Raw genomic sequence first — 124,682 nt, forward strand, 5'->3', positions numbered from 1 at the left:
CCCTAAACCCTAAACCCTAAAACCCTAAACCCTAAACCCTAAACCCTAAACCCTAAACCCTAAAACCCTAAACCCTAAACCCTAAACCCTAAACCCTAAAACCCTAAACCCTAAACCCTAAACCCTAAACCCTAAACCCTAAACCCTAAACCCTAAAACCCTAAACCCTAAACCCTAAACCCTAAACCCTAAACCCTAAACCCTAAACCCTAAACCCTAAACCCTAAACCCTAAACCCTAAACCCTAAACCCTAAACCCTAAACCCTAAACCCTAAAAAAAAACCCTAAACCCTAAAAAAAAAAACCCTAAACCCTAAACCCTAAACCCTAAAACCCTAAACCCTAAACCCTAAACCCTAAACCCTAAACCCTAAAACCCTAAACCCTAAACCCTAAACCCTAAACCCTAAAACCCTAAACCCTAAACCCTAAACCCTAAAACCCTAAACCCTAAACCCTAAACCTAAACCCTAAACCCTAAACCACCGGCCACTGACGGAGCATAATTTATGACGGTCGAAAAGTGTGAATCCGAGCAATTCAGTAGACTCAATCGCCTTCAGGCATCATCTTCGTGTCGTCCAGAGAGAGCTAGGATAGGAGAGTTCGCCACAACTTGCCAGAAAGATTTGCTTGGGTCTCGTAGTGCTTACTCGCAGCATCTTGCCTGTAACCGCACCTTATATATGTGTCTCACATTAATGCTGAGCATGTGCCCTACACTCTAGTCCGTAATGTCTAAACACGTTTGTGATGAATGGAGGTTGGAGAAAAAACCTAGCTGCACTTTCATCAGTGATGATGACGAATGCCGGACACCCTAAACTGAGAGTGTGATTCGCGAGCGGAACACTGCTTGTTTGCCTCCACAACACGCATCGCGATCGGTTCCCTCCTTCTCCCGGCATGTAAGATTTGCGGAGTTGGTGCTTAGGCTGGTGCGCCGGAGTAGTGTCATTTTGGAGCCGAGGAAAAATGGAGTGCCTGATAGTTGTCATGCTTCGTTAAAACAACAAGGCTCACTCATGCTTGCTAGGGGAAAAAAAGGGGTCTGACTTGTGTCACGAGCCCAAAAACACCCTCCATCCTCCATGCTCACGGGTTAGGGCGTTGCGCTCTTCGAGCAACATGGAAGGAGGCCGGCGACAGACCCGTGCAAGATGAAGTCCGTTGTCCCCTCCTGACGTGGTGCAGAATGAGCATTGGTGTTGAGCTTTCCGAAAGATACCGAACTGAGGATGGCGAGTAAGGAAGCCATAAAGTCCTGAGTTGAGGCTGTTTTAGTTCGGGTTGTCTTGCGCTCGAAGTTCCTGGTCGGAGCTTCCCGCATCCATGGTCTATTTCGTCTCCTCTGCCTTAAGTTGTTCCGACACCCGGTTGCAGTATGAAAGTCTGGCACCCTTTATCAGAAAGCCGAGAGGGGGGACTCTGTCGCGTGGGCGCCTCTGGTTGTTGTCCGGAGGGTACGCTGCCCCGGACCAGCGCATGCCCGAAAGGTTGAGGGAGGGCCTCAACGCGCTTGTAGCAGGGCCCTCCGTGACTTGTTGAAGATGCATCCATACTGCTCTGACGTAAACCTGTTTGTCCATTGTCGCCCTTGCCATTGTACTCACGTTGGACACCACCAGCTTAAGGCCGCAGGCCCGATGAAGCACATGACAAGGAGTCCGTTCCCATATGTGGAAGGCTTGCCTTACTGTGTTCTGGTGCGCCCCTAGTAGAGTTCCTGGATTTGGGAGGTACAGACAGGTAGAGGCTCTTTGTCTATCCGAAAAATATTGGAAGAATAGGGCCCGCTTCACCGTGGTGCTATCTTGCAGCTGAAGGAGGTCATCGCATGTGATCCGTAGAAATTCCCACGCTTTTCTCGTGGAGGAGAATTTTTACTGGGCTTGTCCTGCCGGCCCCGCGGCTTCGGTGCGAAGCTGTCAGCTTGAATCGTTTCACCTTGGATTCAGAGAGGGCGTTTTGGTTGTCCGCGGAAGCTACCAGGAGGCACAGGTTTGGATGAGTTGACGGCTTCATCCCGGCGGTGCGCTGTCCCAGTGCCTTCAGTCTTTTCTCCGTTCGCTGAAAGCTTCTGTTGGCTATTCTAAATTCTCGATGGAGCATCAAGGGCTCTTTTCGTATGCGCTGACTAATCCCGCCTTCCCATATTGGGTAAGTGTTGCGCCTAAGCTTTTCAAGTGTCTCAGCGAGAAACGGTCCCAATGCCGGTAGTCAGAACGCCGCCAGAGCTCGACACAGAAGGCCTTAGGGACGCAGACGACTTTCAAACATGGAAGGCAATCAACAAGGGACTGGCAGCAAGCATCTCAACGTGCAATCCAGGAGGGCGTGTTCGATGGAGATTCAATTGTAGATGGCGATGAAGGAATGAACTGTCGAAACCAATCAGAGGGAAACCGTGGGTGAGGAACCCCAGTGGTAGTCACAGACATCTCTGGCGTATCCTCACTTTGTAAAGCATCGATTCTACGAGGATAGCCTGTGGGGCGCGAGCCTCAGCGTCAAGCCTCATAGTAAGTATGGGAGGAACGCTGATGTTTTCCCATCATGCGGTGTTGACGCTTTCCCCGGGTGGTTCGGTTTCTGTGTTGCTTGGAAAGGTTTGTGCATGCACACGGAGTCATTGACTACTTCAGATGAGTTCACCAATCGGTGAATAGGTTATTTTGATACAAATGATAGAGCAAGAATATTTAGTCCAGCTACCTCGTGCCTGCGGGATTTGATGATGTAGTTAACGGATGCGAGCGACTTCGCCCGCGCCCGGTGAGGAACAACCCCGCTGCCGGATGTGTGCGCGGGGCTGTTCCTCCCCTACATTTGCGCAACAGCGTGAAGACAGAGAGGTCCCAATTCCTTCCATTTTCAGACGGTTGCTGGTGGCTTACTCCTACCGGACCCCTAGTATTTGATCTTTTTAACATTCTTTCTCAAGGCTTAGAATTAGGGCAACCGTTCCGTCATTCATTTCCGTCAAAGTCGTTGCGACAATGGCGCGGTCTCACCTGTTCGTCCTCGCACCTCTTTTCGTAGTTTTGGGGTGCCCGTATGCTCGCCAGTCGTACATGGTGGAAAACGTGGCAGAGGGAACCATGATTTTAGCTGTTCACGGTGCTGTGGTGCCGAATCCAGTTGCGATGCTATCCTTGCAAAAGAAGGAAGTTCCAAAGGATGCAGAGCAGCCGCAGACTGCAGGATCAATCTCAAGCAAGACGCGGAGGTACGCGATACATTTGCAAGATTGACGCAGCAGTAGTTTCCTACTAGTACCCCTTGGGATTGGTCGGTTATATTCGCAAACCGATTCACATTTTGCCCTGGGTCTTTGTGGTATAGATAGGCTAGGATCGAGCAGGGACCACAGCACCCTCTTGTGCAGCGTTCGTTAGCTGCGACTGTCGTCGCGGAATAACACGGTTTCTCTTGGAAATGGCGCAGCTCGTGCAAATGCAAACGATCCGTGGGAGTCGTGTTGCTTCCTCCTATCGCTGGTGCCCGCAGCAGCAAGCTTGTCGTAAACTCTTCGTTGAGAGATCGCTTCCTGTCGAAGTCCAAGCTGGGTTTGGGGACACGCGTGGCAGCAGGTCTTGCCGCATTGTTTCTTGTTGGCCTCAAGCTTTGGCAGTGTCGGTCAGCTTGGTTCGAGAAAAGCGATTCTGGCCTCACTACCGCGGGTCAGACAAGTCGAAGACTCGCCGGAAGACCCAATCTCTGCGTATGCAACGCACTTAGTATCCCTCAAAGCGTTTTTCAAGAATCTCCGGTAGCATCATCCTTGCTGTAGTTTGGGCGAAATGCCCCCGACTGCAGTGCCCTGGATAATCACAGGCAACGCATTTCAAGTTTGGACCGATAATCTACCAGACGAAATTCGCTGTTGGATTGCAAGTGGCGCGTGGGGGCACTGAGTGTACTACTATCGGCCTCACGAAAGATAGTCATTACCTGTCAGCTGTACCGGAGCCACTGCGCTACACCTGTCATCATAGTTGTTCCAGGCGTCACGCGTCTACGACTACACCTCCTCCTGGCTACCTGAAGAGAGATGGCCGCATCCAGCTGACATTGGTGAAGAAAAAAAAGGAGCCGAGCAGTATATGCATTATTTGATTTCTCCACGGTATGTCGCTTCATCGCTGCGCCACCCGTCGATGCTTACCGTTTCAGTACATAGTAAGTGGTGTGGCGTGCATCCACCTGCAAGGAGAGTCCGTTGAATGAATCGCTGGTTTCTGCTGCCAATGGAAGCTGTGACTGGAGTTCACCATTGAGAGGACGCACGGTGTCGGCTTGCAGGGCGTTTGTCAGCGAACAACCGCGGTGTATGAACTATGTGGAGGAGAGCAACATACAAACAGAGCAGTGTGGAACACTGTGACGCAGTGTTCCGGAGTTGTGCCGGCCGTTTTCGCGTTGTTGCCGCGCACTCTACCTTCGTATAGGGGCAGCGTCACTATCGTCGTCAATCGTGAGTGACCGGGCGACGGAAACGTTGATGTTTGTTGATGGATTGCATGTCAGCGGATACGCGGGGATGAGTGGCGGGCAGGGGGGGCGGAGGTGCAGAGAGCTCCATGTTTCTGCAGGATTGAGAGAGCCACAAGGACTGGCGGAGTATGAATCATTGCCAGGATTGTCGCAGTTGTCTCAGTGGATGATTTCACTTCCTCCTGGCTGCCTGCAGGCAGGGAGGCGCATCCAGCTGACACTGTTGAAGTCAAACGGAGCCGAGCATTATATGCCTAATTTGATGTCCTCACGGCATGTCTCTTCATCGCTGCGCAACACGACGTTTCCTGCCGTTTCAGGTGACAGAAGTAAGTCTCGATGCACCTGTAATGCGGATCCGTTGAATGAATCGCTTGTTTTTACTGCCAACGAAAGCTGTGGCTGGAGTTCGCCATTGAACGGACGGACAGTATCGGCTTGCAGGGCGTTTGGCAGCGAAGTGGCGCGGTGTAGGGGCTATGTGGAGGAGAGCAACATACACACAGAGCAGTGCGGAACACTGTGACGCAGTGTTCCGGAGTTGTGCCGGCCGTTTTCTCGTTGTTGCCACGCACTTTACCTTCGTATAGGGGCAGCGTCACTATCGTCGTCAATCGTGAGTGATCGGGCGACGGAAACGTTGATGTTTGTTGATGGATTGCATGTCAGCGGATACGCGGGGAGGAGTGGCGGGCAGGGGGGCGGAGGTGCAGAGAGCTCCAAGTTTCTGCAGGATTGAGAGAGCCACAAGGACTGGCGGAGTATGAATCATTGCTAGGATTGTCGCGGTTGTCTCAGTGGTATGATTTCACTTCCTCCTGGCTACCTGCAGGCAGGGAGTCGCATGCAGCTGACACTGTTGAAGTCAAAAGGAGCCGAGCATTATATGCATATTTTGATGTCCTCACGGTATGTCGCTTCATCGCTGCGGGGCACGTCGTTGCCTACCGTTTCATCTCAGCGCACGCAAGTAAGTCGTCGATGCACCTGCTATGCGAGTGCCTTGAATGAATCGCTGGTTTCTGCTGCCAATGGAAGCTGTGACTGGAGTTCACCATTGAAAGGACGCACAGTTTCGGCTTGCAGGGCGTTTGTCAGCGAACAACCGCGGTGTATGAACTATGTGGAGGAGAGCAACATACAAACAGAGCAGTGCGGAACACTGTGGCGCAGTGTTCCGGAGTTGTGCCGGCCGTTTTCGCGTTGTTGCCGCGCACTCTACCTTCGTATAGGGGCAGCGTCACTATCGTCGTCAATCATGAGTGACCGGGCGACGGAAACGTTGATGTTTGTTGATGGATTGCATGTCAGCGGATACGCGGGGATGAGTGGCGGGCAGGGGGGCGGAGGTGCAGAGAGCTCCATGTTTCTGCAGGATTGAGAGAGCCACAAGGACTGGCGGAGTATGAATCATTGCTAGGATTGTCGCAGTTGTCTCAGTGGTATGATTTCACTTCCTCCTGGCTACCTGCAGGCAGGGAGTCGCATGCAGCTGACACTGTTGAAGTCAAAAGGAGCCGAGCATTATATGCCTAATTTGATGTCCTCACGGCATGTCTCTTCATCGCTGCGCAACACGACGTTTCCTGCCGTTTCAGGTGACAGAAGTAAGTCTCGATGCACCTGCAATGCGGATCCGTTGAATGAATCGCTTGTTTTTACTGCCAACGAAAGCTGTGGCTGGAGTTCGCCATTGAACGGACGGACAGTATCGGCTTGCAGGGCGTTTGGCAGCGAAGTGGCGCGGTGTAGGGGCTATGTGGAGGAGAGCAACATACACACAGAGCAGTGCGGAACACTGTGACGCAGTGTTCCGGAGTTGTGCCGGCCGTTTTCTCGTTGTTGCCGCGCACTCTACCTTCGTATAGGGGCAGCGTCACTATCGTCGTCAATCGTGAGTGATCGGGCGACGGAAACGTTGATGTTTGTTGATGGATTGCATGTCAGCGGATACGCGGGGATGAGTGGCGGGCAGGGGGGCGGAGGTGCAGAGAGCTCCAAGTTTCTGCAGGATTGAGAGAGCCACAAGGACTGGCGGAGTATGAATCATTGCTAGGATTGTCGCAGTTGTCTCAGTGGTATGATTTCACTTCCTCCTGGCTGCCTGCAGGCAGGGAGGCGCATGCAGCTGATATTGCTGAAGAAAAAAAAGGAGCCGAGCAGTATATGCCATATTTGATTTCTCCACGGTATGTCGCTTCATCGCTGCGCGACCCGTCGATGCTTACCGTTTCAGTACATAGTAAGTGATGTGGCGTGCATCCACCTGCAAGGAGAGTCCGTTGAATGAATCGCTGGTTTCTGCTGCCAATGGAAGCTGTGACTGGAGTTCACCATTGAAAGGACGCACAGTGTGGGCTTGCAGGGCGTTTGTCAGCGAACAACCGCGGTGTAGGAACTATGTGGAGGAGAGCAACATACAAACAGAGCAGTGTGGAACACTGTGGCGCAGTGTTCCGGAGTTGTGCTGGCCGTTTTCTCATTGTTGCCGCGCACTCTACCTTCGTATAGGGGCAGTCTCACTATCGCCGTCAATCGTGAGTTATCGGCCACGGTGGTCGGCCACGGTGACGTAGGGATTTCGCGAACGGCAGTCGTTGGTTGGTTGGGGAGTCGCTGTGGAGTGGGTCGTTCGCAGACTGCGTTTCTATGCCAGCAGGCCATCCAATGATGATTCGCATTAGAGCAGAACACTGGTGTCGAAGGACCTACTGCTCTACCGCGTTATGGATTGCACGGCTAGCTACCTAACCTCGTGGGGGTCAGAATCCATGCCTCATTCACATTAGAAAAACTGGAGATGCAGCGAGGGGACTTCCCCTGTGGGCCGCCATGCTCTTACAGATCACTGTAAGCAACCTGCATCGGTGCAGTCCCCGGTCCACACATCCGCGGGCATCCATCGCATTTGCTGCCACCGTCTGGTGAGTTGGCAGCCGGCTGGTGGAGTTGGCAGCCGGCCGCTCTCGTGCCAAATGCTTCGCGGACTGTGAGCACAGATTTTTGTTGCGCACGAGGATTTATAGGGGATGAGAGATGCGCTTGTTGCATGACAGAAGTCATGCTGAATGCGGCAGTCACATAGACCGACCCGTGATGCAGCGAGAGGCCTTTCCCTGTGGGAGGACATGATCTTACAGACCACTGTAAGCAACCGGCATCGGTGCAGTCCCCGGTCCACACATCCGCGGGCATCCATCGCATTTGCTGCCACCGTCTGGTGAGTTGGCAGCCGGCCGCTCTCGTGCCAAATGCTTCGCGGACTGTGAGCACAGATTTTTGTTACGCACGAGGATTTATAGGGGATGAGAGATGCGCTTGTTGCATGACAGAAGTCATGCTGAATGCGGCAGTCACATAGACCGACCCGCGATGCAGCGAGAGGCCTTTCCCTGTGGGAGGACATGATCTGACAGGTCACGGTAAGCAACCTGCATCGGTGCAGTTCCCGGCCCACACATCCGCGGGCATCCATCGCATTTGCTGCCACCGTCTGGTGAGTTGGCAGCCGGCTGGTGGAGTTGGCAGCCGGCCGCTCTCGTGCCAAATGCTTCGCGGACTGTGAGCACAGATTTTTGTTGCGCACGAGGATTTATAGGGGATGAGAGATGCGCTTGTTGCATGACAGAAGTCATGCTGAATGCGGCAGTCACATAGACCGACCCGTGATGCAGCGAGAGGCCTTTCCCTGTGGGAGGACATGATCTTACAGACCACTGTAAGCAACCGGCATCGGTGCAGTCCCCGGTCCACACATCCGCGGGCATCCATCGCATTTGCTGCCACCGTCTGGTGAGTTGGCAGCCGGCCGCTCTCGTGCCAAATGCTTCGCGGACTGTGAGCACAGATTTTTGTTGCGCACGAGGATTTATAGGGGATGAGAGATGCGCTTGTTGCATGGCAGAGGGGATGCTGAATGCGACCGCCGTAGTGAACGTCGCCTTTCAGCACTAGGAAGGTGACGGGGGTGTCCGATCACTAGGAGCGTCGTGTGCGCTGTATCGCACAATTGGCGTCGACTTGCAGGACATGTACCAGCCTCACAAACTATCACCGTTACAGCTTTGCTGCAAGCCAGAAGTCACGCACACTAAAGTTCCGCGCTAGCTGTCGATGTCAGCCCAGTTCACCCTCCCTCGTAACAGTGCGAGTGAACTGAATACCGTCATGCGCTCAGAGGACGCGGCCAGCCGGGCGTGTAGCATAAGCACGGATATAGTGGGTGCAGACTATGGAGATTTGTCTTGTTTGTTGCAAGGTCGTGGAGACTGCCAAGTGCCCGCGGCTGCGATGCAGTGCCGCTCAAGCGGACACGTCGTCAGTCGAGGGGTGGAGTGCTGGTCCCCCGGCGAGGCATCTGTTGTTTCAAGCACATCTGGGGTAGAGAGCGCGGCGCTGAAGTTGCTCAGTCTCTAATCTGGATCGCCGCGTTGCCCAAATTCGTTGGCGAGCAGCTGATCTGCTAAACAGTCACGAAGGAAAGCGCGAGGCGTATTACGAGCGTTGGGGGCCCTTCTGCAGGATTTGGCAACAGTGATTCAGCAGTCGGAGTGGTGTTCAGTGTTGCCTAGCGATCCTACGAGGGACCACGAGGAGCCCAAGGCCATCGTGGTGAATCGGGGCGGACTATAGGTGTCGTGTAACTTGCAGACACCTCCCCGGTGCTGGTTGACACTGAGACGGTTGCCCAACCTCGAAAGGAGTGGAGTGAGCTACAGGGTAGAATAGCATATATTTGGACCCACAAACTGACAGAGATGGACTACGCAAACGAGATGCATCGCGGTCTTCCGCCGCTCCTTCGGTCTTTGCCTATTAGGATATATATGTCCGGAGATAGCATCCGCTGCTCGAGAGTGCCGTCAACGATACTCCCTATCGAATGACTGGCACAGCTGATGCTAGCGTAGTGAATTGCGTCTGGCGCTGCTGGAACGTTGGCAAGCTGCATAGTCCTGTCACGTGAAAGATGTGCATGCATGCTGCGTTTCGGTCTCACGTGTCCTGCACCACCAGTCTCTACTGGCCCGCGCCGCGTAGGTGCATATCAAGATGGGCTTGTAATGTGTGGGTAGGACACGATGGCATTATAAAATACCCTGATGCATCATGCTCCTGCAAATACTTCCAGAGCGGTGGCGTAAGCAGAGTTGGGCAATGCACTCGATGGGAAGCCGGCAGGACTATTCAGTACCTGAAATTGGCATCCGGTACGCTGGCTTTCTAGGGGTGTGTACGGAGCCATGTAACCGCGACGGCGGGAGGGGCGTTGGGGTCAGCAGAAGGGCTCTCAAGTGTGATGCTGCGTGAGGTGTGCTTGAGCCCTCACCAGCGAGATGTGATCATGAGTCGTACGGGTGGATCGTCACCTTTCACGTGGGTTGTTAAGTAGATGCGCTGAGCCATAAGCCATACACACGGAACAAGTGCCAACTGCAGCAGCGCGGAGCAAGCCCAGGATGGAAGGCTTTGCCACCCCACGCATTGGAAGCCGGCCTTAGCCGTTGGGGGCGGCCAGTTGCACAACACGTGAAGTGGAGATTTGAATAGACCTGCAAGACTTGCCAAGGTCACCCACTGATGAAGGTCGCTCAGAGCAGCATTAAGCTTCAAAGACGGCCTCTCAGGAGGGTTCATACAGCGTATATTTGCTCAGGTGAACGTGTGCACCCAGGGGGGGTCGCCGGCCTTGCCTTGCGAACTGCTGCCGAGACGCGCTGACTGATGATACTTTTTGTGACAATACCACCAACGATCATGAGCCTGTCTGCGTACATTGTGAACCTAGCACGTGCGCCGCAAAATAATTCCAGAGGACGACAGTACGTGTCGGGTACAGTGCTTCATCCGCGGGCAATGAACCGAATCCAGGGATGTGCTGCAGCTACCATGAAGTTCGCATGCGGGGAGGCGACGATGGCAGCCACATCAGATATCGGCAAGGCGGTAGTGGGATTCCGAATGGTTTCTTCTAGCCGTTAGGTGCACTCCAATCAGACTAAGCAGGAGTTATTTCTCCACACATTCGAAGATGTGTGCTTTGTCTCGACTCATAAGGCCGATTACTGTACCGGATGTTTCCACCGGGTGGAACAAAGCGGTGCACCGTTGGAAAAAGGGAGTGTCGGATGGACGTGCTAATGCGATATTCACACCATTGAGGTAGCTGCCGTTATGTTGCGTACCCTGGAGTTTTGGGCGAATGGATGCGTCTTGAATTTCGGCTAGCCGACGTTGAATGTCATCACGCTCGTGCCGTGAGCGCAGTCAGGAGAAGGTAGCTCAGCAGGGACGCATGCGTCAAGGCATCTGATGCCTTGCATGCTGAGCTACTACGTACACTCTCAGCTTTTGTGTTGATGCATACAGTGTACGAATAGCGTCGTGAAAGACAAACGTGATGCAGTTGAGTTCTACACGGGCTCAGCCCCTGAGCTGTCAAATGAATACAGGCGCAAAGAGTAAGTATTCATCATGGCGGGCATGACAAGTGGAGCCACTGGAATGTCGTGGACCGAGAAAGGTGATGTATGTTAGACCGGCATGGGAAATGGGTGTTGGTGGCTGTCATTGCAAGGCCAGAGCATGCCAGGGACGCCGAGTTCCTCGGCCGTTTTGTAGGCAATCTAGAGTGCGTGAGGAAGCACACGTGAAGCTGCTGACGCGTAGTTGCATTCTGGTGCATGATGGGAGATTTCTGTGTCCAAGGGGGGTGGCCTTCTGTGACTGAGTCAATGCCCAAAGCAGCGGAAGTGAAATGACCATGACTGACGAACGGACGCGCTTGCTCAGTATGGGTGCATTTTCCGACACACGCCTTACATAGACATTTTCATCGAAAGATTCTGGCCCAATGTCGTCCAGGATGTTTCGGGCGAAGGGTATTTATTTAGCGCCTTCAGGGGTTGGACGTTACCCAGGCCAGCGCCACGACGTCGGCGGAGTGCGGGTGGCGCATCATTGCGAAGCCTATCAGTTAGCCACGGGAACAGCAAGAATGACGATTGCCCCCATGCCTCGTGTTTTCTTCTTGTTGCATTCGATGATGGCATATCGGGATTTTTCCCTGTTATTGTCATGTTAGTGATATGATGAGAGATTATGACCAGCCATTGGTTCAGCTGCTGGCGTCGGCACGTGTTTTGAATGACGCCAGACTACGCAAGTAGGTACCTGTTGCTGACTGCAAGCAGGCGAAAGCGAGGATGCCCGCACGAAGCCGTGCGATCCTCGCGACACACGCCAGAGCAGGGGGATACGCAGTGGGCATCCCCCATATGGATGCTGGGTGGCTACCATTGAACATGGATGCGAGGCCACTTTCACGCCTACACGGTTGCAGTATTGTGCCGTGAACAGTTCTTGGGATCCTTCGGTATGCGGGTGGACCATGATGCACACACGCGGGGCCACGCGGCGCAATGACGACACCTCTCTCGAGGGCACAAGGCTCGTTCGACGCACCCCTTGCTTCAGTGCCTTTCTGTGTGCGCCAGCACTACGAGGTGTGGATCGGGGATATGAAAAAGACCTCCTCGTCCTAACGCATAATTTTTCTTCCGAGGCAAACACTATAAAACTAGTCGATTTCTTATGTCACACGTACTCACCAGGAGAATGATACACATACTCAGGATGGGGCTCCACCCTACACCCCGAGGAAGCACCTTGCCTTCGAGTGCCACATGCGCTCCGTCCGCGAGCACGAATGACGAGTGGGTCCTGGGAGGAATGGAAGCCAGGGCAGAATGGTGACAGTGTTGTGGTGCTAAAATGCAACGCCTTTCCCCTTCACACGTCATTATTGCCTGTCCTGGAAACTGCGTTCAGACGTCCAGCGTAAGCATCATGAACATCAGGCGCACAGGTACAAACGTGTGGGAGAGCGGGTGAAGGCGCATCGGTTGCCACGAGGTTTGCTAGAGGGCCTTGGACGAGGATGATGGAAAATGTGCGGCGGGACACGTGAATGGACCCGGGTTTCGTGAATATTGCCCGTGAGAACTATGGCCTCCAGGAATGGTAGCACTGGCTGACGATGTGTCCTGCAGCCCCTCAACGTGTTAGGCTGGCATTGGTCGTTGGGTGGGGGAAGGCGTCGGCTGTTGGAACTGCTGGTTGATTGAGCTGCGATGCGTGTAGCTGTGCGGAAAAGGGGACGTCGGGAGTCAGTGAAGCTCTCGCTGCAAAGGGAGGGATCTTGCTGATGCGCGTCGGCAGCGCTCCGATTTGTCGACATTTCGGCTTTAGCATTGGCATTAGTGGGGGGAGCTGGTGAGACGAAACGTTTGAATGGACGACGGCGGTGTTTGCATTCGGAGGTAGGCCATGCGTCAAGGCAGATTTGCCAGCGCCGTCTGTCAGTGTTGCCTGCCCGCCAAACAATGCGTCTGCTCATGAGATGAATGATGAGTGAGCCTCCCGCGACTTGGTGTTGCTGTTAGAAACGGTGGGCACGCCGACGCGGGACGCATGCCTTGCCGGAATACTGAGGGTGCTATGACAAGGGGATGCGGATTGCTGTAAGCGGGTGTGGTATTGAAAAAGGCATGTCGGCGGGAGCGAGGTGTGCGATAGTGATACCCGCCCTGAATGGGGGAGCGTACTGGCGCACGCATCTTCATGGTGCCCTCTTAGATGAGTCCGGCAAAACTGGGTTACCGCGTGGGGCCGGACGTGTCGGTCTGCGGACGCACTACTGATCTGCGCTAGCGACGCTTGCGTTCCACACACGTCAGCCTGCTGAGCCGTGTTCGAAGCCTGGTGGGGGCGGGCAAAATCGATCTGCGCCAGTCAATGAACGGGGAGCTAGTGGCGAGCGGTTGTGCGGTTGTGGCGACGCAGTGCGTCAGCAACTGGTGACACGACTCACACCCGCGGTGCACGGTAGTGAACGAGGTATACCGACGTAACTTCAATATAACCGTCGTGTATGCATTTCCGACCGACTCCAGGGAGGAGGAGTAAGCGTGAGCGCCTCCACACACATGAGGCGGATCTCCAAGGCTGGTCTGGAAACCAGGCCTCGTTGTGTAGGGCGGTGCTGTAGACAATGATGGCGGCCACTATGTGCCTGACACCGGGTCTAGGCCTTAGGGGAGAGGCGGCATCCTACGCATGCAGGGACACATTGCGGTGCACATCGGATCTCAGGCACTTTCTGCTGGGCGCCGTGGTTGTTGGAGTGCGGACGACACGAAGCCGTCTCGGTGCACCCGCTACTCAGTGCCGGCATACGAGGGTCGTGCCGCGGTTCTTGGCCACTAGGATGCCACTACTTGGCCTGCACGCGAGACGGGGGCGCCACACAAATACGAGATGCGGCTGTCCATATCGTCGACACTAGAATTCGAGAGAAAGGCGAATGCGCCAAAACTCCAGCACCATTGAGGCATTTGTGCCGAGTGTGTGTATCAAGTGGTGTTAAGGCGTGCGTCTCGCGATGCCTCCAGGGAGAAGGAGTAAGACTGGATAACGAGTGGCCGCATAGAGAAGCGGCGACGCTGGTGCGCGACCCTGACATCGGTTTGCGCTGAGTGGGTGTCCGGTATGGGTGAATGGTGCGGCCGCCCTTAGTTATCATCTCAGGGAGGGGCGCGGGGCTTCGTAAGTGTTTGCTTTCTACAAAGTTTTCGGCGAGGGCGATCCTCGCCTCGAGTGCATTTGAACCCTGTAACGCAGGGCGTTTTTGTGCATATCTGTTGTGCGTTCTCTGGCACTTGGCTCCAGCATGGAAGCGTAAGATGAGGGGAGCAAGAATGGAAGGCCAAGTCGTTTGGTTGTTCGGGATGCGTGAATACCTAGTACCGTACACTGGTGTGTGCATTGGGAGGTATGGGGAAACTGAATGCTCTGCGGCAGTAGGCATGATAGACTTTTCGTTCCTCGATGCGTTGCATGTGATGGTATGGTCGTCGATCGAGATATGCCACATCCACGCGGACGTGCACGGCGGTCCGTAGGGCTGATCGTTCCGCCTGCGAAATCGATGGTGGCGGATTGAGCGAAAGCCATCGTGGGTCTTCCGGCACCCAGAAGGACTGGTACAAGGTCTCGCGATTCCATCTGGAGCGCTCCATCCCCCCCACCGGACTCCGCCCCTCCACTGCGACGTTTGTCCTTCGGCGATGCCTGGCTGTTGTGTGCAAGCTGCGGTGCTGCACGTGCCAGGTGTTGTGGAAATATTTCGGAACCCGCGATGTCGGTGTTGGAGCGTGCAGTATCCGCAGTCGCACATACGAGAGCGGAGCTGTCGGTTCACGCCGCTTGACCAGCGGCTGGCAGCTCACACGCTGGACCGGCGAGCGGACAGTCAGTAGTTCGATGCGCGGATGGACGGCCGCGGGGCTGCGAACCAAGATGGGCAGGCCGACAACGTGGGTGGTCGTGTACATGGAAAAGTGGCAACGCTAGAGGAAAGACATGGCGACTGTGCGCGCTTCATGTGGTATTCTCCCGCTCCATCGCGACTGCTTCCAGGAAGCCACAGTAAGGCGCAAGCATAGGTGGACGCGGGGGAACGCTGAGCAGATGATGTTGAACTCTGGAATCGACGTGCACCACAATGACGCGCAATGAAACTGGCAATGAGGATTGCCGGCGGTCAGACAGGGCCAGCGGAGAGAACCTGAGTGCGTGCGTGGCTTTTTGCCAGTGATTGGGCAAGGCTGAGTCAGGATGGAGCCTGGCCGCGGAGGGTGGTCGACAGAACGCTGTCTCGTGGCTGTAGGGTTGATTGCTCATCTTGGACGGGAGTGTCGAGTGAATGAAGGACGGCGGGCGCGAGCAGTGACCGGAGAAGGTGTGAGCGGGCAAGCGCGGCACCTGGCGACGAAGCACGACTTTGTCTCCGAATGATTCCCGGTATTCGTAGTATCGTCGTTACTGCCGGCCGCCGTTGTGGCAGAGATCAAGCAGTGGAAGCCGTAGGGGGGGGGGGCGGGCTACTGGAAGTGCTGTGTGGAGAGTAGCCAGCTCCATGTCTGCGTTTGTACGGAGCAGGCTTGGAAATGGCAGGGGAGCATGTATGTCCGGGATGACGACGATGAGCGCGTAAGTTGAGTCCCGGCGTTGTGTCCTTTCAGTGCCTGTGGCCGTGACGTCGCGCAAAGGGGTGTAGATGGAGATGCTATATGATTGGATACCTCAACACGGAGTGGAGGGACATGCCGGCGCGTCATGTAGTGCTCGCGCGTGCCCCTGCAATGGATTCCAGAGCTCGTCGGTAAGGCATGTGTAGACAGCACAGGCGGGATGGAGCCAATCGTTTCAGAGGGAGGGGGCGTTGAGAGTGGCTGTCAATTCCGGGGCGACGGCAGTGGATGCGGGCAGCGGTGGCTGCCTCTCCATATTTTTCACAGGACAATGAGATGTTCGATGACGTCTTGCTAGGGGCGAGCGGGGTTGGGTTCGACGGCATTCGATGGGGGCCCACTCGGTCATGGGTGGAGAGCCTCCAATCCGTGTCATGGGTTGTAGGGTTGAGGGTTCGGCAACCTTAAGGGTGTTATCGTGGGTGAGCATGGCCATCTGGGCCAGTGGCGAAACAATATGTGAGTGAGCAAGAGCAGCCCGTGCACCTGCGGATGAGGGCGGGACGCATGCCTTGCCGGGATATATCTGCCGTATGAAGCAGGCGAGAGTGGCCGGGAACCGTAGCGCAGTGCTGTGCCATGCCCAGCTGAACTGGCGGACGGCGCAGAGTTGCCACACAGAATTCGTTCTAGGGTGTGTGACAGAGTACGCTATGCACGTGGGCTGTTTGGCGACAGCTCGTAAGTCGGGTGTTCAGGTTCACAGGCACTGGCGCCGCTCACAGGTCCGTGATTTGCTGGGCGATCGAGCTGTACAACGCCTGAGGTATAGTCCAGAGAGTGGGTAGCTGTGGAACGGGTGCCCGTCTGCCACAAAAAGGCGCGCTCCTCATCCGCGGAGTTAGCCATCGCGGAGCGTGCTCCCCACCCCGATCCGGCACTTCTAAGGAACACAGTTCTCGCCCGCTCTTTTTTCTTTTTTCGGCCCAGAGAGTGCCTGACGCCAAACTCATCGCAGCAGGTGGCTCGGAGTTGTGGAGTCAATAAATGCACAAACTCCGAATGGGAGCTATGCACGGGCCACTGGGTGAGAGGGTATCCTCCACGGGAACTCCACGCGTCTGCGCTCACGCCGTCGAGTGGCGTGTGTGATACTTCAGTGGCGCTGGGTGCCAGAGAGTCTCTTGAGGGTCGGTGCAGAGATAGGGAACCGGCTCGACGCGCCGAGGACATAGTGGTTACGAGATCAGCCAGACAGACGGAAGCATTGGTCATTACAGGGAAAATTATTGGTCTGCATTTCAGAGCACAGCCGTGGATTCGTTTTCATGAGACTAGGAGTTCGACCACGTAAGGATGCTCAAGTGGCAGCAACTAGTCGGTGTAATGACGCGAACTCGAGAATCCTGATGGGCACAGGAGAGCCAGGTACGGCGAGGTGCAGAAGGCATTGATCAGTCAGAGTGTGAACATATCACTTTGAACGGCACAGCGCGTATCTAAGGGGGCTACTCAGGATGCGCTAGCTGCCATGGTGACGTACCCCGCGTGCCCCCACGACTTGTGCATGTGCTTCTTCGCAAGTACAGCACGGGATCGGGAAAGAATGTGACGTCAAACGAGCCGCTCGTGGGACTCTCTGGAGGTGACACCACACGCCTGAGTCTATTCAGTATAGGAACGTACGGACGCTCGTTGCTTGGCCACTTGAGGATGTCTGGAAGATGGTTGGGAGCGCCGGATTCGATTCTAACTGGGGCATACCTCCGCCGTATGAAGCAGGAGAGAGTGGCCGGGAACCGTAGCGCAGTGCTGTGCCATGCCCAGCTGAACTGGCGGACGGCGCAGAGTTGCCACACAGAATTCGTTCTAGGGTGTGTGACAGAGTACGCTATGCACGTGGGCTGTTTGGCGACAGCTCGTAAGTCGGGTGTTCAGGTTCACTGGCATTGCCGCCGCTCACAGGTCCGTGATTTGCTGGGCGATCGAGCTGTACAACGCCTGAGGTATAGTCCAGAGAGTGGGTAGCTGTGGAACGGGTGCCCGTCTGCCACGAAAAGGCGCGCTCCTCATCCGCGGAGTTAGCCATCGCGGAGCGTGCTCCCCACCCCGATCCGACACTTCTAAGGAACACAGTTCTCGCCCGCTCTTTTTTCTTTTTTCGGCCCAGAGAGTGCCTGACGCCAAACTCGTCGCAGCAGGTGGCTCGGAGGTGTGGAGTCAATAAATGCACAAACTCCGAATGGGAGTTATGCACGGGCCACCGGATGAGAGGGTATCCTCCACGGGGGCTCTACGCGTTTGCGCTCACGTCGTCGAGTGGCGTGTGTGATACTTCAGTGGCGCTGGGTGCCAGAGAGTCTCTTGAGGGTCGGTGCAGAGATAGGGAACCGGCTCGACGCACCGAGGACATAGTGGTGGCGAGATCAGCCAGACAGACGGAAGCATTGGTCATTACAGGGAAAATTATTGGTCTGCATTTCAGAGCACAGCCGTGGATTCGTTTTCATGAGACTAGGAGTTCGACCACGTGTGGATGCTCAAGTGGCAGCAACTAGTCGGTGTAATGACGCGATCTCGAGAATCCTGATGGGCACAGGAGAGCCAGGTACGGCGAGGTGCAGAAGGCATTGATCAGTCAGAGTGTGAACATAGCACTTTGAACGGCACAGCGCGTATCTAAGGGGGCTACTCAAAATACGCTAGCGGCCATGGTGACGTACCCCGCGTGGCCCCGCGTCTTGTGCATGTGCTTCCTCGTGAGCAAAGTACGCAGTCGAGAACGAAGGAGACGTCAGACCATGCGCGCGCGGGACTGTCGGGAGGTGACACCACACACCTGAGTCTATACAGTATAAGAGTGTACGCCTGCTGAGTGCTTCGCCACTTGAGGATGCCCCAATGATGGTTAGGGGTGCACGAGTCGCTCTGAGTACCATACGCGCTGAGCGGCAGCCAAGCTCCCGGAGCTCATAGCTGCCAGTCGACCAAGTGTTTATGCCACTGTATCGGTACGAGATCCGCCGAAGCCCGAGCAGGACCGACGTGGTCGCAAGGTGTTCCTGGACAGCGGTCATCCTACGCATAGTATATCCGCGTGGGTCATTAGTAGCCGTGTCGATGCATCGATGTAGTAACTTCAACATCGAGCTGTGTTTGTCTCGCCGGCGGAGGCGCCGCATACTCTGACGAACAACAGTGATGCTAGATACATATGACCCCAGAAAAAAGGGTAGATTGCTGACACGTAAGAAGCAGCACCACTCGCGTCGTCCGCACCCGTGTGGGCTCGCTCACATCCCACCTCGGAGTGTCTGAATGACGGCTGTCCCGCAAAGGCTGGTTTCCGTATGGTGCATTACCCCCGGAGCTCATACAGCCACTACGCTTCGGTTGTATTTTCCTTTGTCACAGCTTGTCACAATATCGAGAGGTGGTCCACTGGGGTGGCCGTGCTGCGCAGACCTCGTGGTCTCCGCGTCGCGGTACGTGCGAAGCCGTATGCAGTCATGCAGAAATGGCAGGTGGTGTCGTCGTCGGCGCCCGGTTGTCATTGGCGCGCTGTGCTGTTTGGAATGGAGGCGGCCGCAGGCTTCTGTGCATTTGTTCATCACTGTCATTCATGTGAAGGGTACAGAAACGGTGTACTTGGATGGATGCTATAGATGGTACGCGCGGCATCGTGGCTCGGAAAACTCCCGACCGACCTGTCACACCGTCTGCATGAAGCTGTGCATTGGAGTGGGGATGTTTGGTGGTGAATGCATGATTGCGGAACCCGGCGTTGGATTCATTGGGAGCTGCGTTTGGATGACGAGGCATCATTGGTGACCTCTCTTCTTTGGACGATGAGTGCGTAATACCGTTTGTTCCATGTCGTGTAGATCGCCTTGGGTGGGAGCGAGTCGGTAGTACACGCCTGCATGCAGATGGGACTGTTGTTTACTGACAGACGTGGCTTGGATTACGAGAGGTGGTGTCTACATCTTTGCGTCCGTGGCGGAGCACGAAGTAGCAAAACAGCATCGGCGGGACCGCTGGCGACGAGCGGCGCAGAAGGCGACCAAAAATACCATGCACCCTGCTTGTGACGAATACGTGTTTTCACGTAACGGGCTCACTCTGTTTGTAACTGACGAAAGTTGGCTCCAGCGTGTTGATGAGTCGAATAACGTCGGGGGCAGACGAGTTGCATTGCATGGAAGCACGGCTATGCTGCGCTGATGACTGCTGGTTGATAATTCTCAGTTTTTGGAGGCGGTTCCCCGGGGGGAGCACTCGTAAGGCGGGGTCCTTGTCCAGCGTCGCCGCCTCTTATCGGTCGCGGGTCGTCTGGCAAGCGAAGCGATACTGGCAGTGCTTCCACGCGCTGACGACCAAGTTTTCTCTCTGACATGGCGGTGATTGGCTAGTCCCGGACACGGGTTGTGTGTTTGTGCGTGTTTGTGGGTCCGTTGATTCACATAGGGAACTGGATTGGACACTGAGTGTGCGGCAAGTGATACTGCTGGGCGCTCCCCTAGCCCATGTCAGCGCTCGCCGCTTGGCCCTGTCTGTTCACACCGTTCGAGAGGTTGCAGCGCCTTGACCACGCAGCGCGGGACCGGCGAGACTTGTGTGGCTCTGTTTGCACTCCCACGGCATGGTGCGGTGGTGGACGCAATCCCTCAGCGTGACAGAGTAAGCGGCGGGGCCACGTAGAACATGGTGGGGAAAAATCCGGCGGCGTCGGGGAGGGTGGGGGGCAGGGCGTTGGCGTGCACAGTATACGGGGGGGCCCTGTAGGCAGATGTTACATCTCCGCATCCTCAGACTCTGATGGCGGCTTCAGCATGACGCGGCCCGCCTTTCCAGTGTCTCACCATGGATTTCACGCATCCTGTGTGTGTTTTCAAATAGTGTCGCCAGCGAGGGGTGCCGCGGCGGACCAGTCGCCGTGCCATTCCGTATACCTCCAGGCACCAATGTGTTGCAATTTCGGTCATGCATAGTGGCTTTGGGGTGCGTTGCTCAAGACGTCTGCCTACGCCGTGCACCCGGCACAGTGAGGCCATGAAGCGGATTCTTCCTGTGGGGAGTACAGGAGTGTCATCGGTTCCCTTCCCGCTGATCCGCATCAGGCTTTTTTGCCTTTGTCCGTGCCCAATCTCGATGTGTCCCGCGACCGCTCACGAAGGTGTGCTGTTGGAGACTGCACGCAAAGGATGGAGGCTTGACACGTTTCGGCAGTGAGACGGCAGCGTCTGGGGCTACGGCTCACAGAAGGTAGCAGATGATCTGCGTGTGCGAAGGAGTTCCAAGCATGTCGAAGGCGGTCGCCACAAGGTGGACCTGGTGAAGCGGAAATGAGATCAGTCCACGCGGCGTAGCTGCGTGGCATTTATGTGGCACAACGGAATCCCGACCATGTCTGACAGCACGTAAGCCAAATGTGGAAAGAGGCAGAAAAAGGTGTAGCGCCGGATGGGCAGGCGGTGGTCTGTTGAATGGTGCATCGCAGGCCGTGGAGCATCACGAGTGTGTGTGTGTGTCAGACGGAGCCGCGGTGCAAGATGATCACCGATGGGTGGTTGACATTGCGTTATTTTGGAGGAGCGGTGCCGCACGGCTCAGGAAGTTGGCAGCAGCCGGCACCCCGTTCGGGTCCGCCGTGCTACCTGATGAGGTATTTGCAAGGATCATTTTGACTGTGTGGCAAGGGCAAATGTGTATCGGGGAGACTGCGGTGACTATTGCACCCTAGCAGCAACCCCAGCGGCACCATGCACAAATTTGAAAATATCTGTAGCCGACCGTATGTGTTTCTGTTGTCTTGTGCTAGGGGCTGTTTGCTCCCGGCTTCACGTCGTGCTCCTTTCTGGTGGGGCCGAGGCTAGCGGGATGTTCAACAGACGCGGCATAGATGGCTGCGCTTAACCACGGTGTCCATCCGGTAATGTCCGCAACTGGGAGTACCGTCTACGTGACTGTGCTTAGAATGGGTCTTTGAAATGGTGTCCTGAGCAGGAACGCTATTCTGAGATAGAATGCACAAGGGTGTGGTGCCGGCTGTCAATACATGCACGTCATCACGCGGTGGTTTGTGTCGATCGAGCGGTGCACCGTCTGAGTCCATGCGTTGTGGTGAAAACGCTGGCGGCCTTTGAGAATGAGGTGTCACAAGGAGATGTAATGTCGATGTGGTTGGTGCTCAGAAGAGAGAGGTAAGAAAGGGGGAAGTCGCAGAATGAAACTGAAGGACGGCGATCGCGATCGCTAGGGGCATGGATCGGGCTGGAACTGGTGCCGAGGCATGATAGAACAGAGGCGACCCCGTTGCCAGGTAGCGCTTGTCGAATGGGCGCGCCATGCTGCGGTGCCGATTAGGCTTGCAGACGTATGGGGGCCTGGACTTCCAGCCACACTTCGTACGACCGAAGGTCGCTTCCGCAGCTTGCACATGCCAGTGCGCCCTGTGCGGAGGAGCAGGCAGACATATTTGCGTGGTAATGGCCAGAGAGAAGAGGTACGTCGAAGCCACGGCATCGCCGCCACTTCGTCGCGGCTAGGCGGCCCCCGGAAAGTGAACGCACTCCGCCAAAATGCTCGGGAAGATCCTGTGTGCGGCGTGCACCTTGCCACTTGTGCTGTGTGCTCCATTCATCTTCCACTTTTGTGCCAGTCGCGAGAGAGAGAAAGCACGCTTCTCGGCGTACTCCGTCTGTGGAAACCTGTGCTAGTCACGAGAAGTGGTTGGGGCACACGTCTGTCGCATGGGGCAGGAGGGAGTGACTGGGGACCGTAGCGCAGTGCTGTGCCATGCCCAGCTGAACTGGCGGACGGCGCAGAGTTGCCACATAGAATTCGTTCTAGGGTGTGTGACAGAGTACGCTATGCACGTGGGCTGTTTGGCGACAGCTCGTAAGTCGGGTGTTCAGGTTCACAGGCATTGCCGCCGTTTAGAGGTCCGTGATTTGCTGGGCGGTCGAGCTGTACAAGGCCCGAGGTATAGTCCAGAGAGTGGGTAGCTGCGGAACGGGTGCCAGTGTGCCACAAAAAGGCGCGCTCCTCATCTGCGGAGTTAGCCGGGCATCGCGGAGCGTGCTCCCCACCCCGATCCGGCACTTCTGAGGATAACAGTTCTCGCCCGCTCTTTTTTCTTCCTTCGGGCCAGAGAGTGCCTGACGCCAAACTCGTCGCAGCAGGTGGCTCGGAGGTGTGGAGTCAATAAATGCACAAACTCCGAATGGGAGCTATGCACTGGCCACTGGGTGAGAGGGTATCCTCCACGGGCACTCCACGCGTTTGCGCTCACGTCGTCGAGTGGCGTGTGTGATACTTCAGTGGCGCTGGGTGCCAGAGAGCCTCTTGAGGATCGGTGCAGAGATAGGGAACCGGCTCGACGCGCCGAGGACATAATGTTGGCGAGGGCAACTAGACAGACGGAAGCATTGGTCACTACAGGGAAAATTATTGGTCTGCATTTCAGAGCACAGCCGTGGATTCGGTTTCATGAGACTAGGAGTTCGACCACGTATGGATGCTCAAGTGGCAGCAACTAGTCGGTGTAATGACGCGATCTCGAGAATCCTGATGGGCACAGGAGAGCCAGGTACGGCGAGGTGCAGAAGGCATTGATCAGTCAGAGTGTGAACATAGCACTTTGAACGGCACAGCGCGTATCTAAGGGGGCTACTCAAAATACGCTAGCGGCCATGGTGACGTACCCCGCGTGGCCCCGCGTCTTGTGCATGTGCTTCCTCGTGAGCAAAGTACGCAGTCGAGAACGAAGGAGACGTCAGACCATGCGCGCGCGGGACTGTCGGGAGGTGACACCACACACCTGAGTCTATACAGTATAAGAGTGTACGCCTGCTGAGTGCTTCGCCACTTGAGGATGCCTCAATGATGGTTAGGGGTGCACGAGTCGCTCTGAGTACCATACGCGCTGAGCGGCAGCCAAGCTCCCGGAGCTCATAGCTGCCAGTCGACCAAGTGTTTATGCCACTGTATCGGTACGAGATCCGCCGAAGCCCGAGCAGGACCGACGTGGTCGCAAGGTGTTCCTGGACAGCGGTCATCCTACGCATAGGATATCCGCGTGGGTCATTAGGAGCCGTGTCGAAGCATTGATGGAGTAACTTCAACATCGTGCTGTGTTTGTCTCGCCGGCTGAGGCGCCGCGTACTCTGACGAACAACAGTGATGGACGTCACATATGACCCCAGAAAAAAGGGTAGATTGCTGACACGTAAGAAGCAGCACCACTCGCGTCGTCCGCCCCCGTGTGGGCTCGCTCACTTCCCACCTCGGAGTGTCTGAATGACGGCTGTCCCGCAAAGGCTGGTTTCCGTATGGTGCATTACCCCCGGAGCTCATACAGCCACTACGCTTCGGTTGTATTTTCCTTTGTCACAGCTTGTCACAATATCGAGAGGTGGTCCCTTGGGGTGGCCGTGCTGCGCAGACCTCGTGGTCTCCGCGTCGCGGTACGTGCGAAGCCGTGTGCAGTCATGCCGAAGTGGCCGGTGGTGTCGTCGTCGGCGCCCCGTTCTCGTTCAGTTGATTCATCACCGCGGAGCGGCCAACGAGGTGAAGTGTTTTGAAGCGCTTTCTGTAGGGTGTTTTCCCAGTGGGGCGGTGTTGGCCGCCGATTGATCGTCTTCTGGCTGGGCCAGCTTGCAGTGGGTTCAGAATAGGAGGGTGTTGATGGAAGGTGCTGCCGCCGGTTCCACCGATGTGTGATCCGTCCAGCACCACAGAAATGCTTGGCGTTTGATCGCCGTATCAGCATGATCAGGTTGCCCCGTCTGCGGGCTCGCTTTTACGCAAGAGGCCATCGCGCGTCGCGTTCCGGATTGCACCGGGTGAGACTAAAGCTGTGACCGAGTCCCTTAGTGTAAGTGGGGCTTGGATGACGCTGCTGAATTTGGGTCATGGCGTGCTGCCCTGACTGTTAACTGCTGTTATAGCGCGAGTTGCCTTGAACGGTTGCGCTGGGCTGCGCCTCGGTGCGGGGAAGCTGGCTAAGCAGTGGCGACATTGTCCCTGCTGGAAGGCTTTTTCCGAGACCTGCCCTTGCCACTGGGGTCTCCTGATGTCTTGATGCATGGAAACAGCTGTCACAGAAAGTAAGACCGAGTAGGATTTAAATGGCCAGCGCCGGTCGTTGTGTCTAACAGTGGGACACAATTCCTGCTATCTGGCATACCCCGGTGTCTTCCCTCACGACTCCTAAAATGCCCGATGCGCTGTCGTGGGCGAACTCACTGTAGGTGTTGGTGATTACCGGCCCAAGGCCTGCAAGCAGTGTCGACAAACCCTTTGCTTTCGTTGCTAACGAGGGGGGCATTTGAATTCCCCGGGCGCGGCGAGTCCCACTGTTGCAATATGGTTTGTAGTGTTGCCGGTTGACTGCATTGGTGGGATTGGGCGCAGCTACGCAGAACCCAAGAACACCCATAGGACCACAACCGTTAGGTTAAGGGTGGAAGGTTTTCCGACGCATGACTAACAATGAAGTAGAACTCATCGCTCTCTACAGATACTGTACTATGTGGCAGAGATGCTCGGGCAACCCGGAATTCCGAACCCAGGATTGGTGAAGCTCTACTGCTGCCCGACACGAACACTGGAAATGGCAACGGATGATGGCGGCCACTATGTGCCTGACACCGGGTCTAGGCCTTAGGGGAGAGGCGGCATCCTACGCATGCAGGGACACATTGCGGTGCACATCGGATCTCAGGCACTTTCTGCTGGGCGCCGTGGTTGTTGGAGTGCGGACGACACGTAGCCGTCTCGGTGCACCCGCTACTCAGTGCCGGCATACGAGGGTCGTGCCGCGGTTCTTGGCCACTAGGATGCCACTACTTGGCCTGCACGCGAGACGGGGGCGCTACACAAATACGAGATGCGGCTGTCCATATCGTCGACATTAGAATTCGAGAGAAAGGCGAATGCGCCAGAACTCCAGCACCATTGAGGCATTTGTGCCGAGTGTGTGTATCAAGTGGTGTTAAGGCGTGCGTCTCGCAATGCCTCCAGGGAGAAGGAGTAAGACTGGATAACGAGTGGCCGCATAGAGAAGCGGCGACGCTGGTGCGCGACCCTGACATCGGTTTGCGCTGAGTGGGTGTCCGGTATGGGTGAATGGTGCGGCCGCCCTTAGTTATCATCTCAGGGAGGGGCGCGGGGCTTCGTAAGTGTTTGCTTTCTACAAAGTTTTCGGCGAGGGCGATCCTCGCCTCGAGTGCATTTGAACCCTGTAACGCAGGGCGTTTTTGTGCATATCTGTTGTGCGTTCTCTGGCACTTGGCTCCAGCATGGAAGCGTAAGATGAGGGGAGCAAGAATGGAAGGCCAAGTCGTTTGGTTGTTCGGGATGCGTGAATACCTAGTACCGTACACTGGTGTGTGCATTGGGAGGTATGGGGAAATTGAATGCTCTGCGGCAGTAGGCATGATAGACTTTTCGTTCCTCGATGCGTTGCATGTGATGGTATGGTCGTCGATCGAGATATGCCACATCCACGCGGACGTGCACGGCGGTCCGTAGGGCTGATCGTTCCGCCTGCGAGATCGATGGTGGCGGATTGAGCGAAAGCCATCGTGGGTCTTCCGGCACCCAGAAGGACTAGTACAAGGTCTCGCGATTCCATCTGGAGCGCTCCATCCCGCCCACCGGGCTCCGCCCCTCCACTGCGACGTTTGTCCTCCGGCGATGCCTGGCTGTTGTGTGCAAGCTGCGGTGCTGCACGTGCCAGGTGTTGTGGAAATATTTCGGAACCCGCGATGTCGGTGTTGGAGCGTGCAGTATCGGCGGTCACACATATGAGAGCGGAGCTGTCGGTTTAGGCCGCTTGACCAGCGGCTGGCAGCTCACACGCTGGACCGGCGAGCGGACAGTCAGTAGTTCGATGCGCGGATGGACGGTCGCGGGGCCGCGAACCAAGATGGGCAGGCCGACAACGTGGGTGGACGTGTACATGGAAAAGTGGCAACGCTAGAGGAAAGACATGGCGACTGTGCGCGCTTCATGTGGTATTCTCCCGCTCCATCGCGACTGCTTCCAGGAAGCCACAGTAAGGCGCAAGCATAGGTGGACGCGGGGGAACGCTGAGCAGATGATGTTGAACTCTGGAATCGACGTGCACCACAATGACGCGCAATGAAACTGGCAATGAGGATCGCCGGCGGTCAGACAGGGCCAGCGGAGAGAACCTGAGGGCGTGCGTGGCTTTTTGCCAGTGATTGGGCAAGGCTGAGTCAGGATAGAGCCTGGCCGCGGAGGGTGGTCGACGGAACGCTGTCTCGTGGCTGTAGGGTTGATTGCTCATCTTGGACTGGAGTGTCGAGTGAATGAAGGACAGCGGGATCGAACAGCGACCGGAGAAGGTGTGAGCGGGCAAGCGCGGCACCTGGCGACGAAGCACGACTTTGTCTCCGAATGATTCCCGGTATTCGTAGTATCATGGCTTCCGATGCGAGATGCATGCAGCAGGCCGGAGTACACTGTGTACTAGACGTGGGGAAAAAGTATGCGAGGAAAAATGGGGACGTAGAAAGCACTGCTGTTGCACTCTTGGTGAAGTCGAGTTCCACGTTTCTTGCATCGATTGCGGGATCAGGGAGAGAGCGTAAGGATCCATTGGCAAAACGGCTTCGTTACGTATGTTTCATCATACACGCACTTGTGGCTCGCAGACAAGACATGATTGTTAGTGGGTGCAGTTGCTCTGTCTGGGCTGTTTCACGGGTGGCAAGCCGATGCCTGTGTCGCCGTACAGCGGTAAGGACGAAAGCATTTCCAACTAGCCAGTCGAGCAAGACACTCAACGGCCATTGCAAACAAACGAGCGGAGACCACAGCGCGCTGTATAATTCATCCATTCGCATTTGCAGCGTTTTTCAATAGGCATGCCAGCATATCGGACCCAGCACAAGCGTGATCCGTGAGACAGGTGGCGGGTGCTGAGATCAGAGCGCACGTTCACGTGTCTCTACAGCGTTAAAAGGAAGTGCGTTACGCATTATTGCATAGGTTATTCACGTCTTGTTCGAATACCAACAGGTCGACATGTTTCAGCCGACATAGTATCTTTGTTCTCACAGGCGACGCGAACCTAATTTTGCAAGTACCATGGTCATGCATGCTAACGGTCCCCACGTCTAGGACAATGTCTGGATCTGATGTGAGAGACTGCACATGGTATGCAGGCCCCAAGTTTGGCACCTGTCCCGCCCTGCGTTGGAATGCCTTGATTAGGGGTTCCAACGGGGGCTGAAGAACAAGAATAGCTGACAAAGACGCGCGGTATCATCCACGGTCATTTTGTTGTGTTTCGCACAACATGGACTGCCTGTTCTACACGACTTCTGGATGGGGCATCTGAAACGGCTATTACAGAAGGCCAAGCATCCGCAAGGTATCCATAACACATCAAAAAGCTTCCACTACCGTACAAACTTTCGCGGACATGCGGTGCCTCCGTGCGGTAGGCACGCGGTACACGTGTATCACCGCAATGGCCAAACGGGCCTCGTGAAATTGCGGGCATGTACCTTCTCTATATGAGCACCGTGAACACGGCGAGCGACAAAGGGCAGTTCTCCAACTCGAGCCGTGCTTTCGGGGCATTTTAGTATCATCGTTGCTTCCATTTTGGAATGCCACATTCCTGAGGCGGACGGGACCTCTTGGAACAAGCATGGGGACCACGTCGCAACAGTCCGTGCTTATACGCATATTGAACATGCTGTTCCCGAATGCGCCAACAGAGGCATCAAATTGAAGATATGTGGTGCTCTTCGTTACGTCGCTGGTACTCAAAGTATGCGTGGATGTCATTTTTCTAAAGTATTTTTTGTTTTACGAGAGTAGATGTATGATGTCTGCCAAAGCAAATCTGCTTTATTTTTACAGAAGTCCGTGCAAATGGGCCATCAACTAATAGGAGATGTGGCCGTTGCCAATGAAGGCACCGTCCGGGGACGCCGGCCGAGGCACGGTCCACACCAAAGTGAGTGTGGTGACAGTAACAGAGCGGAGTCTAAACTGGAATCTCTCAGGAAGATGTATGTCTGTCCCTGTTGATGACCCCAATATTTGTAATCTCTCGGTGTCGTCCGGCTGCATTTCGTCTCATCCCGGTATCATCTGGTGGAATGCACGCGTTTCTTTCGTGAAGGCGGAAGGTAGTGGCGTGAGCTTTGTCAGTCTTTGATTGTCTTGTGCTGCGACGCGTCTGTTCTGCCGCGTGTAACCGCAACACGGCGGAACAGCTATAGCGTTGTGTGGTGGAGAGAGAGCTGGCTGGTACAGATGACACCAAAGAGGTGAAGGGTGGGCGAGTCGCCGTAGAACCTTGCCTTGGCAATCTGATGGAGCCAAATACTGACGTGTTTTTCTTGCTGTCGCTATGCGTACTCCTCTCAGGTGCAAGTAGGCATTTTTTGCTTCGCCACTCACTACTCTCCAAACGCCTGGAATGATTTGTCCGGTGGGGTAACGCATCGCTGCTGTGATATGAGTTCAACACAAATTGAACTCATGCTGTTGATTGCCTATTGCCTAGGGGATGATGTCAGCGCAACTGATTGAGGCAGGGTATACAACCGGAAGAGTTCCTTTCATAGAGGCACCGAAGGCGAAGCCACGGGTTTGTAAGGTTCGTCAGGGTACAGGCCCCGTATTCCACTTTTTTGGTGTGACAGCCCGCGCTCCAAACGCGCTTTGAGACGTTTTGTCGGCTTCAGTCGTCAGACTGAGTACCAGACTCAGTTCTGCTTGCCAACACATGTGCCCGCTTCAAAGGCTGGATGGACCAGTTCTTGTCCAGTGGATGTGTGTGCGCTCCAGTGGCTGCTGTCCGACTAACGCTCCGCGATGGAATGTCATGTTGAAGATTTGCCTTCGACAACAACTGTTGAACCGCAGCAGGGATATCTGCAGTGGCGAGCTTTCTGGAGCAAACGTATGAGCGAGGAATTTGTATGTAGCGTGGGGAAAACCGGATACTTCAGTCAAGCCCGCCCGGGGCGGATTAAACAGGCCCGAAATCGAGAGTGCGGGACCGTTACCCCTTCCTTTGCTTTTCCCAAGTAGGGAAGATCTGCCATGCAGCCTTCTGAGTGTGTAAAACGAGCTCTGTAGCGGCACAAACTCACCTTCCGTGTTATGTATCCCTTAGGTCAATCGTGTATCCTTCGTGGCGGAACCAAGCATGTGTTCACCGCCCTTCAGGGACGAATTACACTGCTACCAGCATCAACCAGTGGCCTGTGCCGATGTACCTGGTGCCTGTGATGTCAGCACGTTTCAGGTACACACGATGAGACGAAGCCCAGTGTAAGGAATCTCAGCGAGGGGTATGACGATTTAACTGAGATCATTGACCATGGCAGTCAAATGCAATAATCGTAGTGAAGAAACATCAAGGGCAGTTGCCACGGCCTCAATGTCTTCAAACCTTACTGATGATCATCAAGGGCGTCCTGTTGCGCAGCGGAGGGAAAAACCTGAATTCATCAAAGTACTATCCCCCCAATATTCGCATGTTTCTAACAAGGCTTGAGGTGTGTTACTCTCGGTCGCTAGAGTCCGACATAAAACAGCGCGGCGGCAGCACTTCGTCCACCGTGCTTTGAGCAGGCCATCACCTGCTAGCAGTCCAGCCAACAACCACAAAAGGGAACAACTTTAAATCAGCAATCACAGCAGAAAACATCACGAGGGACGTACGAGAGTGTCGATGTTTCCGAAGCACGTTGACATATCATGCGGCACCGTCGCATGGGGTGCAAGATGGCGGGATCTGGGACAACACCTCTCTCGCCAGACAGATTGTTCGACCTGCATGTGGAGACAAACATTCTCAGATGTATTGTGAAGTAGCACATTAGCATTTCTCCATCCCGGAGGGCAGCCGGAGGACCGCATGGCAGCTGATGACACAAAACAGGGACGGACGTTATGAAACAGTATGGACATAGAGTGGAGCTACGCAGGCACCTCCAACCCTACGACCCCGAGTTCGCTGTCTTGTTGCCGTGTGACGCAGAATCGTGCTGCCACATTTTTTATCCCTCCTGGATTCAGAAAATACCACGAGGGGCGTGTCAGGTGTAACTCAGCGTGGGTTCTACGACGGCCTCCTGACAATGGCCGCAGTAGCGCCCGTGGGTCAGTGGGGTAAAGCATCCTTGTAGTTCCGGCAGCGAACAATGTCGATAGACGCTCAGTGTTCTCTTCTAATATCTTTTCGCCTCCGGAGAGGTTTTTGAAAACCTGCGAATCGGTCAGGCTACAAGGCGGACGAAGGCGTTTTGTTTCTACGCCCGAAAAGTCTCCGGCGTGCTGCTTAGGTGTCTCATTAAACCCCCTATGTCGTTTTTCGCGGATCAGACTGCATATCTGAGGGTGTGCGTTGTCCAGAACAAGCGTGACCAAGTGTTGAGAAAAGCGAACACTTGCCCACGCTTGTTCTGGCAAATTGTGTTAGCCCTCTTCAACAAAAGAGTGCGGGCCATGCGTGAGCAGATTATCGGTCTCATGGTGCGCCCTTGTTTCCGCTAGTATGGTGATAAGTAATGCTTCAGCACTATCGACGGGATAATTGTGCAGCTCGTTCGGTCAGGTCGTGACCGCCGCTCAATATACAGTGCCAGGCCGTTCCGCGACCTTGCCTTCGGGCTGTCTGCAGACCGCCACTGCCTGTACACACTTTGCATGCCACAACATGGTGGAAGCAAAAGGATTATTGATATCAGAAATTGAATTGAACGGCAGGACGACTGAAAGAAGAGAGTGGGAGTGGGGGCTAGGGTGACAAAGGCGGGTGCAGAAGTCGGACTGAGCGAGAGCCATCTCCGATACCCCAGTGACATGCGCGCCAGGGCGCAACATTGCTGAAGGCAAAAAGAAGAGTCAAAAAAAAATGCACCCTAGTGTGTAATCGAGAAGAATGAAGACGGGCTGAAAAAGATGCATCCACAGGCCGGAATGCGGGCGCAAGCCAATGGCAATTATAATACGTACGACGCGCAATCCTTCGTAGTGTGCCGAGTGTTTAAGGGCGGGCTGGGCGGGGTGGAGGGTTGCTTCCCACGTGGTCTCTCAGTTTGCCGGAAAGGTAAAGAGAGGAGCCACGCCTTTTTAACCTCGACTCCCCGTTTCCCTTAGCCACAGACCACCTGTGGACTCGGACATTCGAAGCAGAGGAACTCTGGATAACCAGAAGCAGGGACTGGCACGTTCAGCTTCGAGTGGAAGGCCGACTCCAATAAAAAACAGAGCTGGCCCTTGTCACGAGGCCCGCCGTGATAACTTAGGAAGCCCAAGAACTTTAGGCATCTTGAATTGAGAAGAGGGGGGAACGCCCGGTACCCCAGTTGCGATTGCGGGGGAGATCTGCATGGCCAGACGCGTGACGACTACGCTGCGCACGCCAGGCGCATCTAGGGCACATAAGAAGCCGCATTGTATAGGAAATACGGGGGCGACTAAACGACCCTGCTTCGCTGCAAATGTATGAAAAGCACAACTATGCGCTACATCTAGGATGCTACACGTGCTTCTTCCAGCTCTGCAACACCTTCTCTCACGTGATAGGACCTATATGCACCCTGGGATGCGACCGAAACAAGATTATTGGGCGGTGCCTGTCTCTCAGTCACACACACTTCATGGGATGGGGTGCTCTCCCCAGTCGTCAAAAAGGAGCTGCAGAGGACAATGGAAACGTGGTTGGTGCCACGGCGCGCGGTCTAGTCCGTAAATACTTACATGTGGCGTCCCCACAACCGCTGTTTCATTCTACAGCATCTGTCTCCACAATGCACCGGACACAGCTGAAGAGTAGCCGTATTGCTGGCACGAGACAAGAAACGACACGTCTGCTGCCAGCAGCGGTGACACTGACGAGCGTGGCAGTAAGTGGCCCATCTCAAGTCGTGCCACGCTGGCACCAGTGCTACAGTCGGCATCAAGCTGTGCTTATTGTGACCAAGAGAACTTGATCTGGTTAAGAGCAGAATCAGTATTCTCACAGATTGGCCAGGCCTTCACGAGAGACAGCCACACAGTTCAAGAGAAATGTGGTGTGGTCAGCTGTTCTATTCCCCCTGTGATATGTCGCCGAACCAAACACTCAGAATGTCTTCCGCATGCCGGAGAATCCGATGTGGAGTCAGAGCTGCCCATCAGAAAACAAGTATCCATGCGGTCCGAGGTTGAGCGCACTGCGTGCATAGCGGGGTGGCGGCTGACGTCAGGCCGAGCAGTGCGAGTACGCACCGACTCCTTGCGCGAAAAAAGCCACAGTTAGCGCAAGAACGCCGCCGGATAAAGAGAAAAATTTTCTACCACTCTCCATGAGCTCCGGAGGGAGACGTCGGCACAAAGACATACACGACGCCTGTTGCACGACCATCCCACCCCGCCCCCCGCGCAGGGTGTTGAGTGAAGAAGATACGACAGCCTCGACGAAGAGGACTCCGATGAAAATACTGTGTTTACATTAGTGTCAGGGCTAGTGTAGGCCCTTGCTCATTGTAGTTTTTCAATGACTGGTACTGTGACAATTTCCTCGTCTCACTGCGTTCAGCAGCCATTTCACAAAAACCGCCGCCTGCAATTTTCCCCCAATTCCAACCTTAGATGCCTACGTCTGGCCGCAGAAGAAGGTTCGTATACATATTCTGTGATACACGCTTTCCCTTGATGGAGAACGTGTGCCCGGTCGGCCGGGTCATTTTGCCGCCCCGCAGTGCTGCGAGTCGGATCAGGTGTTGTACGCCGGCATGAGCGGAACACTGTCGAAAACACCCGTATGACAATGAAACCATCCCGTGTTCGTTTCTTCCGCGGCCCGATATCGTGTATGGTGTTTTGGAGATGAAGGTGTTGCCGAGATTCTTTGAAGTACCGCGTGAACATGGCCGTCCACATGTGTAGGAGGGTTCTTCATCGACGTAGGATACCCCACATGAGCCCCCTGAGAACTGTGTGGAGGGGCGAATGTGGCGTTTCTTCTTAAACATTTTCCTGTTATGGTCCTCGTCGGACATCGTTGCTGGCGTCGGTGTACGAAAGAAGAAGGCTAGGATTCTGATAACCTGAACCCTAACACTAAACCCTAAACAGGCCCTCAAGTTTGTCCTACAGCTTGTAGGCCTGCTTTCGTGTGGAACTTGGCATGGCTGCGCGGCGTCCTGGACCAATTTATCGAAGAGTTTCAATGATGACGTCAATTCAGTTGGGTGGTTATGCAGTACGCTGGGGGCAGCAGATGCCCTGCGGGGTTCACTGAGGCGATGAAAGGGGTGAGTGGTTTTGAGAAATAATACTCTTTGTTGGTGCCGCTGTGGGAGCGGAAGTGCCTAAGGGAGAGGTCGGGATCAATAATAAAATGGACGTTTATCAACGGTGATTTACGTATATTCCGTCATCGTCGCTTCAACCTTTTACGCATGTTTTTCGGATAGACTGCACGCATGACTTCCAACGTTCTTGTGGTCGCTTGCTGTCCCAGGGACTGTTGTAATGGCATGCCAGAATTCTGGATGATGGCTTTCGCAGCATGTTCCGTAGACATCGGATGAAAGTACAGGGGGCATCCCGGGCTCTTCGCTAAGGGTTGTGTGACACTGTGTAAGGTGACAGAGCGCGTCCCTGGCGTACACTGCTATCAAGAGTTGTTGCCCCTGTTCATCCAATGTGCGTAGCCTCGAACTCCCACACAGAACTCAGGAGTCTGGAACGTATCGAATATCGGGCAGTGCAGCTCCTTCGTTTCTGTCAGTCCGCAGCAGGTATGCGCGGACGATAGTTTTCACGTTTGTGAAAGGAGAGCACTCGGTATCGGCAAGCGGATGCGCGCCGAACTGCGTCTACCATTACAGACAGAAGGTTGTGCGCCGTTGCGTGTCTCATGACATCTGCTTATGGTCACAGCATGGCTCTGCAATGGCGGGAGAGGGGAAGCTTATATGGGCGGAGAAGGTACGCCGTTGTCTTGCCGTCGGAAAAAACCGCTGCTCCCAGGCACTGTGCCTGGGAGCAGCAAGAGGAATGCGGAGAGCATGTCAAGGAATTTATGTCGTTCGTCGTGGAGCATCCCGGCTGTTGCCATGAACGGGCGTCCCACCGCACAGTTAAGGGCCGCCGTCGGCCATCATGCCCGTCATTTGTTTCTGGAGCATACCTCGTTTCAAACATCGTTTTCGTCCGTGGCCCATCATACCTCATTGTCGTTTTCCGCGCGTCTTACGATGTACACTAACATGAGACGGTGTCTGTTGCACAGTGGTGCTGCTTTTGGAGATTATTTCAAGGGTGTGACTCAGAAGAGGCATGAGCGCGTACCAGAATGCTTCGGGCTCCACTGGGTGTGCCTTGTAGGTTCCCGCGGGCCACTGTACGACGGTGCTCGTGCTGCACTGGAGGCACTACGTCGCTGTGATGTGGTACGTTGCAACTCAAAAAGCGATTTCATCACCCGTCCTGACCAAGTCACGTTGCACTTTCACGCTCGCATGTGGGCATCTAGATGGCCTGATTGTTCAGTCGAAGCGCGTACGCAGTGTCGTGGCGCGGCTATAGAGCAGCGTGTGGGACTGCGACTCTGCATGGGAGTCACATTGGCGCGCGGTGGTAACGTTGCTGTGTAAACGTTGCCGCCTGTTTTTTCCGGTGTTGGCGGATCAAGGGCATGTGTTGGAAAAGGGGATCGGGGCTTTCCGGTTGGGCAGTGATCGTGAGGCGCAATCGTGCAGTTGGTCTGGTGATGAGTCCTGTGGTCACAGTCAGGGAAGAAAGGTACGCCACATAATTTGGAGCGGTGAATGGGAGTGCAATGATGATGTGGCACCCTACCGTCTCCACTTGTGATGTGGGCGCGGGACCAGATGCGTGCAGCCACTCGTCAGAAACTACAGTGCATAGTAGCAGAAGGAGCTTTGTTGTTGCCTGACCTGTTCGTACCGGGTGCCGGTGCAGCTGCTCCGGTGGTCGTCCAGGAAACGATGTATGCGGTTGCAGCTTCGCATTGTTTCAAGGGTGGGAAGTGTTTGGTTGGCATGCTCTACCGCCGATGCGAGTGGTGCGTCTTGGGGTCCTCGAGAGCGATGCTAACTACCGGCCTGCTTACCCGCCCCACGGAAGAAGACCAACACAGGCAAGGTAGTATTCTCGCACTGGAAAAGACATTTCAAAGGCAGGGCTCTTCAGGGTCCTCTAGCGGTCGGCCCTTCTTAAAAACGGGCCTTTTCGAGAAGCGGTTCGGCGTAATGGAACAAGGCTTTTTCTCGACACTAGGTCTCAGGAATAACCCGTCCGGTTCCGCCGATCTGGATAAACTGTGGGCAGTCATCGCGAAACACTACCTCGTGAAGTTGGAGGCCACAAAGCGGCTGAAGGGGGGGGGGGCGCGGGGGTGTTCAGGCACCAGATCGACAGCTCCACCAACGATGTTCAGAGTGGAGCACCCCGATGTGCGGTAGCTGCCGGCTGTGGGCAGCTCGTGCGGGAATACAACTAAGAGATTCCTGCTGAAGTATACGTCAGGAAGTCGCATACTCTAGATAAGCGTTCAGTATAAAGGCCGGGAAAGCGCTTGACTGAAAGATGCAGCTATGAAGGCACACCATATAGTTCGGCTTTTTCAACTTCCACTTCGCCACGCACAATGCAAACTGTCCCATACGTGTTGCCCTTCTGTGCGAGTGTACCACGCTGTGTGCCGCTTGCAACGAGCACTGCTTGCTAGTTGTACGAATAGCAGAGAAAGTGAGTGTGGCCCTTCGCCGCTTTCAGGCCGGCCAGACAGGGGTGCAAGCGCAAGTCCGGGAGAAGACGCGAAAGCTAGTGCACCGCACATCCGGGAGAGAGTTTTGACCCAGCACACCCACAAGGTGAAACGAGTTGGATGACTGATCGCATAGGGAGCATGTGGGATCCGTTAGGGGGGCTTTCACGTACACTCGAGATAATACACTAATACATCACATCAATGTATAGAAGAGCTGCAACTGCACTTCCACCTGCACAATACCGTGTGTGGCGTGACCGAAAATAGGACTCGATGGGGCGTGGTAAATGCCGCGCCGTACGACTGACCGCTACGTTAAGGTTATGGAATGATAGTGGCCCCAGGTGCTGTCCCGACTGCGTGACAGCCACATCACCCACCCGCAAGTAACGGTCACGCAGCAGGTCTCTGTGTCTCAACGGTTGCAGCCACTGCGGTCTACGACCACCGAGACATACTCTCCGGAACTACCGAGAGTTCCTCGTAGCTGCCGGTGAGACAGGCAAGCTGGCAATCTCTCATCGTCACAAAAGAGCTTACCATCTGGCGCCTCGATGAACTGCACAATCAACTGGTCTCTGGCGTCTGCTGTGGCTAAGACGATGTGATACACGCCAAGGACGGACCAGGGCAAGTTGTGTCTAAACGGTGGTATGATGGAACCGTTTGTTTTAAGCGATACGGCAGAGAAAACTCTGTCTCACCTTGCATATCTGTGGTGCTCTATATCATACAGTTTGTCTGCGGTTACGGCAAGGGAACAGTATTGCTCGCTGATGGTGCCCCAGAGAGTGTGTTTTTAGATCACCGTTGCTACTGCGGCAGCGGGGCTACGGGTTCAGAAGGCGCTCGTCACAAGCACTTCATTCCAAAACCCTATTGGATGTTGATCTAGAATGAAGTTATTATGCTCATTCACCGAACGAAGGCCAGTCGAACATGTTTGGAGTAGCCCGCTGGGACCCGCAATGCGAGTCGCTGCTGCGCCGGTCGCGCTGTGACCCCCCGACCAGACAGGCCAAAAACTACAGCACGGAAGGTGTCGCAGATGCGCGCGCCGCCAAGCGGAACGCGCGCGACGCCGTTGCGCGACTAGCATCGAGCATCCTCGCCCCGCCACGTTTCCTTCAGCATCCGGTGTGCTCGCGCAAGTAAGGCGGACTACCCGTGTCATTTCTTTTTTGTCTATGTCGTCGCTGGTCTGGACTTCACGGCGTCATCGGCACCGAAGTACGCACTGGTTTGAGCACCCAGGACACCCGCCTGACTTCCTGTTTCTGTTAGTTCGAGATGGCTAGCGAGCAGCCCCACGCGGAACAAAGCAAAGGCCTCATGGAGAGAGCCAAAGAGACTGTTGTGGCGGCTGGAGAGTCTGCGAAAGAAGCGGCAGTGGATGCGTACAACGCTGCCAGCGAAGGTGTTGCAAACTTGACTAAGCAACTCAGTGGAGAGACTCACGCCGACACTGCAAAGGACCAGGCACACGAGGCGAAAGAATCGTGCAAAGATGCCTGCTCTACTGCAGGAGAGGGCATTCGCAGCGCAGCGCGCGATGCTTCACAATCTATTTCCAAGGACCCGAAAGTTCAAGAGAAACTCCACTAAGTGTGTCTGTCAAGCATGCGTGAGAACAGGGAAGGTGGCCTATCATGACGCTCCTGTGTATCGCACCGCACATTTCTCGTGCTTTTTGCAGTATCGTCTGTGTCGTGACTGTTACCTCTCTTGTCAACTGGGTCGTGAGAACTAGTGCATTTTTAGTCTTATTCTACTGAATTGCTGGAGGTGACTAAAAACACTATTTGCCGAATAATATTGATCCACAGGTGCCGCCTTCCAGACGCTTCAATTCTGCTTTTTCATGCGAGAAACTTAGACGTGTACTATACTCGAATCTGCGTCGCTGGTCCAGCCGCGAGGGAATAAATCTGTGTGAACAAATATGCCGCTGCTTCGTATATAGATTGCTGCGCTGCATGTTTGTTACAGTAGTCAGCGACTACGCACACTGTTTAATTGCAGTGTTTCTAGAGACAGAGTATGTAAATACTTGGCCCCAGGCACCACCCATTACGCATCCAGACTGGCTGGCACGACGTTTGACACGATCTCAACTACGTTAGGCAATCAAACATGCACACGCCTATAAATGTTGGGCAACTATGGACCTTGACTGACTCACAGACTATGATGCGTTCATTGTTTGAAATAGACGTTATGAAATGCGTAGACGCCCCCCTATTCAGCTTTTAGGATGCTTGAACTACAAAGTGAGGCGTTCACAGACATACCTAACTTGCAGATTAGTTCCCACTGTGGGCATCTTGGGAATTGCTTTAAAAAAAAGGTATACAGTAGAGCCGCATATATATGTTTTTATTCCTCTTGCTTCTGTCGGCGGATGCGTTATCCTCCGCTAGCTGTACGCTAGTATGCCGATGCAGTGGTGCATCGTGAACGAGCCGAAATAGTGTATCTGATTGGCATATCTGACTGGTGCCCTGTGCCAGTCGTGCTCTCTGTCCTCTCCTCGCATTTTTGTGGGCTGTATCGTTTTGGCCACATCCAAGAACGCAGCTGTTGTAGAGTAAAACGCTTCCCTCTGCGGCACGCAGATCCCAAGGAAGACATCGAAGAGAATCTGGCGACCTCTGTATCTTGCGAAAACGTTTACACAAACGCAGCCACGTTCCGCATGTCAGCTTTTGAATTACAAGTCTGGCACTGCTTCTACGGCAGAGTACCTATATCGATGCCGATGCAAGAGAGTCGCACAGTAGTCCTCACTAGCGTGCTGATATTTTCCTACACCTCTGCTGAAATCTGCACACGAGCCGCGTACCTGCCTGCTCCTCATATCGCGTGTACGTAAGCCTTGTGCGTAGTGGTTGCTGACGGGATTATGAGTGATTTGCGGCGACCTCCCGAGCGTGTTATTGGACCTCACCTAAGCCAGAATATGGCACTCTAGGTAGATTGCAGCCAATCAAGCCCCTCAGCAGAAACGCCTATCATCAGCTCTTTGCTCAGTACCGCACACGATACTCGCCAGCGCATCAGTAGAAAACGTTTTCATAAGCTGATGTACATGGTATGATATCGCGCGTCCATGTTCACTTGCATCTAAAATGCAGATCACATTCAGCCGACTCCTTTCACGCAATAAACGCACTGACGTCCAAGCACCCCTGACACAGGTAGAACTCGAAAGCATGGCCCTACTCTTAAGAGCCCTCATCAGATTAGTTGTATATGCACACACACAAGTGATGAGAGGTTGGAGATGGCGAACCTTGCAGAGAAACTCGTCAGTGCTGCCAGAGTGTTATTGTTCGGCTGGACGCCTTTATTCACTAGTGCTCCTCTCTCTTCTTCTGATCGTGCCGTTTCTTTTCATCAATAGTTTGCTGCTCCAGATTAGAAGAAAGCTGCAATGAGTCGCCCTCTCTCTCATTCGGCGTTTTCGAGAGATTCTGTCCGTGGTCGTCGGTGGCACCCTTCGTGCTGCCAGTAAGTTTGCTCCACCAGGAAGCGTTGCCTTCTGCTGCTTTGGCCTCTGCTTCTTTTCTGGCATCCTTTGTTTCTGAAGTCTTCACATTTGCACTCTCCCACCACGACTTCGCTTTGTCTTTTGCCTTTGGTAGCGTGTCTTCGTCAAATGGTGCTCTATTCCCCCCGAGGTGCCACCAGGTGGACGCTGAGCCTCGTGCATTCTCTCCAACCTCGTCGGCTTTCTCTGCTGCTGTTTTCCACCATGATGATGCCTGTCGCGTGGCGTCTTTCGCATTCTTGTGCGCGGCGTCTTTTGCGTCGGTGGCTGCATGCCACCAGGACGCCCCTGTATCCTGCATTCGTTCTTGTGCGTCCTTTACCTTCTCTCCGGTGCTTCCCCACCACGATGACGCAGACTTCTTGGCCGTTTCTGCTGCATCTTCTAAACTCTCCTTTGTCTCGTCCACCTTATCCTTCCCACGACTCCACCACGACGAAGCAGTCTCTCTTGCGTTCTCCTTTGTATCTGCAGCGCGCCTCGCCGCCTCATCCGCTGTTCCCTTAAGATCTTTTCCAGCATCTTCAACCGAGCTCCACAGCGACGAAGTTTTGTCCTTTGCACGTTTTACCGCTTCCGCGGCCCCATCTTTCATATCCTCTGTCTTCTTCTTAGTTCCACTCCAGAAAGACCAGGCTCCATCCCTGACGTTGTCTGCCGACGCACTTGCAGCAGCACTCAAATCCTCAGAAGAGCCTTTTGCCTTGCGCCACCAGGAGGACGCTGTATCCTTAGCTTGGTCAGCCTTGTTTTCAGCATTCTCCCAGACTGATGAGGCAGTACGTGCGGCCCGATCTTTTGCCTCTTCAGCTGCGTCGCCGACGCCAGAGGAAATACTGTGCCACCATGACGATCCCTTCTCCTTCACGTGCTCTCCTGCGTTGGCCGCCTTCGTCTTCAGGTCTTCTGCGTGCTCTTTGGCGCCTTCAGAAGCTGTGTCCCACCAAGAAGAGGCTGTGCCCTTTGCCTTTTCTACGCCCTCAGCGGCGTAACTGCTTGCTTCATCAAGCTTGTCTTTCACAGCTGTGCTTCCTTTGCCCCACCAGGATGATGCTGCATCCTTGGCGCTATCCCCAGTGTCCTGTAGCTTCCTTTTGAATTCTTCTGCTTTCCCTGCAGCTCCTGCCTTAGTATCTTCCACCCAGTCCTTGGCTTTCTCGTGAGCTGCACCAGCCTTCTTTGCTGCTTCGTCCCTTACAGCTCCAAAGGAATCCGTTGCACGGTCTGCGGCATCCTTCGCCAGCCTCTTCAACGACTCAACAGACTCAGTGGCTGCATTCCTTGCGGCTTGCGTTCTAGCTTTCGCAGCCTCGACGGGGTCATCTCTCAAGTCCTTTCCCAATTTAGAGGCGGTATCACCAACGTACTTGATTCCCTCCCCTGTCACCTGCCCAACACCGACAATACCTTCCCATATTTTCTCTCCGGGAGTTTCGCGTGCAGAAGCAGCTACCACGAAGAAGAGCGACAGGCACACAAAAGACGGTGCTGTCTTCTTGTGTAAAAACGCCATTTTCTCTGGCTTGAAAAAACTGTTCTTAAGTCGTGCGCTTCGGGATACGGACAGCTATCTCGTCGAGCACAATCTTGAATGCGAGGACCGCTTGAGCCTGCATCACGGAAAAAAAAGCTAGAGCACTAAAGGGCAAAAACTGAACATTCTCTGTGCGTCAGAAAACCCCCAGATCGAGAATGTCAATTAACCGATCAGCCCCAACCTACTTGTATGCAACGCATCCGCGATCTCACAGCGAGAAGCTTGCTTACCAAGCTTGTCAGATTAGTCGGACGAGGTCTCAGAGGTCGTCGCGGTCGCGTGGCGCGCGCGAAACGCTTCCGTGGCACAGCGCGGCGTAGCCACTGGCCGCAGCACACTTTTGGCAGCACACGGCTGAGACGGATTACAGTGCCCCCTTGAAAGGTCGTGTACGGCCAGAAGGCAGCCGAACATTTTACAGGGCTCCACAATTGCCTGCAGTCTTCATCTCGTTCGTGTCATGTGACAACTTTCGACGTGTCATTTTCTGTCGACGGGTCTCGAATCTCATAAGCTTGAAGTGACCGTTGTCAACGTCACAATGAGGGCGTTCAACAGATTTTTCTCAGCAGGAGGGGATGGTGGCGGTCTGTTTAGCAAAGCAAAAGCAGCAGCGCTGGGTGCGAAGCACGCAGCGAAACACGGGCTGGCTTCAGTGACTGAAGAGGCAACGAACATTGGGAAACAGATGGCAAACCCTGTCGCGACTGTGAAAGATAAAGCAAAAGGAATTGGTGTTCTTGTGAGTGACTCTGCAGAAGCACTAGGTGACAAAGCCAAGCAGGTCCTAGAAGACGTTGGTATGAAGCAAAAAGAGGCTCCTCTTGAAGATGATAGCGCTAGCACCAGAGACACTGTGAACCGTGCTGGAAAGACGCTGAAAGACACTACTAAGGCTGGCGAGGGTGCGAGCAATGCTGAATCATCTGTGGGCAATGCACGGCGAAAAGACGATGAATTCAAGGCTGTCGGTGAAGAGGCGATCATGTATGGTCGGGAGCTCACAGGCCAGTCTCCTAAAGAAGCCGGGGAAGACGCCGCAAGGGTGGCTAGAACGCAAGGAGTGGACAAAGCAGTTGAAATGGGGAAGAGGAAGAATGATTGACTGCGCCAAAAAAAGAGGGTCGAAGCAAGAGAGTCACCCTACCGCCATCATAGCGTAATACCTGTCTTTCTGTTGCGGTAACAATTGTGCCTGCACTCCCGTCAATGCAGAATGTGACATGCTATGTAGTTCGACTCTTCATGAAGCTGCTCATACTTGGGCAGGCGCGTCCGGTAGTGAAGGCATCTCTGTTCGGCGTGACTGGCTGTCATTTTGCAGTGGCGACTTTTTTCCGGTACTATGGTGCACAGCGAGTGAGGGTTGAGCTATCTGAAGATAGTTTTGGAAAATCTACTGTCATACAGACGAACTACGAAACAAAAGAACTCTGGCGTGGAGAATCATGTTAATATGACGGCGTTGAATTTTGACGCAGGCAACCATACAGCTGCGATTCTACAATATATTGGCATTCATCTGCTGCATACACATACCTGCTGCTGTTCCACGGTCGCGTGGCTGAGACGCAACCAACACCGGCTAGAGTGAAACGGCTAAAGCGTGTAAAGTTTGCTTTACATACCAGTATCAGAACTCTTAAGCTCTAGCTGCGCCTTGCAATGTTTGTAAGTCTGTTCCAGTGCCGCATACTACCCCCGTACGCACGTGCGCCCCTCCCGTAAACTGTGAAATTCTACAAACTGTGTGTGACTCTGATTCACGTAGTAGGCGTGTGTTTCTCTTGATTGCTCTCAGTAGCTTACACTGCATAGGGATCTAAAATAAATTCCCTGTTACCTGTTGAACAGGAAGCACGAACTATAGCCAGCCCTCAGAACTGCATCATTCGCCTACGGTACAGGCGGCTGGATAGCCCCAGGCCTGCTGACTTTCGAAACGTCGGGAGCGTCCTTTGCCGACATCGCACTCAGAAATCAAGCATGCACATGTATGTGTATGTGGCAATCAATATTGGCGTGAAAGACACGCGTCACTGCTGGCACTTCGCGGTGATCGGATATCACCGTTGAACCCTCTTAACTACTCTACGGACGAGGGCAAAGGACGTGGCTAGTGTGTACCGTTGGTGTCGGCGAAACAACACTGCAAGACAGCGATATTCTATGAACGTAAGCTTGGCAAATGTTCTGCTTCTCAACTGTAAGATGAAGGGGCTGCCTGCGATGCGGGTGCCGTTTTCTTTTGTCTCCCAAACGCGTCAAGATGCACGAAGGTAATAGTCACCCCTTGGTAGGTGGAGTAATGCGATTGTATTATGTTTCGCGGAGCGTGCTTGATTAATGGGAACGAGCACAGCAAGGCATCACTCGAAACAGAAAACAAACGAGCTCTTTGCCTGGTTCCACACAGTATGCAATGGATGGCATACCGAGACGGGCACCTACGACATAGATTCTTTGATCTTCCTGCCAACATCAACAGCTGCATCTTTGGCTGCCTCCGCAGCGTCACTGAGAGTCTGACCCGTAGCGGCCGCAGCGTCTGCAGCCATGTCCTTCGCAGATCTTCCTGTATTGGCTGCACCCCCGGCAATGTTAGCGGCAGTGTCGCTGATCTTTTCTCCCGCGCTCTTTGCGTAATCCTTTGTAGTCTCCATAGCGTTGCCTGCCGTGTCACTCATCTTCATTCCAGCGCTCGACGCATAGTCACCAGCTTTTTCGGCCGCAGAGCTGGTTGACTCCTTCGCTGCCAGTCCAGCGTCATACGCCTGTTCTTTCCCAGATGCAGCCATAGACATCGCATTCTCTTTTGCAGTCCTTGCAGCGTCCGCCATCTTGATAACAGTTTCTTGAGGAAGCTCGAAAAGGTGTTGCTGTACCGCGCACAAACAAGCAAAAAGAGGAACATAGACGAGCAGAGACACAAAAGTGACAGCTCAGAGTGACTACTCAGGGATGCGGCAGCATGACGGGCCCTCTCGACGGCCTCAAGGCTAGCGTGGAGCACAGTTTTACATACGAGCATAGTCCACTGCGAGGCAGCCGCACCAACCGCCGGGGCTATTGTCACCACACTGGTGGTGGACAGAGGCGTCCCCACTAAGCCGAGGAACGCGCCGTGATGCGTGACCGATGCTGAAGTCATGTTCTTGGAAATTACTTAATAACCTTTTGCGAGCGGTACACTTAGTGAACAACGGGGAGCAGCTAATAGGGTCACGACCAAAACGGAAAGTGCAGGAATCAATGAAGAAGGGACGAAATTGGGGATAAGCGGGATGCTCTGTGATCCTCGCCACCGGTGTTGCTTGCTACCGATATATCGATGCCTTTTTGTTTGGAACTTGCTCTATTTGCGCACGTTGCTTTGAGCTCTTAATACTACCCTATGTTTCGTCAGCGCTTAGTCATTCTTCAGTAAATAAGATAGGATGACAGGTATTCCGTTTGAGGTGATAGATACCGCCATATATGATAGCACATCTCGTGGAGCACGGTGAGCACAGTGTGCTGCGGAAGTATGCATTGAGCTCGATGGGCGCCAGTGGCAGCACAGTGAAGGGTGCGCGGATGCTTATACTGATACTTCTGCGGCTCCTTCTGTAGTCTACTGAGATCACAGATGAACATAATGAGCTTTTGGACGGTCTTAATTTTGGCTGTCCAGTTTGGGCGGAGATGTTTATCGGGACTAAAGCCACCACTGTCAATACAAATACGTGCGAAGCTGCTTGGCTTGCAGTCGCATCGCGCGACGCCGGCTGCCGAGACGCAGCGTAGCCATCCAGCACAGGCTGCGGGTTTTTGCGGCACCAATGATTTTTACGTAGTTCCGCCTTCCGCTCGTGGTGTGACTGCGGATTCGTTGGCAGCGAGGGTGCGTGCGTCACTTCGAGAAAACCAACTGTGCAGCCCTAATGGGGCAGACCACAAGCCGCGCAGCGACTACGGTGCGTATTAGAATGGCCTCGATGGCTCGACTGATGACCGGCTGCACTCAAGCTTGAAGACGGATTTGTCGATGAAAAACATGCGTGCTGTCGCAGGCTACCAACAGCCAGAAAAGACCATTACGCTGACGTGGAACTACGTGCCAGCATCAGCCCGTGCCCGGAGGGGTTCCCAGGGACATCGCTGTAGCTGCAAGAAGCACCGCAGTTATTCGAGCCGCATCCGCTGGACTGCCCTGACGTTCCTGTCGGCGCCACTATTTTTGCAACGCAGGTGTGCCTGCCCTACCAAATCGCACAGTATTGGTGGAGGGAGTGTTTTCTCAAATGCTTGTCTCTGTCTCCTCACAACGCGTACACGTGCGTGGAGCACTCGTCCGCGGAGCAGACGGCTCTTTGGGCTGATGCTGTGCAGTCTCCTCCGCCTGTGAACGAGTGAACAGTGACTTCCGCACAGAGCTCATTAGACGTCACGCTCCAAGAAAAAAGTGGACGGTGAATTTCACCCCCGTATCTCCCGTAACATCATGCAGTCACTGAATCTGTCGCCACGGACACGCAGGGGCGTCAGCCAGCCATAGCAGACTCCGCGACTTTTCGGTTTGTGCGGCGTGCAGCAGCAAGGCCGTGAGGACATCGTATTTGTGCATGTGTGCAAAGACGTGGAGTGAGAAGCTCTTTTCAGCCTCCTTCGCATACACCTGCCGTCTGTCATCCTCATTGTGTCTTTGTTCCGCTTGCCTGTCCATTTTTGAGGATATCCGGAGGGGCCAGCAATCTGGTTAGAACTGACCTGGGTTGGCTGTGGGAATTTCTCCACCGCGTTTCCCGGTTGCCGGTTCGCGCAGTAGCAGGAATATCTGGAAGTTCGCGGCCTGCAGTCGGAGCTACAGGTGCCTACAGTGTGGCATTTTGGTGTCCTGCATTTCTGCCTTGCTCTAAAGCGTAAATAGCGTCGAATCCCAATGACAAGTGTGCAGTCGGGAGGCACGGTGGGCGGTCGTGTGTTCAGACGCATCCCTGTCTCGCTTCTCCGGCTCGTTTTCGCTTTCCGACCATGTCGGGAACTGACGCATCCTCAACGCGTGCCCCCACTGTGGCTAATCCGGAAGGCCCATGCCCTCCCACATGCTCTTTAGCATGTCTGGCAGCGCGCAACGGCGCAGCGTGCTGCCCGCGAAATGGTGCCTCTCTGTCTGTTCTCTCCTCTCTTCGTCATGTGGCTGATTCTCTGAAGGACTGCGTGAGACAAACCGGCATGTACTACAACAGTTCAGCGAGGACTGGCGCTGCTGCAGGCGTGTCACCGTTTGGAAGGCGAGGCCAATTCGTACCGCCTTCTGGGATGTCCACGGCGCAGATAACGTTGCCGGCGGCTTATGGATCGCACGTTTCAGCCTCTCACTCTCGACACAGCATACCAGATGTGGAGGGAGCCATAAACAGATATGAGCGGAGTTACCATGCACGACTCGACGGAGGGCTCTTGGAAGACTACGGCAGACGAGCCGCTGCTCCGTCGTCATCTTCACACGCGCAGCCCACAGCGACAGCATATTGCTCAGGCGTATCTCCGGCGCGTGCGGCCGGGATGCGAGGTGATTTCCGGGTGGATTTAGCTCGCTACGACGATGTGCAGGAGGTGTATCCTCATTTGAGTTTTTTCCTCGACGCAGGCGCGGTGCGTCACTCTCTCCAGGTGACCGCAGCCCTGCACTGTGATCAGGACGCGCGCCAGTGGCGCCAGGAGAGAGAAGACATGCTCCACCTGCTTCGCCGCGTCCCCCCGCTCCACATGGTCGACGGTTCTCTTGGTGGGCAACCGGCCGCCGCCGCGCTCGACCCTGAAGGCATCTCGACACGCGGCGACACGCTGCAGCTCACTGGCGTGCCGGCTCCGCTCCTGCGCCAGTCCCCGGCGTTGACGCCTCCAGAGTGCCGCCTCGTGGAGTTTCTGCGGCTGGTTCAGAGCAGCGCCTTCTGCTGGCAGAGTCCGGAGTCGCGTCTGCCGCTGCATCTCCTCCTGCAGCTGCCGGGCGCCGCCGCGTCGGCTGCGGTCGACGCGGCAGAAGAAGGAAGGACCAGCAGCCAACTCTCGCTGGAGGCGGAGGCGAGACGCCTCCAGATTGACTCCGGCGCGGATACCGCGTGTCCGCCTTTCTCCGTTGGCCGAGGGGCGGTGGAGGATCCCTGGCGCGCCCTGACAGCCCCACAGCGCCAGCAGTTCACCGCGACTTTTCGGCAGATCGTTGGCTGTTGCCGTCTCCTCGCTGACGAGGCCCGGCTGCGCAGCGGGAACGCCGAGACGGAGGGCAGTCTCCACGGCGCGCGACCCGCAGCGTTTCTCCACGCGCTCGTCGGCAACTCGCTGGCGGCGCTCGAGTTCGGAAGGCGGCAGGAGCTCGACAAACTCGTAGACCGCTCGGCCGCTGGAACCCGCTGGTGGGCGGAGTGGGGCGTGGATGATGCCGGTTGGTGCGCAGGCGCAGACGCGGCGGCTCACGTCTGGATTTTCCTCGCGAAAGCCGAACTGCAGGAAGAGCGAGGAGGCGCGCACCGCGAGGCGACCGGAGGGGGAGACGATGCCGCCGCGGAGCCAGAGGATGAAGACAGAGACGCGATCTGGTGGCGTGCGGTCTACCACGCCTTCCGCACAGCAGACCTCAAGGTACGTCCTTTGCGTGTACCGGGCCCCGGCCTTGGAGGTCGCCTCCTGCTGATCGTGTGCTCAGGGCGATCCTGCGGGGCTGGAGGACCTCAGGGTGACTTCTCTCAACGGGCTGTTTGCGGGGGCTCGCCCTTTTCTGGCAGTCTTGGAGGGTATTGGAGCGGATTTCTCGTTGTCTGCCACTGTGTGGCGTTCTGTGCTGTCTGTGTGTCGCGCATGCATGCAGTGCCTCATCGCGCTGGGAGCAGGAGACTTCCTCCCTGCTGGGGGGTGCTCCCTCCCTGAAGCTTGCGCGGCGGTTGCCGCAGCTGCGGCGGCGCCGATGGACTCTGAGTCTAAGAGGGCGGAGGAAGACGCCGCGGGGGGCAGTGTGCGTTCGAATCGCAGGCGCACGCTTCCTCCTCAGCCCCCGATGCTGCCGTTCGTCTGCCGCCACCTCCTCTCGCGTGTCCTGGGTTCATCCACGGAAGCCAACAGACGCAGCTTGACTGACATTGCGGTCAATGAAGAGGAACGGAGTGAGTCGGGTTCCACGCCTAGAACGCCTCTTGAGGTCGTTGACGCTGCCTCAGTTGTCGAGCTCATGAAGCGGACTTTGAAAGCGGATTCGGCGTGCGAGCCTTGCGTTCCTTCCAGACTAGCAATGGCGTCAGTCGCCAGCATGTAACGCTCGCCTATCGCTCGGCATGCACAAAACACAATGCAACGAGGCCTGGCGGAAGACGCACACGACCACGCGTCTGTGGCGGACACTCTGAAGTGCTCATTTCACCTCCGCGCTGTAAATATATATATATATATATATATATATATGTATATGATATCCATACATATGGATATATGTGGATATCTGCACTGCGGGGAGCGTCTCTGCGGACATGCCGTTTTCTGGCGGGAGTGCAGAGATCCAGCGAATGTATGTGTAAGACGGGTCGTTTGACGCCCGCATGTTGTTTCTTTGTCCTGCACTCGTTCCCAGGAAGCGTGGCGGACATGCTGGGAGTCCTTCCTTCGGTTGCCGCACTGCAGCCGCCATCTTCGTCTGTGGCTCTCGGGAGGTTGCTCCTTCTCTACCCGCCTGAGAAGCTTACTGGCGGAGAAGGCGATGGAGCTGCGCAGAAACAGGCAAAGCGGCGCACAGATGCCTACCTGCCTCTGCTCCTGTCGCTGGTCAATCCAAGCATGTGGCCTCCCGTCAATGTCGCCGTGTGCCTGCGGGTGAGAAGCGCTGTCGCCATGGAGACGCAGCCCTGTTTGGAGAGTCTTCTCCACGCGTGGCTGAGGCGAGCCTGCGCTTTCCGGTTTGCACCTTGTCTCGCTGTCCTGCGCACCTCCCTCGGCAGCTTCCGCGAGGAGCCTGCGCCGTCCCGAGCTGCAGCCGCCGCCCCGGGGCGACCTGTCGGCTGCTGGGCTTGCTGCTCTCCGGGACTGAAAAGGCCGCACTTCACGGCGTTTTCTGCCGGGCTGTATCCGAAGGCGACGATCGTCTCCTCTTTGGAGGATTGCTGTCTCCTGCTCTTTTGGCGAGTGCCCTCCCCACCCGTGGCGTGAGGTCTTGTGCGCCCGTGCCTTGTGTGTCCCTGCTGTTGCCGTGATTTTTTCTTTTTTCCCCGTCGAGTGGTTGCTCCCCCCGGTCGCCGCGCCTGGAGACGGCGTCCCGCTATGCCTCCACTTCTTCTTTTTTATCGCTGCATCTCTACTGTGTCTGCGTTCCCTGTGTGGACCTCAGCGCTTCTCACAGGACGACTTTCTGCACTACAAGCTGCACCTTGCCCTCCTGCAGTCGGATCAGGCCCTGGAGCCGCAGGCGGCTTTGTCTGCCTCGCTTCTCGAGCTGGCTGAAAAGTTTCGCCAACGGGGCGCAGCGTACTTTGACAGCTCTCTGTCGGACGGCTCCAGACTGGGTCGCGTGTACGTCAACGCTGGATACCCGATGATGCTTGCTGCCTGCGGCTGCTTCTTTGAAGCGGTCACGTGGCTGATGGAGAATACGCGCGTTCTCCGCCGCGCGGCGCTTCTCCTCCTTCTCCTTCTGCGTGAGTGTGGCGCGGCTCGCCACCCGCAGTTGAAGAAACTCGACCCGGCAGTCCCCATCTTCGAAGACGTCGCGGACCGTGGAGCAGCGGAACCTTCCGCGGCCTTCAGCCGCCTTGTCGAGCGCGGCCTCGAGGATAGCAGTGTGCTGGCAAAGATCGTCGTCATGACGGTGAGAGGCATCGAGAGAGTCGCTCGAGGGACTTCTGCGGGGCGTCGTGGAAACAGCCGTGGTGCATTTGAAAGGCGCGCCTTCGCGCTTCTCCGGGGGGCGGAGCTTGTCGGGAGCCGGTGAGAAGGTGACGTCGTCGATTTTCGGTGGCCTGTTGCCTTTGCTTTTTCGCCCGCTCTTGAGCCGCTCCTTCGCCGCTCGCCACGGGGCCCGCTGTGTCGCTGCCTTCGTGTCGAGTGGGTCGCTTCCACCTGCGCCGCCCGCTCTGTGAGCGTCGCTTGAGCTCTTTTTTCGTTGGGTCTGCGGCCGCGGCGGTCGGCCTCAGGTTGCGCACGATGTCGCTGCTGAACGTTTTTCTCAGGTCCTTCCGCGGCAGCTGTGGAGTCACTTGAGCCGCTCCCTGGTATCACACCACTTTGCCCTGCTCTCGTCTCCGCTCGCGCTCGGCTCGCTGTCCTGCGACGAAGACGCGATTCTTCCGGGCCTGCTCAGCGGCGTCCTCGGCGCCGCGTCGAGGCCCGCGCCAGGAAGCCAGTTGCACGCCGCTGGCGAACTCGGCGCCGCGGGGAGTTTGGCTCTCGATCGGAGCCGACAGCGGCTGCTTTCCCGCCTCTACGCTGACATCAGAGACGAAGGCAGAAGAAGAAGAGCCCTTACCGAGGCCTTCGTCGCTGCGTGGCTTCTGTCTGACTTCCGCTCCTGCGAGGGTAAGCGAGCCCCGCCGAGAGACGCCGCTGCCTGCGCACGCAAAAGGAAAGGAGGAACTGGGCTGCTCTTCCTCTGCTTGGCTCCTGCTCAGCTTTGCGGGAAACCGACACGCAGCTGCCTGCCGCGGGGATGCCGCGCTTGCATGCGGTGCCAGAAAGGAAGCGCCCCGACACCGACGCAGCGTATAAATATATATATATATATATATATATATGTACGTGTGTGCGCATTCATACACAAATGCATACTCAAGTGTGTATATTAAGATGCAGGTATACTAGTCCACCGACGCGGAAATGAAGCTTGTGTGTCTTGTCTGGGCGCGCCAGAGATCCTTGCCGATGCTCTCGAGGGGGATGTCTTTTCGAACTTTCATTGCCCGCCGGACGACACCGACAGCAGGCGAGCAAAGTTCTTCCTCGCCGCGTATCCGCTTCTGCAGGTGAGAAGGCCGGGCGCTGTAGCGTAGCTGCAAGAACGTGGAATCGCGAATTGCGGAGTGTGCTCGACCGCAGAGTCTTTCCACGCGACGCATGCCGCAACTACGGGGGCTGTTCTTCGCGTTCCTTATACCCTAGACGTGCATGCAAAACGCGGTGCCTTGCGCGTGCCTGCGTGGTTTTGCGCACTCCGCGAAACCCTAAAAGGTGGCCTGAGCTGTGAAAAGTGCGTCTGTGTCATTTCCCGTGCAGCGCCGTCTGCCGCAGCGAGGCATCGAAGACCTCGGCCCGGCGTGGCTGCATGCGCGGATAATGTGGCGTGCGCGCCAAGGCGAGTTCCGCGCGGCTCTAGCTTTGTTCGTTGACCTCAGCCGGTCGTCGCAGCCGTAAGATCGCAGCAAATCGTTAGCGATTCTGGCGAAGAAGAGCTCGAGGGTTGATTTCTGGCAAAAAAAAGTGTTGGCTGCGCCTTTTCCGGGAGGTCGCTCGCACTCGATTGCACCGCCTTGCTGCCACATTTGCCTCCTTACATTCCAGGCACTCGTGGGATTTTCTTCGGGCGCAGGACGTGCGCGACTTTGTGTGCGCGTGCTGCTTGTCATCCGTAGCCCCCGTCCTCGCGGGTCATCATCCGCGATTCCCTACTCTGTGCTTCGGGGTCCTCGCAGGCCGCTCGTGTTGCCGCCCAGCGAAGGCGTTTCCTGGATGGATGGAGGCCTTCGCAGAGCAGCCGCCGCCCGCGTCGCGCGCTTGGTCGACTGCGTCGCCTACCTGCTCGTTCGCCTAATCGAGAGAGGAGCACCCGTAAGTGGGCGTGAGCTCGTGGCTCCGCCGTGTCCGGGCTCCGTCCGCGAATGCTCTGATTGTTTCCGCGTGGATCACAGTGTCAGATATAAAGCAACGCGCGCGCTCTGGTGCATCTGCGTCCTCGTCGTGTGTGAGGCGGGCACTCGCGCGATTCGGGCGCGGAAGCCGATTGGAAATTGGCCTGAGAGACCAAGTATGCGTGTAGAGGGGAGGGGCCTGCGGCGAAGGGACGCCACGCAGCCAGTCGCGCGTTTGTAGCTGTTGCTGTCGCGCTTTGTGCGTGGAGAGGGAGTTCCGCTCATGTCCTTTGGTGGAGCCGCTGCGTGAGAGCTGGTTTTCAGGTCGCCTTCTGAGGCATCTGAAAAGCTGCACGGCGTGCCAAGGCCTTGGATGCACCGCGGCGTTGCCTTCCCTGGGCACTGCTTGTTTCTCTTGTCTGCTCGGCTTCGGCTCTGCGTCGGCGAGGCGCAAGGGTCGCGCCGGTTAGTTGGCCTCTCGGGCCCCATCGAGCGCCTCCCTCTGAGTGCATGTGCCGCGAGCCCCCAAAGAGCCTTCTGTGTCTCGACGCTCAGCCTCACCCGTCTCTCCAGTTGCAGTCTTGGCTGTGTGGTGCGCGGTGTCGCTTTGCTCAGCTCCCAAGCCTCGTTTCCCGCGAGGTCCTGACCGAGCTGCAGGAAACCTCCATGAAGCTGCCGCCCTCCGCCACACGCAGGCTGCACCAGACTCGAGCCACGCTCTATGAGCTCCTGCGCCGCTACGCAAACTCTCAGTCCCCGCCGCCGATTCTCTGAAAGGTCTCCTCCGCGACCTGGTGCCGCCGCAAAACTGGGACAAGGCAAGGGAGACAGACTGGCTTTAGCTTATGAGGATTGTCTGAACTGTGCCACGAGCGTGGCGTCGCTTCGAGTGGAGTGGGTACAGTGTGCGTCGTCTGACCGCGCACTGCCGGGTGCAGGACTGCTCACGAGACTGAAATTTGTTTTATCTGGATGCCGCACGACTGGCGTGGACTGGGAGGGGACGAGCTCTGATGTGTGTTGCATCTTGGCAGTTGTCGCTTTAGCCGCTCCACCGATCGCAATCTTGTGAAATCGCATTCTCTGTTCGCTTGAGCCAGCGAGTCGGCGCCCGCTGATGGAGGCCCGGAGTTCCGCGCCTCGCAGCTTTACGGCTTAGGGTTCGCAACTCGCGCGTCGACTGCAGCGCCACTCTCGCCCGTTGGGCGCCTGCGGCAGACGCGTTCGAGCTTTGAGTTCAGGCCTATTGCTCAGGCGTGCGCCGCGGTTAGGCGAGAATTCACGAGCTTTCTGTAGGGACAGGCGGCAATGCAGTTTGTTCGTTTCCGGCGGTGGTTAATTGTGTGCAGGCAACAAGACACCTCTCGCCGCGAATGTCCACGTTGAATACTGATTTAGAGCGCTCCTGCGGCGCGTGCAGCCATCTTTGATAGATTCGCCTACTGTATCGACTCCCTTTCGAAATCTGGTCTCGCGAAACGAGGTCACGACATCCTTCCAGCTGAACGTCGCCAGCCGGGGATCTCGTCACACATCCGGGATCTCCGCCGTGGTCGCTACTTTTTATCGTTTGTACTGCCCTCGTCTTTTCGCCTCTCGGCTTCCCTAGCTGTCTGCTTCAGAGAAAGACTCCCGCCGAGGCTGATGCGTGGCTCGCTACTGGTGACTTGTAGAGTGTTTCAGGTAAAAGTGACGCAAGCGCCATCAGTCCAGCGGCTGGCGCGGTTGTCGAACGAACTGCCCGCCCCCGAAAGCAAATAGCAGGGACACAGGCAACACGCATACACTGCGATGGAGGGTGTGACACACATCTCCGTGGCGTGCCTTCGCCTCAAACGAAAAAACGGCGGACAAAACGGACTGAGGACAAAACGGGAACGAATAGACGGTCCTCGGTCGCACGAACCCAAACAGCTGCAGCGCCTTCGCTCTCGCCTACACATGCACGCGCATATTCACTCTCACCCTGTAATAAGACATCCTGGAGACTCCGCGCCGGCCGGTGAACAAGAAGCGGACGCAAAGGCACGCGAGGCCGTGGACGACGACGGAGTGCGCGTGGCGGCAAGTCGATGCGCGCGAAGGCGAGACGACCGCAAGCGCGGCAGATGCCAAGGATATATGCATAAAAATGGCGGAGAGCTCTTTTCGTCCGCGTCTTCGCTGCACACGCGGGCAGCCGAAAAGGCTAGACGCCAGTTTGGCGCAACGACACCACGCGAAAACCGGGAAGTGCCTGCATCTCTATAAAACCAGCCGCTGCTGCCTGAGCTGGGCTACCACGCTAGAAACAGCACCAACGCGGAAGATGCGCCACGAAAAAAAGCTGCAGAAGACAGAGGGCGTGCACGTTAAAAGTCTCCGTCGTCGTCTTCGTCTGCGTCTCTCCTTTTCTTCCGCAGGTCATTTTCGTGTAGTGTAACCGCCATCTGAAGAGAGTACACACGCAAACAGTACAAAGCCATGCTCAGAAGAATCCTCTATCACCTCCCCACTTGAAGCGTTGTCCGCCACTGCGAATCGCCCCTGTCGACGTACTAAGCATACACGCGCAGGCAGCTCCACGCGGGGTGGGATAAACGTGACAACGCGACGAGGCGCGGCGCGCCTCGGAATGCGGACAAAACTCGGTGACGCACGAAAGGGCACGCAAAAAACCATCAAATATACAGTCAAAAGGAAAAAGAGGCCTGTCGCTTTTCTCCTGATGTCGCCGCATCCCCCCTCACACACGCTCACACACACCGCCTTGTGGCGTTCCTACCGCGGCACGTCCGCGGGGGCACGCCCAGCAGACGTTCCCCCAAGCCCGGCGCGCTCTGCCTCAGCAAAGCGATCTCTTCGCCCGCTTCAGCGCGGGAGCTTACCAAGCTGTTGACGATGAGGAAGGTGAGGGAGACTGCGAACTGCAGGAAGAAAGTCTGGGGAAACAGCGTACGAAAAAGCGGCACGATCGACACGCATGAGAGTAACACAGAACATGAACTCTACAACCTACTCTGTAGCTGTGGTGCGCCGCTTCCAGAGCCTCTGAACACCGTCAGCGACCCGCAGCCGGACGCCTTGAGCTGCCTGGACTATCTCGTCATCACCTTCACGACATCCACAGACTTCTGCACGGAGTAGTCGAAACGAGGCACGCGTCCCCCTGAAGATATACGCGGGACCAGCCGCTGTGAGAAGGCAGGCCTTCCTCCTCTCAGTCTCACCGCTGTTGCTATTCCGTTGACAACTTCTCTCGCGCAACTCACCTTCCAGGGCATCGCCGCCAGAACGTCGAGCCAGGAACGCGGCACGCAGAGGCCCTGAAAAACGCCGGAAGCCCAAACGCACTCTGCCACAGAAAGTCAGCACGAAAAACGGCAAAGACGCGCCGCAGAGCGGCAGCAAGCAGTAGCCAGTCGCTCAGAAAAGATCCCACGACGGGAGAACCGCGGAGCTCTGAAGGTCTGAAGCGAATGACACCAAAAAATAGATCTTCCGTGTGCAGCTTGCGCGCGGAAGATTTCTTCCGCCTCAGTCGAAACAGTGAGTTGCTTCGCAAGTGTTTCCACCGATATCTCTGCGCCGAAAGCACATCCGGCGAACTGCGGCGCGAGGACTCGAGATACGAGCGAGACGCGGCTGCCCTACAGACCGGCGAAATCATCCCCAGCTGCGGAACTCAACAATCGTCCTTCGTTTTGACGTTCGCTGAGCGACAGCCTGATTCTTCCTTCGTCAGTGTACGACGACAGAAATCCGTTCATCTCCCCCCCCCCCCTCCCTTCCAGGGCAGCGATTGTGGAGACACAGCGGAGACGAGCCTCTGTCAAGAAAGGGGGGCGAGAGGACTATCGAATGCCTATTTTCTGCGAGTACCTCCAAGTTTGACTGGCAGCGCTGGACGAGCGCCAGCTGAGAGAAAGGCGTGACGGCTGTGCTCAACACCGCTGCAGGCGCCGGGTGGAAAGGCAGGGAACACAGAAAGAAATCAAAACACAAAAGAGCGAACCGACGCAGGCGCGTCGCGAAGGAGGGCCCCGAGCAGCACCAAATGACTGCGAGTAAGCGTGCCTTCCGCTTGCGTGCTAATCTCCGTATGTTCCGCTCCCGCGTTCATCGAAGCATTGCGGCAACGAAACCACATTTGGCTCTCAGAAAAACGCCTGTCTTTGCGCGCATCCTTCTCTGCGCGCGAATGACGGCGAGTATGGCGCGTGTGAAAGCTTGAATCTACGCACACTATCGCATTCTACGTCACGTAGTCACTCGACACGAGCGAAGGACGACGCGCGCCTTGGAACTCACACATAGATCGCCTCGTACGATGCAGACAAGAAGACACCCGAGGTCTCTAGGCGTGTCGCGCAGCCTCTAGTCTTGCGTTAGCCTTGCAACCTGAATTCTGCCTCTTCTGCAGCCGCGCACGGCCTCCACCGCGAGCTTCAGTCGAGCCGGCGGCGCCACGCCCGTCCGCGTTTCTGCTCCCTGCGCTTCCGCGCCGCTTACCCGCGAAGCACGCCCGCATGGTGTACAGTTCGACTTGGTGCAGACTGTCGTCGACCAGACCTGCCTTGCTGTGGCGCGCGTGCTCCAGGCTCGAGCTCGCCGCGCGCTGCATGCCTCCTCCAGGGGCCTGCGCGGCGCCCGCGGCCCCGGCGCCTGCCCTCGCGTGTCGCCAGAAAGTCCACCTCGGGTCGTCGCGCACGGAGAAGGCGTCGCTGTGGTCAGTGGAGAGCCGCGAAGCCCTGTGCTGAAGCCCGACACTGCCGTCGAGGAACGACCGCGGCTGCGGGATGTGACGGCTCTGCGTGGCGAAGGATGCCTGCGTGGCTGATTCGCGCCTCTCGCCGTCGAAGGGAAACGCGCTCTCCACCTCCCTGCGGCCGCGGGCGCTGAACTGGTGGAGCGGCGCGTTCCCCTCCAGGGGCGACGCCGCACTCGACGACGACGCGTCGCCTCCTTCCCGGCTCCGCGCCGCCGCAGCGGCCTCGCTCGCGCCGATTCCTCCTCCCTCGTCGCCGAGGGCGAAGCAGCTCTGCTGCCTCTCCCGATTCGACGTCTGCAGCAGGCCCCCGTCGCGGCCGGAGAGGAAGCCGGGTTCTGTCGCGCGAGCGAAGAAGGCTCCTCTGTCGCTGCGCCCGCTCTCGCGCCCGCGCAGGAACCTGCCTCTTTCTCCATCCTTTTCGAAGGCGTCGGGAAGGCCTCCGCGCGGCCCAGCCCCCGCGGGCGCGCCCGCGTCGCCCTCTCGCCCGTCCGCGCCGGAAAGGTCCTCCGTCCAGAGGCTCGAGTCGCCGCTGTCGCCGCTGTCGCCGCTGTCGCCGCTGGTGCGCCGGTCGAGGAGAGACGCGGAGAAGGCCCGGTCGGCCGCGCGATCCTTCTCTCGCTCGCCGCGTCCACGGATCTCCTGCGGCGACAGATCCGCGATGAAGAGGCGCATCAGGGCCTGCACGCTGTCGTCGACGCACCGCGACAAGAGGAACGGGAGCAGGCCGCCGTAGAAGCCTGCGACGCCGTCGGCGGCGAAGGTGAGTCGCACCATCTGCGCCATTGTCATGTGCAGGTACTTGGGGTTCAGAAAGGAGACGGCGCCCGCGAGCGACGCCGGAAGCGACGCGGCGAGCGAAGCCAGAAACTGCGAAGGCGGCGGAGCGTACGGCGCGCCCTCAGCCACCACCATGCGCGTCGCCACGGTCAGCAGCGGATACACGGCGCACTCCGTCAGCAGCTGAGACGCCGAGCAGACCGCAGCCACAGGCCACCAACAGCCGCAGTGCAGTTTTGTTTGCCGCGACCGGGCCCGTGGGAGCCGGTCGCGCCACACAGAACGTGCAGAAAGCAGGAATCCCTCTCCTTCCTAGTATTCTACTTTAAAGTGTATTTAGTCTGTTTTTTGAGATAAAAAAACTGCCCGTCGCTGAGCAGCTGGTGACAGACAGGAAGCTGAAAACCAGACCCTTGTGCGCAACCGCGAAGAGCAGGCCGGTTGACAAAGACGAGGGGATGCGCAAACAAAAACCTCCGCCGCGCGGCCTCACCCTCCAAACGTCTCCCGCAACACGAGACTACGTTCTCCCCGCCCCCTTCTCCCCCCCCCCCCACCCCTCCTGAGATCTGTTTGCTGCCAATCCGGGTCTCATCTCTTCGCGTTGCTCGCAACGCCGCGCGCGCGACACAAAGGCATGCGCGCCACAAGGTCGCCATCTGCAGGTATTCAAGCATGCCTGTCTCGCTTTCTGGTCGCCTCATCCCCCCCCCCCTCCCCCTGTATCAAGCTTACCTTGAGGATGAACGGCGCCGCATCTTTTCCGCGCGTGTCAGGCCTCAGACGCGGCGCCAGCTCGACGCAATCAATCTCCTGGCATGCACGAGCTGTATCGTCGCCCGCGAGGCAGGTTTCTGCGGCTTGGTCTGCGCCATCCTGGGCGGCTCGCCTCTCGCGAGGCCGCTCCCGCAGTCTGAAGGGCGACGGCGGCCGCTCCGGCAGCGGGACTAAATTGGCAGAGGGGAGCGGCTCCGCGCCGTCTAGGGCAGAGCGCGTGAGGCTGGCAATGTCAGACGCGACTTCGGCAGCCTGTTCCTGCGGGTCTCGCAGACTGTCAACCTCCAGAGCGGCCTCATCGACTTCGCTAAGGACCGCGCCGACGCACCGCAGATCGGAATCCGTCGCAGAGGGCGAGAGGCGGCCACGCGCGGCGACGCCCCGGCGCCAGAGGAACGACGGGATAAGCAGGGAAAACGCGACTGTAGACAGCGGGGGGCAAGGCACACGCAGAGAGCTTGAGGCCACGCAAAACCCCCCAAGAGAAGCAAATCGATCGCGCCACCCAAGCGCGCACGCCGCTGACCGCGCAGCGACGTGAACGCGGGGGCGCCGAAAAGCAAATGGAAAGCGGGCGACGAGTCACGCAGCGTAGGCGTCTGACACAGAAGGCGCTACAAGGAACCACTCTGCGCGGAAAGCGGAGACAAAACGAAAGCCAAGCTCGCAGCAACTTTGCAGAATTCCAGCGACTGCAGTTTTCCCCGTGCGAGCGCCGCGTGCTTCACGCGTTTCCCACCACCGCTTTATTAACCGCACCCCCTTCCGCCCTGCAGCGATATGCGATTCGGCATCATATCGACGCCCGTCGAATCCAGTTCAGAAGGAGGCCGCGAGTTCAGTGGCGCCTTGAAGCGCTCACACACAGGCGGTAGCTAAGCAACCGGTGACCGGCTGGGGTTTAGGTGGCGAGATGCATACGACGCACTGCGAAGGCGTCCGTACCTGAAGTTCCGTCGAGGACGGCGCGGTAGACTGCGACTGTGAATCCTAGGCAGTGTCGCAGCAGAACGAAGCTCACGACGTCCCTGATCACCAAAGACAAAGAACGGCGGGAGAAGTCGAAATTCGCGTGGTCAGTCCATGCGCGGACTCGCCCATGCGCCTGAAGCGACGCCTTCACCCCCGCACGCAGTTGCCGAGTGAACCAATTCGTCCGCGCTCCGCCGCATGGGGAAGGCACAGACGACATACAAGCGCTGCGTGTGCACCAGTAGGCGCCAGAGGCAGGCAGGTAAGGCGAGCCCGTTGCCTGTGAGAGCATAGTCTTTTCCTCGCACTCGGCGCCAGGCCTCAGCGGAGGATGTCTGTGAAGATAAAAAGCTTTGTTCCGCTGGGGGGTACAGCGGAAGGACTGGAGCGTAACTGCGGTACGAAGGCGCAGATGTCGTTTGTGTTTTTTCTTGACGGAAAAGCGGCTAGGCGACTTACCTCGCGACGATGTGGAGAGTGGCGGGAACGATACCGCGGAAGAGACCGAGAAAACCCTCCGCGCCATACACCTGAAAGGGCGAAAACCCTCTCCGCATATTTCGATAAAGCGATGACACTCACAAAGCCCCTTACTGCCACAAACCAATCTGGTTTTGCGCGGCTGTCCGCTAATACGCGAATCGCCCTCCCACCAACTTCCAGTCTCCTTCCATCCCCTCCCTCCCTCCCCCCGCCCCCCCCCCCTCCCCCCCGGCAAGAAGGTTTATCCGCCCTCTATCTCTCTCATCTGAAGAGGAGAGTGGGTAAAGCATCCTAGACACTAGAACAGAGCTCTGTATGACCAGGGATGCGCGCCAGTCGCGTGCAGATTTCGGCGTCACCTTTCCCCTAAACGTCGCGCGCAAACCCTAGAATTCGCGGCCGCACAACCCCTTCCGTAGAGCCTCCGCCTTCGCCGCGGGGCGGCTGTCGCTCGCGCGAGCCTCGCTGCGCCAGTCCTACCGTTTTCAGAGCGGCGGCGGTGAAGCGGAAGACGTCGAGGGTGCCAAACGTCGCGACGGCGCACTGAGCAAGCAGCGGGCGGCGGAGGATTCTGCACACGTACGCAGAGCTGTCCTCTTGAGAGCCGCCTTCCTGGTAGCCTGGCAAGAGATACGAGTCGCGGCGCGGCGGTGGAAAATTCACGTAGGGCACCGGGACAAGGTAGGGCGCACAGAGCGTGCGGCTTCGGATCTGCGCAGCCGCACGCGGGACACAGACGCCAGCCAACGAGAGCGAGGTGACAAAAAAAGTCCCATGACACAAAGAGCACTGTGATAGAGGGGGAGGAGAGGGGCACGGGCGAGAAAACGCATCGCTCCCGGACGGATGGAGCTGCCAGCAAGACTGCGACAGAGAGGTCGAGTCTCTTTTCCTGCAACCGCGGCGACTCAACACAGAGAGACTAGGCTGCCGTCGCAGCACAGGTCGAAAGAAACGCCCTACTGCTCACTACAAAGCAGCAACGCATGATGCAAGTAGACTCGACTGAAAGGAATCCAAGCAATGCGGGGTTCTCGCGGAAACAGGCGAGACCGCGCACGAGGTGTCGCTGGTTGGATGTGTTTGAAATACAGAGTTCAAAGGAGTTGCCTTATCCTCAGTACAAGTCACGCATTGAAAACATACAGATCACAGCCAGAGCATGTATCGATCCTATCGTATTAAAAGTCGCCATCGTCTCTACACCCCAGAGCCAAAAACTCCGAGAGGCGTCCCGCGCGGAGGAGCTTCCAGTCAGCGCCCAGGAGCGAAGGCGTAGGCTGCGCCAGCCGAACCTACCGTGTAGAGGGGGTAAGTGAGGAAGAAGAGACCGGTGAGTGAAATGCGGAGTTGCGGAGATTCATCCCGCCCTCCCCCGGCGGCCAAGCGAGAGGGCGCAGGCGCCATCTTCCACGAGAGGCTGGGCCTCCTCCGCCGGCGTGCACACGCCGCGCGCCGAGAATCGACGCCTCGCGGAGTACACAGACCGCAGACTCGCGTCCCGCGACGCCGCGGAGGCCAGAGGCTCGAATACTACTTCACGCAGCACGTCCCGGAGGCGCAGCATTTATCGATGAAGTCCAGAAACTCCCATCTTTGTGTGTGCGCGGGAAGAGAGACACTGCGTCTCCTCAACAATCTGCCCTAGGCAGAAAGCCAGCCGTCCTCTCATCACAGCCTCCGCAGGTGCCCGCCGAAGCGAATCCCCACGCAAATTCAGTTTGCTTGTATCAAAAGAGTTCGCGCCGCGCCCGAACCGTGGAGAGAGGCTGAGAGTTGCTTCCTGAGCTGCGACGGTGTGTGACGGCGCCTCGAGAAAAGGCGAGGACGCTGAGACGCTGTGGGAGCAGAATGGTAGGACGAAAAGATGCAGCAGCGGGAGGCCGGAGATCCTCTGGCGCGCGCCGAACTCCGAGGGCGACGACGGGGTTCGCGCGGAACGCTCTTTGCGGAAGCCTGGAGCCGATTCAGCACGTCACGAAGCGCCTTGCCGCTCACGTATCGTCTCTCTCTCTCCAGGTCCTGTGGGATGTTCCGATCGCGTGGCGCGTACCGAGGCCGTTCACTCTTGCGCGCCCACAACAACGCCCGCCGGCAGGAGGAGAGTTTGCTGTGCGAGTGGGCTTGTGCGAGCTCAGGCAGGTCTGCCGCTGCCGCGGTAGCGAAGACGAAAGGAACGCCGAGAAGAGAAGACGAAAGACTGGAAAAACCACGTGGATGCGCCGCGCGGGTGTGTGGGAGGGATGGAATTCCGCGAGAGACGCGACGAGACAGACGAGTGGAAAAGAGCCGTTGGCTTCTGAGACGGGAGCCGCGCATGCCGCGTGCAAATCAGCCGCAACACACCCCGATTGAAGACGTTACTGGAGGGATGGGACCTAAATGCATGGATCTTAAACGGATCAGAGCGCGGGCAGCCAGGCTTTTCTCAAGGCTCAGTGAAACACGGAAACGGACGCGAAAAGAAGAAAGCCGCGCGCCGCCGCTGTCGCGAGAGAGAAAGGTCGCAGCTTCTGCTTGCGCGCGTGTGCCTGAGGGTGATGGGAGAAAGCCAACAGCGCAGTTGCAGACATTCCTCGCCAGCGCTAAGGTGCGGAAGAAAATTTCCTTCTCGAGGCGAGTTAGACCGGCAGGCATGCAGCAAGGAAACCCTGCGTCGAGGTACTCAGGCACCTTCTCACAGCGAGTCTCACCCGAAACGTCTTTCAAAGAGGCGCCCAGACTGCTCTGCCCCGGCCGCCACAGCCCGCCCGGTGTACGCAAGAGTTCACACTAGGTCGTTAGCAGCCCAGCATCTAACCCAACTCGCACTGTCTTCAGACTTTCAGTCCGAGTAGAGAGCGCCAGAGCCTAGCTCCCCTCACGAAAAGAGAGGGCAAAAGACATTCAGAAGCTCTCGAATCCGCACGCCTCCTGTCGCCGCTGTTCCCAGAGGTAGGCCGCCACCTCCCCCTTAGCCCCCCCCCCCCCCCCCCTTCAGAAACAGCGGCAACGAAGACTGAGCGGACGCCGCAGGCCATCCAGGACCCTGCAGCTCCCTCTTGGGCGTCACGGCACGCCCCTCGGTGTGCCTCGTCGCTGGTTGTGCTGCTACGGGCTACAGTGAAGTCTCGGGGGCAGTGTCAGCGGTCTGATGCGCGGCACCTGCATCTAAGGACGCCCTCTGAAACTCAGACTTGGAATGGATGACAGCGAGCCAGTCCTGCCGGCCTGGGGGGCGTCTCTGTACAAATGATCCGCGATCCAGAACAGTACAACTCAAGTCAAGAAACACAGACATTATAGGTCCCAGAATGCTGAAGACGACTTCGGTTATGAGATAAAGACAACCAAGGCACCCTTTCTGGTAAGTATATACCAGGAGGTGGACTACCGGTTTAGATCTCGAAATAGGCCTTTGTTACCAGATCCAATCTCGCTCGTGCTTTTCGTGACTAACGACCGACGTGAGGGCGAGGTCTCAGTACTCGGTTTACGGCTAAACAGTGGCTGAATGAAATGGCGGCACGGTCGGCTTCTACTACGGAGCCACGACTATACAGCACAAAGGAAGCGCCTCAGCATGTCTATCTTTTGACAGTTGTCAGCACCGCACACCGGGTCTCTGCTCGCTGGTGGCAGGTGCGGGCAACTGCGCGGCTCTTTTTTACGGAGGCGGAGGCGGCCCCCGGCGGACAACGCGAGCGAGATGTGCTGTCTGCTGACACCCTTCTCCTGTGGACTGGAGGGACGCGAGACGGACGCAGAAGCACGGCACTTCAGCAAAGCGTAGGGCGACGGCCGACAGCGACGCCGCTGGCATAGTTTCCGCAGGGCTATACATACGGGTGCTGCCGCCGATGCGTGGCTGCGAGTCTCTAGACCGGCTGCGTGCCCTGTGCTGGATGAAGAGTGCATGCATGCGAGGGGGCTAAGGAACCAACTCTGGATCGTCGCACGCTGTTTTGTGCAGGTGTGGCGGATGTGGCGACATTGAAATCGGTTAAAGTGTGTCGAGGCGCCCGAGCTGGCGCAATCAGCAGAACAACAAACTTCCACCTTGAAAAAATGGCTCCCGAGCCCGGCAGTAGGACAAGAGGCAAATATCGGCTCCTCCCTCTGCACACCCCCGCGGCACACGCCTCCCCAGTGGCGCAGAGTCAACGAGTGAATCGACGACCGGCCTGCGAACATCTTGCTTCGTCTCCGCCTTCGACAGAAACGCGTGCACTGTCACGATTTTGATCTTGCCCTGTTTCCCTCGCAGTTGGTGACTCGGGGGCGGAGGCCGTCGACTGCGTCATGGCACTGGCTCGCGAGATCTGGCTCGGACGAACAGAAAGAGGCTCGCCTGCGCCCTCAGGAAGCGACCGTTCTTCGAAGCCTTCGCCGATGCAGTTCAAAAGAGGGGGGGTCCATCCCCCGCTGTAAAACCTGCATCGCCGCACGCGAGGCGGCACTGCTGGCACCGCTCCGCGCAGAGAGGACGCGTTCTTTGTATTCCCTGGCGACCCGTGCGGGCGCCTCGCAGCCGCCGTGGCAGAGGGTGCGCCTGTTCCCTGAGTTCTGAGTTCGCTCGCCGCGTCCGCGGGACTTAGCGGGCCTCAGGACTCGTTACTTTTTCAGCGGCTAGACCTCGCCGCCGACGACTGGGAGCACGAGCTTGTGCCCGTACCACTTCGCGTGCACGTAGTAGTAGAAGAAGTCTGCGTACAGGAGAGTCTGGACGCCGCCGCCCACCCAGCTGACGACGTTGACGTGCGGCGGGACTTCGACCACAAAGCGATACACCCAGTTCAGAACGTACATCAGACGGTAGAGCCCCATGCATGCGACGTAGTGCGACGTCAGGTTCTCGACTTCCCGCTGCCGCTGCAGCAGAAGCAGCTGCGGCAGAATCGCCACGCTCTCCATCCAAATGGAGAAGGTCCAGCAGAGGTCGGAGAACGCGAAGGAGTCGGCCGTGATGAGGGACACGATCGCGCACGGCGGCACCAGATACAGCCAGTAGTTGAACGAGTCCGTCTTGGCGTCGTACGTCTGGGAGATGGGCACTTTCTTCTTCATCAAGAAAATGAGGTAGGCTGTGGACAGGATGAAGATCGACTTCATGGCCGAGTTGTAGACCGAAAGGAACGAATACGTCAAGTCAATGTACCGACAGCAGAAAACAATGAGGTAGCACTCCTGCATCCGCGCAGACAGCCCCGCGCAGTTCTTGCTGCGGTACAACTTGAGAAGCAGAACAAAGATCGAGAGCAGATGCAACATGTCTCCGGAGAGACGAAACAAATTCTGCGCCATTTCGCCGCAGAACCTAAACAGACTCGAGAGGGGGGGGGACGGGGGGGCCTCGCGAAGGCCGACGCGTCGCGGAGGACGGAGGTCAGGAGAGAGAACGAAAAAACAGGCGCGTCAAAAAGGACGCGCGCGATGCGAGCGGGCAGCAGGTACCCCTCGCAGAAGCAGGGCCGGAGGGTTTCCAGTCTTCCCTCTCTCTACACGCGCAAGAGGGCGCTGTCTGGAGAGATCGGCTAGGGCAGGACACAAAAAAAAGCTCGATACACCAAGCAGCCGCGGCGAAGTCCTTGCATGAAGAGAAGACCCAGAGGGACAGCAACGGCGAGTGAAGCCTGCGCCAGGCGGCTTCACCGGGCGTGACGAAAAACTTGAGCTAACCAACGAGAGACGAGAAACGGGCACGCTGTACAAGCGTGGCGCCCGTGACGGCAGGTTCTCAACCACCAGGCAACGACTGTTCTTTGCGAGGCACAAACAGAACGCCAAGGGCGACTTCGCGCGCTGGTGGAGACTCGAGAGCTTCTCCGAACTCACACCTAAATTTGGGGCCTCCAGGGGACTCGACAGATGGCGCGGCTGCTTTCGGCACTCAAAGAAAAGAGCAACGGCGCGTCCGTAGCGTGTCGAATGTGAGAATAGACGCACGCCCCAAGGGAAAACACACAGATCTGCCTCGCGGATGTGTGGACGCCCGTAAGCAAACTGTCGTGCGCCACTGAGGTCGCAGGTGAGACGCGACTTGACTGCAGACGGCTACGAATGAGAAGCTGTCAGGATATGTGCACTGCGCAAAAAGTTGGACACTATTTCCAGTGAAACGGTCGCGGGCGACGTCACATGCAGGGAGAGCAAAGAAGACGACCAACTAGATGCAGAGAGCGCTTAGTGCTTCTTTCGGAAAGTCCGGAAAGAGGAGACGGCATACGCCATCGAACAGAAAATCAGGTCGGCTGCATACACTAATTGGAAGAGGCCATTTCGATTTGCGAGGCAGCGCATGCGGACCCGCGGGGCGCTCTCTGCGCACTGAAATCTCGGGAGAAACAAGAGAAGAAAAGCCGAAGCACAGTTCAGAAGGACCAGGGGACGAACTACGAAACTCGCAACAAGTTGATCTCATGTTTCTGCAGGAAACTGTGTGCGGTGTCTGGACGAATGCTGCGCAGGGTGTTGGGTCGAGAGCGCGATAAAACCGAAGGCATCACGAACTCGAAAGTTCAAAGTTGTGAAATCTTGGGAAGAATCCTCGTGCGCACAGCAGGCACGCGGCTCCAGCGACTCTCCTTCATGCCTTCTCGCAGGGGGCGGCGACGGCGAACGAAGCGCGGACACAGAGCGAGTCGCGCACTCGCGAGACTAGAGAGCCGCCCGCCGAAGGTGAGGAGGAGCGCCCTCCTGCCCTCCCCTCGCAGGCTTCTGAAACAGCTATCGACCTCAGCGTCCGAAGCAACTGGAAAGCAGATGAGGAAGACATCCCCCCGAAGTACATTCAAAGTTGCAAAAACCAGATTCGTCTGCCCGCCACTTGTCGTTGCATCGATGCTCGCTCCCATCACCGGATCTCCCGCTGTGCGCTACAGCCCTTGGCCTCCTGCTGGTAGCCACCCCAGGCTACAGACGAAGCGAGCAACCGTTCCTGCCTCGAGGGCTGCCACCGAGAGATATGTCATTTTCTTGGGGTTTTTAGATGGTGTGCCGCGAGGTTCCCTAGACGAGTGCGCCTGCCGAAGTCTTCCAGCTCGGCGCGCCTGCGGGGTGCGACGAGGGCATCAGGTCCCCGAGGACCGCCCGCGGCGCCTCTCCGACCTGACCTCGACACAGTAAATCGTCGACCCTGACCGCCTGAGAGGAGCAGCGAGCCAGTTCGAGGAGAGCCAGTGAAGGGTGCTGAATGGACTAGCACGGCTGGCGAACAGATGGTCCTCTGTTGGTGGTGCTGGTTTGACGAATCTTGTATGGAGCGTCGTGAACCGATCGGTAGCCTAGCTTAGCTCGTGTCTGACAACGATCAAGGAACCGACGTCGGAAAGGGAGAGAGGAGAGACCCTCAGTGCGTCCGCGAGCAAATGTCACGGGGCCGGAGTGACAGCCCTGTGTGGACTGCGCCGGGGGGCCCCGTACACCGAGCGAAACCCGTGGTGTAGCCCGGGAGAGCTAAAGGCGTCGAGAACGCTTCACTCAGCGCGCGTTCAAAGAAACGCGTCTTGTAGTCTTCAAGTCTCTACCAGGGAAGGCGTCAGGCCACAGGGGGCTTCTTTGTAATATTTGTGTGACCAGCATGCCGACACAAGACTAACACCAAACGCCCCACTGTATAAGAATTGAACCAATCACGTCGTATGCGAGACACGGAACAGACCGTCGCCAGGCCCCGGATTCAAGTTCTCGTGTGCCTGTCATGACTGCCATGTAAGAAAACGACGAAACCTCAGCAACAGCGTGTTGTGCACGTCGCGGACAAGTCCCTCAGACTCCTGTTTTCCCAACCTTCCTCGTGGTCAAAGTGCTGTATTCCGCCTCGGAGAAGACGCTGAAGCCGAAACAGCGTACGCTCAGTGAACCGGGTAAATGTGACTGCGGTGACTGAAAGAGTGGCGCGGGTAGCAACCTCGCACGGCACTGTTTCGCGCCTTTCGGAGACTAGCGTGTGATACGCAGTTCATGAGCTCTCCGTTGGACTCTCGAAATCGGTCCCCTCTGGCAGCAAGCGAAGGGCAACAGGCAAAACGTGACGGTGGGTCCTGCGAACACTGCCCGGGGTGTGCCAGGCAGGGCAGGACTGGCAGGGAGCCTGGAATTCAGTCTCAGTGTTTGAAAAACTGCTCCCTTGAAGTGTTGAAGTAGTAGTTTTCTCTCGCTGTTAAGGTGAGGTCTCCGTACAAGTGATCCACGATCCAGAACTATACGCGAAGCGGTTGCCTGGCGAACGGATCCAGGTGGCTTCCGTGCTCCTCCGGTGTATTTGATACTTTTTAGATTTTCCCCCTGGGATCCACTGACGTTTTTAGGGCGAAGCAGTGTCCCTTTCTGTTAGCCACAATCGATAGTCTGTCTTCCCTCACACGCCAGCCTCCAACTGCTGCCGCGACGATGCGCCGGTGGGGGGGTCTCTTGTTGAGGGCGACGGAGCCGAGAAGAAAGGCGTGCGACGCACACGGAGACACCCGGGAGAAGTGCCTCTGCGTGAGGCGAATAGCTTCCTTTGTCAGTGGAGTCGAGGCTCCTGAAGGTTGCCGCGGAAGTTTTCGGCGTGTTCCGTTTACAGGTGGTGGAAAGGCTGCGCTGGCCTCCCGAGGTGCCAGTCTTCTGCATGTGCCCTGTCTCACGCTGCGCCCTGAACTCGAGTGCGCCGCGAGCGTAGCGACTGCGCGGCTGAATCGGCGGTGCCCGTTGTCGCGCGCGGCTCCACCGCGAAAGCTGCGCTGCTCTCAACTCGCAGCGTCGACGCGAGCGAAAGAGGTTCGGGTCAACGGAAGTGAACAGAAGGGCGGCAACAGGCTGTCTGTCTCCATTTTCCTTTCCCACGTTTTCGCAGGGGTGATGTGGCTCACCTGAAAGGCACGTTTTGCGCACATCTGTTGTCTCCGAACGCGCCCCCGGATGTGTTGCCCGGCCGCGCCGATTTGACGTCGCGGGGTGTAGGTTCATCCTTGCTTTGTGAATGTGTCTTCGTCGCTTTTTTCAAGGGTTTCGTACAGCAACCGTGATTTCCCAGTTTCCCCTGGTTTTTGTGAGCAAGCTCCTGACCCGCAAGCGGCGAATGACGTTTGCGCCGCGACCCGAGCTAGGCCAGGACGCAAGTCGGCCTGCTTTATCCTGAGCACGCGTCAGCGGTGCTCCTCCAGTCTCGCCATTTGTTTCCAGCTGCTCAGTTTGGTTTTCCTTGCGGACGTAGCGGACGAATTTGACCATCGTGAATCCCTCTGACTAGCGACTAGGGTGGGCATGGGGCTCGCAGCAGGTGCCTGCCGGGTGAGCGAGAAGGCCCTTTTCCTGGTGAGACAGGGAGCGCGCGGACCCGTGTGTTTCCTGTCAACATGTCCGTCTGCGTTTTTCCACTATGTAGTTCCGTGCCAGTCTGTACGCACTTCTGCGGAAGTTAGTATACTATGTGTCACTACAGAGAGGCAGCGCGCATGCGCGAACTGCATCGTCATCCATTCCCAGTTTCCATTCGCAGAACCCCACGCCCTGGCGTTCCAACCTCAGGGCCTAGGCAGGGTCATTTCCTTGCCAAGAGCTCTAGGCACGTCTCTTAGTAGTCCCCTCTGAATTTTCCCCGTCACGCTGCGCCGCGTGATTATGCGCTGCGTCTTGCCTCGGGGGGATCGTTTGCGAGGCTCGTGCTGTGCGCATCCCGCTCCACGGCGGCGGAGCCGCTTTTTCCCCATCGAGTCGCATCATGGTGGCAAGCTGCCAGAAGGCAGCCTGGCGGCTGGGTGTCTTCCTCGCCATCTCTGCCCTCGCGCTTGTTCTCCAGCACTCCCGCGTTGTCGCGAGTAACAAAGCTAGCGATCTTGTGTCGTGGCTGGAGCGCCGCCGTCACCGCGCGGCGCCGCCTCACGGCAAGGCTTCTGGGGGCGCGGGGCGAGGCAACACAAGCGGCATTGTGAACGGCGACAACGCTAAAACGCCTTCTGCGGGGGGGGCAGCGGCGGGCTCGGCGAGTGCGCCAGGGGGAAAAGCCGCTGACTCGCGGCACAAAAAGCCGTCGCCCAACCATGCGGCCGGAGGCGCTCCAGCGGCAGCGGGCAGAACGAACGCTGCGAACGATCGCCCGAGAGAAGGCGCGGACGATGCAAGAGGCGGGCGGCACCCGTCGCAGGACTCGGCAGGAGCACGCAGCGACGACAGAGCCTCACTGGGAGGCACGACCAGCGACCACGAACCCGGCTTCACGCTTGTCGGAGATGCCCTGGCGCGCGAACAAGAACTCGCGTTCCAGTGGAAAGAGCAGCTCCACGGCCACCGGCACCCCAAACTTATCAAATCTTTCGCGGAGCAGGTGAGAGAGCCTGTCCTGCAGCAGGCGCAGACGCATGTGCAAAGAGGAAAGGTAGTGCCCATCCAGCCTGCGGTCGTGGGAAGGGGGGGAGGGGGGGGGAAGGCGGGGTCAGGGATAGGTGACGCGAGTAGCTGTTTTGCAAGCGAACGGACCCCAGGCTGCAGCAGAGGAGTTCCACACACGTTTTTGTCCACTGCAGATAATTCACCGCAGGAGACGGAGCCTGCGCAGGGTCTTTGTTTGACTGCCACGCGCGGCTGTCCGCGGCCACACGGGACTGGACTGAACTCTTTCGGGGCCGAGACCCCCCGGCGACTACCGGGGTGCGGAGCCGTGACTCGGGACCCAGGTTTCCCACCGTTCATGAGACCGCGGGGTGGTTCTGTGGTGTCGGTGTTTCTTCACCAGAAAGCGAAGAAAATGGTGCTTGTTCTCGACTGGCACACCAAGACAATCGCGGCGACGATGAACGGCCGGCGCCCCCAGGATGAAGACGCCATGTTGGTGCAGGCCCCTCTGAAAAACTTCCCCAACGCGCGGCTGAAGGCGATCTTCGATGGCCACGGAGGCTTCCAGATCTCCCGACGCTGCGTCAATGTCGCTCACGAGTATATAGGTAGGCGTCGCCGTCGTCGCTGTTTGAGAAGTCCTTTCCGGGTCGTCCTCTTAACGTGCCAGGCCGCACACGGCCTGTGGAGAGCGCGCCCCTGAGCGAGGAGCTGTCGGGCGGGGGGGGGGGGTCTGACGCAGCTGGGGATTTAAGGGAGGGTAGGTGGGGGTTGTACATTTTAGCAGCTTGCGGGTTTTCGTGTCTTTTTTGCAGCGAGATGACACGATTCGCTGTGTTGCTGCATCGTCTGTGTTAGGCGCCATGCCAAACTTGTCGCAAGAGTCGTTCCGCGAGGCGTCTCTCCTCATGGACGCCGACATGAGGACCGACCAGCTGAAAGGAGGATCTACAGGTGAGTTTTGGGATCCAGGGGTGAAGCACAGCCTCGCTCTGCTGTTGGAGATTTAGCACTAAAATTCGCAGAAAGTCACGGTTGCTTCTGTACGCTGCAGGCATTCGCATACCGCGAGTGCATGCACGCCTGCGAGATGTGATTCGCGTCTAGCTCTAAAGCAAGGCGAACATAGTTGTCTGCAATCTGCGCTCGAGTCGCCCTATTCCTACGTCCAGTGTTGCTGAGCTGTGTGAATCCACCGTGGAAAAGCATCCGTGCGAAGATGCCAATGAAGATGCGCTGGAGACCCTGCCGTTCGATGATCCTTCTTCGAAGTCCGCTCCCGGCGCTGTGCCCCTGAACGAGAGACAAACGCAGGCACACTCGCGCGCGGGACTGGTTTGAGTGCGTGCAATTCTGACTCGCTGCCCCACGGCGTCCTTGCGGGCCAGTCGCGGACATCGAGCGAGAGAAGAGACGTGTGTCCAAACGGGAGCCCGGCGTCGCCAAAACCGCAGGCGGCACATGAGTTTGTTTTGCACGCAGTGAACTGTTCATTTGATCTATCCTTCCAGGAGATACGTAGGGAAACAGGCGACCCCCGGTGCGAGCTATTTTTCTCCAGTTTTTCTCTTTTTCTCTTGGTTGCCTTCAGGGTTGATGGTAGCCATTGAGAAGGTGGACGATCCGCTGTCTGAAGACGGACTATACTTCAGGATATACGCGGCAAATGTCGGTAAGTGCGTTGGCATGTCCGCACTTGTGGCGTACCGCCCTCCGCTGGCATGTTCGCGGGCAAAAGGGAAGCGGAGGGCGACTGACCGCATTTCAGGCACGGTTTGGTTCTGGCAGAGCAGCTGTTTGCAGCTATGTGGTGGGGGGCTTGAGAGTCTGCCGGTCGCGGACCGCTCCAGTCGCTAGCAGCGCGCAGTTTTAGGGTTTAGTCTCTAATGCGCTGCACGCGCGCGTTTCGCCGGCGTGACGTCGTTTCTCGCTGGCAAGGTAGCGGCAGTGGAACGTTTTGTTTCGTCGCGCGGTATGTGTCTCGGATGTCGCAGGTGACAGCAGAGGCCTCATCGTCCACCAGAATGGAACCTTCACGATAATGTCGAGGGATCACCGACCAACGGCGCTTGCTGAGAGAGAACGAATTCGGAAGGCAGGCGGCTTCCTGCTGCGCCGTGTCGGTGTGTGGCGCGTTGAAGGGCGACTTGCACTCTCTAGAGCGTTTGGAGATTTCGTGAGCCCGGCAATCTCTTCGTCGTGTGGTGGAGGAGGGGGGCGGAGGGCAGCCTTCTCGCATGCAGTGGGAGCATCCTTGTTTCTGCTGTTTGGCACCCGGCTCCGTTCGTTTGTCGCGCGGACTCGCGTGCAAGCCTCGCGCGCGTCCTGCGCGGGCGAACGAGTTTGCACCACGACCTGTTGGCGTCCACCTCGTCTCCGCGCTTTATACACATCTGGGTTCTCTTTAATTGCATCAGAGACGGTTGCTGCGACCGTGATGCATTTTTCTGTGTCACCGGGACAAGTTAGAGACGTTCGGTGGCGCCTGTGCAGCAATGCGTCCCTTTAGGAAGCTCGCTGAAGACTGGAAAATGACGCGGTTGGATGTCTTTGCGCGTGTCGTGAACAGCTTAGGAGAGGAGCGACAGAGCGGGGGGAGGGTCCATGCGGTGGCGGGTACCCGAGTTCTCTGGTTTTCATAGGCTCTTAAGGACCGCGATGACATGGCCGCGAGCGAGCAGAAGGTTGTCGCGCTGCCAGACGTCATGGTGTTTCGGGCGAGACCCGGCGATATAATTCTGATGGGTTGTGACGGTAGGTTTAGGGGTAGGAACTGACAGGTTGTTTGAGGGAATTCGGGCAAAGCAACGCTGTCTCGTAGCTCCTATTTCGTGCAACTGTGGGGGACAGCGCCACTTCGAGGCGGCGCGCGGCTCGGGGCGCTGCGCCGCGTGCAAGCGGCCACGCGTCGTGTGCGCGTAGATCAAAGAGTGAAATGTGTGTACACTTCCAAGATTGAAAGGTGTCTTTGTTTCTCTCATGACATCAATCGTCAAAGCGGTGGCGTTTCGCGGGGCGCGGCGAGCTCCGTCCGTGATTAGCTAACGGGGGCCGCTTTGTGTATGGGACTCAAGGCCGTGCATATGATTCTGCGCGGAGTGTCATGTGGCTGTTTCCTTTCGCAGGTCTTTTCGAGCGGCCAGAGATGAACTGGCAGTTCGTCGCTGATCTCCTCAACGAAGAGCTCGAGAGGGCAAAAGGAGGTCTGGCAGAAGTGGCCTACCGGCTCTTGGAGAGCGCATTCATGCTAGGTAGGTGCAGATTCCGCGAACGCACTTCCGAGGCGCGACGCATGATTCACTTTTTCAGACGATCTCCTACTGCTGAGGGCTTCTGATAAAGAATGGCCAAGTCTTAATACTCGAGAGCGCATTCATGCTAGGTAGGTGCAGATTCCGCGAACGCACTTCCGAGGCGCGACGCATGATTCACTTTTTCAGACGATCTCCTACTGCTGAGGGCTTCTGATAAAGAATGGCCAAGTCTTAATACTCAGCGGCAGCTCCACGACTGTTTTGTTCCACCCGCTGCGCTCAGGAAGCCGAGACAACGTTAGCGTCATGATCACGAAGCTGACGAAGAAGTCAGTGAAGACTGCAGAAGTCAAACGCTTCGACTACAATTTCACAGGTAAGCCCCGTGAGACTTGCTGTGAAGTTCAGGCCGCCTGTTGAGGCACGGATGGGAAAATGGGATTAGGTGGCGTGGGTTTGTGCGCGGCGCTGGCTGCTCTTTGCTTGAAACGCCCAAATGGAGCGCACCGAGGGGTCGGTCACCGCAGCTCATCGCGTCGCACCGCGTTTGGTCTTCGTCCTGCTTGTTTCGTTCAGGTGAACGAGTGGTTCTGCCTAGCGACTCGTTGCCTGGAAAGCCGACGGACAACAGAAGTGGTCGGTACGGTGTGGGAAGCGATATGCTGGTGACCCTATTCTAGATCACTTGGAGCCGAGCAACCCTTCAATCTGTAGAACGAGACACAGGCGCCATGATGGCAATCCTAGCCGTCCTCTGCAGGCATTTTATCAACGAGAGGTGCTGCATTCTGAATTTAGGCGGAGTTCGCGCCGTGCGACCATTCGATGTTGACAGCGCCCTCACGCCCGCGGCAACGCTTGATCGCCTTACCCTAGATAACAGAAAACATGGAGTGCGGCGACAGAACCGTCGAGAACCCTGCCACATTTCACCCGGTGCACTCATCATGTGATGTTTCCCCAGTACTACTTCCCTTCTGTCAACTCAATACTCTCGTTCGGCTAATCTAGGAGACCTCTGTGGTGGCCAGGCGATGGCGTGCTGAAGTGCGTGACGGGGGGTTGGCACAAACAGCAGTGTATGCCCTCTGCGGGACGTAGAGCTGATGTGGTTTGATGAACGGATTCTGGCTTGCGTTACTATGCAGCTTTTCGAGAGGTGTATTTTAGAGCATCCTTTAGGAATGCAGCAATCGCTTGGTGTTGACGGGTCAGAGTACGTGCAACAGACGTATTCAATGACGTCAGAGATAGTCATGCGAAGGACCTTCTGTGGGGAACGACTCGCAGAGATTTCTGCACCACCTTAGGGAGTATGGTGGAAGCGCGAGTCAGGGTGAATGTGATGTTCTCCTGTTCGCGGGTCTCCTTTTGTGGAATCAGCAGAAGGCAGACCCGCACAATGGGCAATAACTTTTTTGTCAGTGATCCTGGGCAGGGGGCGCGGCCTCGTAATAAAACCCTGCTTACGCTGATCAGTTTGCCGGATTCGTGCTTGTTGTATAGTGCGTATTCCATGCCCGCTTTCGTATCCTCAACAAAGAAACTACTGTCAGTAATAAATGCAGCTTAGAGATAGATGCCTAGTCTGGCCTGACAAAATATCTGGAGGCGACTCGCTAACAGGCCTCAGTCGTATACCGTACGGCAAGATATGGATAGCGCCATGGATTGCGGATCGTTTCCCGTTGCCACTAGTGGTTAACTCCCCATAGTTCGACATAAACGCAAACCGCGAGTTAGACCGGAACGACTTCCCCCGTCTGGGCCGGGACCGCGCGGCACGGGGCACGGGTCTCTGCCTTTTTTTGGCGTGGCGGGCTACCTGGAAACGTAGCTAGGCAGCCGGCGTAGACATACATATATATATAATCCTGTATTACGGGCTTCTACAAGTGGAAGCACTGAGGGCTAGAAGGGCGCTGGGACTGATCGCTTGATAGAAAATGCTCGTCTGGACTCCGGTATAGTATATGATACGTGGGCAGAGCTGTCCAGCCTGTTGGATCGATATCTTTTAGTTGGCACGGCGACGGCGTGCACGTGAACAGGTGGGAAGTAGGCTTGACCCACATCCCTCGCTCGGCGCAGGGCACCCAAGAGAACAGGGCGCGAAGGCATGAGCATGAGTTTCGGTGAGGTGACGAGAAATGGCGCGTATAGCAAAAGGAATTACCGGCGTTCGTCTCCACGGCCTTAGTTATTTACGACAGTTTTGTCGCCAAGATCTCAAAAGCACATTCGAGGTGCATCGTTAGTTTAAAGTTTGGCATGCCAAGTGAACATGGAGTATGCTGCGTAGACGCTGGACCTTCATCATAGCCGCGCACAACTACCGGTAGCGACGACACAAAACACCCCAGCGGCAGTAAAAAATACGCCTTTACCTCGCCGCCAGCAATCGTCTCCTGTAGTCGCATGCGTCAAATTATATCAACTTTGTAAAATTAGACTCCTGTTGACTCCCTGCAGTTGGTGGGCTGACACCCACGGCAAGGAGACGACTTACGTACGATGCTATCGACCTTGAGGCAACCTCCTACGCAAACATCAGCTGTGTCTTTTGAAAGTCCCCATTGTCCTAGACAGCTTACCGGGTTCTGTCTCGTACAGCTGCTCCGGCGCGCGGCGTTAGCAAAAAAGATACTTAGGTATGGTCGAACGAATGATCCTCACCATGTCTCCCTTGTCAGATAGCGTCAGACACATCTCCTCCGACGAAAGAATGCGATGTACACATAGCCATCATTTGACCGCCCCCCGGAAGACACATTAAACTCAAATATCCCTAATATAGGGCCCCTCTGCGCGAGGTCTACGCGGTTGGCGGCTCGGATGCTAATCCTGTGATCGCCTGTTCGGAAAAAGTCTGGGTATCTTCTACAACTCACTCAGACACTCGGTGTGGCCATCTTCTATAGTCTCCATATGAAATTTTCCGAATTGTCCTTTTCCGGGTGGTGGTATCAGTGTTGCGCGGAACGCATCCTACACGGTCAGTGCAGCTCCGCTCTTTCTAGCGTTCCCTAGGAAAAGATCCTTGTGCATAGTCAGAACATCGAACGTCCGCTGTCCCCCGGGCACACAACCCACAGCGACCACCCCGGTCGTGGGTAAGGCTTGTGCCGGGTGCAGCGTCTTCACTGTTGTTCCACACAAGAAAGCTACAGTAACCCGCAAAGGAGCTGAGTCGGCGCCTGGCAACAGACTACACTCCCCAGCGAATTCCACTGCTGTTTTGAAGAATTGGCACCATCCCTCGTAGTATTTCGCCTTGTCGCTCTGCAGGTAACAAGACATAATTACCCGCACGGGATTCAATGTGTCGTTCCTTAGGACCGTCTCCTTGCTGAAGGCCCTGGGGGCACACACAAATGCTTGAGTCTATTTGGTACCCACGTGGTACCGTTCCAGACACTTGTGTGCACCGCTTCGTGCCCACCTGCAAGGCAGCGCTACACCTCATGTGATCGGACGATTGCACAGTGCGACGAAAACTAGCAACCATCAATACGCCAGGCACACGAAAGCCTCGCACCCTCACGAAGAACGAAAAAAAGCTTGGCACGACCGAAGCGATTGTATTGTTTATCGTACAGTGTTGGTAATCCATATTCCTACGTGAGAGCCGTAACGATACACGTTCCAGAGGAGCTCTGAAGAAACAAAATCACTGGGAAACACGGCAAGCTGACAGACTGGCGCCTGCGCCTACCATCAGATTCCTGAAGATTTCTTGCTTGCCGCCATTATTTTTGAACTTGTGAGCTGGAACTGGCTTCTTTGGCGAAAAGAAAGCCAATGCATTGGCTACCTTTTGCTCGCTCCACTTAAGGAAAAGCGTGCCATTCGACACCGGGTCGAAGATCAGGTACCCTCCGTACTCGTTTCTTGCAGGGACGGGGTCCCCCCTGCGGCCACCGGGCATAAAGAGGGAAGGTGCTGGGGGCGTTCCCACTCCCGTATTACCACCAGACGCGTTACTGCCGGTTTCTGGCGGCGGCTCAGCACGAGCGTTCGCCACAGAGCATTCCTGTGCCGTGGCGTCGTCTTTCTTTGACCTGCGGAGAATGTCAAATAGTCCCATCTCTGCTGGTTCAAATGAAGGACAACACGATCGTGAATTGGATATGCTGCTCATAGCTAAAGAAAGTTACACAATACTCTACAGACGACCGGGCAGCCGGCTGAGCAGCAATTGATGGGGAACGACCGCTGCCAGGCGACGGCGTTCTCGTGTAGCTAGATGATGTGGGACTACACTGAATTGAATTGATAGCAGAGCAGTGAGTTAGCAATCGAATAGACGCATGCGACGGAGAAGAGGCTCGTAGAAAACACACAACCTTGCGAGTAAGATTAAAAAAACGCACCCAGCGTACGTCTGAAGTCCAACGAAAAACGCTCTCAGGACTTCAGCCTCACCATGTGCCCGAGCACCCGCCACACCAGAGCGTCTAACGCTCGCGCGTTCTCTTCGTCTTCTCTTGTTGGCGCCTTGCGGAAGCCACCGCGCTCCCCGCCTTCTGCGTCGCCTTCTGTGTCCTTATTTCCCCAGCCAAACCCGGAACATGCATTCACATGACGCATGAGACGCGTGGTTTACTGGCCGCCCCCCCCCCCCCGCCCCCCCCACCTCCCCGGCGGAATGACATGCCGTCACCGTTCCTCATGCCTGATGACTCTACCAGATATCCCGTGTTGGGGCGTGCTTGTGACTGCGTTACCAGTGTCGTTTCGTCTTGAGTGCAGGCCAGCGGTGAATCTGCACTCAAGACCGCAAGAAGTGTGCGTGCTGCGAGCCGCGGATTCGGCATAAACAACCGTGTCAGGCAAAGGGGAAACACCACATTCGGCTGGTGTGAGGTGAATAATTTTAGTTAGATGCGGAATGGGACAGAGCAGATTGATGACAAGCAGCATGCCGAGATAGTCTCGCGGGTCGGGCCGTGTTTCGAGGTGTTTGGTGAGCGGCGTCACAGCGGCTGACGTAGCCTTCTTTGCTGTTGAGGTGACGCGACCGGCAGCTACTCGCTGAGGAAACTACTGAAGACGGCCTGCGATCGTATGTTCATGAAAAGGAGATACAAAGCAACTATGTCCGATGCGACGCTCAAGAAGGCTCCTTAAGCTGCCAGCTTCCCGTGACAGATTCTGCTGTTGCGCAACTGGGAGAGACGTGTCCTCCGTCCGGTTTCCACCTCGACCTTGTAATACCTCGACCTTGGAATATACCAGCCAACTTCTACCCCGTATCCCCTAAGGGAGAGCCCTCCACTCGCAACGAACACCACTGAAGGGTGCCAACGCTGACGTTCGAGAACTCAACAGCCCTATCTACAGTGTCCCGGACAGAGACGGTCGCATACAACGCCCGCGACAGCACGACGTGGCGAAGGTCGCTGGACCAGCCCGGATGTGTAAGCAGAAACATTGAGCCAGGGTGTTTATAAAGCAGCTCTACAAAGAGGGAGGGACACAAAAAAAGGGTTTAACTCGGTAACAGTTAAGAATAAGCCCCTTCCAGAAATGAAATGAAACCTTGTGCAGTGGTAAAGACACCAGGCCACGAATAACGAGGTCGACCAATCCGGTGCCCCGCTCACGGAGTCTGGCAGAAACGGCGAGAACTTCTGGAGTTTTACTTACTCCCACACACCAACGACGCTATCGTTTTACAACGTTCTTGCACACCAACTGCGAACAAGGCGCTTACACATATCCGGCCTACCATTAGCACATCTCAGAAGCACTCCGGCTTTGAAAAGACCACAAGGTAACATATTCACCAGCCATCGCTCAAGCTCTACGCCATCGAAAACGACCTCGGTTGAATTCCCCTGCTCACCCCGTTGCGCCATAGCAACGATCCACCATGACACCGCCTTGTTCTCAGTTACAAGCGCTTGAGGCTATCCTCGTCCCCCCTCAGCGTGTACCACGTTCCCAACCCAAAAAACCACTATGTCGACACAGGAATCACAGTTCCTGCATCAGATGCGGGGCATATTGCGGACATGAAAAAATCTTCTCTCTCGACTTGCCAGCGTATCTTGGTTCTGCACTCCAGCTTCAACCGCGCGTTGTTTTCTGAGCCGCGCTTGAAAGCCATTTCACAAGAAGGCACCTCTCTGAGCCGAGAAGATGATCTGGAGGATCGCGGATCCCACGACAACAAACAAGAAAAGCGCGAGAATCAGAGGTCCTACAGGGTAGGAGTTCTCGCTTCGAATTCGGCTGTCAGGAACGTTGCCGCGTTTGGTGATGTTCTTGTCAAACTGCGCCACCTTGCCGGCATATTTTCTGCTTGTGCCCTGAACAGAGCAAAAAACGAACATGCACTACCCACGGAGTGACTCGAAGAGGATCTTTCCTGTCGCAATCCATTCGAACAAGGCGAATGTCAGCAACTTGCGATTGCAGTGAAATGCAACTCCAGATAAGGACAGAACACCGCACGAACGGTACATCACGCGACAGCGATTCAGGCACTCAGTTTTCCAGCACCTGCGCGCAGCCCGTCACAATAGTTGACGAGGAGCTGGCCCTCGAACGGGGTCACTCTGGTGGAGTGCCCCAGGACACCTTTGAAAAAAAAAGGCCTCCCCTGAGACCGGCCTACTCATCTCGCCTCCAACCGAGTCACCACGGCGAATGCCTCCTGACCGAGCCAGAGGAAACATCGATTTGCGCTGCTTCTGTTGACAGGAAGGGGGGCACGTGTGACGGCTGGGTGCTGGAGTAGGCGACGCCACGCGAAGCCCAACTGTGAATGAGTAGCCCGAAGACTTGAGAGGAGACGCAAAAGATATGGAAGTCGCGACATCCAACTGAAGAGGGCCCAAGAAGGAGGACATGTCCACAGAAGCAAAGAAAATCGCAAAAAGAAGGGAAAGAAGTGAGGCCCGCTTCATAAAGACTGCCCTTTTTCCACTCCCGCGAACGTCCGCAGCAGCCGTCCTCGTCCGCCACGGCAAAAAGTGAAAACATTTGTAGCATCTCAGGCGCCAATTCTCCTCCCCTGTAGCTTACCGCCATTTTTGGTAGTGCAGGGAAAAACAGTACGTTCAAGGGTACGTGGAGACGACGCAAGCGAGCACAGGTTGTCCGTGCGAAAGTGGACGATTCTCAGTTTAGAATGTATGAAAAGGTTGTTGTTGTACGCCCTATTTTCCAACAGGAACCAAGAGGCGAGTTGGAGGCCCAGACGAGAAAAGTGGAACGGAATCGACAACTGTGCGCTTCGTTTCTTGGCGATGTTCTGCAGCCAGACGGCAGGCGTCAGCGGAGGGACTACGCCGGTGGGCAACGGCACTCCGCTGTAGCCACCACTGTGCCGCCGAAAATAGACGCTGTCCCCCGTCGGGATTCCTCCAGTGGCACCCGCCGACGTGCCCGATAGAGAAAAGTCACTGGCGCCGCGAACGCGCAGCCTCTTCGATTGCCCTCCGACGCGCATTCATCTATCCTTACACACCACCCGAGAAGCGCAGCAAATAGAGGTACACACACTCGAGCGCTTTCAGTTGGCCTGAAGGGCTCTAGAGCCCAAAGAGTCGCTCTTGCTGGATCTGGAGGTGATTTGCACGAGCACACAGACTCTCATACCCAGCTTTGCTGGCTACACCAACCGCCAAACGGCGCAGAATGTGGAAAGCGGACGAACTGGGCTTACACACACGAGGAGAATAGAATGCACACCAAGAGGGAAGGCTTATTTTCCGCAGACGCAGCCTTCTTCAAGAGCCGCCAGGGAGACGCTGGGCGATGCTAGATGCGCGACATTGGTCGCAGCCTGCAAATAGCCGGCACAACGATGCACAGATGACGCTTTCTTGCAGGCGCCAGGCGCCTCACTCTCTTTGTTGGGCTTACATTCGACTTCTCACAAATACCCTCTATTCGACAGAACCGGTTCAGACATCCAACAACCACTTTTTTTTTATTTTCCGTGAAAACGAGGCGTGCGCTGTCCGCCTCCTCTTTGTCTTGACGAGCTATGCCAAGCAGGGCCTCGCCGACCGCGCAGATGCGTTCGCGTGAAGTCTTCAGTCGCTGGGGCGGAACACATCGCTAAACTTGTCGCAGCAAGTAAGGCGCAACAAGCGGAGGATCCGAGAGTGTTCATCATTGCTCGCCGGGGGTACGTTTCCGTGAATGTGACAATTTAACCATGCCAGCTCGGCGTGAGGCCGACAGTGTCGCGGGCCTGTCAGCGGGGTCCCGACGGTGTAAATGCCTTCATCTTCCCAGCACAATGATGTTAACGCTTTCCTTTGCGGTACTGTGTAGCGTTCCGAAGTTTTTCTCCTCGACTCAAAGTGTTGGTTTCACTGATTGGACGTCGTTTGCTTTGACTCAACGCAAGACTTTTCTCGACACACTACCGAGCTTCGTGTTTGCACGTGGCCAAGGAGACCCTAACATTTCACATGCGGAGTCGATCGATGAATCTGATTTCAGCGAGGAAACCGCCCAATTAATACAAGATGGAATTGTTTTTTCCCCGAGCCAGTTCGACTTCGATGCAGCGTATGACAAAGCTAAAAAGGCCAGCGAGAAACATGTGATCTGGGATATATATCATGTGGATCAAAAGATGCTGGGGCAGAAGCTGCGGGAGAGCATGGAGAAATACATATTTGACGCCTATCTTGCCCTGCGTCGAAGTGAGCCCGAGCTACGGCAAATACCTATCATCGGGAACGCTCGACTGATCCATTTCCTTCGGAGTCTCCTGACGCGGAGACGTATCAAGACTACTAAGACTGACGAAGAACTCAGCAGAATCTTCCCAGAAAGGCCCCGGCTGTTCCCGTGGATACCAGATATTCCTGTCCGTGACTCACAGGCAGAGAACCACGACGAGCTTTGAAGAACCATGCTACGCCGGAGGACAGAGCCATTCAGTGAAGTGGATTGACAATGCTCTAGCCCCCTTCCAAGAGCACAAACAGAGCGCTGACCAACTATGCAGGTATTTCTTAGGTAATGCTACCCAGCAGCTCAAGCTGCGAACGGCATTGTTTGCAATGCTGATTTCCTATTTCTGACACCAGCTACCATGAGCCTCGGCATACCAGAGCAGAGCTCTCGGAGCTCAAAGTGCCTTCTGCAGTTTTCTGATCGCGACTGAGGCAAGGCACTGTGGACAGTACAGACAGGCGCTCGTCAACAATTGCCTGTGGCAGCGACGACGAGTCCGTGTGTTCTTCTGCATGTGAGCATGAAAACTGAAATGGGGTTCTACCACCGGAGACCTCATGCACAGTGAGCGCAGCGACAGCGTCGGGAATCACACTCGGATTGGACACATCGGTACGCCCAGCACGATGTTTCGCTTTCTGTCAATTCTGGGTCGAATGCAGCGTCGCGCTCGAATATCCACCTGCGGAGTTCTTTGGTGCTGCATCTGCTTTCTGCACACGGACTCGACGATTGTTTGAAGCCATTCGCGAGAAAGGAGGCAGTAAAGACCTTCTCTGTGATTCGGGTGGGTCTCCTTACAGCAACTCGCTTCAGATTTGGCAGGGAATACAACAGCGGCCGGAGCCACCCTCTGCCCTCTTCGATCTCGTCCACAGTGAGCATGCGAACTTGACGAAGCACCCGCTGCAGCGGGTTTCTCCCCCGCGCTGGGACTTGGTTCGGTTGATTCACACCGAGCGACTCAAGCGCTTGTCTCACATTAAACCTTTTCACTCTCAGCGCTTCCAATTCAGGAGACAGTTCTCCGCCGGCTGAAGCCACATCAGGCGGCGTCGTTATCACGGAGAGGCAATCGTGTTCGCGGTTGAACCCTGAGGGGCTCGCGGATATGTCCAAATAGTGCAGCGAGGACAGCTCGAACACGGATAATTCTCGCAGGACCGGGCAATTACCGCTGCAGAGGAAGGGAGCCAGATCTGTGAGTGAACCGGCGTCATTGCCCTGCAAGCACATACACGAGCTCACACAGTCCGCCTTGCCAGTTGCACCGTTGTGCTGATGGCAGCACGTGCCAAATTACTGCTCTGAGCTGCTCGAGTATGCTTCGTATTTGCAGTGGCGAATGCAGCGACATGTGTGGCCGTCCAAAATGGTCAATGCTATCAATGATAGTTTAGTTTGACACTCAGAGTTGTTGCGTACGGGAGCGGTAAAGATCCCTAAACTAAAGACCCTAAAGAACGTACCGTGAGGCACTCGAGCTTCGGGCACTCTACATCGATGCCCCACAAGCACACAGGCCCCTTATACACCCGGAGTTTAGGCAGCCGCCACCGCGGTGCTACTGGATTTGTGTGCACAGTGCCGATGGTGCCTCCTCTTCCGCCGTTTTTGGATGCCTGAAGTTCGTCCTGCCGAACGGCGCCTGAACCTGTGACTGATTGACGCGCCCTCCCTTGGTCGTCTCTGTCTCGCGCTAACGTGTCGAGAATCAGTTCCTCGACTTTGGGAGCAGCTTCATACACGAATGACAGCACCTCTGTTCGATGCGGCTGTCCAGTGACATGGGCACGCTCAAGGGCCGGGCAGAACAGGTACGTCAAGAGGCAGCCAGGGGCTGTAAGCTTCACGAGATTAGGTAGCAGAATCGGCAGCAGCTCTGCAGACTCTTGGCAGGCGACGTCGACCAACACGACGGTCCGCTGCATCTGCGACAAACCCTCTCTAGCCTTCACGCCTGGAGGGTAGTCTGTCTTCGTATGCTGCTGGGAGTCGACAGGCGACAGAGGTCTCTGCAAGCCGTGATGACGATTGTCCCGTACGCCGCTTTCTTTATTTCCAGTGGGCCCTTGCCGATCCTTAGGATAGAGGTAAAGGCAGGCAGGTGGTTCATTGCAAGACTGACGACCGTGCTGCCAGTCATACGCAGAAACAGGCAGAGGGCAAGAACTGTGTCGATAGGCCCCCCTTCCGCCGAATGCTGGTGCCTGCGAGGGCAGCCGCGTAGTGCAGGGAGACACGCAGCCAACAGGGAGCCATGAATTGCGACGTGAATTGCCATCCGCAGCTTTCTTCTCTAGTGTGAGCTCCAAGCTTTTCAGCTGGCTGGTGCAATGACATTTGAAGAAGGTGAGGGCACATGCGCTGGGAACACAAGCAGTGAGCGACTGCAAATTCAACGTCCGAATGTGCAGCAGAAGGTGAATATCAGAAGCTGCCAGAGACGTCAGCTTCGGGAGGCAAACGAAGGGTTCTCCCACAGTTGCCGATTGGCTGCCGTTTCGAGTTCGGGACGAGGAGCGAGAGAACTCCGGGAGGATGGCAGCCTGTACGAGCCTTTCGAGTTGCGATCCAGAGCGCGAGAGGAACGTGAGCAGGATAAACCGTGGTGTTTTGGAAAGCGTATGCCCACAGCCAAGGGCGGCCTCGTTTGCTTCATGATTGAGATCCTCACTGCTTTCTGGTAGAGAAGTGTAGTCCACGAATAGGGACACCAGCCGGGGTGCTGAAAGATGTTCTAGAAAGGAGACGTCATCAACCTCTAGGACTTGCAGTCGAGAAAGCTCAATGTACCCGAGCCTCTGAAAAGAATTTTGATGGTTCTCCATGCAAATGCGATTGAGCTGTTGGGACACTCGGACTCCTCGCAGTTTCAGCTCCTGGAGGGCATCAACGCTTCGAAGCAGCAGGCTGTGAAGAGACTTTGGAATGGGCATGTAGGTTGTGTCAATTGAGATTGTCATTTGCTTCACAGGGCTCATTTCCAACAAAAGCATCTGGGTAATGTCGTGGATTGCCTCTGAATCACGCGCAACACCAATGGTAATACTATCGCCACAGTGCAGTGAAAAGTGCCGGGCGACGCGTGCTCTTTGTTCGGCCGTAAGTGTTGATGTTTCGCAGGACAGCCGATAGAGAATCCGCTCAGTTATTCGAAGAGGCGAGTGAATTGTATAGTAGCGGCTTGTGGTCAAAGCATTCCAAGCCTTGCAGACTTGCTTGATGGTGAAGATCGATGAGGGCGGGAGATAAACAGCAAGTATGTAACCCCACCACTCAGGACCCAGCGGGTCAAGCGCCTCAGTGTCATGAAGCGGAGATTCGTCGTCTTGGGCCACGAAGCGTCTGTCACAGCATGTATGGAGCATTTTGGATGTACCAGGAGTAATGCTGACTAAAAGAAAACCGTTGAGGAGCGTAGCTCTAAGGTGAGACAAACTGCTAATTTCTTCAAACGCTGTGTGCTCATCTTTCTCACAAAACAGCGAGTAAATTTCCAGAACAGCCCCTGGTGAAACAAAAGAGCGCCATGGTGACTGTCACGCAGACTGAGACATCTCCCACAAACATCAACAAGCGATGCGGGTCATAGCCGAAAAAGTAAAACAAGGGAGGCAACGATCTAGCTCAACCTAGCTAGCCGCCATATGTCGGAGACCAGTGTGCTCGTGTCCCGCGAGATCGAGACAGCCACAGTCAGCTTGAGACAGCATCACGGGAGACAAGAATGATCATGCAAACCTGACGTAGCCCAGAATTACATGTTGTCTCTTGGCGGATGCAAAAGGGGTCCCGAGACTATTTCTAAGCGTCAGATCACCCGTGATCGCCTGCCGTAACGAAGATCATGGTCTCATGGGAGTTCCATGTAGCGGCCTCGATCCGCATAAGCTGGCTGTCCACGCGCTTTGGGGAGGTTCCTCTCCTGTCGCCCCGCTTCGGGCTACTTCCTTAAAAAACGTGGTAATTCTGCAGTGGATGAGAGAGGAGACAGATTGTTTGGACGCCCTACTATATTTGTTTAACTCCATCTCTCGCGAGCACCTCACAGGCATACTTGTACGCGTCATGTAATTTTCCCTGAGCTCCTATAGTTGTCGGCACGGGTCATTCAGGAAGAAGAACTAAGCAAAGCTCTTTCTCGCTACCCAACATGCTAGGAAGCGGATTTCCTCATTTCTGGGCTCTGCGGGCATTCGGCTGAGAGGAGAGAAGGAGGCACGTGGAGTCCTGCCACCGGGGCAGACGACGCACGTACTTGCAGGGAGGTGTAAAAGAGGAGAGGCTCCGCGGCTGCTCAAGCTCCGGCATGTGATGGAATGCTTCCTGCGCACGCATAACGCTTGTTCCTGGCTGCATAGCAGGGCGTCTCTCTTTTGGCTTCCGCACAGAAGGCGGGAAAGCCCTCCATACTCGTGCACGGACTGCAGTCGGGTCATAAACTGTTGTCCCACAGACGTTCGGGGATTCAAAGCTCGCGTTATGATGCTAGAGCTAGAATAATCTCAGAGGACATGTTACTGAAGGCGGTGAACACCAAGGATCGTGAGTCCGTCGCCAAGCGGCAAATGGCGAGATGCACTCGTGGGATGCCAGGTGTGGAGCCACACCTCAGTAATGATGAGAAGAGTACGCCGGACCTGGTGTGCAACAAAGGCATGGTGTCATGCCGCGGACAAAAACATATTGCACCGGAGCCGCAGCAGCATCAACAGGCTAAACGACCCTTTGGGAGGCTAGCAACCCAGGGGAGATCGGAGTTTTTGTAGAGGCCGAGACTGGGTCAACGCTCTGTGGTGTGGTAATAGGCTTGATGTTTAGGAGGTAACGCACTGCGTGCTTTTAAGTCCTTCGGGTATGACCGCTGAATCAATCAGTATGTCTAGCCGTTTTCCTTCTAACACTGCTCAGGCGGCAAACAGCCAAGTACGTATACCTTCTACAGTAAGGGCAGGGACCGGGAAGACGTTAATGTTGAAATGCAGCACAACCTTCCGGCGTAGCCTCGTGCTACTCTTCTTCTAGCCACCTATGGGAATTGAACCCACGACCTTCGGTTTACAAGACCGATGCTCTACCACTAAGCTAAGGTGGCCTGAAGAAATGCCGCGTTACGCGCACACGCGCTACGGTTGGGGGAAGGATGGGAGTTCATCGGCACCTGGCAAACCTGAAAGCGCTAAATAACCAACACGATAGGGTACTCGTCTGCTGCAAAGAATCTGCTCGACTGACGACGCGAACGCGTTTGGCGTGACCGTAAAGTGCAGTCAACTATAATACAGCGAACAGCGATGGTGGCAACGTCAGCGAGGCACTCGCCTGCCCGCGTACTGTCTTGAAGTCAACATTGTGCCACCGTCTAAGTAGTGTTGCTGTGACCGCTACGTTCTGACAACGATACCATCGTGTTTCCCGTCAGACCGTCAGCGTCACTGCCGGCGATTATTTGGCGCCCACCGGTTAAAGCCGGGCTCAATCTGGCTTCTTCAGGAGCTCTTCGCTGGGAGAAGTGCCCCTCTAAAATTAAGTTTTGACAGCCACAATATTTTACTGCTCGTTCCACTCTGCCTTGCATCGTTCCTGAATGACTCGCATGCCTGCGAGAAGAACTAGCATGCGAGCCTGCGAGAAGAACTAGCATGCGAGCCCGCGAGAAGAACTAGCATGCGAGCCTGCGAGAAGCGAGCATATTACTCTGCACCTTTACACCGCACCAGGGTTTCGTGTGCGCCCACGCAATTCTTTATGTAATTATTGTGACGGCTTTCTACTGACAGAAGAAGGGAAAGCGGGTGGTCTGGCCGTGCTTAAAACACCGGAGTTTGTGTCGGCGGGATTCTCCAAAGGTGTCACTCCTAATGCTTCGCGCGGCCTCTGTCCGTCGAGGACTGGAAGAGGAGGAGCAGTCACCGCGGATGGCTCATAGATGACTGATGGCAGCCCTCGTCGTTCGGTTTGCCTGACTACTCTGAAGGCACTTCAGAGTAGTAGTACAGCAACATTCTATGCAGTTGCTGCAAATCCTACGGTCGCCAAGAGAGGACGGGCACGTCGGACGTCCGTGCAGCCCATCAATCCCGGGGATACCATGCACCAGTTCAGTTTGATGCGCCGAAACGCGCTTTAAGATTTTCTTGGCTACAAATCGCTTGCTGCTTCTAGATCGGCGACGTTCGGGGGCGGCAGTGCCAAACTCGTCCTACGCTCATGCTAGCATCAGTGGTCTCAGTCAAGCGCAGTAGGCGTCCGCGTGTATGGCTAGATCGCCGGTCAGACCGCGACTTCCATTGGGCTTGATTGAGGATATTGATAACAAAGAAAGCAAAGGTAGCGGTCCTCTCTATCGTAGACAAGGCAGCGCCCCCTGAGTATTCCAGTCTCGTCACTAAAGTCATTTGTTTTGCATGGGTGCGAGCTATCTGATTCGACAAGCACCTGCTTGTTCGGCACATCGAGATCGCGGATGGCCATCTGCGTCAGCAAAAATCCCTCTCTAGCGAGTTGAACACTCCACTCGTGTGCGCGTTAACTGCTTAACAGCCGTATGCGTAGCGGCGCATGCATGGCTGAGCACCCGGAAACTTCGGCGTAGCAGGAAAGCTATCGAGGATTTGGGCTGCGCGCGCTCCTGTTTCGTGTCAAACGCTTGCCTACACGACATAAATCCACTCTCCGTCAGCGACAGAAGTGAGGATGGCGCCACACAGCGCAGCAAGCCCTCCAAGCGGGCGGAATGCCCCCGCATCTGACCGCCGCGACTATGACGTTCTTCAGCGGCTGGCAGCGCTCGAGCAAGCGCACAAGGCGAAGGAAGCGGAGGAGTTCCTTGAGAGGGTCGAGGAGGTTCACGAGACGATCCGCGGCCTCATTGACGGCACCGTCGACGCCAACGAACTCGAGCGACAGGAAGAGCGCGCAAAGTGGCGGGAGAAAGCCAAGCACATAAAGAAGGAGGTGAGCAAAAGTCACCGACGAGTCTCGCTTTGCCCCCAAGAACTGCCGACCAAAGAGTGCTGTTACTCAGAAGCGCAGCTGGTATAGTAATCTGGAGCAAGCGCACCGAGCTAAACTTGCGAGGTTCTTCAGATGTGTCTCTGAGTTGCTCAGAGCCCCAGATATTACTATTGAGTCGCGTGCAGTCTACGCAGGGCAATTCAGACCCGTCTGGAGCGGCTGCCTTGACGCTGCGCGTAGACGACTGTCTGCCCGTTTCATGCGATTTTCACTTCGAGACCGAGAAGCGGTCACCGACCTAACGGCGACAGGAACTTGCCACGCTTTGTTCAGCTGGCTCTTCACTGGATCGACTACATGTTTGGTGCGGGGATCTGGGGAACTAGGCACCACGGGATCTGTTTTTTCTGGTGAACTGTGTGCACGGCTGGAGAAGCTCAAGATTTTCCCAGCCTACACGACAACGCTTGGCAGAGCCCCCTCTGTTGTGCACGCCGACGCCGTGGCGACTCGCGTGTGGCTCGTCTCGCTCACTCATGCGCGCGCGCAGCTGTGAGGGAGGGTTCGACTGCGCGGCTTCGGATCCTAGCTCAACCCGTTGACGCCGACAGAGGACTGCTTGCTACCTGCAAACGAGAGAAAAGTGCCTTTCCGTTTTCTTCGTGGGGAGCGCGCTCACGCGAGACGCCGCCCTTCTCACTGTGAGCTGCCTGCGCCTGAGTTCCGCTCGTTCAGGAAGAGCGCGCGCGAGAGCAAGAGGCGCTGGCGATGGGATGTGAGGGCAAAGGCGAGAATGCGAGACGCCCCTACACGTTCTTCTGTCGCGCCTGCCTGGTAGAGTTCACCCTGCCGTCGATGACGGACTGCAGCCGGTGTGGGCGGCCGGTCATGACGCGGGAGGCGCGTTTGGCTCAGCTCGAGGAGAAGGTAGGACTGCTGAAAGAAGAGAAAGCGAAGCACTTGACGCGAAAGGCGCGGTGGAAACAGTGGCTCAACACGCGCAAGCACGTGCGCAGGAGCAAAGTCATCCACTACCAGACCTGGGAGATCTGGGAGCCCTCGACCGACGAGGAGGAGCGGGAGAACGCGGCCCCCATCACCCCTGCCAACGACCCCACGTTCCAGGCGCTAGAAAAGGATCTCAAGGCAAGTGAGACTCAGCGACAGAGCCGCAAGCGCGCGGCGATCCGCTGCAAAGAGCGGGGAAACTTGCTCCTGAAGAAAGGTGACCTCGTCGGCGCACTCGAGGCCTACGACGAAGGCCTAGAGCACCGTCGAGACGTCAAAGAGCTGTGGACTAACAAAGCGCTCGTTCTCCTCAAACTCAAGAAGTACGAAGAAGTCTGCCAGGCCGTCACCACCCTCCTCGAATACTGCGAAATATTTGAAGACGGGTAAACGAGACAAACGGCGACAAAACACGCCGTCACACGGCCGCCATTCACATTCTACTACACCGGGCACGGATCATTTTCTAAACCGCTACAGGGGTATCAGCAGTATCCTCTTTGGTGACGCAAACCCAGAAACGCATCTGTCCCCAGCGTAGCATATAATCGAGGAAGGCAGAGGCGACAGTAAGGAAATGTAAACTAGACCACACCTCCAAGCAGCGCCACACGCCTCCGTGTGAAGAGAAAGAAGACACCTCAGTAGCGAAACAGGTCGGGGGGGAGAGATCTTTTAATCCCAGCGCAGCGAACAAATTACGTGGCCCGCGATGCTGGACTGCAGCCGAAAAAGGCTCGTAGAATGCATGCTTTGAGAGTTGGAGCGTGTGAGTCGGCGCGCCCGCGTCGTTGCGCTCCTGTATATTCGGTGAGAGCGGTTGCTGCTCGACCCCGCAGCGACTTGCCCTCACGAAGCTGCTTTCGAACTTGTGTCACTTCTTCAGGCTCGCCTGAGTCTCCGCAGCTCGATTTATGAAAAAATATTCTCGACTCGTGTCTCCCGCACATAAACAAAATATACAGTTCTCGTGTTCGTATGGCTAGCCATACAGGCACCCGACCAGTTGGAAATTTTAGTGCCAGCAGGAATTGCAAACATACTAGTCATAGCAGTGACACAAGCTCATTTATCTCCCGTTAGACCAAAACTGACGTCCGCAGCGCCCTCAACCCTCTTCGCCCCGACTCAATGTACCTTAACGTGCTATGAATTCCTCAAACCCGCTTAAAATAGATTCTAAAGCCCACTGTTCTGCATATCTGTCCTGACTGCCATATCTCTGTGGACCCATGGACACGCACGCACCAAGGCAGGCAATAGAACTAAACATACTCTTGTCTTCGTAATGCAATAATCCAGTCTGCTGCCTTGGGATGTGCCTCGCTGGTGTGCTCCCTTGAAGACAAGTGCCCACCCGCGCGGTCGCGCGCCTCCTGCAGTGACAGTGCAAGGCCGAAAGGCTTCCGCCACGCCAGTCTCGCGGAAGGATGCACTCGCCTTCAGGTTTCGGTTTCTCGAATCAGCCGCGTCCTCCTCTCTCGGCCTCTCCCTGGCTGCTCGCGCCTCCGTTTTTCTTCGCCGCGTCGCGCTGCCAGATGCGAGGCCTGATTTCCGGTATGCGGCTCAGTATTTCTTGCACTTCTTTTCTTTCTGTCTCTTAGGTACGAGAAGTCTGCCGCCGCGTGCTTCAAAGCGCTCTGCAGGCGCGCGCTCGCCCAGCGCGCCCTCCATCGGTGGGAAGAGGCTCTCTGCGACTTCCGGCAAGCGACGCGACTCTATCCAAAAGACTGCGACGCAAACAGCCTCCTCAAGGAGACAGAGATGCAAGTCCTGCGACTCCGCGAGCTTGACAGCGTCTTCAACGAACGCCAAACGGCAAAAGAAAGCAACGCATGCACCGCCGAAAAACGGCAGTCGCGCCCAGCGCCAGTGTCGCCCCCTTTCCCCTCAGCCTCCTCTTCTGTCGCTCTCGCGTCTATTTCCTTCGCTTCAGCAGAGCAGACAGGCGGCTCCCAGACAGGGCGGTTGGTTCCTGAGACGCCTTGGGAGGGTGAGTCGGCGACGGCCGCCGCCGCGCTGCCCGAGTCTGCGGCTGAGGGGGAAGCTGCAGTGCGAGGGCGAACGAACACTGAAGAAGCAGACGAATCAAAAAGACTCGCGATCGCAGGCGAGCGCGGAAGTGAACCAGACGCTCCCGCAGAGGCAGACAGCGCACACCGGGGCGCGCACTCCGGACGGAGACGAACTGCGAAGGAAACAGACGCGAAAACCGCGGGGACCGGGCTCGAACAAGAGAGAGATACCGCAGAAAACACTGCTCCGGGACGTCTCGTGGCTCGGTGCTTTAGTTCGGCCTCTACGGCCTTCCCGTCTCCGCGATCTCCCACAGCGTGCTCTCCCCGCTTCCTCGCCTCTCCGCCAAATTCTTCGCCGCCTCCTGCTCCTTCTTCTCATGAGCGTCCCTCTCCTCTTTCTTCTTCTTCCTCTGCGTCTGTGTCGTCTCGCTGCGGTCAGGTCTCTTCGCCGGACGCGGGGGCTCGAGGCGCTGCTTGCCCGCCGGGAGAGGCGGGTCATCCCCAGCCCGCGCTCTTGCAGCCGCCCGCGGTCAGATCGCTGCATCGCCTCGACGCCGTGCTCGGCGACTCGCTGCGGCGTGGGCGCACGTTCGCGTCTCTTTCGGGATCCCGCCTCCAGGAGAGCCTCCAAATCCTGAGAGAAGACGCCACGGCGCGCCTGTGGTTTTGGGACTTTCCGCTCGCGCTCTCCCGCGGAGTGCGTCAAGCCGAGGAGGAGGAGGGAGAGGTCGGGGGGGAGAGGGAGGGGGAGGAGACGCAGCACGCGAAGGAAGCGGCGAATCCCCAACCAGGCCCCGCGAGTGTCTCCGCGGAGCTCCACGGCGCCCGCGACCAGCCAGGAGGCGCGGAGGAAGCGCGCGAGGCGAAAGGAGGCGAGCAGCGCGACGCAAGCCGTGCCCGCCAGGGAGCGGTGGCTAGGCGACGCGAGAAGATCGGCGACACATCGGGGAAGATCATGTCGCCACGCGATGTGGCGATAGAGGAGATCTGCGCTGCCGCCAGCCAAGTGCGAAGGCTGCAGCGAGAGAGAGAAGAATGGGACCTGCGGAGCGACTCCCACAGCGGGCAGCCCGCTAGCGAGCCGGCGGCGGAGGCCCAGCAGGGGACGCTGGCGACGAGTCGCACGCTCCAAGTCCTCGTCGCGTGCGCGAATGCCCTCCGCTGCCTTCACTGCGTCTGCAGCTTCACCGAGGCGGCCGCATCCTCCGCCGCGGACGCCGCGGAGAGCCCGCCCGAGGCTGCTGCCCAGGAGGCGCCTTCTGGCCTGCGGAGGTCGTCGTCTCCCTCCGCGAGCCCGTCAGCGCCTGTTTCGCTTTGGGAGGTCTGCGACGCGAGTGCCTCTGCGCTTCTCACGCTCCTCGGCGCAGTCCGCGCCGCGGGGTCCGGCGCCGCTCACGGGACCGCGCCCTGCGACCGCGAGGAGCTCCTCGCGGTCGCGACCGCAGGGAGCAGCCCGAGCTCGACGGCGAGCCCCGCGCCTGGGGGGGAGGGCGGCGAGGGCGCCGCGCTGGGCGACGTGAAGGCGCTTCTGCTCGGCCTGCTGCATGCCTTCTCGCTGCAGGCGATGTCGCGGCGGAAGCTCGTGGAACACCTGCTTCGTCGCAGAGATCTCGGCGCGCTGATCCTCGATCTCCTCGCGCAAATGCGGCGCCGCCCGCGGGTGCCTCTCCGCGCGCGCGAGGACGCAGGAGCCCTCCTTTGCAACTTACTCCTCGAGCGCTCCGTTCAGGTCTTCGTGGCGGCATCTGCTCGCCCGTCGGGGGCCGCAGGCGCGCAGGCGGCGGAGGGCGACTGCGGGCGCCCTCGCACAAGCCGCGACGGCAGCGCAAAAGGGGCGAACCGTGGAGCTCCACGAAGAAGCCGCGCGTGCGGGAGAGAGGTCGCGCGCGAAGGCGACCGGGGAGTCCCAGAGAGCGCGGAGTCCAGGCGCGTGGAGAGCCAGGCGGAGACGAGGGAGGAGACGACCGCGCAGGAGATACTGCCCGCGCTGTGGGATGTCGTTCACTCGCGCGTCAAGGCCCTGACGCGGCGGCAGGCGCTGCAGGCGAGACTCGAGCGCATGGTGCACGAGGCACTCATGGACAGCGGCGGAGAAGAGGAAATCGGAGACGCGACAGACACCGCCAGAAAGATCTGGCGGGAGTTGGATGCGCTGCAGCAGGAAGCCACAGAAGGCGCTGCCGAGAAGACCAGAGGATTTGAGCGCAGGCGCCGCTTCGCGGAGGCGCTTGGGCGGTTGCGATCGGCCGCCGCAAGAAAAAACGACGCGTCGCTCTCGCAGCTCCTTGCAGAGCTCGCCGAGGACGCGCCAGAGACAGACCAAGTCAGCGCTGACGTGAAGCAGTGCCTCTCAATCCTCACGAATCTCTCCCGACTCCCTGCGTTGCGCCTCGCGATTCTGAAGAATCTCCAACGGCCCCTGTATCAGCTCACAAAGCTGTTGGGCGCATGCGCGCCCTCGTCTTGGGAGTTGCCGTCCTGCAGACACAAGCCAGATTCGCCCGCCTTCAGCGCCTTCAGCGTGCCCACACTGCCTGCGGCGGAGTTCCTCGGGCTGCTTGCCAATCTGACAACACCTGGATCTGCAACACGTTCAACCCAAGAGGACGAGGCCCTCGGCGCGCACCAGAGGCAACTCCTCGCAGACGAGGCGATCCTGACTCTCCTTCGAGCGTTTATCGCGGGAACGGAGTCCGGAGGAGATGAGGCGAACGACGCGAGAGCTCGCGTCGTTCGCCTGATCTCGCAGCGCGAGGCAGAGCTGCTTATCACCAGAAGCCTCACGCTCGCTTGCCGATTGATCTCTGCGGTCGCCACCAGCGAGAGCTCCGCCAGCCGCAGCCCAGGCGCGGGCCTCTGCTGTTCCTCTCCGTCGCGTCCACCTTCGCCTCCTTCCAGCGCGAGCTCCGCCTCATCTCTGACGTGTTTCTGTCGACCTCTTTCCTCTGGGGATGTCGCGCGCGCACTCTGTCCGCCGCTCTGCAGCCTGCTGCGACTGCCTGGCCCCGCGGAGAGCGGCGCAGCGAAGAGCGAGCGGGAGGGAGAAGCAGGCGACGGCGTCAGCGTCGTCACCAGCCACGCCGTTCAACTCCTCTGCGCACTCGCCCAGCAAGCGCCCTTTCTCGCCACGGCTGCCGAAGCTGAGGCGGCGCTGCAGTCGCAGCGCGGGGAGCGAGAGGCGAAGAGCGAAGGCGAGAGCGCACCGGACTCCGAGGCACGACGCGCGGCGCAGAAAGAAGAATGCAGGCGAGGCGGCTGCGCGTCAGCCGAGACGCAGCCGCAGGACGACGAGAAGAGAACACCGATGCGACAAGAGAAGAGCGTCGAAAACGAGGACACAGAGCGGGGCGCGCGCGACGCATCGCCGCACGCGGAAGCGAGTCTGAGGCTGACGGCGATCCTGAAGCGTGTCTGCGACCTCCTACAGGCTGTGGCGCCGCAAAAGTACGCGGAAAGCGAAGACGAGATGAAAACGCCGAGAGCTCTCATACGCGGAAACCTCCTCTTGTTCGTTGGCCTCGCCGCCAAGGCGCAACTCGCAGCGACCACCCGCAACTCGGAGAAGAAGAGGGGTCAGCTGAGCGTCGCGCAGAACGGAAACCGAGGCGCGCAGGAGGGAAGCACGCCGCCAGCTACCTCCGCCACAGGCCGCGTGGAACCTGAAGCGCGAGCGGCAGAGACTTTCAGGGCCCCAGATGCTCGCCACCAGACGGATGAAGCGACGGAGAAAAGAGATGGCGGAGACTGCGTCCTCGAGGCCCTGGATATGACCGGCGCGATCTTCTGCTGCATCGAGGCTCTGCGGAAAGACGTCGGCGGCCCCCAGCGCAACGCAGCCGTGACGCTCGCCGCCCTCGCGCAGGTCGCCAAGTACAAGCCCGCGATCGTCGCGCTGCGAGGCATGGAGAGCCTCATGCAGATCGCCGTGCCTCTGCTGCTGGGGAAAAAGTGAAGGCAGCTGCTGAGACGTGCAATCGGAGGCGTGGCGTCGGGCTGGTGCGCGACTCTGCGTCGGCGCAAAGTTTTGGGTTCAGTTAGGAGGCGTCGCTGCAGGCTCGCCGCGAGAGTACGCGCGTATTTCTACACACGCGAATCCCTACGTGCAGTCTCCACGCGGCTCTAGGGCGACTGCGCCTTCTACATGCATGGATACGGACTTCCGCTTATGCCGATTCGCCGCAGCCAAGGCTCTCGACGACGCGTGCGCGGCGTCGTCGCGCACGCGTCGGCACTTGGCGTGTATACTTATACACGTACATATATGTATATATTCGAGTCTGTTTGATCTGTGTCGCCGTTCAGGACCAGAGCCAGGTGTCTGTGTCGGAGGAGGTGTGTCAGCGCAGCGACCGGCTTTGTGGAGGGACTTGGCGTATCGCGGGGGGTCCGTTTCTTGCTCGCGCGCAGCAGTCGCAGACGTGAGGAAGTTCAGATTTATGATAACTCTGGCGTGTCTCTGGCGTTTCGCTGGACGTCGATAGGATGGGGGAAGCACCCGCGCACACAGCTGCGGTTGTCGTCGCAGCATGCAAGAGTACTGAACGCGGTTGGGGATGCCAGGCGTGAGAGGCAGAGACGCTCCCGCACGCAAGGCCTCTCTCTATTCTTCAGCTTCTTCATCCTCTTCAAGCGCCGAGCGCTTCGGCAGACGGGGGACGGGCCAAATGACCTCCTCTGGAGGCTCGCGAGCGAACTCGCGGAGCTGCGCACACACACCGACACAGCAGACGCGGCGTCACACAGGGACGCGCGCCGGTCTTCCGCATCGGCTTGCCGGCGGAGAAAGAAGGCACGCAGCAGGAAGAAGATTCACCTATTTTACGCACGCGCCGAAAACCGCGGCGGGGGCGGGGCTTCAGGAGGGCCCCTCCGCGCCGCCCTGGCAGCTCCAGTGCCACTCCACACGAACCGTCTGAAAACTGGTGCCGCGGCCTCCATTCGTAGCCTAGCCGATGCACTACGGGGACTCCGCACGCTCGTCCAGAGACCGGATACACAGCAGGTGACGGCGACAGAAGAGGTGCGCCTGCAAGAAACCCGGGCCGACACCGAAGCACAAGTGCACACGGCGTGGCGTAGCTCACGCAACTCGATTCCAGAGCCGCGAGCGCCTCGTTGATTCGCGTGCCGCTGCTCTGTGGGACAAAGGGGTGAACTGAGTCCGCAAACGCATGCGGCACGGAAGGAGACTCACCACGGCTTCGAGCCGCAGTCGCAGCTCCTGAGTTTCTTCATCTGCATCTTTGCCGTGTGTCGCGTTTCTTTTGTCGTCGTCCTTCACCGCGCCCTTGCCACTCCCCTTCCGCGACGGGCTCGTGGACTGTATCGGTGCGGCCGAGGGGTGCAGAGCGACGGGGCTCTTGGGCGCCAAAAGTGTCTCCACGACCGCGTTCGCGCGAGGGCCCAGCTCGGGGGCGTCGGGCTCCAAGAGGCGGTACAGGCGCTTCGGTCCGTAGCGAATGAAGTGATGATGAACGTTGCTGCGGAGTATAGAGAACGAGACCGACAAAGACACAGATGGGGAAAACGACGCAAGAGAAACGAAGAGGAAAACAGGTCCTGAGAGGCCGCACTCGAAGCCTTCAGTACATACACACACAGAGGCAAGGGAGCCTTGTATACGTGCGCGTGCGTACGAGAAGCGCTGTTTGCAGAAACAGGCAGCGAGAAAACTGAGATAGAAACGGGAGTCTCATCAGAGATGCATCTCTGCATGGGGCGACACGAGAGAGAGAGTGTGTGCCGTTAGGTGACCATAGTGTCGCGCTATGCACTGTTTTCCTTGTGCACGGTTGCATCTTTTGTCGGGGCCCTTGACATGCCTCTTTTCAATTCTCTGCGGTCTCGGCGATCGGCTTTTCTTCGAGCTTCGTATAAGCCTACTCACAAGTAATTCTCGTCTTCGCCGAGGAGTCTGTACGCGGTGAAGTCGCCTGCAGCCTGGAAGGTAGCAGCCGCTGAGGCGTCGTCTTTTTCGTGCTTCTTCTCCTCGTCGACAGCCTCTGGCTCCTCCGCCCCAAGAACCACGTTGCCCGCGTTGTCGCACTGCAAAAAGGCGAAACAAAGGCACACCGTGACGGAGCGAAACTGGCCAAGAGGAGCCTGAGACAGCCTGCAGGGCGCGGAAAAAACGCCACACGCCACACGGCGCACGACAGGGCAGCGCCCAGGGACTCCGCTTATAGCCGAAGATGAATGCTTTTCATCCCGAGAAAGGATCGGCGGAGTCGCGAGCTGCCGCGAAGTCGCCTCCCCTCCAAGAACTCAGTGCCTCACAGTGGCGTGCAGCAGGAAGGTCAGTCGAAAAAAGGAAGCAGGCGAGTCCTTCACGAGAAGCAGAGGACGGCGCCGCTCCCTGAGGCACACGTTGTCGCCGTCTGCGCGATGAGGCCAGACTTACCACTTGAACGTTCAATGGGAGGCCCGTCGCAGACCCCGAAGCTGCACTCTGCAGACAGGCGCACAGCCGCACTCCACAACACTCGAAAAATGGGGAGAAAACCGCCACAGATGAGCGTCACCGGCGCGCAAACTCCGCCTCCGATGCCTCCGCATCTCAACCCTATCCTCTTCCTCTTCACTCGCTCCCAAACACTCGCGCAGCGACAGCCTCGCTTTTGTTTCTCCGCGCGGGCCTTTCCCCACCTCCGACGCCCGTCTCTCAGCGGCCAGGGTTCCTCCGCAGTCCTCTGCGGTGCTCCACCTCTTCTCCCCTGCGGTCGCTTTGTGTTGTTTTCACTTTCATTCACATCCTCTGCCGCCTTGTGACAGCTGACCCCTGTCCCCATGCAGCCGCGTTCGCCTGGCTGCCTCTCTTCTCAGCCCCAGCCCCTGAACTATGCGCTTTCTCAGTGCGCGTGAACCTACCTGGGCGTTGCGCTGAACGAAGACAGAGCCGCCAAGCTGTGCCGCATGCAGCTGCACTCGTTCGTCCCAGAGGGAGATCGTCGGGCGCGGGGCGAAGGCGAAGAGGCCGCGAAGCAGGAGGCGCTCCTGAGGCACCTGGCCGCTGAAGATGCACAGCCGCAGCCTGCGTCAGCACCACACGAGCCGCAGAGAAAACGCGCGGTCGCGCCAGAAGAAGTTCGTGGCGTCCGCGCTCGCTACAGACGGCAGAGGCACTTTGCGGCAGCGCACGAAGAGGGCAAGACGAGCGACGCAGAAACCACACAAGAGGTGCAGGAAGAAGCGAAGTACGCGCGCCAGACGCGCCAGAACCTAAGGACGCCGCGCCCCGAGGGCGAAGGCAAGGCACAGACGCAGAGGGATGAAGCGACAAGAAAAACTCTCCACAGTCGGGGCCCCTCGTTGCTGAGAGAATCCACGCAAGGAGAGGAGACAAAGCAGCACGCAAGGAGAGAGGATCCACGTGCGAAGAAACGCGCGGCACAGTACGCCAGACACTGATGCTCCGGGTACCCCATCGCCGTCGGGCGCCTCAGGGTAGTCTCCGCGCGCGTAGAAAAGACGTGAGAAAGGCCACTGCGTGTCTTCGTTCGCCCCCTTCCTCTCGTGTGTCATCGGCAGCGTCTTACTCTTTGTTGAGGAGAGGAGACGACTTGGGAGGGTCGACGAGCGCCCAGTTGCCTCTCGCGGACAGAGAAGGAATGACCGCAGTGTGGTCTTCGAAGAAGAACGCCGCCTCGGGGCCGTCGTAGCCTCCTTTGCGGCCGCAGATTCCGTCTGGATCTGGCGTGTACATACAGCCTGCCGGGCGGTGGAGGCTGCTGCTCGGGTCGCCGGCTTTCTCCGCGCTCGCTTTTCTGCGTTTCTCCTTGCCTTTCGCGGCCCCCGCGCGGCGTCCGCCCCCCTGCTTCAGCTCCGCGCCGCGGAGCGCGTCCGCGTGTGTCTCTGAGGAGGCGTACAGCCACCTGGGCAGGTAAAGGTACCAGACGCCAGGCACGTGAATCGTCGGCGAGTCCTCGGGGCCGTGCGATGCAAGCGGCGGCGGCTCCGGAGTCTCTTCGAAGAAGTCGAACGAGAACTCCGGCAGCTGACCCGCCAGCGCGTCCGCCGCCTCTTCCCGATCCGCAGGCTGCTCAGGGAGGAAAGACAGCGACGACGACGAATGCGCGCCCGGACACCGCGAAGACGCCGCAGAGCTGCACCGAGGAGAGGGAGAAGGAGACGGAGAAGATGAGGGGACAGATGCAAAAGGGCTTGAAGACGCAGACGCGCGCGACAGCCGCGCGGCTGCAGAGGCGAAGTGGTCCTGCGGGCGAGCGGAAGAGAGAAAGGACGCGAGAGCGGAGGTGTGTCGCAATCGCGGCGGCAATCGCGACGTCAATCGCAACGGCAGCTGCGAGGCGCCCGCCCCCGGGGAGGCCCCGGCGAGAGACGGCCGACGCGCGGACTCAGAGAACCTGAGAACGGCGGGAGAGGAGGCGCGACGACCGAACTCGCCAGTCTCTCGAGGACTGAGAGGAGGAGCAACAGAACAGGAAGAAAGGAAGGCGGACGGCCGCCGCGACGAAGAGAGAGCTCGCGCAGGCAGACTGAGAAGCAGCGAGACGCCCGCGAGAAGGAGGAGAAGGGAAGCGCCCGCGACAGGCCTCGGCGGAGACTGCCGCTGCAGGCGCGACGGCCGCGGCAAAGACGCTCCGCAGAGAACTGCGAGCAGAGTCAGGCAGCAGGCCGAGAGCGAAGCGAGAAAGACCGAAAAACCCGCAGCGCGTGCCGGTGCAGGGAGCGAGGAAAACCACAGCCACAGGCCGTCTGGAGAACTGCGCAGGGGGCCCGCAGTTTCAGAAACAGACGAAGAAAGCGGGAGGTGAACGGGGGCAGAGAAGAGAAAAGGGAAAGGAAGAGACGGCGGCGACGAGAGGCGAGGAGCTGGCAACAACGGAGAGAAGAGGAACGACGCGAAAGCATAGGATTTGCAACCCGCGCTGGAGACCTCAGCCTTCAGCAGACTAGAAGACGCCAGCGGCGCGCGAGAGACAGACGCATGCAGGCGAGCGAAGAACAGAACCAAGCAAAGCAGGGAGACGAAAAGAGGCGCTGCCAGACACCGCGAACTTCGCCCCCTCGCGGGGGGGCGAAGGGCTTGCTGTTTTGTCGCCGACTCGGCTCGCGAGCGGCGCCGCAGGAGAGCTTGGTGCCCTCCTCTGTGGGCGACCCTGCCGGCTGCATCTTCGCAACAGGCAGACGACTCAGCCAGGCAGCAGCAAACGGGAAAGCACACAACGGAGAACAAGAGTTTAGGGCTTAGGGTTTAGGGTCGGCCTCGCCTCCGCAGAGGCACTCCGCGGCGAGGCCAGAGGCGAGGAGTCTGGAGTGAACACGGACCAGAAGAGAGGCGCAGAGCGAGGAGACCAAGAAGGAGGCACCACAGAGGCAACCGAGAGAGGAAGGGAAGAGGAACAACGAGGCGACTGCGCGACGGGAGGTGACTGTACGAAGCGAAGTGATTGTACGAAGTGAGGCGGCATTTCTGCTCAAGAGCAAACGCGAGACATCGAGAGAGCGGAGAACACAGACAGAAGCGTCTCTGCATGGCGACTAGCCGAACGCCTGGAAACTGGAGGGCTAACTAAACAAACGCAGCCGGTAGTGAGCGAGCGGAATGCAAAGAAACCTGGCGCGGCGACCCAGAGAGTGAGCAGAGCGTGGACGCGGCAGCGAATGCGACAGGTTTGCTGCGGCGGGCCGCCCGAGTGGAGCGACGACGAAGAAGACGAAGCGAAGGATGGGGGATGAGGTCCGGCGGCACAGAAACTGCTTGCAGCGGCGTTGGGGGAGGAGAGACACGGAAAGGCATTCACACGGAGCGAGCAAATCGTCCCTCGAAGCGTCCAGCGCGAGAGAAGGGGGATACCCACCACGTAACGGCGGCCAAGAGAAAGAGAGATGCCTGTGGAAATGTGAAACTGAAACAGCGACCGGACTCTCTCTCATCCGCGCCTAGAAACACGTGTAGGGCGGCCAGGGCGGAGGAGGCTGAAACGCGCGCCAGCGGCCCCAGCTGGCGCCGTCAACCAGGCAGATGCTTCCTGAAAAGAGAGGTCATTCGTCAAAACCGTAGAGGCGGCGTTAACCGAGGCTGCTCGAATGCGGGGAATGGAAGACTCCTTTCACGCGGGCTTTCAGGCTTGCCGTCAAGATGCCCTGCAGCTGCCACCACACAGTTAGAGAAAGGGCTCGTATGAGCGAACGCCACACTGCAACCGCCACCACAGCAAACCAGTAGGATCTGCTGCACGTGTAGGAAACTGGAAAGTTGGACACGAGAAAAGTATAGAGAAAGGGCTCGGCGCTTCCGCGAAAAAAGCCCGCGCACACGCTCTGCAGCATGCCGAGACAGCAGCCTTTGGTGGACTGCAACACACCTCTAACGACAGAAGATCCGCACCGGCCCCTCCTGAACAGAGGAAACACATGCAGATACGATTCTGTTTCGTATTCGAGGGTCGCTCAAAGAATGAATTCGTGTGCCAAGGATTGATCGTGAAATACAAACCAGCAGTGTCTCCGTGTCGCTGCATGCACGCGGGAGGCTACCTGGGCGAAGTGTCTCGCAAGACACACACTCGCTGTGCGACTTACAAGGCAGAAAAAGGGCGATTTTTTCGGCTATCCTCCATGTCAGTGGACACCTGCTGATACAGAACTCTCGGAACTCCGCAAAAACTCTGTGAAAGGCTTTTAGATAGCTTTGGCGCTCGAGTGCGGGCCACTAACTGAAAGCATGAAGATCGAGGCGCGGGCTGCGCGGTGTACATACACTGGCGACGGCGGGAACGCCCGCCACGCATCTGGACGGATTCAGCGAAACGAAATGGGTGGGACGGACAGGAAATCTGCGTGGAAGCGATGCGACGATACGAAAACGTGTCGCAGGGAAAGCTAGCCCGGGAATGTAACGAGAAAAGCGTAATGCCTTGTTTAAGGCGTGCCACCGGTTCTAGATAGTGTACGAACTAAAGTGTACGAACGCGGCCTACGAATCAGTGCATCCGGATGTTTCTCGGTTATGATGTGCGTGTTTCTCTCCCGGTGTCCTGAGTCTCTTCTGGAGGAGCCGGATTGTTGACGAGCCTAGTTTGGGAAACGTTGTAGCAAGCGTGCACAGGCAACGCACACCACGCACACTTTGTTCCAATGGTCCTGGTTGCGCCCGCAAAGCAAGCCTCGCCGTATTCGCGAAGAGCAGTCGCTGCGTGTACAGTTTTATAGCGAGATCTGCTGGCACTGGTGGCGCTTTGTTGCAGCGCGGCGCCGCCAGGAAGCCGCGCCGCGGCATTCCAAAGGGAAAAAACGGCCACCCTTAATGTATCGCACAAATCGTACGTTTTGAGCAACCATGGCTAGGTACATACGAGTATAGGGTGAGTATATGCTACTGTGTATGTATGCATGTAACCCAACAGGAACTCGAGCTCTCCGTGAGCATTAGAGGCGACCTGCACTGCGTTGGCTTCGTCTCAGAAGAAAGTAGCTTGCGCTCTCGAGTCTCGACTCTCTCGCGAGCTGCTCGCTTGTGGGACTTTCCTGCTACTAAAAAGGCGCCACAATCGCTCATTCCCTCGCCTCCCAGGCAAAAAGAGCGGCGGGAGAGACGCCGGTTCCTTCTATCCGCGCAGATCGTGGGAAAAAGCAAAGTGTTACGCACGCCACGAGGGCTGGAGCCTGTCTGGGTCGTAGATTCCATCTACGCAGCAGAGCGGCGCCCGCCCGTCCAAGGCAGACGGTATCTCGGAACGGGAGGTGGGGCGGAGGAGGGGGGGACGAAGCGCTGGACGCTTCAGAGAGCACGTTCACAGAGGAAGACCGGCTTTTTCTCTTTCTTCGGCGTAGATTTCGCGAATCTTTGCGTCTTCCTCCGGGTGGCCGAACACCACGTAGCCGACCGGCGCGTACTTTGCCCTGAAGCGATCTTCCCAGTCGTCCACTGTCTGCTTCTCGAGCGCAGAGAGAGTCGCCCACGCGGAGGGCCCCTGAAAAAACACGCCGCAACCGACAGCACCCCGACAGCTACTGGAGCCACGTAGAAGAGAGCCCCCGTCCCTACCCACGTCGCACGCCGGCCGTCGAGGTTCCGAGGCGCGCAGATCGCGTCACTGAAAGGTACCTGGTTGTTTTCGCTTTCGTCGAACACCATCTTTGCCAGATTCACTGTAACGTCTTTTCCAGCGAAAATGCCGTAAGGCCCTGCGCGGTCACCACCACGAACAGGAACACACACAGGAAGAATGAAATTCCTGCGCGGCGCGCCCGCCCACAGGAGGAACAGAAAGCGAAAGAAGTCAGAACTGCGCTATGCAGCAGCTCGCAGGGCCTCTTCGTTCTTCATCCGCCTCCGCGGCCGCGAGCTCCTCCCGGCGTCGCCTTGCCTCAGGAGGGAGGCAATCCACGAGACGGCATGCAGCCATTCGAAAGTCGGCGAGATCTACGCTGCCCTCACCCTCCAGCTCCCCTGTCTTCTCGCTGCCTCTAACGAGCTGCCGCCGAGGTGTTTTCCATGCGGCGGGGGCGCGGGGGGGGGGGGGGGGCCGGGGAGAAGGGAGGGGGGGAGCACCGGGGCATTCTCTTCACGTGAGTCCGCCGCTAGACAGCGCCTCGCGGTTCGGTTGCTCCCTTCAGCGGCCTGTCCTGTAGCCACATCATCTTGCGGGCTATCGCCGAGTAAACGAGACGCTTCACATCGTCCTCTTTGACGCGAAGACGGTTTGAACCGCCGCACCACACACAGTTCCCGGCTCCCCGACGTGCACCTTCGCGGTATTTGTAAACGAAGTGAGAGCTTACCGTCCGCGCTGTAGAAATGCCTTCCATCTGGGTGAGAGGTCACGTCGTAGACGCGGCCCTTGAGGGCGATGTAAATCGGCGGCAAGGCGCCGACAGCCGCGGCAGCGACGGCGGAAGCAGACGCGGGGTCGAGGTCCTCGGGTGGATGGACACCCGCGTCGCCCTCTCCCGGCGCAGCCGCCGGCGCCTCCAACCCGGCGGGCGCGGTCTGCGTGCCGTCGAACGGCCGCAGCTCCTCCAGCGTGAAATCGCGTGGGCACGGCTTCCTGAGGAGCCAGGCACACAGGCAGCGACAAGAAAAGGAATCAGGAAGTCCATCCCCAAGCCTCCGTCCGGTCTCTGCCCGCAGCGCCAGGTTCTAGCGAGCAAGCTCGACACCCAAATCCAACACCAGAGCGGGGGCCTGCGCAGCATACGAGGAGGATGCGAAGAGATGCAGATACCGAAGGCAGACGAACCGAGCGACACAAGAAGTAGACGGCTTGGGAAGAAGCAGGGTCACATAGAGACGCAGGGAGGGGGTCGCGTGGCGCTGCGGAGAGAAGGACGGGCTCTTTCCCCAAGGGCGGCGTCAGACTGAAGCCCTTCCCAGCCAGCTTTTCGATGAGTTTGGAAGCGGCACGCCTCGAAGGCACACGTACGGTTTGGGAGGCGCTCTGTAGTATTCGTCTTCTCCCTCATTGCACGTCTGCCGGCCGCCGCTCGACCCTCCGAGGCGCGCCGACGAGGCCGAAGAAGAGAAGTACCCCAGCGAAGCGGACAGCATCTTGTACGCGGCGAAGGAGCCTACGGCGACGCCCGCCACGGTCCAAAAGTCGAGCTTCTGCAGCCACTCCTTCATCGAGACAAACGAAAAGACAGACGTGGGCGGGAGGCGCGATCGGGCTGGAAAGGATCGATTAGAGGACGCGCCGAGTAACTGCGTCGAAGAACGGCAGAGGAGAAGGAGCCGAGTTACGGGTGTCTGCGGGCGTCAGCTGCGGGCTGAGAGCGAGAAGTCAGGGAGGCCACGACGACGCAAACGAAGCGCGAAAACGTCTAACGAGGTTGACAGAGAAAGACGAGGCTGCGGGGAAGCAGGAGAGGGCTCGTGGAGACCGGAGACACAGCGGGCGATGGTACCTAGCGGAGGGTGCAGCGGCGGGAAGAGCTCGACTTAACGCGTCGGTCTCCCTTTCTCGACAGCGTCCGGTTTAATAACGGACGAACGGCGACGATTGCGCGTGTATGAGGGAGGAAGCAGGCCGGTGCTGCGCACAGCGTCTGCCGAAAGAATGCCAGGGGAAGTACGAATGAACGCTCGACGGCGGAGACGCCCGCGCACGAGAGACTCCGTGCCGGTGACTACGAACCAGATTCAGCGACCCTGAGGCGGCATCGTCTTCTCTCTTGAGGAATGCGCGGCGGCGTGGGAATCCGCGAGAAAGCAGACACACACGCGTCAAGCAGGCGGGCATGCAAGCGGAGAGAATCCACACACAGAGACTGAGCTGCGAGTCGCCACTGCGCGCCACACTGTGGAAGCCTGCGGCGCAGCCCCATGCAGCGCGCGTTTGTGTGTGGCGCTCCGGACTCGAGAGAGACACGGAGGCAACGGGCCCCTATAACAAGCGGCGAAAAACTACGAAGCGCGTGGCTGTCTTCCAGCGGCTGGCGGCCAGCGAACTACGTGGGTCTAGCAGCCACGCGCGGGGAGTTGCCTCTAGCTACCGGCAAGTCCTGGCAACAGGGAATCACCCGATGCCCAGACTGCACTCAAAAGAGAATAGTGGGTGCTTTCGAAACCGAATATTCGCTGGTCTCCCAGCCGCCGGACTGGAAATGTCGAGCGGGAGACGTCGGCACGCCGGAAGAGTCAAGCACGGTGTGTAGGTGCGTTGCCAGGACAAGGAGAGAAGAAATTGGGGATAAGGAGCTGACGCAGTCTTTCGGCTCTCCAGTTCGCCTGCTCAACTCATTGACTCGAAAGGCATAAAGCCGAAATGCAGAGGAAAGAAACCGCGCCGCATGAAAGGAGTTTTTTCTGAGACCGCGCATGCAGCCGCGGAAAACCGAGCGTCGCACACGGGCGCGAGAATCCGCGCTCAACTGCGCATGGCGTGACCGCTTCCTTGTCACGCCACAAAAAAAGCCTCCCCCCAGGATGTTTTCTCTCTTCGCAGCGAAGGAGAAGATGGGCTGGATGCCAAACGCGATGCCTCATGAACAGCCTGAGCCCCGCGGGCCTCGCCAGTGTGCATCGACTCGTCAAGTTCTTCTTGACACAAAGCTGACTCGAGGTCCCTCGAGTCGAGGACTCAGAGAGGCGCAGTTCGACTCTCTAGCTCGATCCGCGACGCCTAGGCGCCTTGCTCAAAGCGCCGTGTCCTCTACGGGGGACACAGCCAGCCAGGTAACCCTGTCCATGTGTGCAAGTCGCAGCAGTGGATTTTCTGCGTTCTAGCACATGCACGCCCGGAAATCCTTCTGTGGCGAGCCACGCCATCAAATTCGCCTGGAGTGGACTGCCTACGCATCCAGGTCATGGAATTCCACAGGGACGCTGAAACGAAGACCTCACCTTTTAGGCCTGAGAAACCAAGGTACTACCGGAGGCCGTTTGAGGGATACTGCGGTCAGCTTCCATGCAGGCATCGGCGTGAGAGAGACACCGCATCCCCCAAGTCTACCTGAGAGCTGCTGTTGCTTTACAGGCTCTGCAATCGCGCAGTTTCAGCGCGCAACACGCCGGTCGTAAGCTGTCTGCCCTGCCCGCTAACCTAAAAGGAAAGCGACTTTCGTACAGCTGACATGGATTAGCTAGTCAAGCTGGCAGTACACAGGACTTAGAGGTCTACAAAAAGAGAGCTAACGCCCACAAGCTGGCCTTCGCCGGCTGCCTTTTGAAGGGTGCGATACCCTCCGCGACCAGGCTACGCAGGAATGGAGCGGACCGCTGCGGTGTAGAGGTGGACTATGAAGGCAGCTGCGTGGTAGATTCACGCTCCAGAGACAGCCAGAGGGTCCGCGGCTGACACGTATGAGTATGCGTTCAAAGCAGCAGTTGTCAGTAATTGGCTCTTTGGGATGAGACTAACCCTCCACACGAGAGGAATGGCGTATCACCCAGAGAACTATATGATCAGGTTGAACTTGCACTATATCTACGACTTCTGGGAAGTCGTAGATCTGTTAAGTAACACGCGATTTCGGTAGCCGGGCGCTTCAGATTACTCAGCCTGTGGTCCTGACACTCATTATGATATCCCATGTCTTTGGGTCTTAAATTATCTGAGGATGCGTTCTGCTCATGTTTGAGGTGGAAATACATCACATACTGCGGAATCCCCCTCCACTTACGTTTAGTGGTGCCGTCCCAGGGAGCCAGGCCATATCTCGTGTCGTGAAGATCATCGCAGCGATGAAAGACCTATTTGCCGATGTAAATTCGCAGCTGTTTCGCAGACAGATCGCCGCGTTCCAGCGTCACCTGTCTCTCGCGTATTGGGGAGGGCATGAAGCCGCGACCGTTGGTCCTACGACTCTGTCACGCGAAAAATGAAGTTCTTTCACTCTTGGGTAGACGCCAGGGCGTCACGTGATATTATGTTTAGCTGTTGACAAAGAGAACTTGAACAGGAGAGCCTGATGGTGGCGCTCTGGACGCACCCGTTCTTCAGCCAGTAGAGGCATTTCACAGGTCACATCGGCGTTTTAGACACAAACGGAAACCTCTAAGAACTCCGGTTTTGCTTCGTTAACAAACAGTTATTCTTCTGTTTGCCTCTCTGCCTCCAGTGCACGCATCTTTCCGTTTTCGGTTGACTGTGGCAAGCGTCTGGTCGCCCGGCACAGCAGGCGTTGCGCCGTCGAGAGGTAGCAAGACAGGATTTGTTTTCTCTCTTTTTACGCGGAAGAATTCCTGCTGTTATTTCGTGTTAGGCTGAATTATGGCAGCCGCGATTTAGCAGAAAATGACACGCAAACCATCTAATTTGCTTATGACGCACCAGCCACCCCCCATGCGATGGGCACTGATGCATGAGGCCCGCGACTGAAGGTGGTGTCGAGGGAGAAAGTAAGAGATGCGAGAAGAGGACGGCGAGCGTGGTAGTCCCGTGTATGCGACAGGAAGAGGAGGCACGCTGAGCCGCAAAAACAGCTGGGTTCTGGGAACTTGCTGCCGTTTTCACTCAAAAAACTTTCTTGTGTGAGATACACACACTAGAATGGGTCTAGAGAAGCGTCTAAAACCGTGTGGAACGCTTCCGAAAGAGACTGTTGCCTTTTTTTTTTCTGCGTCTAGTTCCCTCTGTTGCAAAGCAGGCCTTCCCGTGTCCTCTTCAAAAACACTTGTTGACCCTTCTTTTGGACTCGTTTGCCAAATCATATCACTGGAAAACACTGTAACTGTTTCCTCCACTCCGTCTGTGCACACTCCTGCAGACTTTTTTTCGGTTCTGACTTCCGTACCTTTTTCCTCCTCCGTCGTTTCGGCAGCACCCTTTCGTTCTCTCCTTTCCACTGGAGACAAAGAGGCGTTTTCTTGTCTGTCGCCCGTTTCGTGCGTCTCAGGTTGCGCTTGCTCTACGGAATTTCGCTGTCTGGGAACTGACTCGCATGCTTCGAGCCGCCCTCGTCGCGGGTCACGACTCAGGTCGCCGCCATTCAAATCTGTATTCGCGCTGTCTCTGTGGCCCGGCGCCTCGGCGTCCACTCGTTCTTCTTAGGCCCCTCTTTTAAATAGTCAGTTTCTGCGTCAGCTGCTCCACTTGTTCTCGAGTGCCCGGTGCACAGACAGCCGAAAGCCTCCCACTGCATCTGCTGCCCGCGGATGTGTTTTTGTCCGGGGCCCTGCGCGCGCGTGTCTGGAAGCCGTTTCTCCTGTATTGTAAAGCGACCCACTCCCCCCTATCGGCGCCCGCGCATGCCCAGTCAGCGTTGTCTCCGTTGTTGACGAACGGGCTACCTCAGACAGCTATACTGCCACACTCTTCTGCAGTCTCTCCCTGCTCTACTGCGCGCGCGCGCGGCCGGCGGATGCCTTCTTCGCTGCTTTCCTTCCTCCTGTTGGGACTCTGAGTAGTCGCTTTCCTCCGTCCGCTGGAGGCTGCACAGGTGTTCGCCTGTAGTCACTTTCGAGAAAGCGCAAACCCCTCTCGCCGTTTCCTGCGACTTCCTCCGCACTCCTGTTTCCAGTCTTCAGAGTCTCCCGCGATCTTCTCGTCTCGGCCTTCTCTCTGCGTGCCCTGCCCGCGACTGCACGCGTCTGTCCATCTGCGTCGCGTCTTTTTCTGGCGTTTCTGCGCCAGCCCCGCGTGCTTACTCTCGCCGTCTCCCGTCGCGGGCGTTCAGCGTTGCCCTCCTCGCGCTCCGACCGGACCATTTTCCTGACAAGCATGTATCCTCCGCAGCAGACGCCGCCGCACCCAGGCGGGGCCCCTGGAGGCTACCCTGGAGTCCCGCCGGCAGGCCACGAAGCGGCGCAGCCCGGGGTCCAGCAGCCGTACTACGGCGGGTACGCGGCGCCGCCGCAGGCGCCACCTGCGCATCTGTCTCTGCAGGACCCTCAGGCGGGGTCGTACGCGGGCGCGTACCCGCCTGCGGGCCCCGCCGGCGGGGGCGCGCCGGGCTACAGCAACGGTGTGCCGGCGTATCCTGCCCCCGAGCCCGCGAAGTTGCCTGCGCTCTACCCTCCGCCGTCTTCGCCGTTCCCCGCGGCGGGGGCGGCCCCCGGGGGTCCCGCGCCCCCGCGGACCCCGTACTACCCGAAGGCGGGGGCGCCGGGCGCGGGTGCGGCGTACCCGCCGTACGGGGCTCCGGCGGGCCCGCAGGGGGCAGTGGGGGGGGGCGTGGGCGACGGCAGCGCGTCGGGGGCCTCGGCGGCGCAGCTGCTGCAGGAGATTCAGCAGTTCAACTCGCCGCGGCACTTTACGCGTGCGTCGGTTGCGCGGGTGCCGCACAGCAGCAGTTTGCAGCAGAAGCTGCACCTGCCGGTCGGGATGTTGATTCGGCCACTGGCGCCGATTCCGCCGGGATTCCCGACGCTGGCGAGCGTGAACTTTGGCAGCTGCGGCGTGGTCGTGCGCTGCAAGCGCTGCAGGACGTACATCAATCCGTTCGTGCACTGGGAGGCGCACGGCCGCCGCTGGGTTTGTAACTTGTGCGGCTTCGTGAACGACACGCCGCAGTTTTACATGCGCGGACTCGATGAGCACGGCAAGCGCGAGGACCGTCTTGAGCGCCCCGAGTTGAGCATGGGGTCGGTCGAGTTCGTCGCGCCAGCCGACTACATGATTCGCCCGCCGCAGCCGCCCGCATACCTTTTCCTCATCGACGTGAGCGCCGCCGCCGTCGCGTCGGGTCTCGTGGAGTCCGCGTGCGCGGGCATCCGCGCCGCGCTGACCTCTGGCAGGTTGCCGGGGTGCTCCGGGGGGGGGGCCGCGGCGGCGGCGGCCGGGCCGACGGCAGGACCATGGTAGGCATCCTCACCTACGACTCCGCCGTCCACTTTTACGCGCTGAACGGGTCGGATGCCAGCGGCGGCAAGCGCCGCCCCCAGGTGTTGGTCATGCCCGAAATCGACGACGTCTTCCTGCCTCTCAGCGATGACCTTTTTGTCAACTTCGCTGAAAACCGAGACGCCGTCCTCGACACCCTCGACACTATCCCCAACCTCTGGAGGACCAACGCATGCATCGACAACTGCATGGTGCGTCCCCGCACTTTGCAGCTTCTCGCGCGACCCGCCGCGCAAAACACACTCGCGCGAAGCGCCTCGATTCGGCGCCCGTAGCTCTGTTCCCTGGAGCCACGCGATCTCTGTATCGCTCCAGCCTTTTATCGCAGGGGCGTGGCAGCGGAAATCCTCGCACACAGGCGCCGCTCCTCGTACCAAGGCATTTACAGAAAAAGAGTGCATGCGTGGATGTTTTTGCAGGGCCGGTTGAGAAGGGGCGCCATGGCAGCAAGCGCAGCAGACACAGACGCTTCACACGCTCCCCAATGTGACCTACATAGGCATACGTATATATATACATATGTAGTTGCATATATAGGTTTATATGTATATAGATGTATACATGTGCATATACGTCAAGCGAGTCGAAAAAGAGGCGTGGATCTGTAGGTGCGGTCGCATGAGGGTGTGCATGGATTCCGTTCCGTTCACTGCGCGGTCGCCGCTGTGTTGATTTCTCTGCTTGTGTCTGCGGTTTTTGGCGGGCTGCTTTCTCTCCTCGATGGGCGTCAGCCCTGTCGCTTGCGGAGTGCTCTCTGTTTTTTCTTTCAGGGGAGTGCGCTGAAGGCGGCGCTGCTGGTGATGAAGCACGTCGGCGGGAAGATCATGCTCTTCACTTCGCACCCGCCGACGGTCGGCGAGTTAGTCACCAAGCGGAGCGGCGGCTTGGCTGGCGCGGGGGCCAGCGGAGGGCGTCAGCAGCAGCAGCAGCCTGACCGCGAAGTCGAGCTCTTGAAGCCTGCGAGCGATATCTACCAGGTACGCGCGTCGGCTTTCGTTTCCGTCTGTTCTCCCGCGGCGGCTCGCTTGCCGTTCTGCGCTCTTCTCCCGGACTCTCTCTCCGCGTGCGCATCTCTTTCCTCCGTCTCTCGCCGCTCCTTCGTGTTCTCAGCAATTTGCGCAGCAGCTGACGCAGTCGCAGGTCTCCGTCGACCTCTTCGTCGCGCCCTCGTCCTGTGCGACGCCGTCGGTCCCGGCGTCGGCGCCGCCGAACGGCGCGTACGGCAGCGCGAGCAAGGCTGGCGGCGCGTCTGGAGGCGGAGTGGTGTCCTGCCCGTACTACGACCTGGCGACGGTTCTGCCTCTCGCCCAGCTGACAGGCGGCGAAGTCCGGTACTACCCTGCGTTCCACAAGCTGCAGCAAGGCGAGCAACTCGAGCGCGACGTCGTTCACGTGATCACTCGCACGACGGGGTACGGAGCGACGCCCGAAACGTGCCAAAAAACACGCCAAATCCCAAAAATAGAAAAAAAAGCCCCGCGGGCTAGGGGGGGTGGAGTTCCATGCCGCGCGCAGGGGGGGAGAGGGGGGGTGGGGACTGTGGCGCCGCCCGCTTTTCGCTGTGTCGCGCGGTTCACGGCGTTGAGTCAAAGCGTGGTGGATTTGTTCGCGGCGCGTGCTGCGTGACACGCTTTCTTGCTACGCAGGTGGGAGGCGGTCATGAGGATTCGCGTCTCGCGCGGCTGGCGGATTTCTTCGCGCCACGGGCGCTTCTTCTTGCGAGGGACGGATCTCTTCGTGCTGCCCACGGTCAACGAGGACTCGACGTTCTCCATTTCGATGGAGCTCGACGACCAAGCCGGCGGTGCCACGGGCCCTGCAGGTGTGGGGTCCGATGTGATCGCGGTGCAGGCTGCACTGCTTTACACAAACAGTGACGGCGAGCGCCGCATTCGCGTGCACACTTTCTGTCTCCCCGTCTCGCAAAACATCCAGGTGCGTGGAGGACTCCCGGGACGTGCGCAGCCGAGCGACTGCGCTCAAGGAACCGAAAAAAAAGAGCTGCACTACCCGAACGTCCTCACTAAGACAGATACTGTGAAGAGATATGCAAGCACAGCACCAAATATTATCTTCTCTCTATAAATACAGCTGTTTATGTGACAAATGCGGGGGAGTGGAGCTTCGTTTGTCTGTGCGATGAAAGAGGTTCAGACCCGTGAGAGGGTCGGATTTGCGGCTGCCTGCATTACGCCTTTGCATTCTCTTCATATCTCTTTCGCCTTTCGTGTTTGGCTACATGCTTGGGGGCTGCGCTGCGCCGAGCACGCAGGAGGTCGCTTTCGCGTTTCGGCGTTAGTTTTCGCATGCATGCGCGGAAGAATAGGCAGAAAGAGTGACAGGAACTGCGAAAAGCGGTGCCCTTTGCGTCTGTATTCTCTAGCGAGGCGTGGACGCCTGCAGCTTCTTCTCTACTGTTTCAGCCTGGCGGTGTGCGCGGGTGTGTGTCCAGGACATCGTCAGCTCGATAGACCCCGAAGTGGTGTCGTGCATCTTGGTGCAGCAGGCGATTGATCAGGTAATTAGCCTCTACGCGTGAGCTCGGACTGCTTTTTTCTCGATTTCCTTCTCGTCCTCTGCTCCATTTCCCTCCTGCGTGGTGCGCTGGAACTTGTTTCCTCCGCGACACGCTTTGCTTCGCGTCTTGTGTTTGTCTGCTTCTTCTCCTCTCCGGCTGGCTTTTCCGCTAGTTGTGCCTCCTCTTCCCCTGGTGGACGCGTGGCTTCTCTTGCGACTCGGCTTCGCCCTTCGCTGCCTTGTTGCCGTCCTCGCTCGCGCCCCGGCTCTCGAGTTGCAGTATTTCGATTTTTTTTCTTCTCTTTTTTCCGCAGTCGCTCCGCTCCAAGATCGCGGACGGGCGCGCCTTCCTGCAGACGAGCTGCGCACAGTTGCTCTCTGTTCTGCATTCGGTCGGCAGCTCGCCGCAAGTCGCCGCGAGCGGCCTCTACTCGCTGCCTTCGCTGCAGCACTACGGCGCCGCCGTCACTGCCGCGGGGAATCCAAGCAGCGGCGCGCTAATGGAGGCTGGGCGCCTCGTCGCCCTCCTCCTCCTCGGCGCGCTCAAAAGTACCTCCTTCAGACCCGTCAAAGAAGGTACGTAGTGCTGACTGTTCACTCAAAATCCAAATACATAAATACGAGTATAAACATGTGTATATATTGACACTTATATGCATACTTATGTATATATATATATATAATATCAATATTCATATATACGAATATATATACATGTATGAATGCGCATATACAGAGTGAAGTGTAGGGGCGTATTCGCGTACGCGAGCACACCTCCACACCGCTGCATATATGTATTTATTTATACATGTATCTGTGTATGTATACGTGTGTGTGCTGCACGCATGAGAGAATCCGCGCGTTGTATTTCCTAGTCGGCATGTGCGGATTTTCATCGATGCGTGCGGATGCCTGTGTTTTCCCGCTTTCATATTTTTTCGTTTTCATATTTTGCCGTTCAGTTACGACGGACCAGCGGGTCTACTCATGGGGTCGCCTTCTCTCGTTGCCGGTAGACATGATTTGCGCGTACCTGCATCCGCGCATGCTGCCGCTGCACAACTTGGAGGCGATGGGCGGCAACCCCGAGCAAGTGCTCGACGGCAAGGAGGACATCATCCTGCCTCCGCAGCTGCGTCTGACGGCTGAAGAAATGACTCAGGACGGCGCGTACCTACTCGAGAACGGCGAGGAAATGCTTCTCTGGATCGGCAGGTGATCTTAGAGGTCAAACTGGGGATAAACGAAAGAGAAGGGGAGAGAAATGGAGAACAGAGAGAAAGAGGACGGGAGTGGAGGAGAGAGAGAAGAGAGAGAGAAAGAGTGGAAGTGGAGATACCTGCTTGTTTGCGATTTTTGTTTATGAGGCCGTCGAGGGTTTGCGGTGTTGTTTCTCGATGTCGCTTCGTAGCGCCATCTGTCTGGAGCGACTCTTTTTCTCTGTTGCGCGTGATTTTTCTCTCGCAGGAGCATCTCGCCGCACTGGCTGTCAACTGTCTTCGGTGTCCAGTCGCTGGACTGCGTGCACCCCGACATGGCGGCGGCCTCGATTGGCGACACGCAGGAGATGTTGGGCCTCCGCGCGCGCGCAGTCGTCGAGTCTCTCCGCCGCGACCGCAGCTCCAACTCGATGCGGCTGCTGGTTGTTCGGCAAGGCGACCCCTACGAACAGAAGTAAGCGCATTTTCCGCGACTTTGTGAGACCTCGCGACTCTACATGATCGCCAAACGCGCCGCTTCGCCTTCTTTCCAGCGTCGATTGAGCGTCCGTAGGCGGTGTGGAGGCTCTCAAGGCGGAGATCGCCCGCGCGTGTGCTTCACTGGGTCGACATCCTTGCATGCATGCATGCGTAGTGTGTGTTGGTGCTTTCTTCGGACTCTTTGCGAAGCGGACTGCACTCGGGGAAAAGAATAGTGGACTGCCCTAAATAGTCGCGGGCGAGGCGTCTCCTGCCTCGTCGGTTCGCTGCGTACAGGGTTTCCTCTTCTTTCTGCTGGCGGCTGCCGTCCTTGTCCTCTTTTTCTTTTTTTGGCAGAGGACACTGCAGAGAACTGTGTTGCCTTTTTTCAGGTTTTTCGCGCAACTGATGGAGGACCGCGTGCCGTCGCTTCTGCTCACGTTCGCCGAATTCCTCCAAAAAGTCGACATGCGCACCCAGCTGCAGGCCCCTGCGCCTCCGATGATTCCGTCCGCTGGAGCGCCGGTGCAGCAACAGCGCATGTATTAGACGCCTCCTCTCGATCGACGAAAGAAAAAAACGACAGACGGACGAGTGCCCTTCAGGTCTGGCAGACGCGGAACGGAAGCATCCCGGCGACGCTTCGGGGAGGAAATACGATGGAAGGTCCCCGTATGCATTCATATTCATTCGTATCTATACATATTTATATCTAGATGCATGCGCAACTGCGTGGATTCCTGTCCTGTCGCTCTGTACGCTCGTGCGTCGAGATCTCGTGCGACGTGTGCCGACGCGCATGCGTAAGTCAAGCCGGGAACGCGGTTCACAATGTGTGCATCCTGCTGCGGATTGACGAAGGAAAACACGGAAGGAACGGGGTTGTTGTGCGGAGACTTTGGAGACGCGGGAGAGGCAACTACTCTCAAAAGAGAGAGAGAAGCCACGTGCGTGAACCAGCTGCGTCCGGAAGCGAGCGGAAACGATAGGAGGGAGCGGGGGGGGGGGGGGGGGGGGGGGGGAAGCAGAAGCGGTGGAAAGGGTGTGCGCGATCACTTTCAGCGATCTTTTGTGTGTCTAAGAAACCGACGTTTTCTGCGGGGGGGATCCTCCACGGTTTCTGTTACCGCACTGTAGACTAGCGATGACAGGAAGGCCTCGTGCCGCTCGTTTCAAAGGAAAAACACATTTGAGTTTCTGCGACTCTCCGCTTCGCCGGCGTACGTACAGCGGGCTTGGCACGTGTGCGACAGAAGGACGGAAAATCCGTTTGAAGTGACAAGTAGAGTTGGGGATATTTGGGGACACAAGCCGTCTCAAATGACTCAGCAGCTTTGGTTATTCACTTCGACATCGTCACGGGGAGCTTCGCGACTCGAAACGGAAAACAGGCACGCGAGAGAACTCCACACGCGAAAGAATTCCTCAGCTCGCCAAACAACCCCCCGCTCTGCCTTACTGCGTAACTTACGCTCGTTAGTGCTTCACTACAGCACTGTTAGACCGCTCAAGGATTTGGCGTTTGGTATCGCGTCTGCGGAACTGATGCGCAAGCGACCGGCCCGTCTCTTAGAGAGAAGACAATGGACGCTGTGTCACACCAGCGGCAAGACAGAAGCGAGGAGTTAACCTGCGTCACCACATTTGTGTTAAGCGTAGAGATGGCGACTGGAAATCATCGATACCGAAAAGTCTGCCTGGCTGCGAGATGAAGCACCTCGTCCCCCCCCCGACCGCCCTCTTGCTGCATTACAGACACCTCTCTCCTACCCCACGGGACGCCGCACACAACCGAAATCAGCGCAGTGCCCCTGAAGATTCGTCATCCATTCCAAGTGACTGGCTTTCCGCTTCGAGAGACGCCGTTCCCCGCCTGCGCCTCAGGGCTCCCGACTTCGCTCGCGCGCAGAAAGCGCTTCGAAGTCTTCCGCAGGGCGAACTCGCCATTCGCGCAGCGTCCGAAGCCGTTTCAAACCCCGCGGAGACGCACGCTTGACTCCTACACGTGACGTTCAAGGCTGATCCATCCCGTGCGGAAGATTCTTTGGACAAGAAGACCCGTCGCATCTCCTACTAGATGCTCCGGCCGCGACCACGCCACCGATGCGACGCACGCGCACTCCATCGCGAGTCCGTTGAACGCACACTGCCGCGTGAGACATCTCGAAGCCCACGCACCGAACCACATGGGAAACGGATTGCCACGACACGACACATGCTCCCTTCCCCTCCCCACTGAAGGCCGCTCATCCCTATGGATACAGATATGCACAGATGTGCACACGAAAACGCATGAGCTCAGACGCCGACACGCAACTTCGTTCTCACGAGTTCGTCCTTGAAACCTGCGCAGGCCGCAGCTCTCTAACGCATTGAGAGTGTCGCGCGCACTCTCAGCATCTATGTGGGCGTACACGCACCGCATGCAGTCGTGCCTGTGCGGGGAAAGCCGCCACCGAGCTAGAGAAAAGCTCTTTACTCCAGCGTGTACCGGATTTCCTGGCTCAGTGACTTTCGCGGAGAAGGCCCTGCGCCAGCGTCAGCTCCGATTTGGCGTAGGTCAGGCAGACACGCAGTCACGCCCCTCTCGAAAGATTCCTATCGCAGGAGGTCACGCGCGGCCGTTAAGCCGCCTGCTCCGGACATGCGTCCGCACCGATGGGATGGCGGCAGGCTGCGAAATACAGACTCGCTTCAGCAGCGCGATCCGAGCAGGCGTTTTCTTGAGAGTATCTCCTACGAGTTGGACCATTGGTTTAAGCACGAGGCACGAATTCACAATGATTAAATTCCGCCCACGAGCTGCAGCGGAGAGACTCGCGACTTGGCGCCGCACGAACGGGCATGCTCGCAGAGTTGAACGCAGCACCCCGCTGCCGCGAGGCCCCCCCATTCGTCGTCCTTCTCTGTATCTTCCAGGCGTCGTTCAGCTTCACAAACTTCGCGCTAGAGATCTTCGTGGTCTCCGCCCCGCGCCCCCCCCTCGCGCCCGTTCTCCCTCTTCACAGGCGCCGCCTCGACAGCTGCGGCAGCTTGCTCCTTCATCTTCTTCAGAATATTTGTGAACCCGTTCATCCGGCTGCAAATGGAACGGTGCACAAGCAATCAGCCAACAGGTCGCATGTGTTGCACCCGCGACGACGCGTCTCGCCGAAAAACGCAAGCGCGCGGCAGTGAAGGACGTCGGCGCCTGTATATAAGGCGACGCGCTGCAGCGGCAAGCCTCCTATTGGGAAGCCACGGGGTGGACGGACCACGGCGACCGCGACGCCTTTTTACCTGATGCAAACAGACACCTCTGCAGATTGTCCCGCGCGACTTTGTCTCCTGTCTCTCATCTGCAAACAGCTCCCTCGGCTCCCTCAGGCGCACTGCCTGCCTCTGCTCTGTATACAGGTGCGTATGTACATGCGCACGCATCGCCCGATATATACCCGATATTCACCAGCTGCGCGCTAGCTGTCCACCCCACTTTTCTGTCGGCGAAACCCTAAACCCTCCCTCTGTTCCGCGCCCTCTCGCTCGCGCTGAATCGCTCCCGCCCGCTGTGTGCGCCTGAAGGAGCCGAACGCGGGGAAGGGAGGGGGGCTTGGAGGCGTTTAAAAAGCGACTGCGCGGACATGTTTTTTCTCTGTCTGTTTTTCATTCAGCCGCACCTCGGGGTGATGAAGTGCGTCAGACCTGCGAACGCCATAATGTTCAGCGGGACGGCGATAACTTCATCCGGCGTCGACCCCGAGAGGCCACGCACAAGCAGCTGCAGAAGGCCCTTGGTGGTCAGCGCGTCTGCAGCAGGACGAAAGAGACGCAAATTTACAAAATGTTATTACCTCGGTGTTCTGGCTCATACAGCAATATATTATATAATTTTATATTTTAACTGATGAAATTTATTCACCTCATATTTTTATATTTAAGTTATTATAGACTTATTTGATTTGTGAATATAATATATATATAAATATATAGTACTAGTTTCGATAGATTTTAGGAAGTAAAACTGCACAAAGATCGATCCAAAAAACGCAACACTCCCCTCGCCAAGCCTTCAGAATGCCGGAGAGCCGGCGGATAGGCGAAGACCCGCGAAGTAGCCGCCTCCGAGACACGCAGAAAAGTGAGCACGCACACCCACATGAGTATGTGCCAGGCACGCCAAGAGAAAGGGATTGCGATGCATCCTTTAGAAAAGATTTTCCCAGACTTGCTACACAAGGAGAGCGTCGTTTCTCCGCGACGATAAGGCCGCCACGGCACACCACCTGATCCACGCGTCACGCACAGAATGAAGGAGCCTCGCGCCTCTCTGTGGCACTTCCAACTACATAGGCCTTCACGTTTAGGAAGAAACAAAACCTCAGGCATGCATACCTGCAGACCCCGTGTAGTGCATCCGCAACACTCCGGCTTCGTCTGGCCGCGCCTCTGCATGCACATGAACCAAAGACTGGCATCCCTGCAGCAAAACACAAAAAACCCACCGACTGACGTGAGAAGAGACGCGCGCTGCTGCCCGCTGAAGCATTCCGCGCAACTCGAGTCGAATGGACCAACTGGACGCAGAAATCCTCTCCACCTAGAGAGTGAAATAAATATAGGCAGCTCCGCTGAGACGACAGCTCGAGGCCTGCGGCCCTGGCGCCTGCCTACGCACTCCCATCTACCGCACTCTTCCCTGTCATCTGGGAATCTGTTTCGGCCTTCGCCGACTCTCTCGATCTCCACCTATGCACGAGTTTACGCATGCCGCCCGAGGACGCTCTATCTTCCCTGTACCGACGCGGATCAAGGGTGAGGATGTAGGCAGCAGAGATCTAGCCACTGAAAACGAAGGAGACGAAAATGCACTGACGCAGCTTCGTCTGAGGAAGCAAAAAAGGCGTCGTCATGCTTCCCCCCTGCTCGAAGCGCTTACGAGGACGAGTGTGTCTCGGGTGCGGAACTGCAATGGCAGCTGCTGCAGGCCGTTGCCGAGCGACAGCAGGCGCTCCATCCTACAGGTAAGACCCCAAACACACAGAAAACACGACGCAATCAGCGAGAAGACCGCACGGTGTCTGCGCCTCCGCGCGTGCTCCTTGCACACGGATTGCTTGTTTTCGTTTCATATGTTTTTATTTGAGTCGATCTCCAAAGAGACTCGCGGTGCACGCAACCTGTTGACACTGCGACGATCGCTTCGCAGACAGACCAAAGGTGTCTCCAGATACGCACACGACGCGCGGTAGCTTGCCGCCTACGTATCTCGCCGCGATCGCCCTTCGACTCGCTGAGTCGCCCCTCGCTGAAACAAAACCGCTCTCTATCTAAAAGAGCCACGAACCAAAGTGTCGCTGCATCTCAGCACTCTCTCCCTAATGGGCTTCTGAGGGTGCGCCACCAGCACGGCCTCGCTCGGTTGGACTGCGTCGCCAGTCTTACCTGGCTCGCGTGTCGTTGGGGGGAAGTCTCCGCAGACTCCGCAGGAGGTCGCGCAGAGGCGCAGGGAGTTTGTTGAGTTGCGCCTCGTCCGCTTCGCTCGGCAGCCCTCGCGTCGTGTCGCCGCGGCCGCCGAGGCCTCTGCCTCTCCGCTCTGAAAAGCCTTCCCGTCGGCTTCCATAAGGCGCGCCGGCGGGTGCACGAAAAGCCGCGCCTAAGCCTGCCGTCTCTCGCGCGTTTCCTCCACTTCGTGCGCCTCTCTCACCACGCGCGCCGCGAACTCCGAGCAGGCTCCAGGTGTCAAACGCAGCGCTTGACGCGAGGCGGAGCCGGAGGGGCGCTACAGTCTCCGTCTCGCCGGAGACTGCGGGCGCCAAGGGGGGCAAGGCTCGCGTGATGGTCGCAGAGAGAACGGGGAACGCCACGAAGAGCGGCAAAGACGGCAGCTGACAAGGAGGCCTTCGGAGACGCGCGAGAGGAGATGGACAGAGAGGCGCAAGCCCTGCGAAAGCGGGAGGGACGCGAAAGGATCGCCCGAAGAAAGACGCCCATTTCGGAGACGAAGGCGCCTCTGGGGCCTCGACCCCGAGCGCATGCCCGAGGCAAGCGCGACCTACAAGAAGCGCGTGAAAAAGAAGAAAGACGCGCATGGCGGGCGCCGAAGAAAGCAAAAACCGCGTCCACGACCCTTGACAACTTCGCGCGCCTGGCTCAGCATGACACCGGAGGCGACAGAGAGACAGCCACGGCGGCCTCACGGCGCTCGGCGCGTCGCCGGCGCGGATCGACCCTCCCGGCCTGGGGGGGGGGGGGGGGGGGGGGCGCCGTATACCCGCTCAGCGTGAGTTCGCGTTTTTTCGCTCCCCGAGTCGCGGCGTGATCCCTCCTCTCATCGCGACGCACGCGTACGCAGAAGCTGAAGAGGCGTCGAGGGCGCGCTAGCGACGGACGCGGTCCGCGGCGAGCAGAGAGGACTCTGGCGACGCAGAAGACAGAGCACGCTGGGGAGTCTCGCTAACTCACTCTGCTTAGATGCAGGCGGGATTCCAGCTAGGTCGACAAACCAAATCGCGGTCCCGCGGCGGCGACCGACTTTAAGAAACGAGGCGCGGAAGGACTTGAGCAAACAGAAAACGCCGACGCAAACACGAGTTTCCATGCATGTGTGGTGTTGTGCGAGGGGGCCTTTTATCTGTGCAGAGGGTGTGTGGTGCAGAGACTGGCGAAAGGAGGCCCGTTTCGTTTTCGGTCTGCGCAGCATTTGTTGTTCGTTGTTGCCGCAAGGCGCCGTCGGGAGTAGGCGTGAGGACCCCCGAGTCCTGAAGAAAAGCGGGCGATGTGTGGACGGTGGAGTCCTCAGCGAGCGGCTGCGCGGACTCCACACGTTTCAGATCTTCTTAGAAGAAGATGGAAACAGGCGAGCAGAGACAGGAGAGGAGAAAGAGGATGAGGAAAAGGACGATTCCAACCGATCCGGTGAGGAAGAGTCGCTCGCGGCTCGCTTGCGGGGCGACCACGAGAGCGGTGAAAAAGAGACAGAAAAAAGTGAAAACGAAGAGAACTGACTTCCGCGCCACACGCTGCGTCCCTAAGAAGAGGAGAGGCAGGACAACGAGAGGCGCAAAGGCGAAGCAGAGCGAGGTGGCGGCGTCTGCCCCCGCGGGGAAAAACCGGTCAGTTGGAAGGCCGGAGACAGCCTCCGGTCGCGACCCAGGAGACAGGAAGGGCGACAGCGCGAGCCGCCTGATGTTTTGCGCGACGTAGGACAGAATCATGGAGACACTCAGAAAAAACAGCGAAAATTCGGAAAGCATGGGGACGTCTGCTCCGCCGCTTCGCTGAGACTTCGCCGCTGCTCCTCCCCTCGCGCAGCTGCGAAAGCCCGTCCGTCCTCCAGCGTCACCTTTTCACTGCGTTTCACCGCCCGCTCTTCGTCCGCATCCTTCCTGCGTCTCCTGCTCCCCGCGCGGGCTGGACGGGGATTCTGAAAAGCGAAGCAATCACGCGATGCGGTCGTCAAAGCTCCTGTCACCCAGGCGCGAAGGCACACGAAGCATGGTGTGAATCCTGCCGCCTGCACATGTCAAGAAAAAGGCAGTCACGAGGTGATGCAACGGGCAGTCTGCGGATTTGAGACGTGCCGCTGCGAAGCTTGGCGCGGTTAGCGCACCAGCGGAGCTGCAGACTGCGGGGCGGCCCGGCTGCTCAACCCGCGTTCTCGAGCTTCTTCAAGATTTCAACGAAGTAAAGAGGCGCAAGCTTGTCTTGTCTCGGTTTTCCTTCCCGCATTTCTCGGCGGGGAGAGGAGCGAGGTCGCGCAGGCGCGACCTCGCAGGCGCGCAGCAGACCTCAAGGCCTAGAAGATGAGCGAAGGAGATGGAGACTCGCGAGTTCTCCAGCGCACTCTAGTGCGAGGCGTGTGTGTGGCAGCTCTTTCGGAGGATTTTGATGCAATTTTTAGGGCGAAAGAGTCGACGTCCGACGCGGCCGGTCGTGCAGACGGCGGAGCCCGCGAGGCTGCATATGGAGGACAGCGGGGTCGGTGCCGCGCGTGAACTTGCTGCCTCGACTGAAGCTTTTTGTCGAACGGGCGTGACACACAGAAGCTGCCTGCATTCACTGCAGTTCTAGAAAGACAGAGATTCACGCCATTTGCCTGGCTCGCATGTTTTAGCGAGTTGGTGAGCCGCGCGCGCTGGCGGACGAGGAACCCTGAGTGACACAGTGAAGCGCGTCGATTCGGTCTGAATGCTCCCGCGCAAAGATTCAGCTAGCACCTCGACAGACGGACAGGGGACTGGGGCTTGCAGGCAGCCTGGCAAGAGAATCAGTTCTTTCCGGCTGGTGTCTCTTCGGCCGCGTTGAAATTCCGAGCATATCTCGCCTCTGCGCGTCTCCTGAGCCACACTTCCAGTCTGGTGACTGGCAGCGTGTGCCGCCCACGGGGTGCCGCGCGCACGCTTCGGGGTCTCAGAAGGAGACGATGCGTCGGCAGAAATCGTCGCGAGCATTGTTGTGCGGCGGACTCGACAAAAGCAAACACACTGGCCCACGCTTTGCCGCCAGGAAGGCACCAGTTACCGGTACAAGTGGTGAAAACGTGGCTTCCCGTGTCTCCTGTCCGCCGGCGGCGGCCGCAGCATGCTGTCTTCTTGTCTCCCTTTCACAGAGTTCAGTGTTTCGCCGCGTTCACCAAGTCGTGTTCGACCGCGGCTGTCAAGTGCATATCTCTGTGCTTACCAACTTCGTGAGCGGTGGAGGTGATGAGCTGCTGAAGGCGCCTTCCGCTTTCCGACAAAACTTCGGCAGAGAGACACGTCGTCGTCCGTGGTCCCCTCCGCGGCTCCCGGTCTCGAGAATCGGCGAGTCGCACCACAGATAGTAGACGTTGGATGAGGCAGCTTTCGAGCCGCTGCGCAGCTGCAGAAAGTCTCTCTCGCGCAAACGACAAGGTCTCCGCGCGTGTGGAGGACGCTCCTCGCTCGGCGACCGCCCTCCTGACGTGCCCGCCCTGTCTCGCCTAGCTCAGCTGGCGGGCACGGAGTCGGGGGCGAACCGCCCTTCCGCAGAGGCGCTTTCTTTCGAAGCCTCTCTGCGAGCCCATGAGGACGCGCG

The 124,682-nt window shown here is 57.4% G+C and overlaps 18 protein-coding genes and 1 non-coding gene across 19 annotated transcripts; 7 read left to right on the forward strand and 12 right to left on the reverse strand.

The window, feature by feature from the left end:
- Window positions 1-4,472: 4,472 nt before the first annotated feature.
- BESB_027100 (uncharacterized protein) lies at window positions 4,473-7,363 on the reverse strand (the record flags this gene model as incomplete). Its single annotated transcript, XM_029361384.1, has 5 exons — window positions 4,473-4,590; window positions 5,079-5,225; window positions 5,721-5,867; window positions 6,357-6,503; window positions 7,341-7,363. The coding sequence occupies 5 exons, from the start codon at window positions 7,361-7,363 to the stop codon at window positions 4,473-4,475; spliced, it is 582 nt and encodes a 193-aa protein (XP_029215284.1).
- A 30,246-nt stretch (window positions 7,364-37,609) lies between these two features.
- On the forward strand, window positions 37,610-37,924 carry BESB_027110 (uncharacterized protein; the record flags this gene model as incomplete). Its single annotated transcript, XM_029361385.1, has 1 exon — window positions 37,610-37,924. The coding sequence occupies one exon, from the start codon at window positions 37,610-37,612 to the stop codon at window positions 37,922-37,924; it is 315 nt and encodes a 104-aa protein (XP_029215285.1).
- Window positions 37,925-39,672: 1,748 nt separating this feature from the next.
- Window positions 39,673-41,382, reverse strand: BESB_027120 (uncharacterized protein; the record flags this gene model as incomplete). Its single annotated transcript, XM_029361386.1, has 1 exon — window positions 39,673-41,382. The coding sequence occupies one exon, from the start codon at window positions 41,380-41,382 to the stop codon at window positions 39,673-39,675; it is 1,710 nt and encodes a 569-aa protein (XP_029215286.1).
- Window positions 41,383-41,947: 565 nt separating this feature from the next.
- BESB_027130 (uncharacterized protein) lies at window positions 41,948-42,511 on the forward strand (the record flags this gene model as incomplete). The annotated part of the gene is made up of 1 exon (XM_029361387.1): window positions 41,948-42,511. The coding sequence occupies one exon, from the start codon at window positions 41,948-41,950 to the stop codon at window positions 42,509-42,511; it is 564 nt and encodes a 187-aa protein (XP_029215287.1).
- Window positions 42,512-43,853: 1,342 nt separating this feature from the next.
- On the reverse strand, window positions 43,854-44,246 carry BESB_027140 (uncharacterized protein; the record flags this gene model as incomplete). The annotated part of the gene is made up of 1 exon (XM_029361388.1): window positions 43,854-44,246. One exon carries the CDS (start codon window positions 44,244-44,246, stop codon window positions 43,854-43,856), a length of 393 nt encoding a protein of 130 aa, XP_029215288.1.
- A 2,173-nt stretch (window positions 44,247-46,419) lies between these two features.
- BESB_027150 (uncharacterized protein) lies at window positions 46,420-52,982 on the forward strand (the record flags this gene model as incomplete). The annotated part of the gene is made up of 9 exons (XM_029361389.1): window positions 46,420-48,030; window positions 48,257-48,548; window positions 49,010-49,248; window positions 49,760-50,236; window positions 50,598-50,943; window positions 51,274-51,386; window positions 51,637-51,770; window positions 52,053-52,188; window positions 52,824-52,982. The coding sequence occupies 9 exons, from the start codon at window positions 46,420-46,422 to the stop codon at window positions 52,980-52,982; spliced, it is 3,507 nt and encodes a 1,168-aa protein (XP_029215289.1).
- Window positions 52,983-54,559: 1,577 nt separating this feature from the next.
- BESB_027160 (uncharacterized protein) lies at window positions 54,560-61,374 on the reverse strand (the record flags this gene model as incomplete). The annotated part of the gene is made up of 10 exons (XM_029361390.1): window positions 54,560-54,637; window positions 55,076-55,129; window positions 55,460-55,513; window positions 56,070-56,140; window positions 56,700-57,918; window positions 58,471-58,934; window positions 59,458-59,540; window positions 59,944-60,014; window positions 60,448-60,678; window positions 61,267-61,374. The coding sequence occupies 10 exons, from the start codon at window positions 61,372-61,374 to the stop codon at window positions 54,560-54,562; spliced, it is 2,433 nt and encodes an 810-aa protein (XP_029215290.1).
- A 3,201-nt stretch (window positions 61,375-64,575) lies between these two features.
- Window positions 64,576-65,250, reverse strand: BESB_027170 (endoplasmic reticulum lumen protein retaining receptor (ERD2) family protein; the record flags this gene model as incomplete). Its single annotated transcript, XM_029361391.1, has 1 exon — window positions 64,576-65,250. The coding sequence occupies one exon, from the start codon at window positions 65,248-65,250 to the stop codon at window positions 64,576-64,578; it is 675 nt and encodes a 224-aa protein (XP_029215291.1).
- Window positions 65,251-69,649: 4,399 nt separating this feature from the next.
- BESB_027180 (protein phosphatase 2C domain-containing protein) lies at window positions 69,650-74,194 on the forward strand (the record flags this gene model as incomplete). The annotated part of the gene is made up of 9 exons (XM_029361392.1): window positions 69,650-70,252; window positions 70,661-70,868; window positions 71,119-71,214; window positions 71,852-71,932; window positions 72,255-72,436; window positions 72,903-73,014; window positions 73,386-73,515; window positions 73,802-73,890; window positions 74,091-74,194. 9 exons carry the CDS (start codon window positions 69,650-69,652, stop codon window positions 74,192-74,194), a joined length of 1,605 nt encoding a protein of 534 aa, XP_029215292.1.
- A 2,308-nt stretch (window positions 74,195-76,502) lies between these two features.
- Window positions 76,503-77,601, reverse strand: BESB_027190 (uncharacterized protein; the record flags this gene model as incomplete). The annotated part of the gene is made up of 2 exons (XM_029361393.1): window positions 76,503-76,796; window positions 77,230-77,601. 2 exons carry the CDS (start codon window positions 77,599-77,601, stop codon window positions 76,503-76,505), a joined length of 666 nt encoding a protein of 221 aa, XP_029215293.1.
- Window positions 77,602-79,627: 2,026 nt separating this feature from the next.
- BESB_027200 (putative ribosome associated membrane protein RAMP4) lies at window positions 79,628-80,552 on the reverse strand (the record flags this gene model as incomplete). Its single annotated transcript, XM_029361394.1, has 2 exons — window positions 79,628-79,828; window positions 80,547-80,552. The coding sequence occupies 2 exons, from the start codon at window positions 80,550-80,552 to the stop codon at window positions 79,628-79,630; spliced, it is 207 nt and encodes a 68-aa protein (XP_029215294.1).
- A 1,219-nt stretch (window positions 80,553-81,771) lies between these two features.
- BESB_027210 (uncharacterized protein) lies at window positions 81,772-82,389 on the forward strand (the record flags this gene model as incomplete). Its single annotated transcript, XM_029361395.1, has 1 exon — window positions 81,772-82,389. One exon carries the CDS (start codon window positions 81,772-81,774, stop codon window positions 82,387-82,389), a length of 618 nt encoding a protein of 205 aa, XP_029215295.1.
- A 109-nt stretch (window positions 82,390-82,498) lies between these two features.
- BESB_027220 (uncharacterized protein) lies at window positions 82,499-85,591 on the reverse strand (the record flags this gene model as incomplete). The annotated part of the gene is made up of 3 exons (XM_029361396.1): window positions 82,499-82,525; window positions 83,022-83,444; window positions 83,690-85,591. The coding sequence occupies 3 exons, from the start codon at window positions 85,589-85,591 to the stop codon at window positions 82,499-82,501; spliced, it is 2,352 nt and encodes a 783-aa protein (XP_029215296.1).
- A 1,655-nt stretch (window positions 85,592-87,246) lies between these two features.
- Window positions 87,247-87,318, reverse strand: BESB_029520. The gene has a single exon. It is a non-coding gene; the product is annotated as a tRNA-Thr (tRNA).
- Window positions 87,319-88,919: 1,601 nt separating this feature from the next.
- BESB_027230 (tetratricopeptide repeat-containing protein) lies at window positions 88,920-96,158 on the forward strand (the record flags this gene model as incomplete). Its single annotated transcript, XM_029361397.1, has 3 exons — window positions 88,920-89,180; window positions 89,916-90,574; window positions 91,793-96,158. 3 exons carry the CDS (start codon window positions 88,920-88,922, stop codon window positions 96,156-96,158), a joined length of 5,286 nt encoding a protein of 1,761 aa, XP_029215297.1.
- A 648-nt stretch (window positions 96,159-96,806) lies between these two features.
- Window positions 96,807-101,637, reverse strand: BESB_027240 (uncharacterized protein; the record flags this gene model as incomplete). The annotated part of the gene is made up of 7 exons (XM_029361398.1): window positions 96,807-96,908; window positions 97,401-97,686; window positions 98,094-98,251; window positions 98,607-98,654; window positions 99,074-99,236; window positions 99,742-100,929; window positions 101,495-101,637. 7 exons carry the CDS (start codon window positions 101,635-101,637, stop codon window positions 96,807-96,809), a joined length of 2,088 nt encoding a protein of 695 aa, XP_029215298.1.
- A 2,325-nt stretch (window positions 101,638-103,962) lies between these two features.
- On the reverse strand, window positions 103,963-105,794 carry BESB_027250 (cytochrome b5 family heme/steroid binding domain-containing protein; the record flags this gene model as incomplete). The annotated part of the gene is made up of 4 exons (XM_029361399.1): window positions 103,963-104,142; window positions 104,277-104,356; window positions 104,954-105,219; window positions 105,595-105,794. 4 exons carry the CDS (start codon window positions 105,792-105,794, stop codon window positions 103,963-103,965), a joined length of 726 nt encoding a protein of 241 aa, XP_029215299.1.
- Window positions 105,795-110,331: 4,537 nt separating this feature from the next.
- BESB_027260 (putative transport protein Sec24) lies at window positions 110,332-116,198 on the forward strand (the record flags this gene model as incomplete). The annotated part of the gene is made up of 10 exons (XM_029361400.1): window positions 110,332-111,410; window positions 111,473-111,644; window positions 112,224-112,430; window positions 112,564-112,865; window positions 113,100-113,388; window positions 113,906-113,971; window positions 114,285-114,546; window positions 114,933-115,185; window positions 115,438-115,644; window positions 116,042-116,198. The coding sequence occupies 10 exons, from the start codon at window positions 110,332-110,334 to the stop codon at window positions 116,196-116,198; spliced, it is 2,994 nt and encodes a 997-aa protein (XP_029215300.1).
- A 2,397-nt stretch (window positions 116,199-118,595) lies between these two features.
- Window positions 118,596-122,842, reverse strand: BESB_027270 (uncharacterized protein; the record flags this gene model as incomplete). Its single annotated transcript, XM_029361401.1, has 7 exons — window positions 118,596-118,728; window positions 119,306-119,435; window positions 120,021-120,105; window positions 120,565-120,643; window positions 121,071-121,680; window positions 122,091-122,184; window positions 122,537-122,842. 7 exons carry the CDS (start codon window positions 122,840-122,842, stop codon window positions 118,596-118,598), a joined length of 1,437 nt encoding a protein of 478 aa, XP_029215301.1.
- Window positions 122,843-124,682: the final 1,840 nt, after the last annotated feature.

The sequence above is a fragment of the Besnoitia besnoiti genome (assembly GCF_002563875.1).
Source record: "Besnoitia besnoiti strain Bb-Ger1 chromosome Unknown contig00015, whole genome shotgun sequence".
Taxonomy (NCBI): domain Eukaryota; phylum Apicomplexa; class Conoidasida; order Eucoccidiorida; family Sarcocystidae; genus Besnoitia; species Besnoitia besnoiti.